Source organism: Quercus robur, chromosome 5 (genome assembly GCF_932294415.1).
Source record: "Quercus robur chromosome 5, dhQueRobu3.1, whole genome shotgun sequence".
Lineage (NCBI taxonomy): Eukaryota > Viridiplantae > Streptophyta > Magnoliopsida > Fagales > Fagaceae > Quercus > Quercus robur.
The window spans coordinates 73,447,670-73,591,848 of NC_065538.1; the positions used below are offsets into that span (position 1 = coordinate 73,447,670).

The 144,179-nt window shown below is 35.9% G+C and overlaps 4 protein-coding genes across 5 annotated transcripts; all 4 read left to right on the plus strand.

The window, feature by feature from the left end:
- Positions 1-5,630: 5,630 nt before the first annotated feature.
- Positions 5,631-14,698, plus strand: LOC126727018 (ankyrin repeat-containing protein NPR4-like). The gene is made up of 2 exons (XM_050432469.1): positions 5,631-6,150; positions 13,877-14,698. Exons 1-2 carry the CDS (start codon positions 5,647-5,649, stop codon positions 14,537-14,539), a joined length of 1,167 nt encoding a protein of 388 aa, XP_050288426.1. The 5' UTR covers positions 5,631-5,646; the 3' UTR covers positions 14,540-14,698.
- A 25,196-nt stretch (positions 14,699-39,894) lies between these two features.
- On the plus strand, positions 39,895-109,933 carry LOC126727019 (uncharacterized). Of its 2 annotated transcripts, none has more exons than XM_050432472.1 (3): positions 39,895-40,679; positions 40,910-41,074; positions 109,750-109,933. In XM_050432472.1, exons 1-3 carry the CDS (start codon positions 40,121-40,123, stop codon positions 109,893-109,895), a joined length of 870 nt encoding a protein of 289 aa, XP_050288429.1. In that variant the 5' UTR covers positions 39,895-40,120; the 3' UTR covers positions 109,896-109,933. The 2 variants fall into 2 exon arrangements, with proteins under 2 accessions (XP_050288429.1, XP_050288427.1); XM_050432470.1 differs by lacking the exons at positions 39,895-40,679; positions 40,910-41,074 and adding exons at positions 104,447-105,231; positions 105,462-105,626.
- Positions 70,441-79,331, plus strand: LOC126727017 (ankyrin repeat-containing protein NPR4-like). Its single transcript, XM_050432468.1, has 2 exons — positions 70,441-70,959; positions 78,510-79,331. The coding sequence occupies exons 1-2, from the start codon at positions 70,453-70,455 to the stop codon at positions 79,170-79,172; spliced, it is 1,170 nt and encodes a 389-aa protein (XP_050288425.1). The 5' UTR covers positions 70,441-70,452; the 3' UTR covers positions 79,173-79,331.
- A 24,953-nt stretch (positions 109,934-134,886) lies between the features above and the next one.
- LOC126727016 (ankyrin repeat-containing protein NPR4-like) lies at positions 134,887-143,773 on the plus strand. The gene is made up of 2 exons (XM_050432467.1): positions 134,887-135,405; positions 142,952-143,773. Exons 1-2 carry the CDS (start codon positions 134,899-134,901, stop codon positions 143,612-143,614), a joined length of 1,170 nt encoding a protein of 389 aa, XP_050288424.1. The 5' UTR covers positions 134,887-134,898; the 3' UTR covers positions 143,615-143,773.
- The last annotated feature ends 406 nt before the right edge of the window (positions 143,774-144,179 follow it).

Consider the following 144,179-nt stretch of genomic DNA (forward strand, 5'->3'; position numbering starts at 1 on the left):
CAACATGAGATGCAGGAATAGAAGCAATCTCAGCTGTCCCAAAAGTGGATTGATCTAAGTCACTAGAGTGAATTTCATAAGGTAAAGCAGATTCAGGTGAGCTATCAGCATCATCATCAGAATCTGAGTCTACATCAAGAGCAAAATGTTGATCATGAAAGAAATTTTCATGATAAATTGGAGAGTTATGGGATGGAGAAATAAGAGTGGTAGTAAGATTAGGATTAGAATGAGAAGAATTTGAAGAGACAGATGGACACACAAGATCAAAAGAAATGAAGGGAAAAATATGTTCATGGAAAACAACATCCCTAGAAATAAGGACTTTTCCAGAGTTGAGATTAAGGAGTTTGTACCCTTTAGTGGCAGGAGGATAACCATGGAGAACACAAGGTTGAGCTCTTGGTTGAAATTTATCTCCATGAACAGATGTGGTTGATACATAACACAAGCATCCAAACACTCTCAAATGACTATAGGAAGGCTTAGAATGGAAAAGAAGTTCAAAAGGGGTTTTATTTTGCAATACTAGAGAAGGCAACCTGTTGATAATATGGTCTACAATAAGAATGCAATCTCCCCAATAACATGAATACACATTAGATTGAAGTTTTAAAGCTCTTGCAATAGACAAAAGGTGTTGATGTTTCCTGTCCACCATAGAGTTCTGTTAAGGAGTGTAAACACAACTCTTTTGATGGATTATACAATGAGCATTATAAAAATCAACAATAGCAAATTCTTGTCCATTATCTGACCTAATAGACTTGATGTCAGTCTTAAATTGAGTTTGAATCATTTTGTAAAAGGAAATGAGAAAGCTTTTAACATCAGATTTTGCTTTCAACAGATAAGCCTAAGTACTTCTAGTAGCATCATCAACAATGGACAAGAAATATCTAAAACCTTCATGTGTTGGAATAGAATAAGACCCCTAGATATCAACATGCACAAGATCAAAAGGAGAAGCACATAAATTATTATTAAATGGGAAAGGCAATCTTTTTTGCTTTACCAATGGACAGATGTGGCAAACATCAGTACATGAATTGAAATGAACACATAGGGTATCTTATAAAGATCTCAACTTATTTATTAAAGGATGACCTAACCTAAAATGCCAAACTTTAGGCAAACTAATCACAGAATTGACAAAAAAAGAAGAAGGGTGATCAAACTTATGTTTGATGAAGTAGTCTGTCAAGGATGAAGGATCGATGCAATCTAATCTTTGTAATAAGTAACGTCCATTATGCACCTCACCTATTCCAATCGTCTTCCAAGATAAAAGGTCCTATATGAAACAGAATTGAGAAAGAAAAACAAGACAATATGGCAATTTTTGAGTGAGTTTGCTAATGGATAGCAAATTGAAAGAAAATGAAGGAACACAAAGGACATTTTCAAGAACTAAGGTTGCAGAAATTCTGACTAAACTTATATGAGTTACTTAAGCATTTTCTCCATTAGGCAATTCAACTACACATTGGGTTAGACTAGTTATGGTAGTAAGCAAGCTAACTAAACATATAATATGGTCTGTGGCTCCTGTATCTAAAACCCAAGTGTTACAACTATAAGTACTTTTGTTAACCACTTTGGCAGCAAAAATGGAGTGCTTTAAGTTGAGAGGTATACCTGCAAGTAGAGTAGTAGTGGAAACATGATTAGCCATAGCTACAGGAGTGACATTTAAGCTGGTGATGTTCCCTTGGCCTTGAAAGTCATTGCTTGAACTACCAATCATGGCCAAAATCTTTTGGTACTGATCTGCAATGAAGGGAAAAGCTCGTTGAGATGAGAAGGGCTATTGTTGTGGCATAGCATCTGAGTCCATGAACCCAAGATCAAGACCTCCAACTTGATTAGCCATTGAATTCTTTCCCTTTCCCTTATAGCCAAGGTGATAACCATGAAGTTTGTAGCACTTCTCAGCAACATGACTTGTGATTCCACAATGACTACATATAGGCCTCTCTTTCCCTTTGTTCTTGTTGCCTTTACTAGCATGACCAGATGCATTTCCACTACCATAACCAGATCCACCAGAAGCTTTAGTTGCCAAAGCAGTGGACTCAACATAAGCTCTAGTGGAATGATCAATTGCTCTTTGACTTTCATCTTGTATAAGCAAGGAATACATTAATTGAAGGAAGTGGATCAATCAAAAGAATCTTCCCTCGAATCTGACTATATGACTCATTGAGTCCCATAAGGAATTGCATCACTAAATCTTGTAGTTGATACTGTGTTAGCTTCTCATTGATTAAACAAGTGCAAGAACCACAGGTGCAGCATGGAAGAGCTTTGTAATTCTCAATCTCACCCCATAAAACATTCAATTGAGTGAAATGATCTATGATAGAGAGATCTCACAGAGAAATTGTTGCAAGCTCCTTCTGAAGCTGAAAGAGTCTTGGTCCATTTTTTTGAGAGAATCGATTCTTGAGATCGTTCCAGACCTCTAGATCTGTGTTCTTGTAGACCACACTTGTAAGAATCTTTGGAGAAACACAATTGAGTATCCAAGATACAACCATGTTGTTGCACTTAGTCCAAGCTTGAACAAGAACTGGAACCTTTGCCATTGCAAGAGTCAATGAAAGTGTTCCATTGATAAACCCTAACTTGCTCTTTGCCCCCAATGCTCTCTGCATTGATTTAGCCCAGGTAGGGTAATTATCATTGACAAGTGGTTGAGCAACTAGAATTGCCCCTGGATTTTCTCCATAGTGTAAGTAAAATGGATTATATTCATCAATGTTGATGACTGACTCAATGGTCTCTACCATTAAAGGACCTTGAAAAACAAAACAAAGACTAAAAGCTGTCGGGGTGAAAGAAAGTTCTAGAGAGAATCAGAGTGCTCTGATACCATATAAGAGTTTTGATGAATCAATAATTGCATTACCCTTTTGATTGTACAAGCTAATCTATATATACAAAGGAATAAGCTACTAACTGCCTAACTAACTTTCCTATCTATTTGGATCTTCCCTCCAAAATTGGTTATGAACAATACACCAATCACAAAACTACACGTGTCCATAATTAATATAAGGGAAATGCTAACGGATATTTTTAAGGCAATAGTTAACAATCCATTTAAAGAAAGCTTTTATGGGAAAAGAAAAAAAAATAAAATAAAATTAATGTTTCGATAGTTTTTTTCATTTTAAAAGTGGTATCAAAACTTTCCTAAAATAGATCGTTAACCATTGCCCTAAGGACACTTGTTAGCATGACCCTTAATATAAAGCCAACTAAAACACATCCTAAACTACAAGTAGCACAACAAGCAGTAAGTATAAAAACTAAAGTCGTTTATGCAGAAGCTAATAGCAGTCTTCCTTCCAATGCTCTGTTTCTCTAGCTTCAGTCCAGGTTTGATCTCAGATTCCTTACTAACTTGACTTCAACTGCTCAGACTTACTTTCATCAACCTGACCCTTCTGATATATATATTGGAATTCGGAACATAAAAGATATTCGACGTGGAAATATTCCAAACCGAAATGGCCACCAAAACAAAATTTAAAACTTTGCTACGGACACCATCCATGGTTGGCTTGGTGGATCCAGAAACACCAACATCTAAATTGTATTTTTGTTTTTCAAAGCGACTTCGATATCGACACTTTAATTGCTTCCAAAATAGATATAAACAACTGCCCTACCCACAAAAGCAACGAGTAGGAAATTACTAGAGCATAGTCTATCTACTATTGATTAGGACCATACGCAAATACAAACAATATCTGGACTATATATTATACACATATAATAGCCCACAGATTTCAAACTTCTACTAAATGAGCTAAGCCACGGCATTCCACTCAAGGATGCTCATGGCTTTTTATGGGGCAGGGCTAGGCCACCCTCCTCAGCCCAAGTTTCTGTTTTTATTGGTGATGGTGCTTCGATCTTCTTTTGAACACATTCCACCTTTTAATGAGCCTTCTATTTGTTCAAAGATAAAAAATTTAATATTTCAACTTCGGACATCTCTATATGTGAGAAATTTAGGGTGAGAACTCAAAGAAAAAAATTAGAGAGACTCTACTTTTGATCTCATTGCATATAGGGTGCTTTGTTTTTATTGTATAGTCGTAGTAAGCAACTAACAAACTAACGGTTAGAACTTACAGTAACTAATTAAACAAAATACAATAACAATCTTTAGAATCGGTTAATGCCATGTCGTTGCCCTGTATCCACGACAGGTCGTATAACAGGAGAGTGTTGAGTTGTATTAAACCGCATGTTGTTTGGCTTGTATAGCCATATGAGCTATAGGTCGTTTGGTACTGCCTTTATGATTCACTCAAACTCCAGGGGCGAAATTCAGCTAGGAGTTTTGTCTGAAAATAGAGAAATCGAGCAGATGAAGAGCTCTTAGTGCTGACAAATTTAATCTAGAGATCACGCCAACACACCTTTCCATGAACAGAATGGTATTCAACTTCGATGTGCTTAGTGCAAGCATGGCCAATGCAAAAACATTGTGAAATCAAAGAATTGGACTGTGGAGCGCCCCCCCACCCCCAACACACACACACACACACACACACAAAAAAAAAAAAAAAAAAAAATCCTTGAAAAAGCATGTGCAGCCAACAAACTTCAGTGGCAATGGAGGCAAAAATTCTATATTTTCCCTTGGTGGATGGTTGCAAGATTGTAGGTTGTGACATAGGGACAGAGGCAAGACTTGGAGTTAGGGCAGGCGACTCTGTTGCTAGCTGTGTGCGGCAACTCCGGCCTTTGAGTCTACTGCTTTACTGCTAAGGATTTTTGTTTAAAATTTTTTAAATGGCCAACTTGTTTGTTCTGGGTAAAATAGATTGACTGGGCTTAAATTTTTTAGTTTTATTATTGGTAATTTTTGTTGTTGAACTAATTTTTTTGGACTTGTATATTTTGTTTTAGATTTAATCTATTAATTTTTTTATATCCTTTAAAAGGTGAAAAATGCTAAAACTACAAATTTTTTTACAAATTGTTAATATGGTGAGTAATTATTGATAAGTATAAAGTGATGCAAGTGTACGAACTAATAAGAATTTGCTACCTAAATAATTTGTATAAACGTTGTAAAAACGTTTGTGGCTATAACATTACTCTCAAAAGAATTGATGGCATTATTAAGGGAGGCAAAGTATAATTTTATTGAACAAAATTACTAAAATTAGTACCTATTAATATAGTAATATTTTTTAAAAAATATTTAGGGGGGGCCCAATAACAGCTCCGTCCATGTCTCTAGTCACATGCTTTTGGTAAGGGAGAGCTCTTTTGGGTGTATTTGGGGTTTGGGCTTTGTGAGAGTGTTTTAGTACCACATTTGTAATCGTTTTATTTTATTAGTGAAACTTTCTCCTTAACACCGCCCGAAGATGTAGGCCAAAAGCCGAACTACATAAATTTTTATATTCCCGTGTGATTGTTTATTTTGTTTTCTATTTCTATTTAGCATAAACCCACTGTTAGTAGGATACACAAAATAAATAGATATTTACACTTCTGCTATTTTCAACATATTGGTATCAAAGCTTCCGCTTTTACAACTATATAAGATACTTAGTGATCTCTCTCATGCATAATATATCTTGTATAGCATGTCCCGCTATCAGTAAACTCTGGCGGATGAAGGTAAAGCATACATTGGCTTTAAAACTCACCAAGACTCTAGCAGAGGTGGATACTACATGGATTCAGCTTCACAATTCTACAACAGAAAACATTGCGATTCACGTAGGGAGTCCAAGTTTGGATGAGGGACAAACCAAGGAGGAACAAACCGAGGAGCAAACCGAGGAACAAACCGATCAGACATCTTACACCCCATTGCTTATCGCAGCCAGCAAAGGAATAGTAGAAATAGTTGACAGCGTGATTCTGGTGAAACCTCAGGGAATTGAGCACGTCAGTAGGGACGAGGAAAACATATTACATGTGGCCATTAGCTACCGCAAAATAGAAATCTTCCAGCGCATTAAGAAGATGAAAACAATGACTCGTAGGCTGGCTTCACGGATTGATAAGAAAGGCTACACTATATTGCATCATGTTGCCGACATGAAGAACTATGATCGAGGACCCCAACCTGGTCCTGCTTTCCAATTGCAGGCGGAGTTGAAATGGTTCAAGGTAAGCATCTCTATTCACCGCTCCACCCTAAATAATAATAATAATTTCAAGGAGCAGAAGTAGTAAATTTAGCTTTTTTGGAAACATTAAACTTAGAAAATTCCTAAACCGACCCGATCTGTTACTTTTATATGTGTAGAAAGGGGTAGGGTTGGATTGGTGGATTTAGCATTTGTGTTTATATATTTCATGTCTTATAAAAAAGAAATTTTCATTAACTATTGAAACACCTTTTTTTTTAATAAATTATTAAATTTTACATATTATGCCTTATTATATTCTAAAATTTTAAATTCATTAAAACTAATTTTCAAGATACCAAAATAAGTTAAAATTAAAAAAATTAAAATAAAATATACTAATATTATGGTGGGCTTGATTGAGTCAGATTGGCAGGAAAAACTATCAACCCTTATCCGACCCAACCTGAGGCTTAAAATAAAATATAAACCCACCGACAAAAGCTAACACAAGATGTTGGGTTGGTTGGATTCATCAAATTGGTGAATTGGATGCACACCAATAGTTTCCAATTTGTTGGCCTTATGACTATATATACAAACACTTGATAGTTACAGCATATTCACAATAAAGCTCTTAAAGCTAAAAATACAAATTTTAGCAACTCATTCCACAAAAAACACACTTCAACAATGTTGCTATTCCTAAAAGTTTTGGCAACTGAGCTACAGTAGACAGCCAATAGCTCAAAACTTACAACAAAAAATATTTTTATGTTCCTTAGATGAAGTGGTTGATTGCTTTTGGTGTTTGTGGAGTCTTTTTTTTATTCGCTGTTGGTGTGTGTTCACTTGTTTTCCTTGAAGATTCCATTTGCCTTATTCACTTTCTTCAGTATCTTTAGAATTTAGATATAATCTTCTTCGGTATCTATAGATATTAAGAAGTGCTACGTTTACAGTATTTTCACAAGAAATTATAAATAATAAGTTATTATTGGTTTTAATTTGAATTCACAAAATAAATTAAATTTTTACTCATTCATAACAACCAATAACAACCTAACACTTAAGATTTGTTGTAAAAATATGGCAAAAACACCATTTGGGTCCTTACATTTTGGAGTCACAGTCAATTTGGTCTATACATTTTTGTAGCAATCAATTTGGTCCCTGCTGTTAACTCACTAATAAAAAGTGCCAAATGATGTGAACAATTGGTATACTTGATGTTGACGTGGCATTAAAATAATAATAAAAAATGCTCCATCAACATTTGAATAAACAAAAATTAATTTATCAATTGGAATGAAAAAAGAAAAAGAAATAAAGAAATAAAATTAGAAACCAAAGACTAAAAACATGAACCCAGAAGATTTTGAACGTGAACCTAGATATAGAACCTATTCAAATCTCAATCATCCACAAAACCCCTCTGAAATTCAGCAAAAATAGTTCAAATACATAAAACCTTTGAGATTTTCTCACGAAACTGATGAAAAAACAAAATCCAACAAAAATTTTCCAAAAGGATTTTTTCTCAATATGTAAATGATTCCAGGGACAAAGTTAGGAACACGAAAAGGAAAGCGATAGAAAATATTGAAGGGATTTTTTTTTTTCGTTCATTTGTTTATGAAATTTTCGATAATGAACTGAAGTTGATGAACAGTTTTGCAGTAGCGTTGAGAAAGTGAGTGGAGATATTGTGAGTTTGGGTTTTTGGCTTTGTGGCTATGGTTTTGGGTTTCATGGAATGGAACGAAAGTTGTGAGGGAACGAATAGAAATATTGTGAGTTTGGTTTTTTTTTTTTTTTTTTCTTTGGTTAAGATTTGGATTTAGTTTATGGAGATGTGTGTTTCTAGATCTAGGTTCACATTCAAAATCATCTGGGTACATGTTTTTAGTTTTTGGTTTTGAATTTTTTTTCTTTTTTATTTCATTAAAATTGATAAATTAATTTTTGTTTATTCAAATGCTAATAGGGCATTTTTTTTACTATTTTAATATCACATTAGCGTCAAGTATGCCAACTGTTCACACCATTTGCCACGTAGACATTTTCCGTTAGTAAGTTAACGGCATGGACCAAATTTATTACAAGTTGAAAATAACCGGGACCAAATTGATTGCTACAAAAATGTAGGAACCAAATTTATTGTAACCCCAAAATGTAGGGACCAAAGTGATTTTTTCGCCTAAAAATATTGTGGACATAATATTACTCTTAGATATAAGGCCTAATTTGGATATTTGGACCTTATTTATGACATACATATATGCTCTATATCTTAGGGATAGTTGACAAAATATTGTTGATTGTATAATAAATTAAGTTTTAGAGGCTTGAAGGGAACAAACTATCGATGTGTGGAATCTGGATCTTCAAGATCTATTGATTTGAAATCCAGATTTAAAAAAAAAAAAATTAAAGAGAAGATTCCTTCAAACGTGAATCAAAATCTTCAACATCCATATTTGTATAGGAAAACAAATAATGAAATTCAAATGTTGATTTGCTTTGGGTGAAAAGAATTAACAAAAATTGGAATCCAGATGTTCAACATCCGGCTTCATTTTGGAGAAAGAAAGTGGAATCCAAATATTCAACATCTAGATTTTCTTTTGAAGAAAAAAATTAAAAGAAAATAAAGATAAATCCAAATATTTTCCTAATATTTATAAATTGTTCCCTTCCAACCTCAAGAGTTTAAGGTGTTTTGTCATTAACAATATTTTGCCTATTTCAAATATTTTGCCCAATTTTTTCTTGAGAAAGTTTATAGATGCAAAAAATTTCATACCTAGTTGATTTAGTAGGTATATTGTTTGTGATAAGTAAAAAAGTAATATTAATAGTTACTATAAATAAGAACCAATAAAAATTTGGTAGCTCAACTGTTATGAAAAGTATTAGGAAATTTTTTGTGTTGCTTTTTTCTTTTTTTCACCTGTTGTGGGCTGTGGGCTGGATTATGATTGTTTTTGGGCTGGTATTGTTTTAGCCTTTTTATTGCTATTGCCAATGGGCTCTGATTAAAAAAATATTTAAAAGAGAGAGAGAGAGATTCTTATTAGTAGCCTTTGTCTATCATTTTTTATTTGGCCAAGCTTGACAATCTCTCGACTTCTAACTCCATATCTCGCTCTTCCTTGTGATTGCTCTCGATCCGACTAGACATTTGAAAGGAAAGGGTTTTTCTTCTAATGAGTTAATTCACTTTAGGTGGCATGATTCTATAATATTAAGATATTATTCTTTGCTTTCACCCTTTAATTCTAGCGTATCCTGTTCTTATTGCTTATTAATTAAACCTTTTTTATTCTTCCCTCAAAAAAATTTTTTTTTTTTTTTTTTTTCCTGAACCGAATTTGTGGAACTTTATGAAAATTGTCCATCATTCCCGTCATAACAAATAACTAGAAAACACTTGCTTTTTACTAAAGAAAAAATTAATAGTTTTCATTGTGAAATTTCTTTATTCAACTTCTTATTAATTATTGAAAAAAAAAAAAAACTAAATTTTAATTTTGTCTCTTTATGTTGGGTTGTATTCATTTTGGTCCTTTAAATTAAAAATTTTTAATTTGAGATCCCTAAGTTTGAGTCCTTTTTCCAATTGGTCATTCCACCAAAATCTATTACTCTAACTTCCATTAAAAATGTCAACTAAGCCAACAAATCAGCTTTTTTACTTAAAAAAAATAAAGATAATACAATAAAATACAATTAACCATTTCTCTATTTTCTTTTTTCTTTTTCTTCTTCTCCATTCTTATCTATAATTCCCTCTCCAAATTTCCACCTCATTTCTTTCCTCAAAACTCAGCAAATTAAATTCAACAAGATTTTGGGCAAGTTAGAGTTTACTTTGAGAGAGTGATTGCCTTTTTCTTATTTTCCTTTACGCACTGGACATGTGTACTGAAGCAATTGGACTACTTCTAGTTTGGACCTTTTTCAAAGAGATGAGAGGGAAGCTGGGTATAGTGTTTCCGCAAAATGAGCTCTTACTCTCTTATTATACCTACTAGTCTGTACATAAACAATAAATTCAAAAGACTATCAAATATCCGTTAGTAATATATACTAGTGGCTTGTAATATTAAGATTTGGGAAGAAACAAGCTCAGGGACGGAGCTGTTCATGTACAAAAAAATCATAGTAGTATATATATTCTGCATTTTTTAATATTTAGGTCCAAGATAATTACTCTTGGCCCACCTCTCCCTAAAAATCTACAAATTGGCCCATAGAACCCAACCAAAAAAAAATTTTGAAAAAGAAAATTATATCTAAGTTTTGTCTTCAATATATATTTAGAGTGAGCTATAAATTTTAGTAGATAAATATGATAAATTGATGTGTCATCATTCATAAAAAAGTAATTAACATTTGTTTATTATGTGTTGAAGTGGTCCTCATCATATGCTTTAATACATGAGTTTGTAAGTTTTTTTTTTTAGTAGCCTAATTTTTCTATATATATATATATATGGGCTTTTCTTATCTTCTTTTTGTTTACATATTCTTTTTAATTATCAATCAATAGAACTATAAGGTTTGAAATTGATGAAACATCTCAAAATTAATCTATATATACATATAAAACCGAAACTTTTGAAACTCCCACAATTTTCCACATCAGCACAATATTATTAAAAAAAAAAAAAACCATAATAAAACTTTTCTAAAACCCGACCCCGATGCTCTGCCTTCTCTTTCTCCAAAATTCACACCCTACCTTCTCTCCCTCTACCAGCTCCCCAAACCCAACGCTCCTCTATGCTCCTCCCTACCAGCTCCCCCAACGATTAGACCCATGGCAAACCAATAGCAAAGCATCTAAAGACACCATACCTACAGATTTCTCAATCAAAACCTACCATACCCACAAACCAACAAACATCTTCTTCCTCAAAACAGAGGTCGATGTCCTGAAGAAGTAGAGGAAGAAGAATGCTCCCTCAGAACAGACGTCGATGTGTCCGAGCGGTGTCTTTTCTTTTCTTTTCTTTTCTTTTTTCCACTTCTCTGACATGGCTCCGACACGGCGTGGACCAATGTTTTGAATATAGTTCCATTCCGGCCAGGCCAAAATGTGAATACTGAAAATTTTTCATACCTTGAGTGTGAAATCTTGGGGAAGAAGGGAGATGGGAGAAAAAAATAAAAGAAAAAATTGATAAAAAGGAAACTATGAACCTGGATTTGCAACAGGAAATGCAGGCTTGAGAACTGAGAAGAGCAAATCGAAGATGATAACAACTGGTGGGAGTTACGGTGCTGCAGAAGGAAGAAGGAAACAAACAAAAGGAAGAAGTAAAAATAAAGAGTGAATGAATGTGCGGTGGGACTTTGGAGAGAGAGAAGAAAATGTAAATAAAATAAAGATTGTTTGGCTTTGATGAGAAGTTGATTTGACAATTGGCAAGTACGGGGGAGGGAATACAGGATGAAATTGGCAGGAAAAATTTTGTTTTGGATTTGGGCTTAAGCTTAACTTTTAGTTGGGTTTGGGTTTAAGCGTAGCTTTTGGTCTATTTAAATCAACTCAAAATCTTGAAACCTCTTTCTTTACCAGAACACCAAACCACATTTCATTTCAATTTTGAGATCCTCCATTCTACCATGTAATATGCATGTCATGTTTCTCTCTTCTATTTTTTGTCAACCTATTCTTCTTCTTTTTCATTTTTCTTTTCATTATTTTTAGGTTCATATTATAATTGTAATATTCTAGAAAATATAGTTGTTATTATTATTTTTGGGTAAAGATTTGGGTCTGGTATTGATATATTAGTTAAAACATCTTTAAAAAATTATATGAATTTTGACCAATAATATATGAAGAAATATATGTCTCTATATTAAATTGGTCTATTTTAATTAATTTTTCTATTTGTACTAATTTAATATATTTATTTATATTTTGAATTGGACTATTATTATTTTGAAACCTTTTAAATTGGACTATTTTAGTTAATTTTTTTTATTTATACTAATTTAATATATTTTTTCACGTAAGGCTTTCTTTCTTTGTGAACAAATTTCAAATCTATTCCATGGGTTTCTCTAAGATTTTTAAGGCTATTTAGCACTGTCAACAACATTACATAAACGATAATTTAAATTCTTCATTCATTGTTAGTTTTTTTTCATAGTCAATAATTTTCTCGTGCATCGCACGGGTTAGCGACTAGTTAAATAAATAACAAAAAGAACTATTAGAAACATTAATTTTTATAAGATAGTTTGCCGAAGGCTTTGTAGCTGAATTGGCATCTTCCCATGTACAAAGTGCTTGGAGGTCTAAGGGGGAAAGGGTTCGAGCTGCGGGATTAGTAGCATGTTATAATTATTTATCAAAAAAAAAAAAAAAATAGTCTGATTAAAAAAATAAAAAAAATAAAAAAGTCTGAAGTCTGGCCCATCCCTAAATAAGCTAATGAGTTATGTCACAAGGAGCGTTGGCCCCCAACTCCTACAGTCTTGTGTGCTTTAACTTAAGCTCGAACGAACTTGTTATTTGGAACTTGATTTAAAGTGGCTGCAAATTCTAGCGAATGGGCTTAGATGGGTAAATCCATGGGAGAGAGAACGAGCTTAATTATGCACGCATGTCATTAGATTTCTAGTCCTCCCAGCTTTTGAGGATGAGATATTGAGATGGTGATAAAGACGCGTGAGAATTGCAGAGAAAAAAGTGGGGAAATTTTTATTTAATTTTTTAAAAAATATTTAAAACCCTAATTTTGTTTTAGAGAAAGTCTAAATGCACAACAGAAACTCACAAATTTTTTTCATAGCACTTTTGTTTTAAGTTGTGATAAGTCCTGATATAATCTTCTTTTTATTTTGTTTTATTTTATTTTGATATATGTGGATTGAAACCTCAATTTGTTGTGATTTTTTTTTTTTTTTATATGAACGTTGTGAAATTTTATTGTATTCTTAGAAAATTTCTTTGTTTTATGATGTGACAGCATTTGACATGTGGATATGGTTGGGTGAGGTGTTACATGACTAGGCATGCCTCGGGTAACTATTTAGCACCATTAGCAAGATCACTTATGGTAGTGAACGAAATAACTATTTTGAAAGCGGACTCAAAATTAAGTTATTAAGTTTTTCTTGTTAAGACCCTTGGCTGATTATAAGGAACTTGCTGTGGACCCTCTTAGTGGCTTGTTTAGTTTATACTTTCTTTTACTGTTTTTTGTTTGGTTTCGTGGGAATGGTAGGCCACGATGCGTGGTTTTGCATGGCTTTTTGTATTACAGATCCTCAGCCAAGTCTCTTTCTGTATACTGTTTCACTTTTCTTCTTTTAATATACTTCTATCTCTTTGACGAAAAAAAATAATAATTAAAATGAAAGCTTTTAAGCTTAATTGTCAAAAAAAAAAAACTCCAAAAGTGAAATTTAGTGAGTGTTTGGATCCGGCGTTTCTGTGTTTACGTTTTTCTCTATTTTTTTTTTTTTTTCCTTCTACTGCACACTTTTTAGGGGACAAAGTTACTATTTATACACTATTTATGTAATGTTCATGGGACCTACAATCACTTTATTCAGAAAAAAAAATATATTAAAAATGAGTCCTACGACATTATTTACATATTTAAAAATTATTTTGTTACCGTGTTCTTAATTTTCAATTTTTAATTTTCAACAAAATAAATTGCATCCAAATAAACCCTTAGTGTTAAAAATATGAATGAAGATCGTTCTGACCATGTGATTGGTTTATTTCATGAATGTAGCGTGTGCAGAAAATAATTCCTGACCATTATGTCATGCACCACGACAGAACTAATCAAATGACAGCAGAAGAGTTATTCAAAGAGAAACACTCTAAACTTCTCGAGGACGCGCAAAAGTGGATAAAGGAGACCTCTCAATCATGCTCTGCAGTCGCGGTCCTCGTTGCCACTGTAGTTTTCGCGGCTGCCTACACTGTCCCAGGGGGTAACGACGACACAGGCCATCCAGTTTTCCTTCACTCTCCATTCTTCCTGTTCTTCACTATCATGGACGTTCTCTCCCTTGCGAGCTCTTTGACTTCCGTTGTCATGTTCCTCTCCATTCTCTCTTCTCCATTTGAGTATGAAAATTTCCGTATATCACTTCCGCGGAAGCTGACATTAGGGTTCACGTTGCTCTTCTTCTCTGTCACAACAACCATGCTTAGTTTCGCGGCTACTATTTTGCTCATTATTCATTTTAAGAAGACATCTTGGACTACGACTGTGATTTATACTGCTGCGTTCCTTCCTGTCTGTGTGTTTGCGCTTATGCAATTCCCATTGTACAAAGCATTCTCCAGTACTTTGCGAGCCCTTACCAAGAAAATATTGAAGACGGTACTTCCCCAGAAATTCACTCCTCGTTACTTGCTGACAACCATTAAGCGAAAATGGGCTTAACCTCCTCTTCCTTTTTCCATCATGAACTAAATGTCAAAAATCTTATCTATATTACTGTATTGCCATGATTTATTTTTATGTAATAAGGCAATGAGAAATTAGATATTTCTCATCCCTGTGCGTGCTTTTATGAGTAATAAAGGAACTTCTTTCTAGCCAGTGACGGGACCGAAAAGACATTTTTAGGAAGCTAATTATATTAATAACTAGTATCATTCCCATATGCATTGTTTCGACTATAAAATTTTATAATAATTTTATTAAGAAATAATAAATTGATAATCACTTTAGTCTAGACCATATAAATTATGTATCAAGTAAAATAAAAACATAATTCTCTTCTAACTTATCAATTGTCTTATAATGACATTTTCAGCTACTTTTGAATTGTGTTATGCACTAGAAGAGCATATAAACTACTTGAGATTTTTTTTTTTAAACCTTTATTTAGAGTTACATTTTAATACACTAATAGCCTCTTTGATCTAAATAGGATCTCCTTAAACATGAGTGGATAGTTGTAAAAATTTAATATTAAAGGAGTCCTAAGGTAGAAAAAGGATATAAAGTTAAAAAAAAATAATAATTAGTTCAACCAAAGTTGCAAGATTAAGTTGAGGTGAGGATTCTTTTTCATGATGTAGATTTAATATTACTAGATTATAGCAATCTTGTGAAGAAATATGCTGTTGATATTTATAACATGCTACGTTATAGATTTTATTTTTCATGAATATTATTCAAATATCTTGTGGGTGCTAAATATAGATTCGAATATTGATATTTGTAAAAAACCAAAACAAAAATTAATTATAGTGAAATTAAAAAAAAAAAAAAAAAGTTACATGCTCATCATGTTAAACAATCTCTTCCACACACATATAGGTTGCGTTTGGGATTTGAGAAAAATTAGTTTATTTTACCTTTTAACTTATTTTTTGCTCCTAAAGTGGGTCCCATTGCACTGTTAAGTGAGTCTCATTACTCCAAAAGTCAGCTTTTAGCTTCTTCTTTTTAACATACTTTCAGTAAAAAGTTTTCAGTTTCAGCAAAATAAGCGATTTCCAAACAGATTCATAATATTACTAACAACAAAAATAAAAATGAGAAATAGTAACATAAAAATTTTAAAACTATTCAGGAAAATTAATTTAATTTAATAACACACATATAAACATAACACAAATACAAATTATGAATAGAAAGATGAAATTAATCCTTATTTTAGGAGAGAATACAAAATTTGATAATTCTTAAATAATAATAGATAAATCATAAATATTTATAGAGGTTTATATAATGGATTTCATGGATTTAAAATTGCCTTTCTGACTCATAAGAAAAACCTTTAAAAAACACTCTCACACAAAACAAAGAAGAGAAATACATACATGCAATAGTGTGGTGATAGGTTTCATAAAGATTCTACTATGGAATTCACAAACGGCAAATTCCCTAAGTAATAAGAAAAAAAAAAAAAAACCAAACAAAAAGAGAGTTAGATTTTTAATCAACATAGAAATCATAATAGAATAATAATTACTAATAATGGGGGAGAGAAAAAATTGATTAGAACAATAAATAGTGTTTCTATCCACACAAAAAAAGAAAAAAAGAAAAAAAAAAAGGATAGAAGTAGCCGTAAAAAGAAGAAGAAGAAGAAACTATGCACAAAAATATATAAGGATATAAACACTAAAAGCTCTACGTACATAGAGAATTTTCAATTGTGAGAAAGTTAGATTTCTAATCAATCTAGGAATCATAGAAGAATGAGAATTATTAGGAAAAAGATATTTATTAGGAAAAAATGGTCACAATTAACATTTAAAAAAGGAAAAAAAAAAAACAAAATTTAAAAATTATATCACTTAGGTGCATGTTTATCAAGTATTTTTTTTTTTTAAAAGAATACATAGGGAAAAAAATACAAATTGAATTATAAGAGAATGAGAATTATTACATATATATATATATATATATATTGTGGGGCCCAATAATTTGTGACCATGGCCCATTTTTACATTGGGGCCCAAGGCCTGAGCCGAGGAGGGATATAGCCGAGGATGTATAATAAAAGTCCAAGTAATCTTGAGACATAGCCGAGGATGACTCTGTCCTCGGCATCCCCGTGGCCCTCCTGAAAGAAATGGCAAGAACGGTATAGGAACAGTTTTGGGAAAAACCTAAAATATCTGCGTTGATAGAGAAAGGACCGCTGGACAGTATGGCGATCAAGGACAAAGGAAAAGCTGCCATTACTGCCATTGAATACTCTGCACCTGACAGAACCATGCTCTTCAGCTTTTACAACCACCTCCAACCACTTTGGGTATGGGCTGATGGGACAAGTATCAGTCCTGGAAAGTTGAACCTACACGTGGACGTAGGATAAGGGATATAGGCTAATATAAAAGGAGAAGCAAGCAATCCGAAGAAGAGGCTGGGAAAAAAGGCCAAGAACCAGAGCCTCCCAGACCGTCTCGAGGAGAAAGACTCCTCAAGCGAACATGGTTTAATTCTATATGAACACCACGACTAACCACCGTTTGGTGACCAAGGCCTAGCCTTTCAAACCCACGCTCTACAAATTTTGTTGTTTGGGCCCTCAACATGCGAACCCAATACTATTTTGGGGCCGTCATGAATTGAGTCCTTACATAAATATATATATATATATATATTAGGAAAAACATTGTCACAATTAACATTTTTTTTATTAAAAAAAGAACATAACGTAAATCTTAAATCACTTAGGATGCATGTTTATCCAGACAAAAAACAGATTTGAATGAGAAACCCGTGGGACGTTTAGGAGTTTGTGGCTGCTTGTGGCGGCGCATCTGGGCCTAGAATTTTCAGGTTTGGTGGATCGAAGGCTGTAGAAGACTTCTGTGATGTCAGTTTCTTGGATCTATAGTCTTCGGCGGCTTTGACAGTGGATTAATGTCTTTGGCAGCTCTGACAGTGTTTGACATTAGTAAACCAACAAGTGTTTTTGCTTTCAAGGTCGGCAACTTTGAAAAATATGTGGGCAAGATTTTCATCCCAGGTCTAGTGCAGTAGTTTTTTAGATGACATGTGTACTTTTGCAGGCCTATAAGTACTTTTTTCTGAGATCTAATGTAATATTTTCTTTCTGATAGTATGATATATTTATGAGCGCCCTTTTCTTTTCAAGGTTTGGTGCAGACTTCCTTGACCTTGAGTGTTTGCAAAATCTGACTTTGAGCTCCACAAATCTCTATATAAGGCCATCCGGGGCATGCATTGAGTTGTACAAACAGCCTTCAGTGGGTAGTATGATAGTTTAAGTGTAGAGAAATTATGCAGAGAATTATTTTTATTTTTATTTTTTTCACAGGCTAGTGATTAAAATTGAAGCTCTTTTTTTTTTTTTTTTTTTTTTTTGAATGCCATGATATTTTCCTCTAACAATTTGTTGTTGCTTGTTTTTGTTATGCAGTATCCTTCCCTTGGCACTTAAGCTGCACCAACATTTGTCTTTTCAACACAGCCATCTCAAGAATCTTTGCAACGCAGCCACATCAAGAGTCTTTGCAACAAAGCCGCATCAAGAGTTTTTTTGCAACGAAGCCGTGCCAGCATTTGTCCTTGTACTGAAACCATGACAACATTCATCTTTGCCATGAAGCAATATTTGCACCAAAGCCATGCCAACGTTCATCTTTGCTATGAAGCAATATTTGCACCGAAGCCATGCCAACGTTCATCTTTGTCATGAAGCCACAACAACACTCCACATCAACACTTGCACTCGCATTGAAGTTGCACCATCATTTACATTAAAGCCGTGGAGCAATGTCAACACTTCATCTGTGTTGAAGCCATGCCAACATTCAACACTTCATTTGCATCGAAGCAACCACGTCAACACTTCATTCGCCGAAGCTGTGCCAACGTTCATCTTTGCCATAAAGCCACGACAACACTTCACATTAGCATTTGCACTCGCATTGAAGTCGCACCAAATTTTTAGAGGCAACATAGCTCATTTGAAGACGCCAGAGCATGCTACCAAGACTTTGAAGATGTTGAAACATGCTACGTCAAGAGTCTTTGCAACAAAGCCGCATCAAGAGTTTTTTTGCAACGAAGTCGTGCCAGCATTTGTCCTTGTACTGAAACCATGCCAACATTCATCTTTGCCATGAAGCAATATTTGCACCAAAGCCATGCCAACGTTCATCTTTACCATGAAGCAATATTTGCATCGAAGCCATGCCAACATTCATCTTTGTCATGAAGCCACAACAACACTCCACATCAGCACTTGCACTCGCATTGAAGTTGCACCATCATTTACATTGAAGCCGTGGAGCAATGTCAGCACTTCATCTGTGTTGAAGCCATGCCAACATTCAACACTTCATTTGCATCGAAGCAACCACGTCAACACTTCTTTCGCCGAAGCTATGCCAACATTCATCTTTGCCATAAATCCACGACAACACTCCACATTAGCATTTGCACTCGCATTGAAGTCGCACCAAATTTTTAGAGGCAACATAGCTCATTTGAAGACGCCAGAGCATGCTACCAAGACTTTGAAGATCTTGAAACATGCTACCAAGAATTTTGACATTGCACGAACATGCCCATAGAGGAGAGATGATGCCACACCGACTTCAGATATATAATCTATCATCATTCCAGAGGAAGTTGACGTCATCCAGATTTCAAAGACATGATGTGAAACAACACCACTCAGAAGGGAAATGATGTAGTTCTAATTTCAGAGTTATGAAGTGGCACAACCTAGAAGAGAAATGGTGTAGTTTAAACTTGCAAGGTACAAGAAGATGCCCCCAGGAGATAAGTGATGCAAAGCATACTGCAGAAATGTGGAAGAATATCCATTGAAGATGGGCAATGCCATGAAGACTTCATTTCTTGCAAAAGAAGTTGGATATTTTGTTTTACTCCACAACCAAGCATCAACTTATGTTCATCATCATTTCAAAGAAAGTTAAGCATCGTCAACTTCTTAGAGTCTTCATTTTCTACTACATCGATCTTTGATCATCCTATTGAGCAGTCGTCTGTCTTTTTAAGCAATGTCTTGCCAACTAAAAGGACCTTAAAAGCACATTGATGACTGTTGGAAAACTCCTCAAGTTAGACTGGCCATCCTTCTTCTTTTCATGTGACTGAGCTTAGTGACAAGTACTAAGCTGCCTACGTACCCCGGAGAGGGATCAAGTCATCATGTAGTTCAACAAATTTTTTTTTTATTATAATTTTTTTTTCTTATGTGTTTTTTGCAAAAAAGGGGGCGCAGTGTGTAATAGTGGATATCACCACTAATCGAACCCGAGACCTTGGCCTCAAGGGAGACACGGGCGTCCAACCACTACGCCACACTCACAATTGGTGACATGGAGTAGGATTAATTTCTCCTTATTGGTACGCTTTGAAGGGTAATGGGAAGACATCATGTACTCTTGCAACGCTACAGTGGGCAGTTTAAAATCTTACCAAGGAGCAATCCTTGATTTTCAAGTGTAGAAGTGTTTAAGGAATTTCCCATTGATGGGGTCGATCCTTATGCCATCATCATTGTTGATCAACTTGTGAGCTTGGTTGGTGTTTGCCCCCTGCTTGAGAGTTGGAAGTACATCACAAGCAACGGTCATGTGGTTTAACCCAACAACTTCATCAAAGTTTAGATCAATCTTGTTTTCTTTGGCAAGCTTCATGATTTGTTCTTTGAAGACGAAGCATTTTTGGATTGGGTGGCCAATGATGCGATGATATTTGCAGTAGTTAGGGCATCAACTTTCCCCATGTCTTCTAGCCGCTTGCATTCTGGCAATTCAATAAGCTTCAATTGCAATAGTTGTTCTAAGATGTTTGGCACATCTTCATCGGGGAACGGATATACTTTTTGCTCACGTTCCTTAAAGGTCAGGCGACGCACTTCATTCTTTTGCCACCCTTCAAGCTGTTCTTCATTTGCCTTTGCTCCTCTTCTTGGAACCTTAACTATGGCAGTGTTAACAACCATTGGGTCTTTGAGGTTGGCTTTTGCATTCCTGTCATTCTTCCTTACTTCCTTTTTGCTTTCCTCAAGTATGGGAGGGTTTGTACATCCATGGCTAGAGATACCCAATTCCATGTCATGCGCACGAGTTGCTAACTCTTCAAATGTTCGGGGCTTTATCCCTTGAAGGATGTAAAGAAGTCCCTAATGCATGCTTTGGATGCACATCTCTACAGCAAATATTTCAGAAAGTCTATCCTTGCAATCTAAACTTAAAGAACGCCATCGATTGATATAATCGACCACTGGCTCATTTTCCCATTGCTTGGTATTAGTAAGCTCCATCATGCTCACTATTCGACGTGTGCTATAGAATCGGTCAAGAAACTCTCTTTCGAGTTGCTCCCAACTATCAATTAACTCAGGTTCTAATTCTGTATACCAATCAAAGGCATTTCCCTTGAGTGAACGGACAAATTGATTTACAAGGAGGCTTCCTTGAGTCCCTGCGTTCTCACAAGTTTCTACAAAGTGAGCAATGTATTGCTTAGGATTTCCTTTGCCATCAAACTACAAGAACTTGGGGGGTTGATACCCATTTGTCATTCTCATGTTGTCAATGCGCTTTGTGTAAGGTTTTGAATATGTGAGAGAACTTGTAGAAGAACCTCCATATTGTGCTCGGATGGTATTTGTTATCATGTCTTGTAATTGTTGGACTAACAACGAAGCAACCGAAGTAGATTGTTCTCGTCGGGGAGTGTTTTCAATTTCTCTCCCTTCGTCATCCTTCGTAGATGTGAATTTATGACCATTGCTTGATTCATCAAGATCTTGTACTTCGAGTTTGTTCATCAAAGTTGCAATTCAGAGGTCCTTATCTTCAAGTGCTTTTGTGAGAAGGACAACCCTTTGTTCCATTTCGGCCATCTTTTCTTCCATGGTAGAGGTGTTAGTCATCATGACTGACACAACTTCCCAAGATGATGGAGAAAAAAGTGATTTGATGTGAGCACGTGGAATCTCATCTTTTGGGTTCCCTTTGATGTGAGAGAAATCGTGCGACCAACTTCTTGTGTAGGAAGAAGAAGATTTGCCCCTATACTTGAGGTGTTCCAAGGTGGAGATGTCCTTGTTGATGACCTTATTTCTTGTAAGAGGGTCTAAGGAGATGATTGTCTGGACCTTGGCTTCCTTGGTTGATTGAGATTGAAGTTGATTGTTTGCTTTAGGTTGGCTACAATTGATTGCACCAATGCAGTTGTTGGTAGTAGCCGTACCGAGTCTAATTGAAGTAGTTATTGTTAAAGCTTGAATGTTCTTGCTAGAGGCCATTGAAGTTGGTAGCAAGGTGATGTTGATTTCTTTCTTTGAAGGAGAATGAGATGAAAGGCAGAGATGTCCCACTAGGCGTGCCAGAATTTGTAAGCAACTAAATTTCTAGTTTGAAATAAATCAAACGAGTAAAATGGTTTCACAAATGCGAATTTGTATTTATGATTGTGTAGTACAATTCTCTGAAATTATAAAAGAGTGATCCTCTTATTCGATCTCCTTGCAAGACTTATTGATTGGATTTGTGGTAATGTGGTTTTAACTTGAACACAAAATATCCTTCAATTTGGTTGAGGGATGGATCGAAGATTGCTGAAACGGAATTACAATGAATCTCTTGCTATGAGCTTGTTAGAAATCCTTTGTTCTTCGCGTTCTTCGTGTTCTTTATGTGTTCTTCGTCTTCGAAGGTTTGTGGTGGAAGTTCTTTGGGGCTTTAGAGGCTTGGATCCGTAGAGCTTCACTGATTTATGATTTGTTGATGTTTTCAGACACTTTTGGCTTGATTCCCGCAAACTTTAGGATCTAGGCAGATGATCTGGATGATTTTGCTTCGAATGTTCTCCGATTTTGGGGTTGAAGTTCTTGAAGGCTTTGAGGCTTGATCTTCGCAGAGCTTTTTCACTTCTGAATCTTCGTCCTCCTAAATGTCTTAGGAAGGCTTCTATTTATAGGAGTTTGGAGGTGGGTGAGCAACACGTGGCGGAGTCTAATTGGTGACACATGTCACAGCTTGATTGGTCCGCTTGTGTCATCGCTTACACGTGCGACGCTGCTTGTGTCATCGCTTACACGTGCGAGACTGTTTGTGTCATTGCTTACACGTGCGCTGATGCATGATTGGTTTTTGCATGACACTTGGCAAATTTCTGTTGGCTTCTGAATAGTGATAGCAAAACCTAGTAGCAATACGTGTTGCTTTGTAATTGGTTGTATTTTGTGGACTTGGTAATGTGACGTGTCAGCTTGTGATCCCTCTCTACAGATACCATTTAACTCAAAAGCTTAGGTCATTGGGTTTAGTGTCATACATGTTATATTTAGTTATTTAAATACCTACTTTTACCGTTATTATCTTATGTGGGCCTTTGTTTTTCAATTTTTGGGTAATAAGAGGAACTTTAATTAACTAGAATTACTCCAAGAGTTTTTATCATGGTACATGCCCATAATATCAAATTTAAAAGCAATAAAACGTTAGAAGGAGGAGAATCAAAGATAACAAAACTCTGTCACAAGTCAATCCTTCTTCAAGCTAGTGGTGCACTAGCCTACATGTTAGCTTCTGTTAAGAGATGTTTAACCTCAGGTTGGGGATCCTACTTAAAAGCTCTCCGCAAATATTGACCAAAGAAGACAGATTAGAGTTAGTCAAGTTTGGATGCATAAGTTTAAACCATCTCTAACAGCCCAAGGCTCAGCTGTAACACTTGCAATAAACACCAAGGAATAAGGAAGGACTTAAAGGCCAGCTTAATACAAGCATTCAGGTGAGGAACAATGGATAATTGATTCCAGATCATGGCTCGAGTGAATGCTGCACATGGCGTTACAGCCCATCCCCCTCATTTTAAAAATGGCTTTCATAGGAATAATACTATGTAGAGACATCCATAGAAAGCATTTGATTTTTGGTAAGATATCCACCTTCCAACTCTAATGTAAGATTTCACTTCTTCCTCCTCTCTCATTTTTTTTTTTTTTTTTTTTTTTTAGAGTGAGAGAGAGAGAGAGATAGATAAAAGACACCAATTAAATGTAAACATTTTATCAAGATACTTTATCAAGTTTATACTATATATACTATGCTAAACAGAAATATAAGGTTGAATTTTATTAACCATCTTATTGGCTTTATTTTGTGTCAAATTTTCTTATATTTTAGCAATTAGTAACCTTGTATTTATGTGGGAATCATGTAAGGGTAGTGTGTGAGAGAGTGTGAAGAAGTTGAAGCATCATGCCAATTGGAGCACTATAGGATAAAAAGGATAGACTGGCCATCCAGTTACCTTGCGGTTGGAACTCGCGGCTCAGTCAAGTCACGAGGCCAAGTTGCCAGTCAGCTCTGTTTTGAAAAATCTAACTCTTCACATTCCTTTCTCACCTTAGTATATATACCCCTTATACCCAAGAAATGTAGAGAGCTTCCAGAGAGAATTTTGAGAGAGAAACCCTAGAGAAAAACAAGATTGACTCATCCCCAATCTTCACATAGAGACTCTTCAAATTCCTCCACTCTCTTCCTCTCCATTGTTACATCCTTGAGAGGTATATTACCAAAACATTTTCTCACCATACACATATCTGTGAGAAGCTTGTTTAGTGCTTTGGGAAGCAATTAAGAAGGGACCAATTTCATATTGGTTGATGCTATGGTCAGTAGCGGAATCCAGTAAGCTAAAGAAGAAATAGGTTCGGCGTAACCTTATTGGAGTAGGAGCTTTGAAGGCCTAGGTACACTGGGTAGATAAGGCTTGGAAGCTCCCATACTATCTGGGATTCGTTTCAAATCTCAATCTTTAATATCGAAAACTAGCATTTTTTTATGTTTCTAGAACCCTACATGCGCGCGTAAGATCAGGCCTGCATGCGAATATGTTATGGCTACGCATGTAGGCTGATTCCTGCGTGCGCATGCCAAAAGCTTCCTTAACTTTACTTTTTCAAAATAGATTTATTTTCTCATTAAAAGTTATATTTTTTATTTTAACATTTCTCAAGTCAATTTAACATCTGATTGAGCCCTAAACCAACCTTAGGTCTTAGATTTTAGTATCATTGAGGAACGGGGGCTCAAGTAGTAAGGGGTACAAAATGCGATGTCTACAGTTGGTTTCATTGGTTTTCCTAGGTCATCATATTACTGTCTTCTTTATATTTCCGTACTAAAGTAATATGTTTGCATGTGTTAAACCTAGATCTGAATAATTAATCGGAATTACTACTTGGCTAATTAATTAGATTAAACAAATTTGATTTACAGGGGTCTAAACAAAACAAACATAGGGTTGCTACCCTTGGTCAGAAAAAAAAAAATGGCCGAATTTTTGGCTAAAAATATTGTGGATTTAGATTTAAGTTATCACTTTCACAGAAATGACCAAATGTCTATTCTCCATACTGCTATCATAGGCCAACACTGTGGTCTATCTTTCTCACTCTCTCATATACATATATACATATTATAATTAGTAGTGTTTTCAATTACTTTCTATTTTCAAAATGTATAAATTTTAATACGTTTTGCTAATACCATGCTTAACATGCTTTTTTTCTCAAGGAAAAACAAAAATTTAATAAATATGCTCTATCTTTCATGGACAAAGTTTAGCTACAAAATTTGTTGTAGTATAAGACTACAACTTTACTCAATAAAATAAATATTTGTGGGTTCTTTCTTTGGACAAAGCCCAAGCCCAGTGGTCTAAGGGGTACTTAGGCCTCCAAAGGATGGTATAGATAGTTGGTGGACTGAGCTTGACTCACCGCAGCTTTGTTGGACTATTTACGAGCCAATCTGTGCACAAGACATGAGCTCCACAACACAAATATACATGGACATATATATATATTGGTTAATTGAATAACTAAGGAAAAGCAAAAGTACTCAAAGAGTGTAAATAAAATAAAGAAGGGATCCTCAAAATAGAGTGAGATTATATTTTTCATTATATCAATAATTTGAATATATTGAGTCCTACTTTTTTGGAATATATCATAAGGTTCAATAAAGTTCAAAAATCATAGGTTTAGATAGCTCTCTTTGGGCTTCCAAGACTTGTGAAGTTTGAATCCAAGTGTATCCTAAAGTATTTTTCTATAGGATCCTTCACAGTACCTCACTCCTCACTCTATTTCAAGCTCATAGCTCTCTTTCTAGTGTCTTTTCTAGTACATTAATTGCTTCCTGCTGAATGCCCCTTTTGGCTAAAGCTTTAGCCCCCTTTTATAGTGCCACTTCTAGGGTTTTTCCATGCCTTTGATCCATTCTTTTGGTGTTTTGGGTACTAAAACCAATGTTATGTCTGTAATATTGGTGACTAATCCTTTCCTCTTTCTCTCATTATTTCCCATTTTGAGGTTTGGCTGCCCAAAAGTCCCCAACTGACCTTCCTATTATGGGAGATCCTGTTTAAGTAATCCCAAATACTCTTCCTAAGTCAAGGCTTCTTATCCTTTTTCCAAGGCCTTTAAAAAGACATCTTAGAGCTCTAGCTACTTCACACTTTGTCCATTTCCTTTAAATAGGCAAAATTCCTCATTGCTGATGATGAAAGGTAGAAAGGCTCCTAACCACCTTCCTTCTTGGTTCCCCTTTCTTGCTTTACCCGAGGTACTAGGCTCCTTCATCAAGTGCTGACTTCTAAGCCACCATCTATTCCCAAAGTTTTCTCCTGAATTGTAGGCGGTTGATGGGACATAACCTCTTTCGTTTCTTGTGCCTATGGGTATGCCACCCTGAGCTATCCATGTCCCAGTTGGTTTTCCCCAGCATTTCTAGAGGACCCCCCCTAACTCTGGTGGATCCTATACAACCTGGCCCATCATCTCCTACTTGCCTCCCTTTTGGGCTTCCTTGGATGCCACCTCTTGCTTAAGATCATGACCCATGCTTCCCTTTGTACCTCTTTTTTCTTCCTAAGGCCTAACACTTTGTTCTTTTCTCTCCATGGGCCGAGCTCCTCCCTTCTTTATTTTTTCTAAGGGCCAAGCCTTTCTTCTTCATGGGTTAGGCCTCTCCCATTATTAAGGGTCTGGTTCCTTATTGCGATTTTGAACCTCAACAACATTACTGCATATTTTGAAAATCTAACCATTGAGTTGCATATTTTTTACACTCTTAATACACATGTAAACTTTTGTGCCAATCAGATATTATGTACTATATGATCTATAACCCTATATTTTATGCACAACTTTAAACTACTAAAACTTGTAATTTAAATAATTTATTGATGACATAACTATTAATCTTTAATTTTCTAGAAATTTTGCAAACATAGAGGATATAAAAAGAAAAAGTAATTCAACGGTGAATTTGTCAAAATTCATATCTAATAAAAAGATATTAAATAAGGTTGTAGCCTTATACTACAACCAATTTTGTAGCTAAATTTTGTTCATCTTCCAATATGCAAATACCGTTATATGGTTACTAGGAAAAGACAAGGAACTTGCAACGAGATTGGAAACAAGATTGGATATTTTTTTTTTCAGCTTCTATTCCTATTCAACTTATTTTTGCTATTATTTATGGGCCCCACTGCACTTTTTGGTTCAATTTATAGGTCCCACTGTACTATTTCAACTAACTTTTATCTTTATCCATAGTACTTTCAACAAAAAGTTTTCAGTTTCAGCAAAATAAACGGATCCCAAACAAACCTGAAGTATGTACTAAAGGACGTCTTGTTCCTAATATTCACTAATCACACAAGTAACTCAATTAGGGTAACATTGGTGTAGTTGTAACTTGTATCAATTGCTTATTTCTATAGCAAAAATCTACACTCGTCTTGCACCAAATAACTCTTTACAAATAAATGCATAAAATTAGAAACATAATTTGCTCTAGGGAAACTCAATTGGAAAATTTCAAGAATTTTAGAATATTACTTTGGTTAAAACTAAATACAAAACTTTTCAAAACTTTTAAAAAGAGTTCCATTACTATTTTAATAAATATTATTATATTTTTAAATAAAATTTTGGTTTTAATATAACTTAATATTATCATGAAATTCTCTTCAAAACGATAGATCTTGCGTTGATTTATTTGGAGTTTTGAAATAAATTCATGTATTTTGGAGGCACATGATTTGTATTTGTATCATTGTAAATATGTTATAGAGCTCTGACTTATATTGTGGAGAAATTGGTATGTTTATCTATATTTATCACGAGGAAAAATAAATCCCCTACAATTTTTTATGGTTCTTTTTCTCATACTTTGGACCTTTTCGAGTTTGAGGCATGATAGCTTCACTGGTGGCAGCAAATGAGCGAAGCAATTAAACACACCCAGACTTAAAATAATAATAAAAACTTTCACTTGTTTCCTAAACTCACCCATAATTTCCATTGTTGAGCGTGAAAGTACATAGAACACAAGACCATGTGAGAGAGGATGAAGATGATGATGGAGAGTAGAAAATTAATTATTTATCAAAAAAAGAAAAAGAGTAGAGAGTTAATGCTATTATTTATTATTAATTTTTTTAATAAAAAGAGTTAATGACTTAATTACTAATTTTTAGGGAAATATTATGACATTCTCTTGAGTGTTCTTTCACCTGATGTAATATATATCAATTGTCCAAAAAAAATGTAATTCTTATAAAGTTATATTAGGTGTAACTTAAACTTATCTCTCATCCATTTTTTATATATATTGACAAGAATACTTAACATTTTTATTCGATCTCAATATTCTATTTATTTTTATGCAAGCCTATCTAAATGATCTAATTAGAGCAATTGCATCAATAATTCTAAAAACTTATCTATTTTACAAAAAGAACCTACTTTTTTCTATTTTACATCATCACTTTTACAAAACACTCAAATTAGTTTATCTATTCTACACTCTCTTTTATTTCAATAATATTTTGCTCAAATTTTTTATTATTTCACACCTACTGACAACCCCACCAACCTTTAACGCACACCACTCTCTCTTTCTTTTTCTCTTAACACTCTCCTGTTCTTTTTCTCATTCTCCTTTCTTTTCTTTCTTATTTCGTCTTTTTCTTCTTCTCCTTCTTCTTCTTCTTCTTTTTCAATTTTGGTTTGACTATGGGCGGTGATTTTGGGTTTGCAATTTGGGTTGGGTTTGATTTTGGGTGATGGTTTTGGGCAAATTTCTCCACTAGTATGAGCAGTCATTTTGGGCGAATTTCAGGAGGATTTCTCCACTGCTACTTCTTCTTCCTCTTTGGCATTTTCTTCTTCTTCTACTACTTCTGCATTTTGGGTTTGATTAGTTATATGGGTTTGATGATTTTATTTTAGGAGAGGGTTTGATGAATTTGGGATCTGTATTTAAAATAAATTTGGAGAATTTGATTATTTGTATAAGTTTTTGTTGGATTCAAGAAGATAAAGGAGAAAGAGAGTAAAGGGGGAGAGAGAGAATTAGATGAGAGAGAAAAAAAATTTTAAAAATCAAATAGAAAGCTACGATAACTATATAAATATGCACGGTTCCTGTAGCAATTTTGGAAATGCACAACGTTATAAAGGGACTAATGTGGGTAGATTTTGAAAAAAATGTGTAAAATAATGCACTTTTTCTATTATAGAAGGACGGATACAAATGCTCTTAAAGTACTAGCATCAAGTGTGTCAAATGTCAAATATTTTGGCATTTAGCACACCAAATACCAAAAAAAATCTCACATGAGAAATTCTAAATGCTAAAATATTTGGTATGGATGAACAGTGCAATCTCAAATCTGAGAGCGCACTGTACACCATTGTAAAAGTTTTATTATTTTTTTATTCATTAGTGGGCCCACTTTCTTTTCTTCACTTTTCTTTCTTCTTTTTCCTCTTTCCTTAGAACATTAGTATTGGTGGTGCAAAAAAATTAAATTGATATTTTTAACACCACAAACTCCAATTAGTACCCAACTTTAGTGGAGCCAAATGCAAATTTTTTTTTTCTTCTTTCCTTCTAGCTGTAGTAAACTACAAAGAATAACAGTTTATTGTAGCAAGAAGGCATAAAAAAAATTATTTTTTATTCTCTTTTCTCAATAAAAAAAAAAGGTTTTATCTCTTCTCTCTCTCTCTCTCCAGTCTTCTTTGAAAGTTTACTTGAGAAAATAGAGTTTTTCCAACAATGGCAGAAGAACCAAAAAAAAGATTGAGAGAGAGAGAGAGAGAAAGTGGAGAGAGCTGTGAGAGAATGAATGAAATGAATAGCAACTATTTTCATACTGATACATCTTTATGTGAATATATATACACAATCTCAAAGATAGATTACTCTAACTGCCTAGCCGTAGATCCGTAAAAATTGGGACGATTACACAAGTGAGTGACACGTCATCAGCTACAAACTCTAACCTCCAGACCGACCTTAATTAACATCACCAACAGCTGGACTTTTCTGCAACTGAACTCTGATATTTTACAAGTCAAAGATAAGGTTAGACAGTGTTGAAACACACCATCTTTGACCAATAACACAGCTACTTGACCTGATCAAACCGACACCATTTCTTTAATGAGAAATGATATTATATTTGAAACACTAGCCGTTAGGAACTTCTTTAAATCTATCTTCATCCCCCCTTAAAAGCTTGGGCACCACAGTGAACAAGATTTTGGAATAGAGAATCTGGAAACGGTGTGTTGGCAGACTCTTTGTAAAAATGTCTGCAAGCTGATCATATGTAGAGATGTATTTAATCTAAAGATCCTTGCAAAGAACTCGTTCACGAACGAAATGGTAGTCAACCTCAATGTGCTTCGTGCGAGCGTGAAAAACAGGATTGGAAGCAATAGCTAAGGCAGAGACGTTATCGCACCAGATCTTGGGAGGAAGAGCAAGAAAAATGCCCAAATCACGAAGAACCTGACGAATCCAACAAAGTTCAGCAGCAGTGGAAGCTAAAGCACGGTACTCAGATTCAGTTGAGGATCTGGAAACTGTTAGTTGTTTCTTAGCACTCCAAGTGATGGGGTTGGACCCCAGATACACAATAAAGCCAGTAGTAGATCTTCGATCATATGGGTCACCAGCCCAGTCTGAATTGGAGAAGGCAGATAGTGACAAAGGACCAGGCTTAAGAAGAACACCAAAATGTTGTGTACCAACTAAATAACGGAGGATGCATTTAGCAGCAACAAGATGAACATTTGTGGGGAAGGACATGAATTGACAGACCTGATGCATAGCAAAGCTTAAATCTGGCCTGGTGAAGGTGAGATAGTGCATTGAGCTAACAAGACTGTGATAAACAAGAGGATCAGGAAGAGCTGAGCCATCATCTGGAACAAGACGAACATTGGGAACACAAGGTGTTTTGGCAGGCTTAGAATGAAGCATATTATGCTTAGTGAGAAGGTCAGTGATGTATTTAGCTTGATTGATAAAAAGCCCCTGTGGGGAGCGATGAATGTGAAGTCCTAGAAAGTAGTGTAAATCCCCCAAATCCTTCAACTCAAAAGTTTGGCTCAACTGGGCAATAAGAGATTGAATGAACACTGGAGAGTTACCAGTGAGAATGATGTCATCAACGTAAACCAGGAGATACACAAGAACGCCATTATAACAAAGAATAAACAGAGATAAATTTGCCTGAGAAGATGCAAATCCCATGTGAAGGAGGTGAGTAGAAAACCTCTCAAACCAGACACGGGGAGCCTGTTTCAACCCATAGAGAGATTTTTGAAGCTTACAGACATAGTTGGGAAACTTGTGATCAACATAACCAGAGGGCTGGACCATGTGAACAGTCTCTTTGAGATGACCATGGAGGAAAGCATTTCGCACATCAAGCTGCTTTAAGGGCCAATTAAATTGAATAGCAAGGGATAAAATGATCCTCACAGTAGGAGGCTTAATGACAGGGCTAAACGTCTCATCAAAATCCACACCAAATTGTTGATGAAAGCCCTTTGCCACAAGTCTTGCTTTGTAACGACTGATGGAGCCATCACTGTTGCGTTTAAGTTTGTATACCCACTTGCATCCCACAACATTCTGACTGGGATGAGAAGGAACAAGGATCCAAGTATCCTGTCTTTGAAGAGCCTCAAACTCTTCATCCATGGCTTTACACCACTGAGGATATTGGACTGCAATTTTGAAGCTTGGTGGCTCCAATTCTGAGTAATCAATCTTAGCAGTGAGAGCCTGAATAGCAATGAAGGCTTTGGGTTTGGAAATACCATTTTTAGACCTAGTGACCATTGGATGAGTGTTGGAAGGAATTAAAGGTAAGGAAGCAATTGTGGGGTCAGATGTAGGGGTAGGGACAGGCTCAGATGTGGGATGTGGAGATGGAGGATCACTAGAAGATATAGAAGTGGATGTAGAGGTGGGCTGAGACTGAATAATGTGAGAATGAAGTAATGTGGCATTTGGAGTAGGCTGAGTAGATGGGACTTAAGGAGGCTGAGTAGAAGTATTAGGAAATGTAGGTGTAGACTGACATATTGAGAAGAATGCCAAGAACCAGAAGATAAAGGAGAAGTCTCAAGATATAAAAACTCAGACTCATTGAATAGAACATGTCTAGTGATTTATATTCTGTGAGTTGTAGGGTCAAGGCAAATATAGCCCTTGGAGTGTGTGGGATAGCCAAGAAATAGACATGGTTTAGTATGTGGTTGAAGTTTATGAGAGTTGTAAGGGCGAAGCAAGGGAAAACACGTGTAGCCAAAGACCCTAAGGTGACTAATATCAGGTTTAGAGTTGTATAGCTTTTCCCAAGGTGACAGATTGTTTAGGATAGGAGTAGAAACTATTTATAATGTGTGTAGCTGTAGAAACAGCATAGGACCAATAGGAAATAGGAAGATGGGAATGGGAAAGTAGAGTAAGTGAACACTCCACAAGGTTTCTGTGTTTCCTTTCTGCCACACCATTCTGTTGTGGTGTGTGTGGACAAGAAAGTTGGTGAGTGATACCTTGGGTTGAGCAGAATTCTTTAAAGGCATTAGAGGTAAACTCTCCACCACAATCTGTCCTTAAAATCTTGATTTTATGGTCAAGCAAATTTTCTACTGTGGCTTTGAAATACTTGAAAATAGTAAAGACATCAGATTTAAATTTGAGCAGGTAAAGCCAAGTGAATTTAGTAAAATCATCAACAAACACCAAATAGTATTTGTAATCATTGATTGAAACAACTGGAGCAGAACCCCATACATCACTGTGAACAAGTTCAAGAGGTCTAGATGACTTAAAGACAGACTCTTTGAAAGGTAATTGACACATTTTGCCATTGAGACAATGTTTACAGTGTGGAACAACAGAATCTTTATTGAATACAATATCTGGACTAGCAGGTTTATTGAAAACAGGAGGACAGAAAGTGGAATTTAGAACACTATCACTGGGATGGCCTAGCCTATTACGCCACAACAAGCTATTGGTTGATTTTTGAGAATGGAAAACATGATTGGAGTGAGACTGTGATGGAGCCTGGACAGATTTTGATTTTGAGTAGATTGGGTAGAGGCCATTCTTACTCAAGCCCTAGTAAAGGATTCTCCCCGTAGGAATATCCTGGATAAGGAATTTGTGTGCATCAAAATAATATGAGCAATTATTATGAAGACAAAGTTTGTGTACAGACAGAAGATTAGATGCAATTCTAGGCACATGTAGGACATTTCTTCGTTGAAATTGATGAAATTTGGTGTGAAGAGAAGAATTACCTATATGGTTAATAGGAAGAGATTGACCATTACCAACTGCTATCTGATCAGGCCCTTTATACTGAGATTGACTTGTTAGATTGTTAAGATTTGCAGTGATCTGGTCTGAAGCCCCTGAATCAGTAAGCCATGGATCTGAGTTGCCAAGAATTGCAATGTTTGATGCTGTTGCCATGGCAGCCAACTTGGTTGGTGGATTCTTGCCTTGATAGGCAAAATCCATTCTGTGGTAACAATCTAGGCCTGTATGACCCATCTTACCACAAATTTGGCATTGTGGATGATCAGGCTTACTAGATTGATTTTGTGAATGATGCTGTGATGAGAAATTGGGATTATAGAAGCCTGAGTTACCACCAGAGTTACTACCAGTGTTGTAGAAACCTGAATTACCACTGGTGCTGCCTTAAGAATGAGGTGTGTAATTGTTTGATCTACCACCACCTCTACCTCTGTTAAAATTGTTTCCTGTGAATTTCCTCCATTGCCATTTGGCTTAAAGTTAGAAGCATACATGGCAAGGGAATGCGGAACAAATTCTGAAACTTCCATCATAGCTTGTTCCTCACTCTAAAGCATGATGGAGAGTTGTTCATACGAGATAGGATCACTTCTGGTGCGAATAGCAAAACAAAAGTGTGCAAACTCCTTAGGTAAACCTCTAAGAACTATACAAATAAGCTCCTCATTATCAACGACAACTCTAACTGCAAGAAGCTTATCTCTAGCTATCTTGATCTTTTGCAGGAATCCATTAACAGATTCATTACCTTTCTTCAGGCTTTGCAATTCAAGCTTAAGATTCAGTATATTGGCTCTAGATGTTGATGTGAACCTTCGATCCAATGTGTTCCACACCTCCTGAGCATTTGTGATCCCAACAACCAGAGAGAACACCTGAGGTGTCAGTGTTGAGTTAATCAAGGAAAGAAGAGCTTTGTCTCTTATCCTCCATGATTGATAGTCTGGATTCACTGTAGTTGTTGGATTGCCCTGTGCATCACGCAGAAAAGGACATGGTGGTGAAATTGAGCCATCAATGTGCTCAATCAAAGAGTAGGCTTCAAGGATAGTCACCAATTGGTGCTTCCATGGAATATAGTTGTTGTAGTCAAGTTTAATGGACATCAGGTTGGACATGTTAGACAGAAGAAGTAATGGCGATTGAGTGGGAGTGATGGTGTTGCTAGTCGAAGAAGAAGTAGTTGCAGAGACAGTTGTGGAAGCCATGGTATTTGGCTCTGATACCATGAAAGTTTACTTGAGAAAATAGAGTTTTTCCAACAATGGCGGAAGAACCAAAAAAAAGATTGAGAGAGAGAGAGAGAGAGAAAGTGGAGAGAGCTGTGAAAGAATGAATGAAATGAATAGCAACTATTTTCATACTGATACATCTTTACGTGAATATATATACACAACCTCAAAGATAGATTACTCTAACTGCCTAACCGTAGATCCGTAAAAATTGGGACGGTTACACAAGTGAGTGACACGTCATCAGCTACAAACTCTAACCTCCAGACCGACCTTAATTAACATCACCAATAGCTGGACTTTTCTGCAACTGAACTCTGATATTTTACAAGTCAAAGATAAGGTTAGACAGTGTTGAAACACACCATCTTTGACCAATAACACAGCTACTTGACCTGATCAAACCGACACCATTTCTTTAATGAGAAATGATATTATATTTGAAACACTAGCCGTTAGGCACTTCTTTAAATCTATCTTCATTCTCTCATTTTCTTTTTTTTACTTTTCTCTCTCTCTCTCTCTCTCTCTAGTGCCTCCCTCATCTCCCTTTCGTAGGTGGGTTCACGGTTGTGGGTCAGTGTGGCTTCATTGGTGGGTCGTTGAGTTCATGAGTGGGTTGTTAGATTCGCTGGGTTCTTGGGTGGGTTGCTAGATTCATCGTGTAGGTTGCTATATGGGTTGCTGGGTTCATGGTGTGGGTCGCTGTGGGTTGCTGGGTTCATGGTGTGGGTCGCTGTGGGTTGCTGAAATCGGTTTGGTGGTTGTGGTTTGCTGGAATGGTGGTTGTGGGTTATTGGAATTGCTGAAATCGGTTTGCTAGATTATGGGTTGCTAAAATCGGTTTGCTGGAATTGTGGGTCGATGCAGGTCGCCGTGTGGTTTGCTGGATATTGGGGATATTCATAAATGAAACTAAATTACAAATGATTTCTTTTGATTTTTAAAATTTTTGTTGTTTTAAGTTGATTAGTTTAGATGTTAGCTCTAGCTTTGCAGGTTCTACCAGCCCAGTGATAGACTCTTGGGGTTGTGGGTGTGGTGGTCGTGGTGGGTTGTGATCGTTGATCAGCCTGTGGTTTGTGTGGCTTGTGTGGCCTGTGATGGTTGATGTGTTTGTGGGTTTTATCGATTTGTGTGGCCTGTGATCGTTGAGAGAGAAAGAGATGAAGAATTAAAAAAAAAAAAAATGAATATTTAAATAAAATGCTAAAAGATATAGAACCATTGATGTTTACATTGTTAAGTCTTATAAAATAAGATGTTAAAATAGATAAAATAGCTTTTTGAGAAGTTAAAAGATAAAAAATATGGCTTCACCAACATGAATAATCTCATGTCCTTGATTGTCTCTCTAAAAACCAAACTTCCTAAAAACCATGAACTACCATTGACAGAATGACCACCAAAAATCAAATCTTTTACTCCATGAGAATGAAAGCAACATTGAAAATTTTGAAGATCCATCACAAATGAGACTTTCCCAGATCACGCCCTTAGAGCATTTCCAACAGTCCATGCATAGCCAAAATATAGCAAATATTTGCTCCAAATCTCTAATGTTCATGCTCCAACAACTTCTCTATTCGTCATTTTTTTTTTTTTTTTTTGCTAACGACCTGATGGGCTACTGTCTATTAGCTATTGAATTTCTTGAATAAAATATTAGAACAACTACTTATTATATTAATTCTTTCTCTCTCCTCCAGATTTCTTTCTCTTTCATTCTCTCTATTGCTTTTTTTTTTCCTCTCATTCTCTCATTCACTCTATTGCCGTTGCTTTTTTTTTTTTTTTTTTTTTTTTTTCTCATAAACCAAATGAAATTAGAAAAATTAAAGGAAAAAAAAAAAAAAGAGAAAAGAGAGAGACCTATTCATGAGTAAAAGAATTAATCCAAACACAAAACAAAATACAATTCTTAAAATAAAGTTGAATCAGAACAAGCAAATGTGAAAAAAGAAAAAAAAAAGAAAAAAAAGAAAAGAAAAGAAAGAACAAGCTGATCTGACCCAGCGGCGGAGATGCTGGAGCGACGCTGGAGCAGCGGGGCTGGAAATGCTGGAGCGGGGATTGGACGACAAGCCAATCTCTCTCTCTCTCTCTCTCTCTCTCTCTCTCTCTCTCTCTCTCTCTCTCTCTCTCTCTCTCTCTCTCTCTCTCTCTCTCTCTCTCTCTCTCTCTCTCTCTCTCTCTCTGATGTGAAGCAAAGAGATGCTGGAATGTTCTTGATGAGGTGAAAAACAGGAAAAAGAAAAAAAAAATGAAAGGAAACGTGGATGAAAATGAAATGATTGGAAGAAAAATAATATAAAAAAAAATCCTAATTGAAAAATATTACCACAATATTTTCACAATAAATTTTAAGTAACAGATTGTTATTAATTAATATTGGTGAGTAAAAAAAAAAATTTCAGTGGTGGGTTCAAATTAGAACTAGTAACAACTTTCCACATAAATTTTGTTGTGCAAGTATTACGTAAAATGTTGTGAACATAACATTTCTCATTGAAAAATATAGTTGTTAAAAAAAGAATAAATGATGATTAAAAAAAGAATAAACAATGATTGAAGAAATAATATTTAAATGAGATAGAGAATGGAATAAAGAATCTGTTGAAAGTGTATTTGAAAAAGTGGGCAGGTAAAAGCTAAATGTCACTGTTCATTCTCCAAACAGTACAAAAATTTGCTGAAACTGTTAGAAATGCTCTTATCTCCATCAAAACCAAGATTCCTTGAAACCCATTATAGCCCATCCACAAACAAAAATCACAATTTGCACTTTACAATCAAATCTCTAGCACAAAATGTGGTAGTGGTGATTGGTTGATTTTGGCAAGTGGTTGTGGTAGTGGTGGCGGTGGGTTCTAATCTGGTGTGGTGAGGTGTGGGTGGTGGTGGTTTGTGGGGTGGTAGTACCGAATGGGTATGTCTTGTTTTGTTTATTTTTAATAAATTGCAAAAGGTTTCTTAAATGTTTTTTTTTTTTTTTGCTAAATTCTTAAATGTTATTTTAGTGTATTGAATATATTATCTGAATGTATTGAATGAAAAAAATAGAATATATAATATATGGTATTCATATATTGTAAAAGAATATACTAAAAATAATAAAATAGGTCTTTTAATATATTAAAATAGTATATTTTTGCTACAGCTAATTCTGATGCTCTTACAAGCCCATTTGACTGCTCAATACACTTTATTTTTATGAAACCCAAAAAAAAAAAAAAATTTGTAGACATATTTATCATGAAAAAAAAAAAAAAAAAAAAAAAAAAAAAAAAAAAAAAAAAAAAAGAAGCTTGTACAGAGGCCGGCATTTGTTTGTCCGCCATTAAATGTTTGTTCTGAAACCCATTCAAAAGTTTATTAAAGGCTGATACCCGGTCGGCCATTCGCCATGAACTTTAAAAAAAATTAAACAAAGGCAAAACAAAAAGCAAGAAGCGCCTAGAAATTGAGAATGGTTGACAGGGATGTTACACTTATGATGTGCTTGACAGTAATTGATAGGGCAAATCAAAGGGTAGAAACGCATAAAGCAGTCAAAGAACAGGAGAGAGAAAGATAAGAAGATCAAGAAGTCACTAAGAAGAAACACAGAAAAAGAACGAGAGAGAGAGGGAAGATTGAGAAGAAAATATGCTTTCTGAACAATAAGGTATTGAGAAAATAGCTTTTTTATTATATTATGACTTTAGTAAATATAAAAAATATCTTAAATATAATTAAATAATTTTTATTTTTAAGAAATAAAAAAATTTGGTTAAAATTGTAATTTAACAAAATTTAAAAACAAAAAATACTATGAGAGAATTTTTTTTCCTTAAACATTAGCATATTCTTTATTTTAATATATTTCACATACGTTTGATACATTTTTTTCCTAAAATCTAGCATACACTAAACTCAGCAGTTTACTTAATTTTAAATCCTAAATTTTAGTTTTTTAAAACTTTCTTCCTATGTAAAATTATATTAAACTAAAAAATAAAAAAAGAGCCAAGAGCCTTGTCGCACGTGCAATGCGCATATGATAAGGCTAATTTTTAATATTTATACTACTATTTAAGGGATTTCTTTTATTTGGGATCCTCATTTTCTTAGTTGAAAAATGCCTCTTCACCTCGTTCAATGGCCACTACAAGTCATCTTATTTTTGTTTCAAATATTAATTTTATAGTTTAATACATGAGTTTTTGTTGGGCATACACATAACACCCAATAGTTTTTTATTTCTTCGTACTCATATTCACACTAAAAAAAAAAAAAAAAAATCAGTTTTTACTGCTACTTCAAAAACGTCATTATAGATCATTTGAGTGCTCAAGAAAATGAGAATGCCATTGTTTTGGGCAGTGATGATGATTGTTTTGCGATTCTGTTCTCATGACTTCCTTATTGGAATTTGAAATGTTAGATTTTTTTTTTTATTCCTAAAAAAAAAAAAGTGAATAAATCCATTACATTAAGAGCTTTAATTTTAGTGTCACTTTGTTTCTTTTTTGGATTAATAATCTTGAGAAAGTGTTATATGAAGACAATTTAAAAAAAAAAAAAATATATATATATATAGATGAATTGTTTTCTATTTTATTTTGTACATTTTTCTATGTATTCTAAGTAATTGGAATATTAAGTTATTATGTTTAAACTAATCTCATCACATGCACTTTGCATGTATGATGATTTTTTTTTTTTTTTTTTTTGTACCATAATTTTTCATTCATTCCAATACTAAGGTTTACAAGTTTTTTCATTAATATTACACATTTTAAACTATTAATACAACTAGAAGTGTCATGAGGCTAGCTTTAAAAAAAGAACAAATATGATTTTTCAGTGTTTATTTTTTGGAGTTAGCCTCATAACACTCTTGATTGTATTAGTAGTTCTAAATGCGTAATACTAATGAAAAAATGTGTAAATCTCAAATTAGAATAAATGAAAAATTATAACACTAAAAAAAAAAAAAAAAAAACCTCATCACATGTGCAAAGTGTATGTAATGAGGCTAGTTATAACTTTATCAGACTAAAATACCAATCAGTTTTTAGTGTCGGGGAGAATTGAACTTCAGATTTCTTATATAACTATAAAAAACTTTACCAAATAAATTAACTAAAATCTACATATATTTGTTTTTTATATAACAGTATTTAAGATTAAAAAAACCAAATTAATAAAAAGGTTAACGGTTAGTCGGATTGGACCGTATGGTCCAGTTCGGCTCTGAAAAAAATCGTGTAAACGTGAGTCACATGACATGACTTCAACCACACAGCTCTACTAATAAAAAGAAGTTTTAAATCTTACGTAAAGAAAGATTCTAACAATCTTCCATTATAAAAATCCTAGCACAAAGGTTTAAATTCTACATTTTTATTCTATGCAAAAGAGCATCTAATTTAGTCTTTGCAACATGCTGGCAAAATTTGCAAACTTTACCCCCTTAAATAAGCAAAGTAGATACCCTTCAGGCATCCACTCTCTTGTAGATGCATATATGGTAGCCATCAGTAAAACAAAGCACAGTGGCGGTATGAAAGTATGAAACATAATTATTCCTCACACATACAAACAGGATGACCGATTTGGAGTTGGGGCAAGTCGAAGGGTTCGATTCGGACAACTTTTCTTCGTTGAGGGATCCTTATATGGCAGCCTTGAATGGAGACTGGGACAACTTCAAGAATTTCTTCACCGAAAAAACTCGCCAGCTCTTGTTTGCCAGTATGACTATCGATTCGGACACTGCACTTCATATTGCGGCATACAGCGGAAAAAAATATGTGCTTGAACATTTGGTTGAGCTCCTACCGTCCCATAGGGTACACGAGGCCTTGTCCAAGAAGAACGATCACGGTAACAATACTTTTCATGAGGTAGCCACCACCAACAAAGTTGAAGCAGCAGAATTCTTGGTTTGTAAACTCAATGCAGTTGATGTAGAGGACCAATTGCTCAAGATACTCAATGATAAAAACAACCTAGGTGAAACTCCGGTATATAGGGCCGCTGCCCATGGTCATACAAAAATGGCCAAATTTCTGCTTGATGAATGTGTTGCCGATATAAGTCTGCACTTTCAAAGAAAAGACAGCGTGTCCATTCTCCATATTGCTGTCATAGGCCAACACTTTGGTCTCTCTCTCATACACATTATTCCTGTTACATTCAAAATTAGAACTTTCTAATCACAAACTTGAAATTATTGCATCTGTACAAATGATGGGAAAGTATGCTTATCTTTGGACTTATTATTATTATGATTATTATTTTGGAACAAATATTTGAACTTATTTTCTTCCCTAAAGCATTATTTTGCTAAATAGATATAGCGCATGCTTAACGGTCTCTATCTTTCGATACAGACACCGCAATATGGTTATTAGGAAAGGACAAGAAACTTGCAGAAAGAAAGGCAAAAATGAGAGAGAGAGAACCTGGCCAGACGTGTCTTCAACTGCTAGCAAAAATGCCAACTGCTTTCTGTAGTACATCCCGCATAGGCACACTGAAGAGATTCCTCTATGTTTGTACGTCTCTACATCTCTTATCTCATGTTCTTCACAATATTTTTTTAACAAAAATGAAATTATATCTATAAATTTGAGCAATATTTAAGGTTTCTAATTTTACTTTCATTTAATTAAGTAATTTAATTTTTTAATTTATTCGATTAAGGTTTTTTTTGGTCAATTTCTGTTAAATATTGTGTGTCCAAATTTAAAATTTTAAAATTAAAAAAATCCAATTAAGTGTTGAAAAATATTTTCCAGAAAAGGCATCAAACCAAAAAAAAACACGTCAATGTCGTCCAACTATCTCCCACGAGTTCGTCCTCGAAACCCTCACATGGGTTTGCAAACTTGGCCAGACGTGCTGGCAAACTTTGGAACTCCTCCATCACCAGCATCGATTTCATCAGTGCCCACGGCCCACCTCAATTTGGCGAACCTATTATATAAGAAGGGTTTTACTTACACATGCATATATTAGTAAAATTATTTTAAGAAATTTTTTATAAGAAAATGAAAAAAAATAATAATAATTGGTCTTTTTTATGATTTTTTTAATTTTTTATAATTTTTTTTAAAAAATATGTAATTAATGTATGTAATAAAAATAGACATTGACCCATATAAGAATAATAACTTAAGAAAAAAAATGCTACATTCGATTTCTAATACTTAAACACTCTGCGTTTGTTTCGGCTGAAAATGAATTCAGGAAAACAATTTACACCCTGCCATGTGTTTGGCCGCGCATGGAAAATTTGGTCAAATAGAAAATCATTTCCGTTGACTGTAAAATACCCACCCCACAAGTGTAAATCATTTTACACTTTCATTTTACCTTCAAACCATTTCCATCCTCAAAAAATTTCTCTCCTCACTCACTCTCATCACTCACGCCAAGCCTAAGCAAAAGGACGGAGAGAGCTATCGCCGGTGAAGCCCAGATCCAGTCCTCGACCCACGGCCTCGCTGGTCTGATCGCACCGCTCAAACCCATCACTGATCTGATCGCGCTGCCTTAGCTTCTCCGTCGTGCTCAAACCCATCTCTGATGAACCCAGCTAAATCCACCCCGATTTCACCACATCCCAGTCTCGACCCACGGCCTCACCGTCGTGCCTGCAAGCCCCTTTGTCGGTGAAGGTAATTTCTCATCTACTTCACCTTCGTCCTCTCTCTCACTCATCAGACCCATCCTTCTTCCACCCACGCCGTCGCTGCCTTAAATTTTATTTATTTATTGTAAAATAACATTTTTGCTTGGGTTTTGGAGGATTAGTGGTTGGGGTGATTCATGGGTTTTAGTGGTGGTGGGTTAGGGGTGAGTTTAAGCATTGATGGTGAACGATTAGGGGTGGTGGATCGTTGGCTATGGTGGTTTGTGGGTTTTAATGGTGGTGGTTTGTGGGTTTCAATGGTGGTGGATTATGGGTTTTGGTAGATGGTTTTGATTTTGATTTTGATTACGATTTTTCAGATTAATTGGTTATGTGGTGGATGATGGTGGCTGAGTTTGGGGGTTGCGAAAATGGCTGAGAAAATGTGAAAAATTTGTAGGAAAATAGCATTTTCAGAATGTTACCAAACACCGGAAATCGTTTTCTGGACTATTTTCCATTACAAAACCAAACACTCGGATTTCATTTTCCATACAGGAAAACAATTTCCCCTGAAATAATTTTTCGCTCGGAATTGACTTTCTGTTGAACCAAACGCAGCCTTATAGAATTCACTCTAGCAAGTTGCAAATTTATTTTTATTGTCTCTCTCACCCTCTCTCTTTTTTTTTTTTTTTTTTGGTTCTATCTCATTGAAGTTGAAGCTCCATGGCCAGAGCTCTAAGTTTCTCCATTTTCCGCCACTCACCACCACCATCACGGTGGTGGCCTCTTCGAGGCAAAATTGACCCCTCTTTCACCGATCTCTCTCCGACGCAAAGTCTTTATGGCCAGACCTCAAATCTCTGTCACCACCACCACTTGCAATGCTAGCTCGCTCGTTTACACACTTTCAATCTCACTTTAGCTCTCTAGATCAAGCTCATAATTAACCTTAAATCCCCTCTCTAAATAAAATTCTCTCCAACCCCTAAACTCTCAAACTCTCTGCCTCTCTTTGATTTGGTACCTGAATTGTTGCTAAGCAACTTATGGACCAGGGGTGAGTGACAAAGCTGTGATGACATGTGAAAATGTAGTGGCGTGTGAGGTGTTTGTGGGTAGGTTTTCGTGGATGTAAATTGCAGATGATGGGTAATTGAGATTGGTTTATTAGTGTTGATGGGTTGTGGGTTTTATGGATGGTAGTGTGGTTGGTTGTTGTGGTGGTGATTATTGGTTTTCTGGCTAGTTGCGGTAGTTGCTGTAGGTGATTTTAGTTTCTGTTGGTGGTGGATGGATGGGTTGATCTGAGTATGGGTTTGGGTGGTGGCTGGCGGATGGGTTAGTCTAAATTTAGGTTTGGGTGATGGGTGTGGTGGGTCCCAAATAATATTATCATAAAATCTATCAATTCAAAATAGTAATCACACACCACCGCGCACCCTTGGTGCAGTGGTCACTCCACAAATATAAATGCTTGTGGGGTGGGATAAATTAAATCAATTATAATAATTTTTGTGTATGTCTCATGGCTAAAGAAAAATCTCTCTTCTTTTTTTCTTTGCTCTCACACACACACACACACACTAATTATCTCTCTCTCAAAAGTGGCAACACTTTGCCCTCTCCTCTCTATTTTCTTCTCCACACACAGCTCTCTCTTGGTTGTCTTCTTTTTCTCTAAGCAACTACCTTTTGGTTGCTCTCTTTTCTCTTGTGCGGCTTCCTCTTTCTTTGTTTTCTATTCAATATGCGGCACACAAAACCTAATAAAAATTGTCTTTATATATTAACCCAGCCACCTTGCACACCTACTGCACACGGATCCTAATTCAACTAGAATTTGGATTCATGCAAGTCACGGCTAGAATAAAACAAGTCCATAGATGGGGTTTAATGCACCTACTACACACGGATCCTATTTCTCAAAAAAAAAAAAACTACACACGGATCCTAATTCAACTAGAATTTGGATTCTTGCAAGTCACGGCCAGAACAAAACAAGTCCATAGATGGGCTTTAATGCTATGTGGGCTAGACATATGCACGTGGTGCAACAACAGGGTGGTTGAAAGAGAGAGAGAGAGAGACAATCTGAAAGGAAAACATAGAAATAGAGGAGTAGAAAGGGAGATGAGTTATATTATTTTATTGAATAGTGTATAGCAACATTAGTTGAATAACAACATTTCGTGGAAGTTGGAGAGACCTTGGTTGAATAAACTTGAAAATTAGAAAATTCAATTGAACAAAAATAACATTAAAGACCTAAAGACCTAAATCAATTTTGGGTGAAACGTTTTTTTTTTTTTTTTTTAGAATCAATTTTGGGTCAAATTTAAAGGTTGTAATTTGCATTTTTAACTTCGATGCGGTGCAATCCACTGTTATGAGAAGCGCAACATGGACAGCCCCACCAGGAAACTGCTTCAAGCTCAACTTCGATGCGGCAATCTTCAAGGACATTAACGCCTCTGGTTTCGGAGTGGTAATTCGCAATGAGCTGGGGGAAGTGATGGCTGCCTTAGCTGCGAAGGGCCCACCGGTATTTGACAGTGAGGAGGCGGAAGTACTAGCATGCCGGAAAGCACTAGAGTTTGCAGTTGATTCGGGCTTTGCGGAGTTGATATTGGAAGGGGATAGCGTAACAGTTACAGAGACGCTCGAAGCCTCAAGAATAAGATGTAATATGTAACGATTGGGTCATCTATATGGAGACGTCCTCTGCCTCTGGTCGGGTTTGCATTCTGTGTCAGTTAGTTGTGTAAGTAAATCAGCCAACTCAGTGGCTCACTCTTTGGCTAGATTTGCTAAAGGAGTTGAGGATGAAATAGTGTGGTTGGAGGAATCTCCCCCACCAGTGTTGGAAGCATTGTATTTTGACTCATTATAATTTAATGGCAATGACTTCACTTTCAAAAAAAAAATTATTTTTATACAGGACTCCATTTACTTTCAGCCCAAATAATTCTTATCATGCTTTAGGACAAATATAATAACATAATTTATTTAAGCACATTATTAGTGTAGGCCTTCCTGGCTATGTTGATGACGTTGATGATGAAGCTCAGACACGATCAAGTCAAATGGAAGATTCGGTAAGCGGCCAGAGTATCCAATCAAAAAATCTTTCTTCAAGAGGTATGTATACAATGAAATCGTTGTTGCCAGTCTGAAATTGTTGAGAAATTGTTGACTATTGTTTGTGTCTGTTGTGTTGATGAATTTATTTGTTGATAAAATGGTTGCTGCCAGTTTGAAATTGTTGACTATTGTTTGTGTATGTTGTGTTGATGAATTTATTTGTTGATAAAACGGTTGCTGCCAGTCTGAAATTGTTAAGTGAAATAGAGTCCGCCTCTACCAGTTTGAAATTGTTTGTGGATGTAAATGTAATGACTAACGAACTTATTTATTTGGTTTTGTTGAAAGTTTAATTATGTTAAGGATGATTGTTTTGTAATGTTATTATGTTAAATTCTTTAAAAAGATGTTATATACTTGTATTTTTTTTTTAAAGGAAACATATTTATTACTATTGGTTTGTTAGTTTTAGTATAAAAAATTATTAATTATTTATATAATTTAAATAAATAATAATTAAATTATTTATGACGTCACCGGTTCGACCATCAGTCGGACCACGGTCTGACCAAAAAATCGGTAATTAGCTCCTTGACCGTTCTTTCACCGTACTAGTTTTTAAAACCATGCCTAGTACACATACCTTTTCAAAGTGTGGTTACAAGGTTATTGAGAAAAATGACCCAAAAAAACATGGGCCCAAGAAAGTTTTCCCATCAACGTTTTCACTTAGATATTTAAGGTCTGTTTGGATACCGCTTATTGCTGAAAACTGAAAATACTATAGCAAAGTAATTTTTAAATGTGTGAATAGTGCCGTGAGACCTAGTTTTAATGAAAATTTTGTTGAAAATAGTACTTGTGGATCTCGTGAATAGTGCACAGGACCAATTGACAGAGATGCAAACTCGCTGAAAAACGTTTTCAGCGCAATCCAAACTAACACTTAGCTTATTTGTTATGTATAAGCTTTTAAAGTTTCACCTTTTTTCATATACATCAATTACTAGAGAAAATATCTTTTAACATGATCTCATTAGACTAATGTCTCACCGACATGTGGTCTTATGTGTGTATTGGACCCATATGTTAGTGAGACATTGGTCTTATGATTGTCTCATACAAGATTTTTCCCTATTACTAACTGATGATGCCAAAAAATCATCAATTGAACTCCTCGTTAATACAGATGGATGAAGGCATTGGCTTTGTCCAGATATGAACCTTTTGGTGTTGTTCTTCTCTAGCTTTATAGCTGATGATGTAGAAAATCGTCAATTGAACTCATTGTCAATACAAATGGATGAAGGCGTTGGATTCGACTTGAGACAAACCAGCAATAAGGTGTGAAATAGTGAAAAAGAAATATATCGGTGTGGTGTTTGCCAAACACCCTCTGATGATTAAGTTAGAAACGAATTCAATAGAAGTATATTGCAAAAGACTTCAACTTAGGAATAGTTTTTGGGATGAGAATTGTCTACCTCTTTGCCTTTGGTTTGTGTGGGTTTTTATAGCCCTTGTCTTCATTGTCTAAATGAATATCTTCATTTATGAGATATGGAACCATTGGTATTAATGGCTGACTTTAATTGTCTACCAACGACTATTCGTTCGTTGGTGCCCTTACGTTACTCCTTAGTTGCCTAAGGCGTTGAATGTCTTTTATGGATTTGTTCGTCATTGATGTCCGTACGTTATGCCTTGCATTGAATAACATTTAATTGGTCCATCAAGAGATGGATGATCTTGCTAAATTAACACTCATCAGTAATGAATGCGGAGGAGTTATAGACTTCAATGGTATTTTGCCCGTTGATTCTCTAGTTACGCTTTTACCTATCTAGCTCATTAACTGTTACTTATATCATTTATGAGAAACTCATTTAATGTATGATGTAGTCGCTCCTCATATGGACAATGTTAAAATTTTCTTCTTTTGCTATATGATGGATGAGGGTGATTTTTCTCCTCTTTAGTTGCCCCCCTATTCTTGCCATCGTCTTTACGGACGTGGTTGGAATATGAAAGGTGATGAAGCCAAATTCTTTTGTCGATAGGTTCCTCCAAACAGAATCCGACGTGAATGAGTCTAAGACCTGCAACAGAATAACAATGGTGTTCTCTCCTTTTGGTCACCGACGTGGTGCCAGCCAAGGAGCTTTTGCTTAGGTTCTAAGGTGGTTTCTGTAGATCTCTGACTTATCTAATCATTGGAGGCCTTCAATGGTGGTTTTAATGGCTCTTGTAACACCTCTAGTGGCTTTATGAGGTGATTGATTATCTTGCCAACAGTGTACACCCATAGGTGACTTTATGTTTAGATTGTCCACCTATAGGTTACTTTGGTTGTCCGCCCACCTGTAGGTGACTTTTTGTTTGGACCGTCTACTTGTTGGCGACTTGGTTGTCTGTCCACCCGTAGGCGACTTTGTGTTTGGACCATCCACTTGTAGGCAACTTCAGTCGTTCGTCCACCCGTAAACAACTTTGTCTTTGAACTGTCCACCCGTAAGTGACTTTGTGTTTGGATTGTCCACTCGTAGGTGGCTTTGGTCATCCGTCCACTCGTAGGCAGCTTTGTGTTTGGACCGTCCACCCTTAGGCGGCTTTGGTCGTCCATCCACTTGTAGGTGACTTTGTGTTTGGACCATCTACCTGTAGGCGACTTTGGTTGTTCGTCCACCTGTAAGAAACTTTGTGTTTAGATTATCCACTCGTAAGTGACTTTTTGTTTAGACCATCCACCTGTAGGTGACTTTGGTCGTCCATCCACCCTTAGGTGACTTTGTGTTTAGACCGTCCACTCGTACGCGACTTTAGTTGTCCGTCCACCCATAAGTGACTTTGTGTTTGGACCATCCACCCGTTAGTGACTTTGGTCGTCCGTCCACTCGTAGGAGACTTTGTGTTTGGACCGTCCACCTGTAAGTGACTTTGTGTTTGAACCGTCCACCCATAGGCAACTTTGGTCATCTGTCCACCCATAGGCGACTTTTTGTTTAGACCGTCGACCTGTAAGTGACTTTGGTCGTCCGTCCACCCTTAGGCAACTTTATGTTAAACTGTCCACCCTTCAGTGACTTTGGTCGTTCGTCCACCCTTCGAGGACTTTGTGTTTAAACCATCCACCTATAGGGGACTTTATGTTTCGACCGTCCACCCGTAGGCGACTTTGGTCGTCCGTCCACCCATAGGCGACTTTGTGTTTAGACCACCCACCTATAGGTGACTTTGGTTGTCTATCAACCCATAGGCAACTTTATGTTTAGACCGTCCACCTATAGGCGACTTTGGTCTTTGTACTCTGATCTCTTTCCTTATTAAGGCTGAATTGGCTGCGGCCATTGAGACTATTAGGTAAAGGTAGAGTTCTTCCCTCCTGATGGATGGGCTTAGCAATGGTGGTTATGCGTGATAAACTTTCAGCTTCCTAATGGTATCTTCACACTCGTCCGTCCATTTAAACGCTTTTTTAAGGGTTTTGAAGAATGGGAGGCATTTATCAATGGCTCGTGAGACAAACCAATTCATGGTTGCTACCTTGCCTGTCAGGCTTTGGACTTCTTTCACTGTTTTTGGGGATGTCAGCTCCAAGATGGCCCTCACTTTGTCGAGGTTTTCCTCTATCCCTCGTTATGATACCATGAATTCCAGGAATTTACTTGAAGAAACTCCAAAAACACATTTGGTTGGATTTAATTTCATGTTATACTTACGGTGTGTATTGAAGGTATTTTTGAGGTCGTCCAGGTGTTCTTCTTCAGCCTTGCTTTTCATTAGCATGTCGTCTAATTATCACATTGTATGTGGAAGGCTAATCCCCTACTAGGAAATCAATTTCCTTGGATATTTGGGTTGGATAAGTTCCTGTAATGATGGTTAGTGTAACAACCCCATTGGGGTATTATATCTTGTCACTTATGAAATTTACAAGAGGTGATGTGAATGGACAGAGTCGTTCTTTCGCTATCTTCATCTGCTGGAAGACAGGCATATAGAGGATGTCCACTGAACTTCCATTGTCGATCAAGATTCGATGAATGTTATACTCCTCTATCCTTAACATAATTACCAAGGGATCATCATAAGGCTGTCTAATCCCTGTAGCATCTCATTCGAAGAAGGAAATATCTAGATTGTCTCTTCTGGCACTATCCTTCTATGAAATGACGAACAAAGTTTTCGCTCAATTTTTCAAAGTTAGTAATTGTATCTAGTGATAGCTTGCTAAACCACACTCTAGCCGTGCCTTTTAGAATGGTTGGGAATGCTCTACACATGACCTTGTCTGGCGTCATCTATAGGTGCATTAAGGCCTTGAAGGACTTAATATGGTCTAAGGGGTCTTTCAACCCATTGAAGGATTCGAGTTGTGGAAGTTGAAACTTGGGAGGTAATGGATGATTTAGGACTTCTGTATTGAAGGGTGAAGCTGTTCTCCGGGTCATGCCATCTAGGTTGGACAAAGATTTGTCCTTCACAGCGTTTCTTTGTTTGTCCATTTCTCTATCCATTTTTTGGAACCTCTTCCATCTTAGAGGAGTTTTCTCCCTCCGACATTCTCCTTTAATGATTCAACAGATCAGCCATCTCCTTATCATTGTTTGTTCTCCTGCCTTTCTTCATTTCTTTGATCACTTTGGGTTTCGACGATCTGCCTTAACTCCAAATTTTGTCATATCAATTCTTCAATGTTCTCTGTCAATACTTGAATTTTCTATGCTGTGGAATCCATCTGGTATCACAAGGAATTCTTTTGTCAAGAAAAGGGAAACAGTATGGCTTTCCAAATGTTTCCCACAAACGACGCCAAACTGATGATGCCAAAAAATTGTCAGTTGAACTCCTCATCAATACATATGGACGAAGGTATTGGCTTTGTCTAGAGACAAACCTTTTGGTGTTGTTCTTTTCTAGCTTTATAGCAAGTCTGCCTTCAGATTTTCATCAGAGAAGTTCCTCGGATTCATGGTCTCATAGAGGGGGATTGAAGCAAACCCTGACAAGATCCAAGCAATATGAAGAATGAAGCCACCATAGAATGTCAATGAAGTGCAAAGCCTGACTAGACGAGTAGCAGCACTCAACAGGTTTGTCTCAAGAGCTATTGACAAGTGTTTGCCATTTTTCAAGGTGTTAAGGAAAGCATTCGAATGGACGGATGAATGTCAGCAAGTGTTTGAAGATCTCAAGACGTATCTCACCACAACTCCTTTGTTAAGCCTGTCTAAGCCAGGCGAGGAACTATACCTCTACTTAGCTATTTCTCCTCACGCGATGAGCTCGACTTTTGTTAGAGAAGAAGGGAAGGCACAGAAGCAGGTCTACTACACTAGCAAGGCATTAAGAGGAGCTGAAGGATGATAGCCACTAATAAAGAAGTTGACCTTTTCATTGGTGACAACAGTAAGGAAGCTCAAACCCTACTTCCAAGCTCATGTCATCAACTTCCTGTCAGATTATCTGCTCAAGAAGGCCATGAATAAGCTAGAAGTAGCTGGATGACTGATCTAGTGGGTAGTTGAACTTAGTGAGTTTGACGTGAGGTATCAACCAAGTGAAGCAATAAAGGCCCAGGCGCTTGTGGACTTCATTGCAGAGTTTACTCCAGCTCATGACTAGCAGAATGAAGACAAAAGGGCAAGAGAATGGATCGTCCATGTGGATGGTTCGTCCACCCAACATGTAGGAGGAGTTGGAGTAATCTTATAGTCACCCGAGGGAGATCTTCTAGAATATGCATTCCGTCTACAATTCCAGGCAACTAACAATGAAACTGAGTATGAAACCCTCATTATAGGCTTGGATTTGGCTAAGGTATTAAGAGCCGAATCAGTAGTCGTCCAAGGAGATTCACAGCTGATCATAGGACAAGTGAATGGAACGTGCAAAGCCAAGGAAAAGTGAATGAAGAAATATTTGAGCAAAGTCAAGCATTACATCAAAGGCTTTACAACAACAAAGTCCCACCAAATCCCAAGGGAAGAAAACATGAAAGTTGACAACTTAGCTAAAGTAGCCTCTACAAATGACTTGGTTGACGATCAGATCAAAGTCCAGCACATTCCGAGCATAGACGTTCTTGAGGTACAACAGATAGAAGAGGAAGCTAATTGGACTATGCAAATTATGTCTTACCTCAAGGACGGGCTACTCCCCGCGGATAAGGAAGAGGCTCGGAAGCTAAGGGTCAGAGCAACAAAATTTGTTCTCATGGATGGAGTACTATATAAAAGGAGTTTTTCTTAGCCCTACCTGAGATGCTTAACTCCAAATGAGTCTAACTACGTCATGAGAGATGTACATGAAGGAGCTTATGGAAACCACTCGGGAGCAAGATCACTCGTCCATAAAATTGTTCGCATAGGATACTATTGGCCATCAATGCAAGCAGACGCCAAGTCCTATGTCAAAGCATGAGACAAATGCCAATGCTACAACAATGTGCCTAGACGACCGTCGGAGTACCTTACCCTAATGATAGCCCCTTGGCCCTTTGTTCAATAGAGACTTGACATCTTTGATCCTTTTCCAACAGGAACTAGGCAAATGAAGTTCCTAGTGGTGTGGATTGATTACTTCACCAAATGGGTGGAAGTGAAAGCCTTGGCAAAGATCACTGAGAAAAATGTCAAAATATTTGTTTGGAAGAACATCATATGCCGCTTTGGGATTCCTAGGGTGCTTATTTCAGACAATGGATGAAAGTTCAATAACACACCTTTAGAGAATTTTGTGAACAACTTGAGATCAGGAATCATTACTTCTCACCCTTCCACCCACAGGTAAATGGGCAAGTAGAAGTTGCAAACCGATCCTTGCTCAAGATCATTAAGACTCGGTTTGAGCGAGCAAAGGGGATATGACCCAATGAGTTACCTAGCGTCCTTTGGGCGTATAGGATGATGGTGAGGACTCCCATAAGAGAGACTCCATTTATGTTGGCATATGGAAATGATGCAGTGATACCTACAAAGGTTGGATTAACCAACTTCAGGGTGGCCCACTATCAGGATGGAGAAAGTGAGAATTAGCTTTGTCTAAGCCTTGATCTTATAGACGAGGTAAGGGCGACACATTACAAGAACTTGATGACCAAGCACCATGATGTGTTGGTCAAGCCTAGGCAATTCAACATTGGAGACCACATCTTAAAAAGGGTGTCCCTAACCTCTAAGGATCTTGCTCGTGGAAAGTTGGGATCCAATTGGGAAGGACCATACAAAGTTATCAACTACAAAAGACAAGAAACATACTACCTAGAGGCCCTAGATGGATGAAGGCTGGAGCATCCATGGAACGTGGAGCATCTAAGGAAGTACTACTAGTGAAGACTCGTCGAAAAGGTCATCATGGACGACCTTAGCTTCTACAGACTATTGGTTACCACTAGTAGTCTATCTATTTTATCTTTCAACACTTATGTTTCCTCACAGTATTTTATGTTTTCTAATATTTGAATTCCCTAAAAAGCACTAGTTACTTGCATGTGCAACTCCTATGGATATTAGTATGTTATGTACAAAGTTCCTAGTTTGAATATAATGTAGTTTTGATTTTCTACTTAAGTGTTTTTGAAATCCTTTACAAAATCAAAAGTCCACAAAAAAGGCTAAAAGTCATAGACGAATAAAATCTCTAGAGGTAGAGATGTCTTGTCATAAGCCCCTTTTTAGACAAAGGAAAGGCAAAATACCATATAGTGGAACAAAACCTAAAGGTAAAAGGGAAGGAACAAACACCTCCCTCGTATACTCATTGAAACTAATAAAGAAAAAGATGAAGAATTAAAGCATGCAATAAAATAAATGACAGTCACAAACGATAAATGTCCAAGATCCCTAAACAAACAAAGTCCAAACCATGGACGAATATGTGTAAACAAGAAAGGGATAAAAATAAATGTCCAACCATAGACGAGCATATATAAATGTATAAATAAACCAACTTGTTCATGGTAAGGGTAGACGACTAACGTCCAAAAACCCTTAAATGTTAAGCCTAAAAGGTAAATGTATGAAACTTACGTCCACAACCACGGATGAAGTAAATGTACTTAGAAAAATTAAAAATAGTCCAAAACAACGGACTCTATTCAAATAAAAAATTGTTGGCAAAAACGATTAAATAAGAGGCTACCTAAGTAAGTCACTCGGGGCATGATCCTTGGGCTGAGCATCGTCCTTGGGTAGGAGAGAAGAGGTGTCATCATCATTGATATCAACGTCTTCTGAACTACATAGGAGCAAGGAGCTTTCAGTAGTGTTGCAAAGCCTTATGGTGTCAAAATCCACTCCAAGGAAAGCTTCTCGTGCATCTTAAAGAAAGTCCTTAAATCAAGTAGCATAATTCTTGTCCAAAAGCTTAGTGAATGCATCGGATACTTTGAACTCTTTGATGGCCTTATCCTTGGCCTTACTTAGAGAAGATGAGAGTTCATTGTTCTTCTTTTAAAGATGTTCTAGATGGGACTCCTTATCGATGATGTTAGCCCTGAGTTGCTCTGCAATATTTTTCAACTCCTTCACCTCGGACTTCAGATGTTTCACCTCGTTAGTCAGCTTTATCTTCTCCCTAGCCTGATGACTTGCCTCCCTCTCCAATGTAAGGACCCGAGTGTCTAGCTTGATTCTCTCCTTGTCCAAGTTTGTGGCCTGTTTGGACGCTGCCATAAACTTGAACATGACCTGCAAGATAAGATGTTAGAACACAACTGAAACAAAAAAAATAAATAGTACTCTACAAGTTGTTATGGACGAGGAAAAATACCTTAAATAGATCATGGATGGTGGAACACTTGAATTCTTTAACAAACATGTCATAGCAAGCCATGACATCCTCATGCTTCACCACTGTCTTGAACCTGCTCCAAGCTAGGCTTTCACTCCTAAGGAGAGTCCGAGAAATGTCAACAAGGTCTTCGACGACAAAAGGGATTGTGGACAAGTTCGCAGTAGGACAAGAAGCATCAGGAATAGACGCATCAAGAGTAGACACATCAGGAGCAACCTTAGATGAAGAAGGATCAAGCTCAACAACTAGAGTCTTCACTGAAGTAGATGAGCCTACATTGGACAACTTAGGCTTAAGTGCATCAATTTTTTGCTTCTTGGGAGGATGACAACTCAGGAGGTTTGTCTTATCGATCATCTTAAACACAGTCTTCCTTTTCGCTGAAGAACTAGGAGGCATAAGTCTCAGGGTCCTTGGAGCATTTGGAAGAACCCCAACAGGGACGACCTCTTTAGGGTGGACGACCTCGTCCCCAATTACAATCTGTTTCCCCTTGTTCTTTTTCATAGTTTCCATTCTAGTTTCCATTCTCGAAAAACATAAAAAGCCAAAAAGATTTAGATGAAGAAAATACCAAGAGATAAAAAATAATAAAGAGAGGAAGAAGAGGAAAACTTACATCGACGAGTAGTAAGCTCGTAGGCTAGAGCTTCTTTAGAAGGAATAGGTCCAAGGCCCCAAGCTGCCAGACGAAGGATTACCAAGGAATGGAAGTCTCTATCACCAAAGGAATGAGATCTTTGAACTCGACCCAAGTAAAAGTTGCTCAAGGATTGACGAGCTACAACTGAAAAAGGAGAGGAGAAAAGAAGAGTTTAGACAAAGATGTGAGAAATTCAAGACAAAGCTAATAGGCCAAAAATGTATCGACCCCTTTGGTAAATTAATCAATTAATTATCCAAGTTAATTAATTAAGTCAATTTAGCATGCAATAGCGTGGTAGCACAAAAAAATCACCAAATAACTAAATGTAGTTGAAAATAAGTTTGACATAGGTGTTTTGTTTACGAATGGGGAAAACCACCAGGGCAAAACCCCATCGGGTGAATTTAAGGTCACCACTGCCGAGAATCCACTATTATCAATCACAAGCGGTTACAAGTAAAAAGAATCCCAGTACCTAATACCAACTTACATTGAACCCTAATACCAACTTTGAACCCTTACCCCAATACCTAATTGGACTTGTATTGTAGCGGCAATCTCTCTATTCAATGCACGAATCCTAGTAACGTGACTAACCAATGATGCATGGATCCTAGTACGTGACTAACACACCAACTTGAGGAAGATATTGGTTGCAAAGTTCTTCAGTTCATCCAACAATGAAGATCAGGAAGCTCCTTAGTTACAAAACCCTTGGCGTAAAGACGCAGTAACTTAGAAACCCTACACAAATACTCAAGGATATTCATGTAATTAGATCTGGAAAACCTGATTTCATAATTCTCGATAGATACAGCTTGTGTCAAGCTTGTGTCGAGCTTTAGCAGTAATTCTCAATAGAAAGGATTTTGTCGAGACTTTTGTCGAGCTTTAATGAGCAGCACATTCTTCACTTGTTTCTTGGTTAGATTTGCATGACTTCAATATTAAACTTGAACACTTGTTTCTTGAAGTACTAAACCCATCCTAGTTCTACCCAATTACAAGTAAAGTGCATTTTGTCAAAAGATTGGCCAATTACATCAAATATGTCCTTAACAAAAGCTAAAGTAACATACCCTTAGAAGGTAGATGACCCATGGCACCAACGTAAGGAGGGAATGTATCCCTACCTACTTCAACAGGGTCACCAGCCCAGGACCCAAAAGCAAAGAAAAATTCCCTCTTCCATAACCTATTAGACGAGGGAAGAGATCTAATCATCCTACAACTAGAACCTCTATTTAAGAATTGGTAAAACCCAAAGGAGTTGTTGATCTTAGTAGGTTTGTAACAATATAGGAACTCGTCCACAGTAAGGTAACAATTCCCTTCAAAGATCTCCCTCCACGAAAGTTGCATTGCCACAATGATCCTCCAACCACTGGCTGATTCACCCCGTCACCTTTGATAGTCTTTTCCTTTATTTTCAAGTCATCCAATTGTCATTGAAACTTGGAGCATTCAGCCTATTTATTTCACACATCATTAACTAAGATGGGTGATTATATCATAATATGATGCAACGTCATACATACTATATCCCATATAAAGAATAGTGTTGATTCGGAGATGTGTAGTTGTAGACATCCCATTTTGTACCAATTAAAAATTATAAGTCTCTTGCCCCAATAAGAAGCTTGAAAAATGTTTAACCAATGGTAATTGGAGGATTCTTAATAGTTCAAAATAAGTCATAACTCAAAAGTCTCAAAACTTCTTTAAATGCAATATTGAAAAATGACATTTGCTCACTTATTTACCAATATTTCTTTAACTACAAATAATTTTTGAGTGAAATTTTGTACATGCAAGTTATATTTTTAAACTATGTAAGAGAGTGTGTGTGACGGATCTTACAGTACATTTATGTGAAAAAGCCTAAGAACACTAAAAATGAAAGCTTTAACACTTTAATGTCAAGAGAAAGAGAGAGCTTAACATGGAAAGTAAAGAAGACATTGGAAATACATGGAAAACTCATTGAAAGGGATGAAAAACCACAGGTGAGCAAGGGAATGTCCCTTACTCTCTTCTAGTCTCTATTATGTAAAGAAGAATCAAGGTTTTTGTAGAATGGCGGTGTTCTTCTTCCAAAGAATCCCTTTTTCTCTCTACCTCACTTTCCTACCCAAACTTTCTAACTTTTTCTCTTCTTTTCTCCCTAGGTCCTTGCCTTAATGGCTCAGTAACATGTTCCTCTTATAGTCCAAGGAATGTTACTAGGTACATGAGGACAGATGTCAAACCGTTATTCCTCCATTTGAATCTTAACACAGCTACTGTACTATGTAAAAGCTGGAGGAGAGATAAAGCATGCCAATGTCAGGGTAGTGGAACTGAGGGCGACTCTGCTACAACATGAGGGCCAAGTCTTAGATAAGGAAGGGGACATTAGGGATGTTAGGAGTGATACACATGTCTTCAATAGTGGTCCAATATGAGCTCAACCAATAAGGGGTGTTCTATAGAATTTAACTATGGGGGGTCGCTATCTCCCTTTTGTGCAAGTGCTGGTTGTCCATGTCAGGTGCAAATCTGACTCTTCCCCAAGATGGTCACACCGTTGGCATAAGCTAAAGATCCCTCCTTCAGTCAGCGTTCCTTTTCCTTTGCTCACAGCTGCTCCACATGTACAGTCTGAATCCAACCATGCCAGCACTCTCATATGCTTTGACTTGTGTAATGTACAAATTTCTTGCATCATAAATTGCATGTCTATGGCTTTAATATGGACGCAAATTTGACAACCAATGTTGGTTTAAAAAGAGTGAAAAATGTTCATTTCAAATTAAGGAGAAAGCGGTGTCAACATGTTAGAGTTGCGTATACATTTACATAGGTGCATGCACTCCCATGCAAGGCTGCATATGCAACCTTCAAGCATGCATACGTAACTTGAGACCCTATTTTTCCAAAAATGGGACCTATTTATTCAATCTTGGATTGAGGGCACTGCCCAATCATCTTTACAACATTTTTGGAAACCATAGAAACTCTAATTTGAGTCTATAAATACCCATCTTATACCTCAATTTCGAGAGGATTCTAGAGATCTAGAGAGAGGGTTTTAGCTACTATTCTCCACCAAAAAAAGAATTGTTTTTCCTTTAATTTCTTCACACAGTACACTAGCATGATTTTTATTCTTCAAGAACCCTTCTCTAGAAGTTATTTTAGGTATAGAACTCATTTTTAATCATGTTTGTTAGTTTTTAGACCCCTGAACAAACAATGTTTAACTTGATTTTATGGCCAAGTTATTAATTAAGCCAATTATGCAAGCCTTCGGTTAAAATAAATCAAAGATATTATGAAAAATCTAAATAACATAAGATATGATGACCTAGGAAAACCAATGAAACAAACCAATTTCAAGGTAAAAAAAACCTGAGGGGACCAATCCCAAGAAGAATAATCCACTATCAAATAGAAGTTTATAGTCAAGAATATTTAATTTGTAGTGAACTTAACTATGATTATCAAACCTAACTTTTGAAACCCTCAGACTTCTTTGATATGGACCTACTCCAACATAAACCTTTAGTTCATGCTTTACTCTTCAGTAAGAATATTTAATTTGTAGTGAACTTAACTATAATTATCAAACCTAACTTTGAAACCCTCAGACTTCTTTGATATGGACCTGCTTTAACATGAAGCTTTAGTTCATGTTTTTCTCTTCAGTATGCTTGATATTTAAAGCTTAGGTTGCAACTTGATTCCACTAGTATTTATGGTATAAGAATGATCTCCAGTAGATGCTTGAAAGAGTAGAAGGCACAGAACCTCTCAGAACTCAAAAGAGTAGCTCTCCAAGACTTGAAAAATGTGCTTTAGGGTTTTCTTTATATATGAAGTGAATCTCAACTGAATCCCTAAACGTTTAATGGGCTATTGGGCTTTATTTAAAATTTTTGTAGAATCGTGTCTCGATTAGTCAAAGCTTCTTTTCGATCGATCAATTGAGCCAGTCTGATTTTGAATTCTTGAGCCTACAACTTGTGTGTGCCTGAATTCTGACTTGCAGCACTTTAAGCAATGTCTAATATGACCTATAGATACTATGATCTATATCTAGAAAAGTTTATATACACGGTTTGCCAATAAGCTAAACATTTAGAACCTTACAATGTTTTCAAAAAATTTCAAAAATCATTTGCTGTTGAGTTGTGATAATCAAGTTTTAAAGATTAATTCTCAATTCCCTTGCAATCATAATCCAATATTCTTGTTGTAAGGACAAAGATGTAGATCAAAAATCGTAAATAAATGATCCATAAGCATGGCAAGTCTTCTTTATGAGTCTATTCTTTGCTAAATAATATCAACATAATATTTCTTGTTTAAGATTGTTTGTTTGAATGTTTGTATGGTTTGAGTAATAATCATGAAATAAAGTTAAATATGTAAAAGAAATCAAAAGATTCTTATTTTTAGTGCTTACCAGTGTCTCCGATAGTCTTCAAAAGAATTTTTTATTAAATAAATATGAAGATGTAGATTAGGGTTTTATTAAGTTATGGTTTTTACATAACATTTATGTTGGCTTTATTCCATGAAAAAAAAGTGTTGTAATTTCATTAATTTATTTCATTGTATTTTGTGGGTTTTAATTGTAATGAGTTTAGTATTAAGTTGGTGAAGATTCCTTAAGAAGTTGATCTCATGACTTGGCTCGTGACTGCAACACCCGCAAAAGGTCATGTGAGGAGCACATGAGGAAGTTCAACAGTTAGTGTGTTTCATGAGTCACTCGCGACTTGGCCAACCCACGAGATACACTGACCAACTGGATTTTATGTGTGACTTTTCTACCTTTCACCCACACTATATATACCTTCATTACCCAAAAATTGAAAGGAGGCTATTCAGAAGAAAACCCTAGAGAGGTTTCTACAACACTCACCATTTTAGAGAGAGCTACTCATCCTTAAGTGAGAATTCCTTTGTAGTCTCTTCTCCTTCCCCTCTCCCATTGTCATACCTTGAGAGGAATTTGAACCCAAACATAACCCACACCTATTCAAAGTATAGAGAGTGTTTTGGAGCTTGGGAAGCATTGGGTCTTTGCCAAAATAAGCAAATGAGGCTTGGCGGTGCAATCGGGTAGTATTGCGGGATATGAGAAGCTAGAGAAAACAACACTCCTAGAAGTTCATTGGTTTTGTGTGAAAAAACATGCTTTCTGTGTGTTTTTGCGACTCATCTCGCAAGTGGTCTAAGTCCCACCCCATTCACAAGTTTAAATGGTCTAATTCTCAAGTTTTTCAACTTTGGATAAAGAATTTCGTGACTATGTCGAGAATGTATCGCGACTTGAAACTGACCTGCGACTCATCTCGCAACTCAGCTCACTACTCGACTCGTAGGTCACTAACTCATGAAAATGTCGTGACTGGCTCGTGAGTCACTGGCTCATGAAATTCCCAAAATCAACTTATTAAAGGGTATTTTGTGGTTCTTTTTTTTTTGAAACATTATTCCATCTTCTCCTAAACCCCTAAATCAAAGTTTCTACATCAAAACCCAACTAATTTCAATTATTTTTCATTCCAATAACATCTCTAAGGTAATGTTTAACTTTTTCATTGATTTTAATCCCTAGATTATGTTTTTGGGGGGTTTTGTGTTCATAGTTGGGATTTTCTTAAATGGGGGTTGGAAAACTTAATTTTTGTATGGGCTATGTTTCTTTTGTGCATTTGCTTTGGATGTTGGCCCCTTGTGGGATTCTAATCATGTATTAAGGGTAGTTTTAATGATGTTCATGCATTGCATTGCATTACATTCTTGGTATATGTATGCATGCTAGCGTCGCTAGGTGTTTGATGAAATACCTCTTAGGCATTTTCTCACTTGTTTTGACTCCGATTAGTACCAAACTTTGGGGATTTTCGTGTTTCCTCTTTAGGAACATGTTTGCTACGTTGGTTGTATATTTTACACACCTTGCTCCACATGTGCATTTTCATGTCATCTCATGCATTGCACTTAGACACTATGTGTACGCACCTTTGCTACCCTTGCCATGCCTTGGTCTATATCTTGTTTCATCATCCTTAGCATATCATTTTTACCTTATGCTTTGTAGCATTGTGTATTTAAGGTGTTTTGTCTTTTGTTTGAGCTTCATTTCTCATTCATCTTGCACCATATATGCATTTCTCCCCTGTTCTTATATTCATTTTGAAAACTCAATAGTAAAACTACTATAGTTTGATTAGACCCCCAAATTAAAACTTACTGCTTAATTGCTTTTACTTTACTCAACTAAGTGCGGAATAAGAATAAACAAAACACAATTAACCGGGACTACTTACTGGTACATGGACATATGTAATTAACAATTGAATGTAAAGTACGAGTAAGGGAAAAGAGATGCAAACACAAAATAACACAACGATGTGTTATCGAATAGAAAAACCAAAGTTCTCGGTATAAAAACCTCTACGTAATCCTCTAAGCCAAAATGATTCGTTAGTGAATAAAGTTGGAGTACAAGGATATCTAAAAGACTCTCTAAGCCTAATCTAACCAAAGTACTTAAACCCTCCAAGTTCCAGCTCCCAATGAACTTCACCGAGTCATATCTTCACTAGTTCTTGGAATCCCAAAATTAGCTCCAATTTCATCCACCAAAGAATGGCTTCATCTAATGCTTCCCATGTGCACCAAAACAACTCACGACACTCAGATTGGGTGAGGTATGTGTTTGGGATAAAAACCTCTCAAAGAATATGGAATTAGAGAGGTAGGAGTAAAGGAAAATTAAGAGAAATGTGTAGAGAATGTAGGGTTACAATCTCTAACTCTCAAATGGATTTATACAGTTTTCTCTCTGAAATTCTCCTTACAATTTCGTGGGTAATATGGGCTTATATAGTGTGGGTAAAGAAATGAGGAAAGCACACAAAATAGGCTAGTAGTGCAAGTCGCAGGTCATCTCATGAGTTGGCGAAGTTGCGAGCTGACTCTTTTGCTTCTAGCATATGCTTCTCACGTGACCTTTCGCGAGTTGTCCACTTGCGAGTCAATCGCAAGCAAGTCACGAGTTGCTCTATTCTTCACAATTCTTCACCAATTTCACACACTAAACCATTACGTTGAATCCCACAAACATACAGGGAAATGATTGAAGAAATACAATCAAATTTGACACAGAATTAAAGCCAACATAACATAATTAAAAATCACAACTTTACAATCTCCACCTTTGGCTATTCTGTGACAAAACCCCTAAACAGACTCTAGACTTAAATGTGAGTTTGGGAACAAAGGCAAGACTCACTCACACTTAACTCTAAAATCTATGAAGAACTTGTAATAGATATACCTGTAGCCTGAAACACTTGCACACAACAAATAAGCTCATTAAGATTGAGACAAGTAGAAATCAAGACAAGTATATAGAACAAGTAAATTGTGATCAAGTAGATACCAATTGAATTATAATAAGAGCATAACTTGATCAAACAAGAATAGTCATTAAGAAATGACTACAATAAACATATCAAGTAAATGAACATCCGAACACACAAGCAATTAAGTGCATAGTAAAAACTAATTGCATGTCCAACAAAAGTATGATGCAATAAAGAGAACTAAAGCAAGAAGGCAATAAATAAACTGAATGCATCATAGAGACTATATAAACCTAGTGCAAAAGTACTAAAGAAAACCAAGTTTTAAACTAAAGTACTGAAAGCTTAAATAAAGCAATGTAAATAAAGAAACTAGCTCTAGGAAGATTTCTACTCCCCCTTAAGCTAAAACTACTTCCCCTTTCAGACCGAAATGGCCAAAGTTGCTACTCATCTGGATCCATGTCTCTAAAGCAATCGGAGAGATAGGTAATCTACTATTGGAGTGGTCGGCATGCTCATTAATGGACCTTTGCATGTGGTCCAATATAGCAAGAATCTGATCAAGTCGATCCGGAGCCTAAGCCTGTGTTTGTGGTTGTGGCTGTGGTAGGGAAGGAAGAATGTCATCTGGACCAAGTGTAAACTAATCAATCTCCTCATTGGTGTCACCACCTGCAGTTGTAGAGGTCTCAACTTGTGACTTCTTCCCTTTTGGTCCTTTATCAAATCCCAGAAGACGATATCTACTCCTAATCATAGTTGCTGATGAAGTAGGATCTTCCCTCTTCATAAAAACCCAGCTAGTTGGAAACTTGACTCTGTTTTCAATAAGAATACTCATGATCAAGCTTGCAAATGGTAGAGTCATCCGGACCTTCTTCTTCTTAACACATTGGCAAGCAAATGGTAGATGTGTGCACAAATGTCAATGTCCTTTCCTTTGTATAAATCATGAAGGAACAAAGTTCTTGGTTGGGACAATGTTGTCAAATTTTTGACCAGATACAAGTTGAAGATCATGATGTATGCAAGTGCTCTAACTTCTAGAGTAAAATCAACTGTATGCATGGTCTAAATACTAGAACGTTCTTGTTTACCACCAAGATCCGTTACTGCTTCTGCAATCCTTGTCCTCCTCTCATCATAAGGTAGAGATGACTCTAGAACTACTGTACGAGATTGAAGCAAATTTTGGATTGATGCAGGGGAAACTGTGAACTCTATTCCTTTTACCCAGTAGTCCATCTAACGAGCATTCACAACCGCATTCGAGAAGAACTCTTGACCTAGTGGTTCACACACATTCCCAAAGCCAAGAAGGGGAGTCCATGTTCTCTCCCTAAACACTTCTAGAATGAAGGTATGAGATAGTGACTCAAGATTGACTTCTCTCTCTACAATGAACATAGCCTCCTTGTAGAAGTCAGTGAATGCGGAGCAAGCATCTCCATTCCTAAACCTTTAAGCATCATAGCTTACATGCAGGCGCTTAGTAGATTGATTTGCAGTGGTTTTCTACCTAGGAGCCACTTACATAAACAAACAATAACCAACAAACTATACAACAATGACAACAAAATTGATTAAATGCAAGTTAGTCCAAAAATAAAGCAAAACACTCTAAAATCTAAGTTAAAAGAGTATAAGCAATGAAAAATGACATGATGTAGATGCTAGATAGACAAAATGAAACAAAATCATGAAAAATAGTATGACATGTCGAGGGTGATAGGGTGTGTGCACCAAGGGCAAGCACACAAATAGGCTAGCAGTGCATCACGCGAGTTGGCCAAGTTGCGAGATGCCTTCAGGCACTTGACTCTTTAGCTTCCAACATGTACTTCCCATGTGACCTTTTGCAGGTTGTCCACTTGCGAGTCAGTCATGAGTTGCTCTGTTCTTTACAGTTTCTTCACCAATTTCACACACTAACGCATTACATTGAATCTCACAAAAATACAGGGAAATGGTTGAAGAAATACAATCAAATTTGACACAAAATTAAAGCCAACAACAACATAATTGAAAATCACAATTTTACAAAAAAATAACTCAAATTTTTTAGGATTAGGTTGAGATGAGACTCGTGAACACCAAGGGTGAGCATTACATGTTTCAATTCCATATGAAGGATTTGTGGATGCCTAGATGAACGTCACTATGTTACTTGTGCCAAGGGGACATGATCGGTATAATAAAGGGTGAAGAGCATTGTTAACAAAAGAAAGTTTTAATTTTCACATGAATGTATATCCCATTAATTAATATGCATTGTGTCGTAATTGGTTCATATTTAGTCTCGTATAGTGAATAAGGTCTTTAAGCAAAACCTTCAAGAATGCTAGCTTGAAGCAAGTACACACACAAAAATTAGCGTATGTCAACAAACAGTTTGTTGTGTAAGATTTAAGTCGTAGGTTTCGGTATGGGTGTGGGTTGTGTCCCCAACCACAAGATCTTGAGATGTCTCAATACCTATGTTGTTCACTTGAATAATAGTCAGTTAAGTAGTCGTCTGGTGTATACTATAAAAGTAGTATATTGTGAAGGGTTTGATTAGTATAGAGTAGTGACAGAAGGGTGCGGACAAATTAGCTACACCGATATATAGGTTTCATAGATAAGAATTAGCATAAGGCAATGATACATGCTAGCTGCCATAGGGAACTCCATTGATTATATTGCGGTCAATGGGGACATGTTATTATACATTATGATAAACACACAATAATATGGTGCACCCTCATGAATATAATTCTCTATTTCATAAATTATGTTGTTTTTTTGTTAAAAAATTCTCCTGTGAGTGGTGTGGTTGGTCAAGTAGTGTAGTCTCACATTACTAATGAGAATAATGAGTAGTTAATATAATATATAGGAACACACTTAACCTAAAAGCGTTTCAGTTAAGTGATGTCCTTATAAGTTATATTAACCTCTCAATCGGAGTCTTTACATGGTGTTCTCTCCCCAACATTCATAGGTGTAGTTTATGTGGAGATACACATCCTTTGGGCTTTGGATAAGATTAAGGGTGTGCATCAAACTCACTAACCCGACAAAATTGACCCAACCCTACCCTACATCTTGAGTTGGTTTTTTGTGGATTGGTGGGTTGGGTTGGGTTAGAATATTATTTAAACCTTGAGTCGGACAAAATTCACGTCGATAGTTTTTTCAACACATCTGACCTAATCCAACCCCCCATATGTATAAAATTTCTTTTATCACATTTTTTTAATTGATTTTGATATTTTGAGAATTAGTTTTGAATAACTTAGAAATTTGAAATACTATAATTTAAGCATATTATATGAATTGTAATAATTTATTGATTTTTTTTTTTTTTTTATATAATTGATGAAAACTCATTTTCTTACAAGGTATAAAATATGCGTGCACAACCCATCAACCCAATCCAACCCATGTTGGGTTGAGAATTACTGAACCTGACAAGGTTAGGTTGGGTTGGATTGAAAAAGCCTCCAACCTGACCCAACCCAATCCATACACACTCCTAAATAAGAGATATATATATATATATATATATATACTCACCAATGGAAATTTCCATTCGTATGGGATATGTTATTTTTTATAAATACAAGGACTCTCATTTTACTTGGACATCTAATTCTCTCTACAATTATAAAATTTTATGCATTTGATAACCACCAAAATGGAATTGTCATCCACATTTTTGGTTAGCCGAATGGAAAAGTGGGAGGATAGAAAATGGAGAGAGGTGGAAAAGTGGGAGGATAGAAGAGATTTTAGTTTCCCTTGTTTGTATTTGATTGGAGGGGTGGAAAAGTAGTGGAGTGGAAAAAAAAAATTTGGTTGAGAAGAAAAATGGGAGGATAAAAAATAAAGTTTGTATAGATTTACTTATATGACCCTTATTAAAAAATTATGTCCAATTTAATAAAAAATAAAAATAAAAGAGTTAACAACAAAAAGAAGGGCAATCACCCAAAAAGAAAAAGCATGCCCAGTACAAAAGAAAAAAAATCTTAAAAAAAAAAAAAAAACAACAACAACAATGCCTAGTTAAACAAGAAGGAAAAAGAGAGAGAAAAAATCCCAACCAAACCAAAAAAGACAAAAAGAGAAGCATTTATCAACCTCCCCCCCACCCCCCCAACAAAAGAAAAAATAAACAAATAAAGGATCAATGCAAAAGAAAAATCAAATAAGAAGAAAAATAAATAAAACACAAAAACGAAGAATGGATTAGCAAAGAAAAAAAAAAGTCTAAAAAGTAATGTTTGGGAGGGACAACTGTGTCCAAAACACAGCCTCTCTTTTTCTCTCTAATTTTCTCCCTAATCTAGGGATAAAACATTTTGGTGGGCCTGCGGAGAAAACACCCGAGCTCCACTACTTCTTTTTTCCTCCTCCCTTCCAACCAAACACTCACTAAAAATGCTTTCTCTCCACTTTTTTCTTATCAATTTTCCATCCTCCCTAAAATCCCTCCAAACAAACATACCTTGATTTAGGCCCAAAAAAATTGATTACCATTTCTAGGCTTTATCTTTCTTCATATACTTTGAGTTATTAATTATGCCATTCCCTCAAATATTTGTGCTTATATTCCTCATTTTTTATCCTATTAGAGATATGCTTCTAATTAATACTCTCTTCTTTTTTTCTTTTTTCTTTTTTCTAATGCAAATACAGCAATTTCTAGAAAATATTGTGCCTTGTGGAAGGACATGTATCATGCCATGTGGAAGGTCATAGCAAAAGGTATGATCTTATTTTCCTTTCGTGTTTGAATAGTATATATTATAAGAGTTTTGATCAATGAATAATTGCAGTAACCTTTTAATTTTACAAGCTAATCTATATATACAAAGGAATAAGCTACTAACTGCCTAACTAACTTTCCTATCTATTTGGATCTTCCCTCCAAAATCGGTTATGAACAATACACCAATCACAAAACTACACGTGTCCATAACTAATATAAAGCTAACTAAAACACCATCCTAAATTACAAGTAGCACAGCAAGCAGTAAGTCTAAAAACTACAGTCATTTATGTAGAAGCTAATAGCAGTCTTCCTTCCAATGCTCTATTTCTGCAGCTTCAGTCCAGGTTTGATCTCAAATTTCTTACTAACTTGACTTCAACTACTCAAACTTACTTTCATCAACCTGGCCCTTTTGATTCTCCCCCTCAAGAGGAAGAGGGGAATGTATATTCACCATGTTCATCTTGCCCAGTAGAGAAGAAAATTATTGTGACCCTAATGCCTTTGTTAAAAGATCTTCCACTTGAGACTTAGTTCTAACATGCAATAACCTTATCACTTTGGCCTGTACTTAATCCTCGAAAATATGACAATCTATCTCAATGTGTTTTGTCCTCTCATGGAAAACAGGATTAGCCCCAATATGCACTGCTGCTTGACTGTTATTGAAGAGCAAAGCTGCTTTAGGATAAGGCAGTTGAATATGTTTGAGAAAGCTTAACAACCATACAATCTCACATACTGCCACAACCATTGCCCCATATTTTGATTCTACAGAAGACCAGGACACAGTCTATTGCTTCTTGGATTTCTAGGAAACTAAAGAATTCCTAAGAAAAACACAATATCTTGTGGTTGATCTTTGAGTATCAGGGCATGTAGCCCAATTTGTATCAGCAAAGGCTTTAATGTGGAGCTCTAACTGACTTGAGAACAATAAACCCTAACCGGGAGTGCCTTTGATGTACTGTAAGATTCTATTTGCAGCTTGTAAATGTGGTAATCTAGGCTTAGCCATGAATTGACTTAGCCTATGAATAGCAAAGGTGATATCTGGTCTTGTAATGGCCAAATAGAGTAATCTTCCAATCAATCTTCTATATGTGTTAGGATTATTCAATTCCTTTCCTTCATATTTGTTTAGCTTTAGATTATGATCAATAGGCATTTTTGCTGGCTTGCAACCCAACATACCTGCATCATCCAAAAGCTCAAGAGCATACTTTCTTTGACAAAGATTTATCCCTTCCTTAGACCTTGCCACTTCCAAGCCTAGAAAGAACTTCAAATCCCCTAAATCCTTAAGCTTGAATTGCCGATCTAGCAACACTTTGAGATCTACCACAGCTTGCACATTGTCACTATAAGTACATCATCTACATAAACAAGTAATGCCACAAAAACTTTAGAATTATTCCTTACAAACAATGAGTAATTTGCCTTGGATTGATGAAAACCCAACTGAATCAAAGCTTGAGAAAACTTTGAAAACCACGGTCTAGAAGCTTGCAAACAACCTCCCCCTTGCTGTGAAAGCCTAATGGCAAAACCATGTAAACATCTTCCTCAAGATCCCCATGCAAAAAAGTATTGTTCACATCAAGTTGAGATAAGTTCCCACCCTCTCATAGTAGCCACTGCAAGAAAAGTTTTAACAAAAACCATCTTGACAACTGGTGAAAAAGTTTCTGTATAGTCCAGCCCCTCTCCCCAGGTGCCTTTAGCAACCAACCTATTCTTATACCCTTCTATAGAGCCATCAGCCCTATGTTTAATTTTTATAGACCCACTTGCAGCCTATAGGTTTCTTGTGAGTAGGTAAGGAAGTAAGGGACCAAGTATTGTTTGCTTCCAAAGAAGCAACTTCAGTTGCCATAGCATTTCTCCATTTAGGGTCTTTAACATCTTGGGCATAGGAAGTAGGTTCCACATCAGAAGAAATGGAATTGCAAAAGTGTTTATGATGTAGGGAAAGGTGAGAGTAAGACAGAAAATTATGGAGAGGATAAGCAGTACCTTTCTTAGGAATTGATGGAATAGCATGTGCAGATGAACCAGTGACTTGATTGCAATGATAAGACTGCAAGTATGAAGGTTTGTGTGAAACCCTAGTAGACATTCTAAGAACCTATGGTGGTGCATCAGCCTAAGCAATAGCCTGTGGAACATGATGCACATCAAAGGGAACAACTTGAGTGATAGATTGAACATCAGTTGAAGCACTAGATGGATTAACAGAAGGAATGGCTTGGGAATCAACATGAGGAGTGGCTTGGGAATCAACATGAGATGCAGGAATAGAAGCAATCTCAGCTGTCCCAGAAGTGGATTGATCTAAGTCACTAGAGTGAATTTCCTAAGGTAAAGCAGATTCAGGTGAGCTATCAGCATCATCATCAGAATCTGAGTCTACATCAAGAGCAAAATGTTGATCATGAAAGAAATTTTCATGATAAATTGGAGAGTTATGGGATGGAGAAATAAGAGTGGTAGTAAGATTAGGATTAGAATGAGAAGAATTTTAAGAGACAGATGGACACACAAGATCAGAAGAAATGAAGGGAAAAATATGTTCATGGAAAACAACATCCCTAGAAATAAGGACTTTTCCAGAGTTGAGATTAAGGAGTTTGTACCCTTTAGTGGCAGGAGGATAACCATGGAGAACACAAGGTTGAGCTCTTGGTTGAAATTTATCTCCATGAACAGATATGGTTGATACATAACACAAGCATCCAAACACTCTCAAATGACTATAGGAAGGCTTAGAATGGAAAAAAAGTTCAAAAGGGGTTTTATTTTGCAATACTAGAGAAGGCAACCTATTGATAATATGGTCTACAATAAGAATGCAATCTCCCCAATAACATGAATACACATTAGATTGAAGTTTTAAAGCTCTTGCAATAGACAAAAGGTGCTGATGTTTCCTATCCACCATAGAGTTCTGTTAAGGAGTGTAAACACAGCTCTTTTGATGGATTATACCATGAGCATTATAAAAATCAACAATAGCAAATTCTTGTCCATTATCTGACCTAATAGACTTGATGTTAGTCTTAAATTGAGTTTGAATCATTTTGTAAAAGGAAATGAGAATGCTTCTAACATCAAATTTTGCTTTCAACAGATAAACCTAAGTACTTCTAGTAGCATCATCAACAATGGACAAGAAATATCTAAAACCTTCATGTGTTGGAATAGAATAAGACCCCTAGATATCAACATGCACAAGATCAAAAGGAGAAGCACATAAATTATTATTAAATGGGAAAGGCAATCTTTTTTACTTTACCAATGGACAGATGTGGCAAACATCAGTACATGAATTGAAATGAACACATAGGGTATCTTGTAAAGATCTCAACTTATTTATTAAAGGATGACCTAACCTAAAATGCCAAACTTTAGGCAAACTAATCACATAATTGACAAAAAAAGAAGAAGGGTGAGCAAACTTATGTTTGATGAAGTAGTCTGTCAAGGATGAAGGATCGATGCAACCTTAGATATTTACACTTCTGCTATTCTCAACATATTGGTATCAAAGCTTCCTCTTTTACAACTATATAAGATACTTAGTGATCTCTCTCATGCATAATATATCTTGTATAGCATGTCCCGCTATCAGTAAACTCTGGCGGATGAAGGTAAAGCATACATTGGCTTTAAAACTCACCAAGACTCTAGCAGAGGTGGATACTACATGGATTCAGCTTCACAATTCTACAACAGGAAACATTGCGATTCACGTAGGGAGTCCAAGTTTGGATGAGGGACAAACCAAGGAGGAACAAACCGAGGAGGAGCAAACCGAGGAACAAACCGATCAGATATCTTACACCCCATTGCTTATCGCAGCCAGCAAAGGAATAGTAGAAATAGTTGACAGCGTGATTCTGGTGAAACCTCAGGGAATTGAGCACGTCAGTAGGGACGAGGAAAACATATTACATGTGGCCATTAGCTACCGCAAAATAGAAATCTTCCAGCGCATTAAGAAGATGAAAACAATGACTCGTAGGCTGGCTTCACGGATTGATAAGAAAGGCTACACTATATTGCATCATGTTGCCGACATGAAGAACTATGATCGAGGACCCCAACCTGGTCCTGCTTTCCAATTGCAGGCGGAGTTGAAATGGTTCAAGGTAAGCATCTCTATTCACCGCTCCACCCTAAATAATAATAATAATTTCAAGGAGCAGAAGTAGTAAATTTAGCTTTTTTGGAAACATTAAACTTAGAAAATTCCTAAACCGACCCGATCTGTTACTTTTATATGTGTAGAAAGGGGTAGGGTTGGATTGGTGGATTTAGCATTTGTGTTTATATATTTCATGTCTTATAAAAAAGAAATTTTCATTAACTATTAAAACACCTTTTTTTTTAATAAATTATTAAATTTTACATATTATGCCTTATTATATTCTAAAATTTTAAATTCATTAAAACTAATTTTCGAGATACCGAAATAAGTTAAAATTAAAAAAAGTAAAATAAAATAAACTAATATTATGGTGGGCTTGATTGAGTCAGATTGGCAGGAAAAACTATCAACCCTTATCCGACCCAACCTAAGGCTTAAAATAAAATATAAACCCACCGACAAAAGCTAACACAAGATGTTGGGTTGGTTGGATTCATCAAATTGGTGAATTGGATGCACACCAATAGTTTCCAATTTGTTGGCCTTATGACTATATATACAAACACTTGATAGTTACAGCATATTCACAATAAAGCTCTTAAAGCTAAAAATACAAATTTTAGCAACTCATTCCACAAAAAACACACTTCAACAATGTTGCTATTCCTAAAAGTTTTGGCACCTGAGCTACAGTAGACTGCCAATAGCTCAAAACTTATAACAAAAAATATTTTTATGTTCCTTAGATGAAGTGGTTGATTGCTTTTGGTGTTTGTGGAGTCTTTTTTTTTATTCGCTGTTGGTGTGTGTTCACTTGTTTTCCTTGAAGATTCCATTTGCCTTATTCACTTTTTTCAGTATCTTTAGAATTTAGATATAATCTTCTTCGGTATCTATAGATATTAAGAAGTGCTACGTCTACAGTATTTTCACAAGAAATTATAAATAATAAGTTATTATTGGTTTTAATTTGAATTCACAAGATAAATTAAATTTTTACTCATTCATAACAACCAATAAGAACCTAACACTTAGGATTTGTTGTAAAAATATGGCAAAAACACCATTTGGGTCCTTACATTTTGGAGTCATAGTCAATTTGGTCTCTACATTTTTGTAGCAATCAATTTGGTCCCTGCTGTTAACTCACTAATAAAAAGTGCCAAATGATGTGAACAATTGGTATACTTGATGCTGACGTGGCATTAAAATAATAATAAAAAATGCTCCATCAACATTTGAATAAACAAAAATTAATTTATCAATTGGAATGAAAAAAGAAAAAGAAATAAAGAAATAAAATTAAAAACCAAAGACTAAAAACATGAACCCAGATGATTTTGAACGTGAACCTAGATATAGAACCTATTCAAATCTCAATCATCCACAAAACCCCTCTGAAATTCAGCAAAAATAGTTCAAATACATAAAACCTTTGAGATTTTCTCACGAAACTGATGAAAAAACAAAATCCAACAAAAATTTTCCAAAAGGATTTTTTCTCAATATGTAAATGATTCCAGGGACAAAGTTAGGAACACGAAAAGGAAAGCGATAGAAAATATTGAAGGGATTTTTTTTTTTTTCGTTCTTTTGTTTATGAAATTTTCGATAATGAACTGAAGTTGATGAACAGTTTTGCAGTAGCGTTAAGAAAGTGAGTGGAGATATTGTGAGTTTGGGTTTTTGGCTTTGTGGCTATGGTTTTGGGTTTCATGGAATGGAACGAAAGTTGTGAGGGAACGAATAGAAATATTGTGAGTGCTAATAGGGCATTTTTTTTACTATTTTAATATCACATTAGCGTCAAGTATGCCAACTGTTCACACCATTTGCCACGTAGGCATTTTCCGTTAGTAAGTTAACGGCATGGACCAAATTTATTACAAGTTGAAAATAACCGGGACCAAATTGATTGCTACAAAAATGTAGGAACCAAATTTATTGTAACCCCAAAATGTAGGGACCAAAGTGATATTTTCGCCTAAAAATATTGTGGACATAATATTACTCTTAGATATAAGGCCTAATTTGGATATTTGGACCTTATTTATGACATACATATATGCTCTATATCTTAGGGATAGTTGACAAAATATTGTTGATTGTATAATAAATTAAGTTTTAGAGGCTTGAAGGGAACGAACTATTGATGTGTGGAATCTGGATCTTCAAGATCTATTGATTTGAAATCCAGGTTTTAAAAAAAAAAAAAAATTAAAGAGAAAATTCCTTCAAACGTGAATCAAAATCTTCAACATCCATATTTGTATAGGAAAACAAATAATGAAATTCAAATGTTGATTTGCTTTGGGTGAAAAGAATTAACAAAAATTGGAATCCAGATGTTCAACATCCGGCTTCATTTTGGAGAAAGAAAGTGGAATCCAAATATTCAACATCTAGATTTTCTTTTGAAGAAAAAAATTAAAAGAAAATAAAGATAAATCCAAATATTTTCCTAATATTTATAAATTGTTCCCTTCCAACCTCAAGAGTTTAATGTGTTTTGTCATTAACAATATTTTGCCAATTTCAAATATTTTGTCCAATTTTTTCTTGAGAAAGTTTATAGATGCAAAAAATTTCACACCTAGTTGATTTAGTAGGTATATTATTTGTGATAAGTAAAAAAGTAATATTAATAGTGACTATAGATAAGAACCAATAAAAATTTGGTAACTCAACTGTTATGAAAAGTATTAGGAAATTTTTTGTGTTGCTTTTTTCTTTTTTTCACCTGTTGTGGGCTGGATTATGATTGTTTTTGGGCTGGTATTGTTTTAGCCTTTTTATTGCTACTGCCAATGGGCTCTGATTAAAAAAATATTTAAAAAAGAGTGAGAGAGATTCTTATTAGTAGCCTTTGTCTATCATTTTTTATTTGGCCAAGCTTGACAATCTCTCGACTTCTAACTCCATATCTCGCTCTTCCTTGTGATTGCTCTCGATCCGACTAGACATTTGAAAGGAAAGGGTTTTTCTTCTAATGAGTTAATTCACTTTAGGTGGCATGATTCTATAATATTAAGAGATTATTCTTTGCTTTCACCCTTTAATTCTAGCGTATCCTATTCTTATTGCTTATTAATTAAACCTTTTTTATTCTTCCCTCAAAAAAAAAAAAATTTTTTTTTTTTTTTCTGAACCGAATTTGTGGAACTTTATGAAAATTGTCCATCATTCCCGTCATAACAAATAACTAGAAAACACTTGCTTTTTACTAAAGAAAAAATCAATAGTTTTCATTGTGAAATTTCTTTATTCAACTTCTTATTAATTATTGAAAAAAAAAAAAAACTAAATTTTAATTTTGTCTCTTTATGTTGGGTTGTATTCATTTTGGTCCTTTAAATTTAAAATTTTTAATTTGAGATCCCTAAGTTTGAGTCCTTTTTCCAATTGGTCATTCCACCAAAATCTATTACTCTAACTTCCATTAAAAATGTCAACTAAGCCAACAAATCAGCTTTTTTACTTAAAAAAAAAATAAAGATAATACAATAAAATACAATTAACCATTTCTCTATTTTCTTTTTTCTTTTTCTTCTTCTCCATTCTTATCTATAATTCCCTCTCCAAATTTCCACCTCATTTCTTTCCTCAAAACTCAGCAAATTAAATTCAACAAGATTTTGGGCAAGTTAGAGTTTACTTTGAGAGAGTGATTGCCTTTTTCTTATTTTCCTTTACGCACTGGACATGTGTACTGAAGCAATTGGACTACTTCTAGTTTGGACCTTTTTCAAAGAGATGAGAGGGAAGCTGGGTATAGTGTTTCCGCAAAATGGGCTCTTACTCTCTTATTATACCTACTAGTCTGTACATAAACAATAAATTCAAAAGACTATCAAATATCCGTTAGTAATATATACTAGTGGCTTGTAACATTAAGATTTGGGAAGAAACAAGCTCAGGGACGGAGCTGTTCATGTACAAAAAAAACATAGTAGTATATATATTCTGCATTTTTTAATATTTAGGTCCAAGATAATTACTCTTGGCCCACCTCTCCCTAAAAATCTACAAATTGGCCCATAGAACCCAACCAAAAAAAATTTTGAAAAAGAAAATTATATCTAAGTTTTGTCTTCAATATATATTTAGAGTGAGCTATAAATTTTAGTAGATAAATATGATAAATTGACGTGTCATCATTCATAAAAAAAGTAATTAACATTTGTTTATTATGTGTTGAAGTGGACCTCATCATATGCTTTAATACATGAGTTTGTAAGTTTTTTTTTAGTAGCCTAATTTTTCTATATATATATATATATATATATGGGCTTTTCTTATCTTCTTTTTGTTTACATATTCTTTTTAATTATCAATCAATAGAACTATAAGGTTTGAAATTGATGAAACATCTGAAAATTAATCTATATATACATATAAAACCGAAACTTTTGAAACTCTCACAATTTTCCACATCAGCACAATATTATTAAAAAAAAAAAAAAAACCATAATAAAACTTTTCTAAAACCCGACCCCGATGCTCTGCCTTCTCTTTCTCCAAATTTCACATCCTGCCTTCTCTCCCTCTACCAGCTCCGCAAACCTAACGCTCCTCTATGCTCCTCCCTACCAGCTCCCCCAACGATTAGACCCATGGCAAACCAATAGCAAAGCATCTAAAGACACCATACCTACAGATTTCTCAATCAAAACCTACCATACCCACAAACCAACAGACATCTTCTTCCTCAAAACAGAGATCGATGTCCTGAAGAAGCAGAGGAAGAAGAATGCTCCCTCAGAACAGACGTCGATGTGTCCGAGCGGTGTCTTTTCTTTTCTTTTTTCCACTTCTCTGACATGGCTCCGACACGGCGTGGACCAATGTTTTGAATATAGTTCCATTCCGGCCAGGCCAAAATGTGAATACTGAAAATTTTTCATACCTTGAGAGTGAAATCTTGGGGAAGAAAGGAGATGGGAGAGAAAAATAAAAGAAAAAATTGATAAAAAGGAAACTATGAACCTGGATTTGCAACAGGAAATGTAGGCTTGAGAACTGAGAAGAACAAATCGAAGATGATAACAACTGGTGGGAGTTACGATGCTGCAGAAGGAAGAAGGAAACAAACAAAAGGAAGAAGTAAAAATAAAGAGTGAATGAATGTGCGGTGGGACTTTGGAGAGAGAGAAGAAAATGTAAATAAAATAAAGATTGTTTGGCTTTGATGAGAAGTTGATGTGACAATTGGCAAGTACGGGGGAGGGAATACAGGATGAAATTGGCAGGAAAAATTTTGTTTTGGATTTGGGCTTAAGCTTAACTTTTAGTTGGGTTTGGGTTTAAGCGTAGCTTTTGGTCTATTTAAATCAACTCAAAATCTTGAAACCTCTTTCTTTACCAAAACACCAAACCACATTTCATTTCAATTTTGAGATCCTCCATTCTACCATGTAATATGCATGTCATGTTTCTCTCTTCTATTTTTTGTCAACCTATTCTTCTTCTTTTTCATTTTTCTTTTCATTATTTTTAGGTTCATATTATAATTGTAATATTCTAGAAAATATAGTTGTTATTATTATTTTTGGGTAAAGATTTGGGTCTGGTATTGATATATTAGTTAAAACATCTTTAAAAAATTATATGAATTTTGACCAATAATATATAAAGAAATATATGTCTCTATATTAAATTGGTCTATTTTAATTAATTTTTCTATTTGTACTAATTTAATATATTTATTTATATTTTGAATTGGACTATTATTATTTTGAAACCTTTTAAATTGGACTATTTTAGTTAATTTTTTTATTTATACTAATTTAATATATTTTTTCACGTAAGGCTTTCTTTCTTTGTGAACAAATTTCAAATCTATTCCATGGGTTTCTCTCAGATTTTTAAGGCTATTTAGCACTGTCAACAACATTACATAAACGATAATTTAAATTCTTCATTCATTGTTAGTTTTTTTTCATAGTCAATAATTTTCTCGTGCATCGCACGGGTTAGAGACTAGTTAAATAAATAACAAAAAGTACTATTAGAAACATTAATTTTTATAAGATAGTCTGCCAAAGGTTTTGTAGCTGAATTGGCACCTTCCCATGTACAAAGTGCTTGGGGGTCTAAGGGGGAAAGGATTCGAGCTGCGGGGTTAGCAGCATGTTATAATTATTTCTCAAAAAAAAAAAAAAAAATAGTCTGATTAAAAAAATAAAAAAAATAAAAAAGTTTGAAGTCTGGCCCATCCCTAAATAAGCTAATGAGTTATGTCACAAGGAGCGTTGGCCCCCAACTCCTACAGTCTTGTGTGCTTTAACTTAAGCTCGAACGAACTTGTTATTTGGAACTTGATTTAAAGTGGCTGCAAATTCTAGCGAATGGGCTTAGATGGGTAAATCCATGGGAGAGAGAACGAGCTTAATTATGCACGCATGTCATTAGATTTCTAGTCCTCCCAGCTTTTGAGGATGAGATATTGAGATGGTGATAAAGACGCGTGAGAATTGCAGAGAAAAAAGTGGGGAAATTTTTATTTAATTTTTAAAAAAATATTTAAAACCCTAATTTTGTTTTAGAGAAAGTCTAAATGCACAACAGAAACTCACAAATTTTTTTCACAGCACTTTTGTTTTAAGTTGTGATAAGTCCTGATATAATCTTCTTTTTATTTTGTTTTATTTTATTTTGATATATATGTGGATTGAAACCTCAATTTGTTGTGAATTTTTTTTTTTTTTTATATGAACGTTGTGAAATTTTATTGTATTCTTAGAAAATTTCTTTGTTTTATGATGTGACAGCATTTGACATGTGGATATGGTTGGGTGAGGTATTACATGACTAGGCATGCCTCGGGTAACTATTTAGCACCATTAGCAAGATCACTTATGGTAGTGAACGAAATAACTATTTTGAAAGCGGACTCAAAATTAAGTTATTAAGTTTTTCTTGTTAAGACCCTTGGCTGATTATAAGGAACTTGCTGTGGACCCTCTTAGTGGCTTGTTTAGTTTATACTTTCTTTTACTGTTTTTTGTTTGGTTTCGTGGGAATGGTAGGCCACGATGCGTGGTTTTGCATGGCTTTTTGTATTACAGATCCTCAGCCAAGTCTCTTTCTGTATACTGTTTCACTTTTCTTCTTTTAATATACTTCTATCTCTTTGACGAAAAAAAATAATAATTAAAATGAAAGCTTTTAAGCTTAATTGTCAAAAAAAAAAAAAAAAAAAACTCCAAAAGTGAAATTTAGTGAGTGTTTGGATCCGGCGTTTCTGTGTTTACGTTTTTCTCTATTTTTTTTTTTTTCCTTCTACTGCACACTTTTTAGGGGACAAAGTTACTATTTATACACTATTTATGTAATGTTCATGGGACCCACAATCACTTTATTCAGAAAAAAAAATATTAAAAATGAGTCCTACGACATTATTTACATATTTAAAAATTATTTTGTTACAGTGTTCTCAATTTTCAATTTTTAATTTTCAACAAAATAAATTGCATCCAAATAAACCCTTAGTGTTAAAAATATGAATGAAGATCGTTCTGACCATGTGATTGGTTTATTTCATGAATGTAGCGTGTGCAGAAAATAATTCCTGACCATTATGTCATGCACCACGACAGAACTAATCAAATGACAGCAGAAGAGTTATTCAAAGAGAAACACTCTAAACTTCTCGAGAACGCGCAAAAGTGGATAAAGGAGACCTCTCAATCATGCTCTGCAGTCGCGGTCCTCGTTGCCACTGTAGTTTTCGCGGCTGCCTACACTGTCCCAGGGGGTAACGACGACACAGGCCATCCAGTTTTCCTTCACTCTCCATTCTTCCTGTTCTTCACTATCATGGACGTTCTCTCCCTTGCGAGCTCTTTGACTTCCGTTGTCATGTTCCTCTCCATTCTCTCTTCTCCATTTGAGTATGAAAATTTCCGTATATCACTTCCGCGGAAGCTGACATTAGGGTTCACGTTGCTCTTCTTCTCTGTCACAACAACCATGCTTAGTTTCGCGGCTACTATTTTGCTCATTATTCATTTTAAGAAGACATCTTGGACTACGACTGTGATTTATACTGCTGCGTTCCTTCCTGTCTGTGTGTTTGCGCTTATGCAATTCCCATTGTACAAAGCATTCTCCAGTACTTTGCGAGCCCTTACCAAGAAAATATTGAAGACGGTACTTCCCCAGAAATTCACTCCTCGTTACTTGCTGACAACCATTAAGCGAAAATGGGCTTAACCTCCTCTTCCTTTTTCCATCATGAACTAAATGTCAAAAATCTTATCTATATTACTGTATTGCCATGATTTATTTTTATGTAATAAGGCAATGAGAAATTAGATATTTCTCATCCCTGTGCGTGCTTTTATGAGTAATAAAGGAACTTCTTTCTAGCCAGTGACGGGACCGAAAAGACATTTTTAGGAAGCTAATTATATTAATAACTAGTATCATTCCCATATGCATTGTTTCGACTATAAAATTTTATAATAATTTTATTAAGAAATAATAAATTGATAATCACTTTAGTCTAGACCATATAAATTATGTATCAAGTAAAATAAAAACATAATTCTCTTCTAACTTATCAATTGTCTTATAATGACATTTTCAGCTACTTTTGAATTGTGTTATGCACTAAAAGAGCATATAAACTACTTGAGATTTTTTTTTTTAAACCTTTATTTAGAGTTACATTTTAATACACTAATAGCCTCTTTGATCTAAATAGGATCTCCTTAAACATGAGTGGATAGTTGTAAAAATTTAATATTAAAGGAGTCCTAAGGTAGAAAAAGGATATAAAGTTAAAAAAAAAAAAAAAAAATTAGTTCAACCAAAGTTGCAAGATTAAGTTGAGGTGAGGATTCTTTTTCATGATGTAGATTTAATATTACTAGATTATAGCAATCTTGCGAAGAAATATGCTGTTGATATTTATAACATGCTACGTTATAGATTTTATTTTTCATGAATATTATTCAAATATCTTGTGGGTGCTAAATATAGATTCGAATATTGATATTTGTAAAAAACCAAAACAAAAATTAATTATAGTGAAATTAAAAAAAAAAAAAAAAGTTATATGCTCATCATGTTAAACAATCTCTTCCACACACATATAGGTTGCGTTTGGGATTTGAGAAAAATTAGCTTATTTTACCTTTTAACTTATTTTTTGCTCCTAAAGTGGGTCCCATTGCACTGTTAAGTGAGTCTCATTGCTCCAAAAGTCAGCTTTGAGCTTCTTCTTTTTAACATACTTTCAGCAAAAAGTTTTCAGTTTCAGCAAAATAAGCGATTTCCAAACAGATTCATAATATTACTAACAACAAAAATAAAAATGAGAAATAGTAAAATAAAAATTTTAAAACTATTCAAGAAAATTAATTTAATTTAATAACACACATATAAACATAACACAAATACAAACTATGAATAGAAAGATGAAATTATTCCTTATTTTAGGAGAGAATACAAAATTTGATAATTCTTAAATAATAAATAGATAAATCATAAATATTTATAGAGGTTTATATAATGGATTTCATGGATTTAAAATTGCCTTTCTGACTCATAAGAAAAACCTTTAAAAAACACTCTCACACAAAACAAAGAAGAGAAATACATACATGCAATAGTGTGGTGATAGGTTTGATAAAGATTCTACTATGGAATTCACAAACGGCAAATTCCCTAAGTAATAAGAAAAAAAAAAAACCAAACAAAAAGAGAGTTAGATTTTTAATCAACATAGAAATCATAATAGAATAATAATTACTAATAATGGGGGAGAGAAAAAATTGATTAGAACAATAAATAGTGTTTCTATCCACACAAAAAAAGAAAAAAAGAAAAGAAAAAGGATAGAAGTAGCCGTAAAAAGAAGAAGAAGAAGAAACTATGCACAAAAATATATAAGGATATAAACACTAAAAACTCTACGTACATAGAGAATTTTCAATTGTGAGAAAGTTAGATTTCTAATCAATCTAGGAATCATAGAAGAATGAGAATTATTAGGAAAAAGATATTTATTAGGAAAAAATAATCACAATTAACATTTAAAAAAGGAAAAAAAAAAACAAAATTTAAAAATTATATCACTTAGGTGCATGTTTATCAAGTATTTTCTTTTTTAAAAGAATACATAGGGAAAAAATACAAATTGAATTATAAGAGAATGAGAATTATTACATATATATATATATATATATATTGTGGGGCCCAATAATTTGTGACCATGACCCATTTTTACATTGGGGCCCAAGGCCAGAGCCGAGGAGGGATATAGCCGAAGACGTATAATAAAAGTCCAAGTAATCTTAAGACATAGCCGAGGATGACTCTGTCCTCGGCATCCCCGTGGCCCTCCTGAAAGAAAGGGCAAGAACGGTATAGGAACAATTTTGGGAAAAACCTAAAATATCTGCGTTGATAGAGAAAGGACCGCTGGACAGTATGGCGACCAAGGACAAAGGGAAAGTTGCCATTACTGCCATTGAATACTCTGCACCTGACAGAACCATGCTCTTCAGCTTTTACAACCACCTCCAACCATTTTGGGTATGGGCTGATGGGACAAGTATCAGTCCTGGAAAGTTAAACCTACATGTGGACGTAGGATAAGGGATACAGGCTAATATAAAAGGAGAAACAAGCAATCCGAAGAAGAGGCTGGGAAAAAAGGCCAAGAACCAGAGCCTCCCAGACCGTCTCGAGGAGAAAGACTCCTCGAGCGAACATGGTTTAATTCTGTATGAACACCACGACTAACCACCGTTTGGTGACCAAGGCCTAGCCTTTCAAACCCACGCTCTACAAATTATATTGTTTGGGCCCTCAACATGCGAACCCAATACTATTTTGGGGCCGTCACGAATTGAGTCCTTACATATATATATATATATATATATATATTACGAAAAACATGGTCACAATTAACATTTTTTTTATTAAAAAAAGAACATAACGTAAATCTTAAATCACTTAGGATGCATGTTTATCCAGACAAAAAACAGATTTGAATGAGAAACCCGCGGGACGTTTAGGAGTTTGTGGCTGCTTGTGGCGGCGCATCTGGGCCTAGAATTTTCAGGTTTGGTGGATCGAAGGCTGTAGAAGACTTCTGTGATGTCAGTTTCTTGGATCTATAGTCTTCGGTGGCTCTGACAGTGGATTAATGTCTTTGGCAGCTCTGACAGTGTTTGACATTAGTAAACCAGCAAGTGTTTTTGCTTTCAAGGTCGGCAACTTTGAAAAATATGTGGGCAAGATTTTCATCCCAGGTCTAGTGCAGTAGTTTTTTAGATGACATGTGTACTTTTGCAGGCCTATAAGTACTTTTTTCTGAGATCTAATGTAATATTTTCTTTCTGATAATATGATATATTTATGAGCACCCTTTTCTTTTCAAGGTTTGGTGCAGACTTCCTTGACCTTGAGTGTTTGCAAAATCTGACTTTGAGCTCCACAAATCTCTATATAAGGCCATCCGGGGCATGCATTGAGTTGTACAAACAGCCTTCAGTGGGTAGTATGATAGTTTAAGTGTAGAGAAATTATGCAGAGAATTTTTTTTTTTTTTTTTTCACAGGCTAGTGATTAAAATTGAAGCTCTTTTTTTTTTTTTTTTTTTTTTTTTGAATGCCATGATATTTTCCACTGACAATTTGTTGTTGCTTGTTTTTGTTATGCAGTATCCTTCCCTTGGCACTTAAGCTGCACCAACACTTGTCTTTTCAACACAGCCATCTCAAGAATCTTTGCAACGCAGTCACATCAAGAGTCTTTGCAACAAAGCCGCATCAAGAGTTTTTTTGCAACGAAGTCGTGCCAGCATTTGTCCTTGTACTGAAACCATGACAACATTCATCTTTGCCATGAAGCAATATTTGCACCAAAGCCATGCCAACGTTCATCTTTGCTATGAAGCAATATTTGCACCGAAGCCATGCCAACGTTCATCTTTGTCATGAAGCCACAACAACACTCCACATCAACACTTGCACTGCACTCGCATTGAAGTTGCACCATCATTTAAATTGAAGCCGTGGAGCAATGTCAACACTTCATCTGTGTCGAAGCCATGCCAACATTCAACACTTCATTTGCATCGAAGCAACCACGTCAACACTTCATTCGCCGAAGCTGTGCCAACGTTCATCTTTGCCATAAAGCCACGACAACACTTCACATTAGCATTTGCACTCGCATTGAAGTCGCACCAAATTTTTAGAGGCAACATAGCTCATTTGAAGACGCCAGAGCATGCTACCAAGACTTTGAAGATGTTGAAACATGCTACGTCAAGAGTCTTTGCAACAAAGCCGCATCAAGAGTTTTTTTACAACGAAGTCGTGCCAGCATTTGTCCTTGTACTGAAACCATGCCAACATTCATCTTTGCCATGAAGCAATATTTGCACCAAAGCCATGCCAACGTTCATCTTTACCATGAAGCAATATTTGCATTGAAGCCATGCCAACGTTCATCTTTGTCATGAAGCCACAACAACACTCCACATCAGCACTTGCACTCGTATTGAAGTTGCACCATCATTTACATTGAAGCCGTGGAGCAATGTCAGCACTTCATCTGTGTCGAAGCCATGCCAACATTCAACACTTCATTTGCATCGAAGCAACCACATCAACACTTCATTCGCCGAAGCTGTGCCAACATTCATCTTTGCCATAAATCCACGACAACACTCCACATTAGCATTTGCACTCGCATTGAAGTCGCACCAAATTTTTAGAGGCAACATAGCTCATTTGAAGATGCCAGAGCATGCTACCAAGACTTTGAAGATCTTGAAACATGCTACCAAGAATTTTGACATTGCACGAACATGCCCATAGAGGAGAGATGATGCCACACCGACTTCAGATATATAATCTATCATCATTCCGGAGGAAGTTGACGTCATCCAGATTTCAGAGACATGATGTGAAACAACACCACTCAGAAGGGAAATGATGTAGTTCTAATTTCAGAGTTATGAAGTGGCACAACCTAGAAGAGAAATGGTGTAGTTTAAACTTGCAAGGTACAAGAAGATGCCCCCAGGAGATAAGTGATGCAAAGCATACTGCAGAAATGTGGGAGAATATCCATTGAAGATGGGCAATGCCATGAAGACTTCATTTCTTGCAAAAGAAGTTGGATATTTTGTTTTACTCCACAACCAAGCATCAACTTATGTTCATCATCATTTCAAAGAAAGTTAAGCAACGTCAACTTCTTAGAGTCTTCATTTTCTACTACATCGATCTTTGATCATCCTATTGAACAGTCGTCTGTCTTTTTAAGCAATGTCTTGCCAACTAAAAGGACCTTAAAAGCACATTGATGACTGTTGGAAAACTCCTCAAGTTAGACTGGCCATCCTTCTTCTTTTCATGTGACTAAGCTTAGTGACAAGTACTAAGCTGCCTACGTACCCCGGAGAGGGATCAAGTCATCACGTAGTTCAACAAAATTTTTTTTTATTATAATTTTTTTTTTCTTATGTGTTTTTTGCAAAAAAGGGGGCGCAGTGTGTAATAGTGGATATCACCACTAATCAAACCCGAGACCTTGGCCTCAAGGGAGACACGGGCGTCCAACCGCTACGCCACACTCACAGTTGGTGACATGGAGTAGGATTAATTTCTCCTTATTGGTACGCTTTGAAGGGTAATGGGAAGACATCATGTACTCTTGCAACGCTACAGTGGGCAGTTTAAACTCTTACCAAGGAGCAATCCTTGATTTTCAAGTGTAGAAGTGTTTAAGGAATTTCCCATTGATGGGGCCGATCCTTATGCCATCATCATTGTTGATCAACTTGTGAGCTTGGTTGGTGTTTGCCCCCTACTTGAGAGTTGGAAGTACATCACAAGCAACGGTCATGTGGTTTAACCCAACAACTTCATCAAAGTTTAGATCAATCTTGTTTTCTTTGGCAAGCTTCATGATTTTTTATTTGAAGACGAAGCATTTTTGGATTGGGTGGCCAATGATGCGATGATATTTGCAGTAGTTAGGGCATCAACTTTCCCCATGTCTTCTAGTCGCTTGCATTCTGGCAATTCAATCAGCTTTAATTGCAATAGTTGTTCTAAGATGTTTGGCACATCTTCATCGGGGAACGGATATACTTTTTGCTCACGTTCCTTAAAGGTCAGGCGACGCACTTCATTCTTTTGCCACCCTTCAAGCTGTTCTTCATTTGCCTTTGCTCCTCTTCTTGGAACCTTAACTATGGCAGTGTTAACAACCATTGGGTCTTTGAGGTTGGCTTTTGCATTCCTGTCATTCTTCCTTACTTCCTTTTTGCTTTCCTCAAGTATGGGAGGGTTTGTACATCCATGGCTAGAGATACCCAATTCCATGTCATGCGCACGAGTTGCTAACTCTTCAAATGTTCGGGGCTTTATCCCTTGAAGGATGTAAAGAAGTCCCTAATGCATGCTTTGGATGCACATCTCTACAGCAGATATTTCAGAAAGTCTATCCTTGCAATCTAAACTCAAAGAACGCCATCGATTGATATAATCGACCACTGGCTCATTTTCCCATTGCTTGGTATTAGTAAGCTCCATCATGCTCACTATTCGACGTGTGCTATAGAATCGGTCAAGAAACTCTCTTTTGATTTGCTCCCAACTATCAATTGACTCAGGTTCTAATTTTGTATACCAATCAAAGGCATTTCCCTTGAGTGAACGGACAAATTGATTTACAAGGAGGCTTCCTTGAGTCCCTGCGTTCTCACAAGTTTCTACAAAGTGAGCAATGTATTGCTTAGGATTTCCTTTGCCATCAAACTTCAAGAACTTGGGGGGTTGATACCCATTTGTCATTCTCATGTTGTCAATGCGCTTTGTGTAAGGTTTTGAATATGTGAGAGAACTTGTAGAAGAACCTCCATATTGTGCTCGGATGGTATTTGTTATCATGTCTTGTAATTGTTGGACTGACAACGAAGCAACCGAAGTAGATTGTTCTCGTCGGGAAGTGTTTTCAATTTCTCTCCCTTTGTCATTCTTCGTAGATGTGAATTTATGACCATTGCTTGATTCACCAAGATCTTGTACTTCGAGTTTGTTCATCAAAGTTGCAATTCAGAGGTCCTTATCTTCAAGTGCTTTTGTGAGAAGGACAACCCTTTGTTCCATTTCGGCCATCTTTTCTTCCATGGTAGAGGTGTTAGTCATCATGACTGACACAACTTCCCAAGATGATGGAGAAAAAAGTGATTTGATGTGAGCACGTGGAATCTCATCTTTTGGGTTCCCTTTAATGTGAGAGAAATCGTGCGACCAACTTCTTGTGTAGGAAGAAGAAGATTTACCCCCATACTTGAGGTGTTCCAAGGTGGAGATGTCCTTGTTGATGACCTTGTTTCTTGTAAGAGGGTCTAAGGAGATGATTGTCTGGACCTTGGCTTCCTTGGTTGATTGAGATTGAAGTTGATTGTTTGCTTTAGGTTGGCTACAATTGATTGCACCAATGCAGTTGTTGGTAGTAGCTGTACCGAGTCTAATTGAAGTAGTTATTGTTAAAGCTTGAATGTTCTTGCTAGAGGCCATTGAAGTTGGTAGCAAGGTGATGTTGATTTCTTTCTTTGAAGGAGAATGAGATGGAAGGCAGAGATGTCCCACTGGGCGTGCCAGAATTTGTAAGCAACTAAATTTCTAGTTTGAAATAAATCAAACGAGTAAAATAGTTTCACAAATGCGAATTTGTATTTATGATTGTGTAGTACAATTCTCTGAAATTATAAAAGAGTGATCCTCTGATTCGATCTCCTTGCAAGACTTATTAATTGGATTTGTGGTAATGTGGTTTTAACTTGAACACAAAATATCCTTCAATTTGGTTGAGGGATGGATCGAAGATTGCTGAAACGGAATTACAATGAATCTCTGGCTATGAGCTTGTTAGAAATCCTTTGTTCTTCGCGTTCTTCGTGTTCTTTATGTGTTCTTCGTCTTCGAAGGTTTGTGGTGGAAGTTCTTTGGGGCTTTAGAGGCTTGGATTCGTAGAGCTTCACTGATTTATGATTTGTTGATGTTTTCAGACACTTTTGGCTTGATTCCCGCAAACTTTAGGATCTAGGCAGATGATCTGGATGATTTTGCTTCGAATGTTCTCCGATTTTGGGATTGAAGTTCTTGAAGGCTTTGAGGCTTGATCTTCGCAGAGCTTTTTCACTTCTGAATCTTCGTCCTCCTAAATGTCTTAGGAAGGCTTCTATTTATAGGAGTTTGGAGGTGGGTGAGCAACACGTGGCGGAGTCTAATTGGTGACACATGTCACAGCCTGATTGGTCCGCTTATGTCATCGCTTACACGTGCGACGCTGCTTGTGTCATCGCTTACACTTGCGAGACTGTTTGTGTCATTGCTTACACGTGCGCTGATGCATGATTGGTTTTTGCATGACACTTGGCAAATTTCTGTTGGTTTCTGAATAGTGATAGCAAAACCTAGTAACATTACGTGTTGCTTTGTAATTGGTTGTATTTTGTGGACTTGGTAATGTGACGTGTCAGCTTGTGATAGGTCGGGAATTTTCCCTCTCTACAGATACCATTTAACTCAAAAGCTTAGGTCATTGGGTTTAGTGTCATACATGTTATATTTAGTTATTTAAATACCCACTTTTACCGTTATTATCTTATGTGGGCCTTTGTTTTTCAAATTTTGGGTAATAAGAGGAACTTTAATTAACTAGAATTACTCCAGGAGTTTTTATCATGGTACATGCCCATAATATCAAATTCAAAAGCAATATAAAATGTTAGAAGGAGGAGAATCAAAGATAACAAAACTCTGTCACAAGTCAATCCTTCTTCAAGCTAGTGGTGCACTAGCCTACATGTTAGCTTCTGTTAAGAGATGTTTAACCTCAGGTTGGGGATCCTACTTAAAAGCTCTCCGCAAATATTGACCAAAGAAGACAGATTAGAGTTAGTCAAGTTTGGATGCATAAGTTTAAACCATCTCTAACAGCCCAAGGCTCAGCTGTAACACTTGCAATAAACACCAAGGAATAAGGAAGGACTTAAAGGCCAGCTTAATACAAGCATTCAGGTGAGGAACAATGGATAATTGATTCCAGATCATGGCTCGAGTGAATGCTGCACATGGCGTTATAGCCCATACCCCTCATTTTAAAAATGGCTTTCATAGGAATAATACTATGTAGAGACATCCATAGAAAGCATTTGATTTTTGGTAAGATATCCACCTTCCAACTCTAATGTAAGATTTCACTTCTTCCTCCTCTCTCATTTTTTTTTTTTTTTAGAGTGAGAGAGAGAGAGATAGATAAAAGACACCAATTAAATGTAAACATTTTATCGAGATACTTTATCAAGTTTCTACTATATATACTATGCTAAACAGAAATATAAGGTTGAATTTTATTAACCATCTTATTGGCTTTATTTTGTGTCAAATTTTCTTATATTTTAGCAATTAGTAACCTTGTATTTATGTGGGAATCATGTAAGGGTAGTGTGTGAGAGAGTGCGAAGAAGTTGAAGCATCATGCCAATTGGAGCACTATAGGATAAAAAGGATAGACTGGCCATTCAGTTACCTTGCAGTTGGAACTCGCGGCTCAGTCAAGTCACGAGGCCAAGCTGCCAGTCAGCTCTGTTTTGAAAAACCTAACTCTTCACATTCCTTTCTCACCTTAGTATATATACCCCTTATACCCAAGAAATGTAGAGAGCTTCCAGAGAGAATTTTGAGAGAGAAACCCTAGAGAAAAACAAGATTGACTCATCCCCAATCTTCACATAGAGACTCTTCAAATTCCTCCACTCTCTTCCTCTCCATTGTTACATCCTTGAGAGGTATATTACCAAAACCTTTTCTCACCATACTCATATCTGTGAGAAGCTTGTTTAGTGCTTTGGGAAGCAATTAAGAAGGGACCAATTTCATATTGGTTGATGCTATGGTCAGTAGCGGAATCCAGTAAGCTAAAGAAGAAATAGGTTCGGCGTAACCTTATTGGAGTAGGAGCTTTGAAGGCCTAGGTACATTGGGTAGATAAGGCTTGGAAGCTCCCATACTATCTGGGATTCGTTTCAAATCTCAATCTTTAATATCGAAAACTAGCATTTTTTTATGTTTCTAGAACCTTACATGCGCGCGTAAGATCAGGCCTGCATGCGAATATGTTATGGCTACGCATGTAGGCTGATTCCTGCGTGCGCATGCCAAAAGCTTCCTTAACTTTATTTTTCAAAATAGATTTATTTTCTCATTAAAAGTTATATTTTTTATTTTAACATTTCTCAAGTCAATTTAACATCTGATTGAGCCCTAAACCAACCTTAGGTCTTAGATTTTAGTATCATTGAGGAACGGGGGCTCAAGTAGTAAGGGGTACAAAATGCGATGTCTACAGTTGGTTTCATTGGTTTTCCTAGGTCATCATATTACTGTCTTCTTTATATTTCCGTACTAAAGTAATATGTTTGCATGTGTTAAACCTAGATCTGAATAATTAATCGGAATTACTACTTGGCTAATTAATTAGATTAAACAAATCTGATTTACAGGGGTCTAAACAAAACAAACATAGGGTTGCTACCCTTGGTTAGAAAAAAAAATGGCCGAATTTTTGGCTAAAAATATTGTGGATTTAGATTTAAGTTATCACTTTCACATAAATGACCAAATGTCTATTCTCCATACTGCTATCATAGGCCAACACTGTGGTCTATCTTTCTCACTCTCTCATATACATATATACATATTATAATTAGTAGTGTTTTCAATTACTTTCTATTTTCAAAATGTATAAATTTTAATATGTTTTGCTAATACCATGCTTAACATGTTTTTTTTCTCAAGGAAAAACAAAAATTTAATAAATATGCTCTATCTTTCATGGACAAAGTTTAGCTACAAAATTTGTTGTAGTATAAGACTACAACTTTACTCAATAAAATAAATATTTGTGGGTTCTTTCTTTGGACAAAGCCCAAGCCCAGTGGTCTAAGGGGTACTTAGGCCTCCAAAGGATGGTATAGATAGTTGGTGGACTGAGCTTGACTCACCGCAGCTTTGTTGGACTATTTACGAGCCAATCTGTGCACAAGACATGAGCTCCACAACACAAATATACATGGACATATATATATATATATATATATATTGGTTAATTGAATAACTAAGGAAAAGCAAAAGTACTCAAAGAGTGTAAATAAAATAAAGAAGGGATCCTCAAAATAGAGTGAGATTATATTTTTCATTATATCAATAATTTGAATATATTGAGTCCTACTTTTTTGGAATATATCATAAGGTTCAATAAAGTTCAAAAATCATAGGTTTAGATAGCTCTCTTTGGGCTTCCAAATCTTGTGAAGTTTGAATCCAAGTGTATCCTAAAGTATTTTTCTGTAGGATCCTTCACAGTACCTCACTCCTCACTCTATTTCAAGCTCATAGCTCTCTTTCTAGTGTCTTTTCTAGTACATTAATTGCTTCCTGCTGAATGCCCCTTTTGGCTAAAGCTTTAGCCCCCTTTTATAGTGCCACTTCTAGGGTTTTTCCATGCCTTTGATCCATTCTTTTGGTGTTTTGGGTACTAAAACCAATGTTATGTCTGTAATATTGGTGACTAATCCTTTTCTCTTTCTCTCATTATTTCCCATTTTGAGGTTTGGCTGCCCAAAAGTCCCCAACTGACCTTCCTATTATGGGAGATCCTGTTTAAGTAATCCCAAATACTCTTCCTAAGTCAAGGCTTCTTATCCTTTTTCCAAGGCCTTTAAAAAGACATCTTAGAGCTCTAGCTACTTCACACTTTGTCCATTTCCTTTAAATAGGCAAAATTCCTCATTGCTGATGATGAAAGGTAGAAAGGCTCCTAACCACCTTCCTTCTTGGTTCCCTTTCTTGCTTTACCCGAGGTACTAGGCTCCTTCATCAAGTGCTGACTTCTAAGCCACCATCTATTCCCAAAGTTTTCTCCTGAATTGTAGGCGGTTGATGGGACATAACCTCTTTCGTTTCTTGTGCCTATGGGTATGCCACCCTGAGCTATCCATGTCCCAGTTGGTTTTCCCCAGCATTTCTAGAGGACCCCCCCTAACTCTGGTGGATCCTATACAACCTGGCCCATCATCTCCTACTTGCCTCCCTTTTGGGCTTCCTTGGATGCCACCTCTTGCTTAAGTCCATGACCCATGCTTCCCTTTGTACCTCTTTTTTCTTCCTAAGGCCTAACACTTTGTTCTTTTCTCTCCATGGGCCGAGCTCCTCCCTTCTTTATTTTTTCTAAGGTCCAAGCCTTTCTTCTTCATGGGTTAGGCCTCTCCCATTATTAAGGGTCTGGTTCTTTATTGCGATTTTGAACCTCAACAACATTACTGCATATTTTGAAAATCTAACCATTGAGTTGCATATTTTTTACACTCTTAATACACATGTAAACTTTTGTGCCAATCAGATATTATGTACTATATGATCTATAACCCTATATTTTATGCACAACTTTAAACTACTAAAACTTGTAATTTAAATAATTTATTGATGACATAACTATTAATCTTTAATTTTCTAGAAATTTTGCAAACATAGAGGATATAAAAAGAAAAAGTAATTCAACGGTGAATTTGTCAAAATTCATATCTAATAAAAAGATATTAAATAAGGTTGTAGCCTTATACTACAACCAATTTTGTAGCTAAATTTTGTTCATCTTCCAATATGCAAATACCGTTATATGGTTACTAGGAAAAGACAAGGAACTTGCAACAAGATTGGAAACAAGATTGGATATTTTTTTTTTCAGCTTATATTCCTATTCAACTTATTTTTGCTATTATTTATGGGCTCCACTGCACTTTTTGGTTCAATTTATAGGTCCCACTGTACTATTTCAACTAACTTTTATCTTTATCCATAGTACTTTCAACAAAAAGTTTTCAGTTTCAGCAAAATAAACGGATCCCAAACAAACCTGAAGTATGTACTAAAGGACGTCTTGTTCCTAATATTCACTAATCACACAAGTAACTCAATTAGGGTAACATTGGTGTAGTTGTAACTTGTATCAATTGCTTATTTCTATAGCAAAAATCTACACTCGTCTTGCACCAAATAACTCTTTACAAATAAATGCATAAAATTAGAAACATAATTTGCTCTAGGGAAACTCAATTGGAAAATTTCAAGAATTTTAGAATATTACTTTGATTAAAACTAAATACAAAACTTTTCAAAACTTTTAAAAAGAGTTCCATTACTATTTTAATAAATATTATTATATTTTTAAATAAAATTTTGGTTTTAATATAACTTAATATATCATGAAATTCTCTTCAAAACGATAGATCTTGCGTTGATTTATTTGGAGTTTTGAAATAAATTCATGTATTTTGGAGGCACATGATTTGTATTTGTATCATTGTAAATATGTTATAGAGCTCTGACTTATATTGTGGAGAAATTGGTATGTTTATCTATATTTATCACGAGGAAAAATAAATCCCCTACAATTTTTTATGGTTCTTTTTCTCATACTTTGGACCTTTTCGAGTTTGAGGCATGACAGCTTCACTGGTGGCAGCAAATGAGCGAAGCAATTAAACACACCCAGACTTAAAATAATAATAAAAACTTTCACTTGTTTCCTAAACTCACCCATAATTTCCATTGTTGAGCGTGAAAGTACATAGAACACAAGACCATGTGAGAGAGGATGAAGATGATGATGGAGAGTAGAAAATTAATTATTTATCAAAAAAAGAAAAAGAGTAGAGAGTTAATGCTATTATTTATTATTAATTTTTTTAATAAAAAGAGTTAATGACTTAATTACTAATTTTTAGGGAAATATTATGACATTCTCTTGAGTGTTCTTTCACCTGATGTAATATATATCAATTGTCCAAAAAAAAATGTAATTCTTATAAAGTTATATTAGGTGTAACTTAAACTTATCTCTCATCCATTTTTTATATATATTGACAAGAATACTTAACATTTTTATTCGATCTCAATATTCTATTTATTTTTATGCAAGCCTATCTAAATGATATACTTAGAGCAATTGCATCAATAATTCTAAAAACTTATCTATTTTACAAAAAGAACCTACTTTTTTCTATTTTACATCATCACTTTTACAAAACACTCAAATTAGTTTATCTATTCTACACTCTCTTTTATTTCAATAATATTTTGCTCAAATTTTTTGTTATTTCACACCTACTGACAACCCCACCAACCTTTAACGCACACCACTCTCTCTTTCTTTTTCTCTTAACACTCTCCTGTTCTTTTTCTCATTCTCCTTTCTTTTCTTTCTTATTTCATCTTTTTCTTCTTCTCCTTCTTCTTCTTCTTTTTTTTCAATTTTGGTTTGACTATGGGCGGTGATTTTGGGTTTGCAATTTGGGTTGGGTTTGATTTTGGGTGATGGTTTTGGGCAAATTTCTCCACTAGTATGAGCAGTCATTTTGGGCGAATTTCAGGAGGATTTCTCCACTGCTACTTCTTCTTCCTCTTTGGCATTTTCTTCCTCTTCTACTACTTCTGCATTTTGGGTTTGATTAGTTATATGGGTTTGATGATTTTATTTTAGGAGAGGGTTTGATGAATTTGGGATCTGTATTTAAAATAAATTTGGAGAATTTGATTATTTGTATAAGTTTTTGTTGGATTCAAGAAGATAGAGGAGAAAGAGAGTAAAGGGGGGAGAGAGAGAATTAAATGAGAGAGAAAAAAATTTTAAAAATCAAATAGAAAGCTACGATAACTATATAAATATGCACGGTTCCTGTAGCAATTTTGGAAATGCACAACGTTATAAAGGGACTAATGTGGGTAGATTTTGAAAAAAATGTGTAAAATAATGCACTTTTTCTATTATAGAAGGACGGATACAAGTGCTCTTAAAGTACTAGCATCAAGTGTGTCAAATGTCAAATATTTTGGCATTTAGCACACCAAATACCAAAAAAAATCTCACATGAGAAATTCTAAATGCTAAAATATTTGGTATGGATGAACAGTGCAATCTCAAATCTAAGAGCGCACTGTACACCATTGTAAAAGTTTTATTATTTTTTTATTCATTAGTGGGCCCACTTTCTTTTCTTCACTTTTCTTTCTTCTTTTTCCTCTTTCCTTAGAACATTAGTATTGGTGGTGCAAAAAAATTAAATTGATATTTTTAACACCACAAACTCCAATTAGTACCCAACTTTAGTGGAGCCAAATGCAAATTTTTTTTTTCTTCTTTCCTTCTAGCTGTAGTAAACTACAAAGAATAGCAATTTATTGTAGCAAGAAGGCATAAAAAAAATTATTTTTTATTCTCTTTTCTCAATAAAAAAAAAGGTTTTATCTCTTCTCTCTCTCTCTCTCTCTCCAGTCTTCTCTGAAAGTTTACTTGAGAAAATAGAGTTTTTCCAACAATGGCGGAAGAACCAAAAAAAAGATTGAGAGAGAGAGAGAGAGAAAGTGGAGAGAGCTGTGAGAGAATGAATGAAATGAATAGCAACTATTTTCATACTGATACATCTTTATGTGAATATATATACACAATCTCAAAGATAGATTACTCTAACTACCTAGCCGTAGATCCGTAAAAATTGGGACGATTACACAAGTGAGTGACACGTCATCAGCTACAAACTCTAACCTCCAGACCGACCTTAATTAACATCACCAACAGCTGGACTTTTCTGCAACTGAACTCTGATATTTTACAAGTCAAAGATAAGGTTAGACAGTGTTGAAACACACCATCTTTGACCAATAACACAGCTACTTGACCTGATCAAACCGACACCATTTCTTTAATGAGAAATGATATTATATTTGAAACACTAGCTGTTAGGAACTTCTTTAAATCTATCTTCATCCCCCCTCAAAAGCTTGGGCACCACAGTGAACAAGATTTTGGAATAGAGAATCTGGAAACGGTGCGTTGGCAGACTCTTTGTAAAAATGTCTGCAAGCTGATCATATGTAGAGATGTATTTAATCTAAAGATCCTTGCAAAGAACTCGTTCACGAACGAAATGGTAGTCAACCTCGATGTGCTTCGTGCGAGCGTCAAAAACAGGATTGGAAGCAATAGCTAAGGCAGAGACGTTATCGCACCAGATCTTGGGAGGAAGAGCAAGAAAAATGCCCAAATCATGAAGAACCTGACGAATCCAACAAAGTTCAGTAGCAGAGAAAGTTAAAGCACGGTACTCAGATTCAGTGGAGGATCTGGAAACTGTTAGTTGTTTCTTAGCACTCCAAGTGATGGGGTTGGACCCCAGATACACAATAAAGCCAGTAGTAGATCTTCGATCATATGGGTCACCAGCCCAGTCTGAATTGGAGAAGGCAGATAGTGACAAAGGACCAGGCTTAAGAAGAACACCAAAATGTTGTGTACCAACTAAATAACAGAGGATGCATTTAGCAGCAACAAGATGAACATCTGTGGGGAAGGACATGAATTGACAGACCTGATGCATAGCAAAGCTTAAATCTAGCCTGGTGAAGGTGAGATAGTGCATAGAGCTAACAAGATTGCGATAAACATGAGGATCAGGAAGAGCTGAGCCATCATCTGGAACAAGACGAACATTGGGAACACAAGGTTTTTTGGCAGGCTTAGAATGAAGCATATTATGCTTAGTGAGAAGGTCAGTGATGTATTTAGCTTGATTGATAAAAAGCCCCTATGGGGAGCGATGAATGTGAAGTCCTAGAAAGTAGTGTAAATCCCCCAAATCCTTCAACTCAAAAGTTTGGCTCAACTGGGCAATAAGAGATTGAATGAACACTGGAGAGTTACCAGTGAGAATGATGTCATCAACGTAAACCAGGAGATACACAAGAACGCCATTATAATGAAGAATAAACAGAGATAAATTTGCCTGAGAAGATGCAAATCCCATGTGAAGGAGGTGAGTAGAAAACCTCTCAAACTAGACATGGGGAGCCTGTTTCAGCCCATAGAGAGATTTTTGAAGCTTACAGACATAGTTGGGAAACTTGTGATCAACATAACCAGAGGGCTGGACCATGTGAACAGTCTCTTTGAGATGACCATGGAGGAAAGCATTTCGCACATCAAGCTGCTTTAAGGGCCAATTAAATTGAATAGCAAGGGATAAAATAATCCTCACAGTTGGAGGCTTAATGAGAGGGCTAAACGTCTCATCAAAATCCACACCAAATTGTTGATGAAAGCCCTTTGCCACAAGTCTTGCTTTGTAACGACTGATAGAGCCATCACTGTTGCGTTTAAGTTTGTATACCCACTTGCATCCCACAACATTCTGACTGGGATGAGAAGGAACAAGGATCCAAGTATCCTGTCTTTGAAGAGCCTCAAACTCTTCATCCATGGCTTTACACCACTAAGGATATTGGACTGCAATTTTGAAGCTTGGTGGCTCCAATTCTGAGTAATCAATCTTAGCAGTGAGAGCCTGAATAGCAGTGAAGGATTTGGGTTTGGAAATACCATTTTTAGACCTAGTGACCATTGGATGAGTGTTGGAAGGAATTAAAGGTATGGAAGCAATTGTGGGGTCAGATGTAGGGGTAGGGATAGGCTCAGATGTGGGATGTGGAGATGGAGGATCACTAGAAGATATAGAAGTGGATGTAGAGGTGGGCTGAGACTGAATAATGTGAGAATGAAGTAATGTGGCATTTGGAGTAGGTTGAGTAGATGGGACTTGAGGAGGCTGAGTAGAAGTATTAGGAAATGTAGGTGTAGACTAACATATATGAGAAGAATGCCAAGAACCAGAAGATAAAGGAGAAGTCTCAAGATATAAAAACTCAGACTCATTGAATAAAACACGTCTAGTGATTTATATTCTGTGAGTTGTAGGGTCAAGGCAAATATAGCCCTTGGAGTGTGTGGGATAGCCAAGAAATAGACATGGTTTAGTATGTGGTTGAAGTTTATGAGAGTTGTAAGGGCGAAGCAAGGGAAAACACGTGTAGCCAAAGACCCTAAGGTGACTAATATCAGGTTTAGAGTTGTATAGCTTTTCCCAAGGTGACAGATTGTTTAGGATAGGAGTAGAAACTATTTATAATGTGTGTAGCTGTAGAAACAGCATAGGACCAATAGGAAATAGGAAGATGGGAATGGGAAAGTAGAGTAAGTGAACACTCCACAAGGTGTCTGTGTTTCCTTTCTACCACACCATTCTGTTGTGGTGTGTGTGGACAAGAAAGTTGGTGAGTGATACCTTGGGTTAAGCAGAATTCCTTAAAGGCATTAGAGGTAAATTCTCCACCACAATCTGTCCTTAAAATCTTGATTTTATGGTCAAGCAAATTTTCTACTGTGGCTTTGAAATACTTGAAAATAGTAAAGACATCAGATTTAAATTTGAGCAAGTAAAGCCAAGTGAATTTAGTAAAATCATCAACAAACACCAAATAGTATTTGTAATCATTGATTGAAACAACTGGAGCAGAACCCCATACATCACTGTGAACAAGTTCAAGAGGTCTAGATGACTTAAAGACAGACTCTTTGAAAGGTAATTGACACATTTTGCCATTGAGACAATGTTTACAGTGTGGAACAACAGAATCTTTATTGAATACAATATCTGGACTAGCAGGTTTATTGAAAACAGGAGGACAGAAAGTGGAATTTAGAACACTATCACTGGGATGGCATAGCCTATTATGCCACAACAAGCTATTGGTTGATTTTTGAGAATGGAAAACATGATTGGAGTGAGACTGTGATGGAGCCTGGACAGATTTTGTTTTTGAGTAGATTGGGTAGAGGCCAGTCTTACTCAAGCCCTAGTAAAGGATTCTCCCCGTAGGAATATCCTGGATAAGGAATTTGTGTGCATCAAAATAACATGAGCAATTATTATGAAGACAAAGTTTGTGTACAGACAGAAGATTAGATGCAATTCTAGGCACATGTAGGACATTTCTTCGTTAAAATTGATGAAATTTGGTGTGAAGAGAAGAATTACCTATATGGTTAATAGGAAGAGATTGACCATTACCAACTGCTATCTGATCAGGCCCTTTATACTGAGATTGACTTGTTAGATTGTTGAGATTTACAGTGATATGGTCTGAAGCCCCTGAATCAGTAAGCCATGGATCTGAGTTGCCAAGAATTGCAATGTTTGATGCTGTTGCCATGGCAGCCAACTTGGTTGGTGGATTCTTGCCTTGATAGGCAAAATCCATTCTGTGGTAACAATCTAGGCCTGTATGACCCATCTTACCACAAATTTGGCATTGTGGATGATCAGGCTTACTAGATTGATTTTGTGAATGATGCTGTGATGAGAAATTGGGATTATAGAAGCCTGAGTTACCACTAGAGTTACTACCAGTGTTGTAGAAACCTGAATTACCACTGGTGCTGCCTTAAGAATGAGGTGTGTAATTGTTTGATCTACCACCACCTCTACCTCTGTTAAAATTATTTCCTGTGAATTTCCTCCATTGCCATTTGGCTTAAAGTTAGAAGCATACATGGCAAGGGAATGCGGAACAAATTCTGAAACTTCCATCATAGCTTGTTCCTCACTCTAAAGCATGATGGAGAGTTGTTCATAGGAGATAGGATCACTTCTGGTGCGAATAGCAAAACAAAAGTGTGCAAACTCCTTAGGTAAACCTCTAAGAACTACACAAATCAGCTCCTCATTATCAACGACAACTCCAACTGCAAGAAGCTTATCTCTAGCTATCTTGATCTTTTGCAGGAATCCATTAACAGATTCATTACCTTTCTTTAGGCTTTGCAATTCAAGCTTAAGATTCAGTATATTGGCTCTAAATGTTGATGTGAACCTTCGATCCAAAGTGTTCCACACCTCCTGAGCATTTGTGATCCCAACAACCAGAGAGAACACCTGAGGTGTCAGTGTTGAGTTAATCAAAGAAAGAAGAGCTTTGTCTCTTATCCTCCATGATTGATAGTCTGGATTCACTGTAGTTGTTGGATTGCCCTGTGCATCACGCAGAAAAGGACATGGTGGTGAAATTGAGCCATCAATGTGCTCAATCAAAGAGTAGGCTTCAAGGATAGTCACCAATTGGTGCTTCCATGGAATATAGTTGTTGTAGTAAAGTTTAATGGACATCAGGTTGGACATGCTAGACAGAAGAAGTAATGGCGATTGAGTGGGAGTGATGGTGTTGCTAGTCGAAGAAGAAGTAGTTGCAGAGGCAGTTGTGGAAGCCATGGTATTTGGCTCTGATACCATGAAAGTTTACTTGAGAAAATAGAGTTTTTCCAACAATGGCGGAAGAACCAAAAAAAAGATTGAGAGAGAGAGAGAGAGAGAGAAAGTGGAGAGAGCTGTGAAAGAATGAATGAAATGAATAGCAACTATTTTCATACTGATACATCTTTACGTGAATATATATACACAACCTCAAAGATAGATTACTCTAACTGCCTAACCGTAGATCCGTAAAAATTGGGACGGTTACACAAGTGAGTGACACGTCATCAACTACAAACTCTAACCTCCAGACCGACCTTAATTAACATCACCAATAGTTGGACTTTTCTGCAACTGAACTCTGATATTTTACAAGTCAAAGATAAGGTTAGACAGTGTTGAAACACACCATCTTTGACCAATAACACAGCTACTGGACCTGACCAAACCGACACCATTTCTTTAATGAGAAATGATATTATATTTGAAACACTAGCCGTTAGGCACTTCTTTAAATTATCTTCATTCTCTCATTTTCTTTTTTTACTTTTTTTTCTCTCTCTCTCTCTGGTGCCTCCCTCATCTCCCTTTCGTAGGTGGGTTCATGGTTGTGGGTCAGTGTGGCTTCATTGGTGGGTCGTTGAGTTCATGAGTGGGTTGTTAGATTCGCTGGGTTCTTGGGTGGGTTGCTGGATTCATCGTGTAGGTTGCTATATGGGTTGCTGGGTTCATGGTGTGGGTCGCTGTGGGTTGCTGAAATCGGTTTGGTGGTTGTGGTTTGCTGGAATGGTGGTTGTGGGTTATTGGAATTGCTGAAATCGGTTTGCTAGATTATGGGTTGCTAAAATCGGTTTGCTGGAATTGTGGGTCGATGCAGGTCGCCATGTGGTTTGCTAGATATTGGGGATATTCATAAATGAAGCTAAATTACAAATGATTTCTTTTGATTTTTAAAATTTTTGTTGTTTTAAGTTGATTAGTTTAGATGTTAGCTCTAGCTTTTCAGGTTCTACCAGCCCAGTGATAGACTCTTGGGGTTGTGGGTGTGGTGGTCGTGGTGGGTTGTGATCGTTGATCAGCCTGTGGTTTGTGTGGCTTGTGTGGCCTGTGATCGTTGATGTGTTTGTGGGTTTTACCGATTTGTGTGGCCTGTGATTGTTGAGAGAGAAAGAGATGAAGAATAAAAAAATAAAAAAATAAAAACAAAAAATGAATATTTAAATAAAATGCTAAAAGATATAGAACCATTGATGTTTACATTGTTAAGTCTTATAAAATAAGATGTTAAAATAGATAAAATAGCTTTTTGAGAAGTTAAAAGATAAAAAATATGGCTTCACCAACATGAATACTCTCATGTCCTTGATTGTCTCTCTAAAAACCAAACTTCCTAAAAACCATGAACTACCATTGACAGAATGACCACCAAAAATCAAATCTTTTCCTCCATGAGAATGAAAGCAACATTGAAAATTTTGAAGATCCATCACAAATGAGACTTTCCCAGATCACGCCCTTAGAGCATTTCCAACAGTCCATGCATAGCCAAAATATAGCAAATATTTGCTCCAAATCTCTAATGTTCATGCTCCAACAACTTCTCTATTCATCAATTTTTTTTTTTTTTTGCTAACGACCTGATGGGCTACTGTCTATTAGCTATTGAATTTCTTGAATAAAATATTAGAACAACTACTTATTATATCAATTCTTTCTCTCTCCTCCAGATTTCTTTCTCTTTCATTCTCTCTATTGCTTTTTTTTTTTTCCTCTCATTCTCTCATTCACTCTATTGCCGTTGCTTTTTTTTTTTTTTTTTTTTTTTTTTTTTTTTTTTTTTTTTCTCATAAACCAAATGAAATCAGAAAAATTAAAGGAAAAAAAAAAAAGAAAAAAAAAAAGAGAAAAGAGAGAGACCTATTCATGAGTAAAAGAATTAATCCAAACACAAAACAAAATACAATTCTTAAAATAAAGTTGAATCAGAACAAGCAAATGTGAAAAAAGAAAAAAAAAAAAAAAAAAAAAAAGAAAAAAGAAAAAAGAAAGAACAAGCTGATTTGACCCAGCGGCGGAGATGCTGGAGCAGCGGGGCTGGAGATGCTGGAGCGGGGATTGGACGACAAGCCAATCTCTCTCTCTCTGTCTCTCTCTCTCTCTCTCTCTCTGATGTGAAGGAAAATGAAATGAAAATGAAAGGAAACGTGGATGAAAATGAAATGATTGGAAGAAAAATAATATAAAAAAAATCCTAATTGAAAAATATTACCACAATATTTTCACAATAAATTTTAAGTAACAGATTGTTATTAATTAATATTGGTGAGTAAAAAAAATAATTTTAGTGGTGGGTTCAAATTAGAACTAGTAACAACTTTCCAAATAAATTTTGTTGCGCAAGTATTACGTAAAATGTTGTGAACATAATACTTCTCATTGAAAAATATAGTTGTTAAAAAAAGAATAAATGATGATTAAAAAAAGAATAAACAATGAATGAAGAAATAATATTTAAATGAGATAGAGAATGGAATAGAGAATCTGTTGAAAGTGTATTTGAAAAAGTGGGCAAGTAAAAGCTAAATGTCACTGTTCATTCTCCAAACAGTACAAAAATTTGTTGAAACTGTTAGAAATGCTCTTATCTCCATCAAAACCAAGATTCCTTGAAACCCATTATAGCCCATCCACAAACAAAAATCACAATTTGCACTTCACAATCAAATCTCTAGCACAAAATGTGGTAGTGATGATTGGTTGATTTTGGCAAGTGATTGTGGTAGTGGTGGCGGTGGGTTCTAATCTGGTGTTGTGAGGTGTGGGTGGTGGTGGTTTGTGGGGTGGTAGTACCGAATGGATATGTCTTGTTTTGTTTATTTTTAATAAATTGCAGAAGGTTTCTTAAATGTTTTTTTTTTTTTTTTGCTAAATTCTTAAATGTTATTTTAGTGTATTGAATATATTATCCGAATGTATTGAATGAAAAAAATAGAATATATAATATATGGTATTCATATATTGTAAAAGAATATACTAAAAATAATAAAATAGGTCTTTTAATATATTAAAATAGTATATTTTTGCTACAGCTAATTCTGATGCTCTTACAAGCCCATTTGACTGCTCAATACACTTTATTTTTATGAAACCCAAAAAAAAAAAAAAAAGTTTGTAGACATATTTATCATGAAAAAAAAAAAAAAAAAAAAAAAAAGCTTGTACAGAGGCCGGCATTTGTTTGTCCGCCATTAAATGTTTGTTCTGAAACCCAACCAAAAGTTTATTAAAGGCTCATACCCGGTCGGCCATTCGCCATGAACTTAAAAAAAAATTAAACAAAGGTAAAACAAAAAGCAAGAAGCGCCTAGAAATTGAGAATGGTTGACAGGGATGTTACACTTATGATGTGCTTGACAGTAATTCATAGGGCAAATCAAAGGGTAGAAACGCATAAAGCAGTCAAAGAACAGGAGAAAGAAAGATAAGAAGATCAAGAAGTCACTAAGAAGAAACACAGAAAAAGAACGAGAGAGAGAGAGAGAGAGAGAGAGAGAGAGAGAGGGAAGATTGAGAAGAAAATATGCTTTCTGAACAATAAGGTATTGAGAAAATAGCTTTTTTATTATATTATGACTTTAGTAAATATAAAAAATATCTTAAATATAATTAAATAATTTTTATTTTTAAGAAATAAAAAAATTTGGTTAAAATTGTAATTTAACAAAATTTAAAAACAAAAAATACTATGAGAGAATTTTTTTTCCTTAAAAATTAGCATATTCTTTATTTCAATATATTTCACATACGTTTGATACATTTTTTTTCCTAAAATCTAGCATACACTAAACTCAACAGTTTACTTAATTTTAAATCCTAAATTTTAGTTTTTTAAAACTTTCTTCCTATGTAAAATTATATTAAACTAAAAAATAAAAAAAGAGCCAAGAGCCTTGTCGCACGTGCAATGCGCATATGATAAGGCTAATTTTTAATATTTATACTATTATTTAAGGGATTTCTTTTATTTGGGATCCTCATTTTCTTGGTTGAAAAATGCCTCTTCACCTCGTTCAATGGCCACTACAAGTCATCTTATTTTTATTTCAAATATTAATTTTATAGTTTAATACATGAGTTTTTGTTGGGCATACACATAACACCCAATAGTTTTTTATTTCTTCATACTCATATTCACACTACAAAAAAAAAAAAAAAAAAAAAAAAAAAAAAAAAAAATTCAGTTTTTACTGCTACTTCAAAAACGTCATTATAGATCATTTGAGTGCTCAAGAAAATGAGAATGCCATTGTTTTGGGCAGTGATGATGATTGTTTTGCGATTCTGTTCTCATGACTTCCTTATTGGAATTTGAAATGTTAGATTTTTTTTTATTCCTAAAAAAAAAAGTGAATAAATCCATTACATTAAGAGCTTTAATTTTAGTGTCACTTTGTTTCTTTTTTGGATTAATAATCTTGAGAAAGTGTTATATGAAGACAATTTAAAAAAATATATATATATATATATAGATGAATTGTTTTCTATTTTATTTTGTACATTTTTCTATGTATTCTAAGTAATTGGAATATTAAGTTATTATGTTTAAACTAATCTCATCACATGCGCTTTGCATGTATGATGATTTTTTTTTTTTTTTTGTATCATAATTTTTCATTCATTCCAATACTAAGGTTTACAAGTTTTTTCATTAATATTACACATTTTAAACTATTAATACAACTAGAAGTGTCATGAGGCTAGCTTTAAAAAAAGAACAAATATGATTTTTCAGTGTTTATTTTTTGGAGTTAGCCTCATAACACTCTTGATTGTATTAGTAGTTCTAAATGCGTAATACTAATGAAAAAATGTGTAAATCTCAAATTAGAATAAATGAAAAATTATAACACTAAAAAAAAAAAAAAAAAAACCTCATCACATGTGCAAAGTGTATGTAATGAGGCTAGTTATAACCTTATCAGACTAAAATACCAATCAGTTTTTAGTGTCGGGGAGAATTGAACTTCAGATTTCTTATATAACTATAAAAAACTTTACCAAATAAGTTAACTAAAATCTACATATATTTGTTTTTTATATAACAATATTTAAGATTAAAAAAACCAAATTAATAAAAAGGTTAACGGTTAGTCGGATTGGACCGTATGGTCCAGTTCGGCTCTGAAAAAAATCGTGTAAACGTGAGTCACATGACATGACTTCAACCACACAGCTCTACTAATAAAAAGAAGTTTTAAATCTTACGTAAAGAAAGATTCTAACAATCTTCCATTATAAAAATCCTAGCACAAAGGTTTAAATTCTACATTTTTATTCTATGCAAAAGAGCATCTAATTTAGTCTTTGCAACATGCTGGCAAAATTTGCAAACTTTACCCCCTTAAATAAGCAAAGTAGATACCCTTCAGGCATCCACTCTCTTGTAGATGCATATATGGTAGCCATCAGTAAAACAAAGCACAGTGGCGGTATGAAAGTATGAAACATAATTATTCCTCACACATACAAACAGGATGACCGATTTGGAGTTGGGGCAAGTCGAAGGGTTCGATTCGGACAACTTTTCTTCGTTGAGGGATCCTTATATGGCAGCCTTGAATGGAGACTGGGACAACTTCAAGAATTTCTTCACCGAAAAAACTCGCCAGCTCTTGTTTGCCAGTATGACTATCGATTCGGACACTGCACTTCATATTGCGGCATACAGCGGAAAAAAATATGTGCTTGAACATTTGGTTGAGCTCCTACCGTCCCATAGGGTACACGAGGCCTTGTCCAAGAAGAACGATCACGGTAACAATACTTTTCATGAGGTAGCCACCACCAACAAAGTTGAAGCAGCAGAATTCTTGGTTTGTAAACTCAATGCAGTTGATGTAGAGGACCAATTGCTCAAGATACTCAATGATAAAAACAACCTAGGTGAAACTCCGGTATATAGGGCCGCTGCCCATGGTCATACAAAAATGGCCAAATTTCTGCTTGATGAATGTGTTGCCGATATAAGTCTGCACTTTCAAAGAAAAGACAGCGTGTCCATTCTCCATATTGCTGTCATAGGCCAACACTTTGGTCTCTCTCTCATACACATTATTCCTGTTACATTCAAAATTAGAACTTTCTAATCACAAACTTGAAATTATTGCATCTGTACAAATGATGGGAAAGTATGCTTATCTTTGGACTTATTATTATTATGATTATTATTTTGGAACAAATATTTGAACTTATTTTCTTCCCTAAAGCATTATTTTGCTAAATAGATATAGCGCATGCTTAACGGTCTCTATCTTTCGATACAGACACCGCAATATGGTTATTAGGAAAGGACAAGAAACTTGCAGAAAGAAAGGCAAAAATGAGAGAGAGAGAACCTGGCCAGACGTGTCTTCAACTGCTAGCAAAAATGCCAACTGCTTTCTGTAGTACATCCCGCATAGGCACACTGAAGAGATTCCTCTATGTTTGTACGTCTCTACATCTCTTATCTCATGTTCTTCACAATATTTTTTTAACAAAAATGAAATTATATCTATAAATTTGAGCAATATTTAAGGTTTCTAATTTTACTTTCATTTAATTAAGTAATTTAATTTTTTAATTTATTCGATTAAGGTTTTTTTTGGTCAATTTCTGTTAAATATTGTGTGTCCAAATTTAAAATATTAAAATTAAAAAAATCCAATTAAGTATTGAAAAATATTTTCCAGAAAAGGCATCAAACCAAAGAAAAACACGTCAATGTCGTCCAACTATCTCCCACGAGTTCGTCCTCGAAACCCTCACATGGGTTTGCAAAATTGGCCAGACATGCTGGCAAACTTTGGAACTCCTCCATCACCAGCATCGATTTCATCAGTGCCCACGGCCCACCTCAATTTGGCGAACCTATTATATAAGAAGGGTTTTACTTACACGTGCATATATTAGTAAAATTATTTTAAGAAATTTTTTATAAGAAAATGAAAAAAAAAAAATTGGTCTTTTTTATGATTTTTTTAATTTTTTATAATTTTTTTTAAAAATATGTAATTAATGTATGTAATAAAAATAGACATTGACCCATATAAGAATAATAACTAAAAAAAAAAAATGCTACATTCGATTTCTAATACTTAAACACTCTGCGTTTGTTTCGGCTGAAAATGAATTCAGGAAAACAATTTACACCTTGCCATGTGTTTGGCTGCGTATGGAAAATTTGGTCAAATGGAAAATCATTTCCGTTGACTGTAAAATACCCACCCCACAAGTGTAAATCATTTTACACTTTCATTTTACCTTCAAACCATTTCCATCCTCAGAAAATTTCTCTCCTCACTCACTCTCATCACTCACGCCAAGCCTAAGCAGAAGGACGGAGAGAGCTATCGCCGGTGAAGCCCAGATCCAGTCCTCGACCCATGGCCTCGCTGGTCTGATCGCACCGCTCAAACCCATCACTGATCTGATCGCGCTGCCTTAGCTTCTCCGTCGTGCTCAAACCCATCTTTGATGAACCCAGCTAAATCCACCCCGATTTCACCACATCCCAGTCTCGACCCACGGCCTCACCGTCGTGCCTACAAGCCCCTTTGTCGGTGAAGGTAGTTTCTCATCTACTTCACCTTCGTCCTCTCTCTCACTCATCAGACCCATCCTTCTTCCACCCACGCCGTCACTACCTTAAATTTTATTTATTTATTTATTTATTTATTGTAAAATAACATTTTTGCTTGGGTTTTGGAGGATTAGTGGTTGGGGTGATTCATGGGTTTTAGTGGTGGTGGGTTAGGGGTGAGTTTAAGCATTGATGGTGAACGATTAGGGGTGGTGGATCGTTGGCTATGGTGGTTTGTGGGTTTTAATGGTGGTGGTTTGTGGGTTTCAATGGTGGTGGATTATGGGTTTTGGTAGATGGTTTTGATTTTGATTTTGATTACGATTTTTCAGATTAATTGGTTATGTGGTGGATGATGGTGGCTGAGTTTGGGAGTTGAGAAAATGGCTGAGAAAATGTGAAAAATTTGTAGGAAAATAGCATTTTCAGAATGTTACCAAACACCGGAAATTGTTTTCTGGACTATTTTCCATTACAGAACCAAACACTCGGATTTCATTTTCCATACAGGAAAACAATTTCCCCTGAAATCATTTTTCGCTCGAAATTGACTTTCTGTTGAACCAAACGCAGCCTTATAGAATTCACTCTAGCAAGTTGCAAATTTATTTTTATTGTCTCTCTCACCCTTCTCTCTTTTTTTTTTTTTTTTTTTGGTTCTATCTCATTGAAGTTGAAGCTCCATGGCCAGAGCTCTAAGTTTCTCCATTTTCCGCCACTCACCACCACCATCACGGTGGTGGCCTCTTCGAGGCAAAACTGACCCCTCTTTCACCGATCTCTCTCCGACGCAAAGTCTTTATGGCCGGACCTCAAATCTCTGTCACCACCACCACTTGCAATGCTAGCTCGCTCGTTTACACACTTTCAATCTCACTTTAGCTCTCTAGATCAAGCTCATAATTAACCTCAAATCCCCTCTCTAAATAAAATTCTCTCCAACCCCTAAACTCTCAAACTCTCTGCCTCTCTTTGATTTGGTACCTGAATTGTTGCTAAGCAACTTATGGACCAGGGGTGAGTGACAAAGCTGTGATGGCATGTGAAAATGTAGTGGCGTGTGAGGTGTTTGTGGGTAGGTTTTCGTGGATGTAAATTGCAGATGATGGGTAATTGAGATTGGTTTATTAGTGTTGATGGGTTGTGGGTTTTATGGATGGTAGTGTGGTTGGTTGTTGTGGTGGTGATTATTGGTTTTCTGGCTAGTTGCGGTAGTTGCTGTAGGTGATTTTAGTTTCTGTTGGTGGTGGATGGATGGGTTGATCTGAGTATGGGTTTGGGTGGTGGCTGGTGGATGGGTTAGTCTAAATTTAGGTTTGGGTGATGGGTGTGGTGGGTCCCAAATAATATTATCATAAAATCTATCAATTCAAAATAGCAATCACACACCACCGCGCACCCTTGGTGTAGTGGTCACTCCACAAATATAAATACTTGTGGGGTGGGATAAATTAAATCAATTATAATAATTTTTGTGTATGTCTCATGGCTAAAGAAAAATCTCTCTTCTTTTTTTCTTTGCTCACAAACACACACACACTAATTATCTCTCTCTCAAAAGTGGCAACACTTTGCCCTCTCCTCTCTATTTTCTTCTCCACACACAGCTCTCTCTTGGTTGTCTTCTTTTTCTCTAAGCAGCTACCTTTTGGTTGCTCTCTTTTCTCTTGTGCGGCTTCCTCTTTCTTTGTTTTCTATTCAATATGCGGCACACAAAACCTAATAGAAATTGTCTTTATATATTAACCCAGCCACCTTACACACCTACTGCACACGGATCCTAATTCAACTAGAATTTGGATTCATGCAAGTCACGGCTAGAATAAAACAAGTCCATAGATGGGGTTTAATGCACCTACTACACACGGATCCTGTTTCTCAAAAAAAAAAAAAAAAAAAAAACTACACACGGATCCTAATTCAACTAGAATTTGGATTCTTGCAAGTCACGGCCAGAACAAAACAAGTCCATAGATGGGCTTTAATGCTATGTGGGCTAGACATATGCACGTGGTGCAACAACAGGGTGGTTGAAAGAGAGAGAGAGAGAGACAATCTGAAAGGAAAACATAGAAATATAGGAGAAGAAAGGGAGATGAGTTATATTATTTTATTGAATAGTGTATAGCAACATTAGTTGAATAACAACATTTCGTGGAAGTTGGAGAGACCTTGGTTGAATAAACTTGAAAATTAGAAAATTCAATTGAACAAAAATAACATTAAAGACCTAAAGACCTAAATCAATTTTGGGTGAAACGTTTTTTTTTTTTTTTTAGAATCAATTTTGGGTCAAATTTAAAGGTTGTAATTTGCATTTTTAACTTCGATGCGGTGCAATCCACTGTTATGAGAAGCGCAACATGGACAGCCCCACCAGGAAACTGCTTCAAGCTCAACTTCGATGCGGCAATCTTCAAGGACATTAACGCCTCTGGTTTCGGAGTGGTAATTCACAATGAGCTGGGGGAAGTGATGGCTGCCTTAGCTGCGAAGGGCCCACTGGTATTTGACAGTGAGGAGGCGGAAGTACTAGCATGCTGGAAAGCGCTAGAGTTTGCAGTTGATTCGGGCTTTGCGGAGTTGATATTGGAAGGGGATAGCGTAACAGTTACAGAGACGCTCGAAGCCTCAAGAACAAGATGTAATATGTAACGATTGGGTCATCTATATGGAGACGTCCTCTGCCTCTGGTCGGGTTTGCATTCTGTGTCAGTTAGTTGTGTAAGTAAATCAGCCAACTCAGTGGCTCACTCTTTGGCTAGATTTGCTAAAGGAGTTGAGGATGAAATAGTGTGGTTGGAGGAATCTCCCTCACCAGCGTTGGAAGCATTGTATTTTGACTCATTATAATTTAATGGCAATGACTTCACTTTCAAAAAAAAATTTATTTTTATACAGGACTCCATTTACTTTCAGCCCAAATAATTCTTATCATGCTTTAGGACAAATATAATAACATAATTTATTTAAGGACATTATTAGTGTAGGCCTTCCTGGCTATGTCGATGACGTTGATGATGAAGCTCAGACACGATCAAGTCAAATGGAAGATTCAGTGAGCGGCCAGAGTATCCAATCAAAAAATCTTTCTTCAAGAGGTATGTATACAATGAAATCGTTGTTGCCAGTCTGAAATTGTTGAGAAATTGTTGACTATTGTTTGTGTCTGTTGTGTTGATGAATTTATTTGTTGATAAAATGGTTGCTGCCAGTTTGAAATTGTTGACTATTGTTTGTGTATGTTGTGTTGATGAATTTATTTGTTGATAAAACGGTTGCTGCCAGTCTGAAATTGTTAAGTGAAATAGAGTCCGCCTCTACCAGTTTGAAATTGTTTGTGGATGTAAATGTAATGGCTAACGAACTTATTTATTTGGTTTTGTTGAAAGTTTAATTATGTTAAGGATGATTGTTTTGTAATGTTATTATGTTAAATTCTTTAAAAAGATGTTATATACTTGTATTTTTTTTTTTAAAGGAAACATATTTATTACTATTGGTTTGTTAGTTTTAGTATAAAAAATTATTAATTATTTATATAATTTAAATAAATAATAATTAAATTATTTATGACGTCACCAGTTCGACCATCAGTCGGACCACAGTCTGACCAAAAAATCGGTAATTAGCTCCTCGACCGTTCTTTCACCGTACTAGTTTTTAAAACCATGCCTAGTACACATACCTTTTCAAAGTGTGGTTACAAGGTTATTGAGAAAAATGACCCAAAAAAACATGGGCCCAAGAAAGTTTTCCCATCAACGTTTTCACTTAGATATTTAAGGTTTGTTTGAATACCGCTTATTGCTGAAAACTGAAAATACTATAGCAAAATAATTTTTAAATGTGTGAATAGTGCCGTGAGACCTAGTTTTAATGAAAATTTTGTTGAAAATAATACTTGTGGATCTCGTGAATAGTGCACAAGACCTATTGACAGAGATGCAAACTCGCTGAAAAACGTTTTCAGCGCAATCCAAACTAACACTTAGCTTATTTGTTATGTATAAGCTTTTAAAGTTTCACCTTTTTTCATATACATCAATTACTAGAGAAAATATCTTCTAACATGATCTCATTAGACTAATGTCTCACTGACATGTGGTCTTATGTGTGTATTGGACCCATATGTTAGTGAGACATTGGTCTTATGATTGTCTCATACAAGATTTTTCCCTATTACTAACTGATGATGCCAAAAAATCATCAATTGAACTCCTCGTTAATACAGATGGATGAAAGCATTGGCTTTGTCCAGATATGAACCTTTTGGTGTTGTTCTTCTCTAGCTTTATAGCTGATGATGTAGAAAATCGTCAATTGAACTCATTGTCAATACAAATGGATGAAGGCGTTGGATTCGACTTGAGACAAACCAGCAATAAGGTGTGAAATAGTGAAAAAGAAATATATCGGTGTGGTGTTTGCCAAACACCCTCTGATGATTAAGTTAGAAACGAATTCAATAGAAGTATATTGCAAAAGACTTCAACTTAGGAATAGTTTTTGGGATGAGAATTGTCTACCTCTTTGCCTTTGGTTTGTGTGGGTTTTTATAGCCCTTGTCTTCATTGTCTAAATGAATATCTTCATTTATGAGATATGGAACCATTGGTATTAATGGCTGGCTTTAATTGTCTACCAATGACTATTCGTTCGTTGGTGCCCTTACGTTACTCCTTAGTTGCCTAAGGCGTTGAATGTCTTTTATGGATTTGTTCGTCATTGATGTCCGTACGTTATGCCTTGCATTGAATAACATTTAATTGGTCCATCAAGAGATGGATGATCTTGATAAATTAACACTCATCAGTAATGAATGCGGAGGAGTTATAGACTTCAATGGTATTTTGCCCGTTGATTCGCTAGTTACGCTTTTACCTATCTAGCTCATTAACTGTTACTTATATCATTTATGAGGAACTCATTTAATGTATGATGTAGTCGCTCCTCATATGGACGATGCTAAAATTTTCTTCTTTTGCTATATGATGGATGAGGGTGATTTTTCTCCTCTTTAGTTGCCCCCCTATTCCTGCCATCGTCTTTACGGACGTGGTTGGAATATGAAAGGTGATGAAGCCAAATTCTTTAGTCGATAGGTTCCTCCAAACAGAATCCGACGTGAATGAGTCTAAGACCTGCAACAAAATAACAATGGTGTTCTCTCCTTTTGGTCACCGACGTGGTGCCAGCCAAGGAGCTTTTGCTTAGGTTCTAAGGTGGTTTCTGTAGATCTCTGACTTATCTAATCATTGGAGGCCTTCAATGGTGGTTTTAATGGCTCTTGTAACACCTCTAGTGGCTTTATGAGGTGATTGATTATCTTGCCAACAGTGTACACCCATAGGTGACTTTATGTTTAGATTGTCCACCTATAGGTTACTTTGGTTGTCCGCCCACCTATAGGTGACTTTTTGTTTGGACCTTCTACTCGTTGGCGACTTGGTTGTCTGTCCACCCGTAGGCGACTTTGTGTTTGGACCGTCCACTTGTAGGCAACTTCAATCGTTCGTCCACCCGTAAACAACTTTGTCTTTGGACTGTCCACCCGTAAGTGACTTTGTGTTTGGATTGTCCACTCGTAGGTGGCTTTGGTCATCCGTCCACTCATAGGCAGCTTTGTGTTTGGACCGTCCACCCTTAGGCGGCTTTGGTCGTCCATCCACTTGTAGGTGACTTTGTGTTTGGACCATCTACCCGTAGGCGACTTTGGTTGTTCGTCCACCTGTAAGAAACTTTGTGTTTAGATCATCCACTCGTAAGTGACTTTTTGTTTAGACCATCCACCTGTAGGTGACATTGGTCGTCCATCCACCCTTAGGTGACTTTGTGTTTAGACCGTCCACTCGTAGGCGACTTTGGTTGTCCGTCCACCCATAAGTGACTTTGTGTTTGGACCATCCACCCGTTAGTGACTTTGGTCGTCCGTCCACTCGTAGGAGACTTTGTGTTTGGACCGTCCACCTGTAAGTGACTTTGTGTTTGAACCGTCCACCCATAGGCAACTTTGGTCATCTGTCCACCCATAGGCGACTTTTTGTTTAGACCGTCGACCTGTAAGTGACTTTGGTCGTCCGTCCACCCTTAGGCAACTTTATGTTAAACTGTCCACCCTTCGGTGACTTTGGTCGTTCGTCCACCCTTCAAGGACTTTGTGTTTAAACCATCCACCTATAGGCGACTTTATGTTTCGACCGTCCACCCGTAGGCGACTTTGGTCGTCCGTCCACCCATAGGCGACTTTGTGTTTGGACCACCCACCTATAGGTGACTTTGGTTGTCTATCAACCCATAGGCAACTTTATGTTTAGACCGTCCACCTATAGGCGACTTTGGTCTTTGTACTCTGATCTCTTTCCTTATTAAGGCTGAATTGGCTGCGGCCATTGAGACTATTAGGTAAAGGTAGAGTTCTTCCCTTCTGATGGATGGGCTTAGCAATGGTGGTTATGCGTGATAAACTTTCAGCTTCCTAATGGTATCTTCGCACTCGTCCGTCCATTTAAACGCTTTTTTGAGGGTTTTGAAGAATGGGAGGCATTTATCAATGGCTCGTGAGACAAACTAATTCATGGTTGCTACCTTGCCTGTCAAGCTTTGGACTTCTTTCACTGTTTTTGGGGATGTCAGCTCCAAGATGGCCCTCACTTTGTCGAGGTTTTCCTCTATCCCTCGTTATGATACCATGAATTCCAGGAATTTACTTGAAGAAACTCCAAAAACACATTTGGTTGGATTTAATTTCATGTTATACTTACAGTGTGTATTGAAGGTATTTTTGAGGTCGTCCAGGTGTTCTTCTTCAGCCTTGCTTTTCATTAGCATGTCGTCTAATTATCACATTGTATGTGGAAGGCTAATCCCCTACTAGGAAATCAATTTCCTTGGATATTTGGGTTGGATAAGTTCCTGCAATGATGGTTAGTGTAACAACCCCATTGGGGTATTATATCTTGTCACTTATGAAATTTACAAGAGGTGATGTGAATGGACAGAGTCGTTCTTTCGCTATCTTCATCAGCTGGAAGACAGGCATATAGAGGATGTCCACTGAACTTCCATTGTCGATCAAGATTCGATGAATGTTATACTCCTCTATCCTTAACATAATTACCAAGGGATCATCATAAGGCTGTCTAATCCCTGTAGCATCTCATTCGAAGAAGGAAATATCTAGATTGTCTCTTCTGGCACTATCCTTCTATGAAATGACGAACAAAGTTTTCGCTTAATTTTTCAAAGTTAGTAATTGTATCTAGTGATAGCTTGCTAAACCACACTCTAGCCGTGCCTTTTAGAATGGTTGGGAATGCTCTACACATGACCTTGTATGGCGTCATCTATAGGTGCATTAAGGCCTTGAAGGACTTAATATGGTCTAAGGGGTCTTTCAACCCATTGAAGGATTCGAGTTGTGGAAGTTGAAACTTGGGAGGTAATGGATGATTTAGGACTTCTGTATTGAAGGGTGAAGTTGTTCTCCGGGTCATGCCATCTAGGTTGGACAAAGATTTGTCCTTCACAACGTTTCTTTGTTTGTCCATTTCTCTATCCATTTTTTGGAACCTCTTCCATCTTAGAGGAGTTTTCTCCCTCCGACATTCTCCTTTAATGATTCAACAGATCAGCCATCTCCTTATCATTGTTTGTTCTCCTGCCTTTCTTCATTTCTTTGATCACTTTGGGTTTCGACGATCTGCCTTAACTCCAAATTTTGTCATATCAATTCTTCAATGTTCTCTATCAATACTTGAATTTTCTATGCTGTGGAATCCATCTGGTATCAAAAGGAATTCTTTTGTCAAGAAAAGGGAAACAGTATGGCTTTCCAAACGTCTCCCACAAACGACGCCAAACTGATAATGCCAAAAAATTGTCAGTTGAACTCCTCCTCAATACAGATGGACGAAGGTATTGGCTTTGTCTAGAGACAAACCTTTTGGTGTTGTTCTTTTCTAGCTTTATAGCAAGTCTGCCTTCAGAGTTTCATCAGAGAAGTTCCTCGGATTCATGGTCTCATAGAGGGGGATTGAAGCAAACCCTGACATTTTTCAAGGTGTTAAGGAAAGCATTCGAATGGACGGATGAATGTCAGCAAGTGTTTGAAGATCTCAAGACGTATCTCACCACAACTCCTTTGTTAAGCCTGTTTAAGCCAGGCGAGGAACTATACCTCTACTTAGCTATTTCTCCTCACGCGATGAGCTCGACTTTTGTTAGAGAAGAAGGGAAGGCACAGAAGCAGGTCTACTACACTAGCAAGGCGTTAAGAGGAGCTGAAGGATGATAGCCACTAATAGAGAAGTTGGCCTTTTCATTGGTGACAATAGTAAGGAAGCTCAAACCCTACTTCCAAGCTCATGTCATCAACTTCCTGTCAGATTATCTGCTCAAGAAGGCCATGAATAAGCTAGAAGTAGCTGGATGACTGATCCAGTGGGTAGTTGAACTTAGTGAGTTTGACGTGAGGTATCAACCAAGTGAAGCAATAAAGGCCCAGGCGCTTGTGGACTTCATTGCAGAGTTTACTCCGGCTCATGACTAGCAGAATGAAGACGAAAGGGCAAGAGAATGGATCGTCCATGTGGATGGTTCGTCCACCCAACATGTAGGAGGAGTTGGAGTAATCTTACAGTCACCCGAGGGAGATCTTCTAGAATATGCATTCCGTCTACAATTCCAGGCAACTAACAATGAAGCTGAGTATGAAACCCTCATTATAGGCTTGGATTTGGCTAAGGTATTAAGAGCCGAATCAGTAGTCGTCCAAGGAGATTCACAGCTTATCATAGGACAAGTGAATGGAACGTGCAAAGCCAAGGAAAAGTGAAAGAAGAAATATTTGAGCAAAGTCAAGCATTACATCAAAGGCTTTACAACAACAAAGTCCCACCAGATCCCATGGGAAGAAAACATGAAAGTTGATGACTTAGCTAAAGTAGCCTCTACAAATGACTTGGTTGACGATCAGATCAAAGTCCAGCACATTCCGAGCATAGACGTTCTTGAGGTACAACAGATAGAAGAGGAAGCTAATTGGACTATGCAAATTATGTCTTACCTCAAGGACGGGCTACTCCCCGCGGATAAGGAAAAGGCTCGGAAGCTAAGGGTCAGAGCAACAAAATTTGTTCTCATGGATGGAGTACTATATAAAAGGAGTTTTTCTTAGCCCTACCTGAGATGCTTAACTCCAAATGAGTCTAACTACGTCATGAGAGATGTACATGAAGGAGCTTATGGAAACCACTCGGGAGCAAGATCACTCGTCCATAAAATTGTTCGCACAGGATACTATTGGCCATCAATGCAAGCAGACGCCAAGTCCTATGTCAAAGCATGAGACAAATGCCAATGCTACAACAATGTGCCTAGACGACCGTCGGAGTACCTTACCCTAATGATAGCCCCTTGGCCCTTTGTTCAATAGAGACTTGACATCTTTGATCCTTTTCCAACAGGAACTAGGAAAATGAAGTTCCTAGTGGTGTGGATTGATTACTTCACCAAATGGGTGGAAGTGAAAGCCTTGGCAAAGATCACTGAGAAAAATGTCAAAATATTTGTTTGGAAGAACATCATATGCCGCTTTGGGATTCCTAGGGTGCTTATTTCAGACAATGGATGAAAGTTCAATAACACACCTTTAGAGAATTTTGTGAACAACTTGAGATCAGGAATCATTACTTCTCACCCTTCCACCCACAGGTAAATGGGCAAGTAGAAGTTGCAAACCGGTCCTTGCTCAAGATCATTAAGACTCGGTTTGAGGGAGCAAAGGGGATATGACCCAATGAGTTACCTAGCGTCCTTTGGGCGTACAGGACGATGGTGAGGACTCCCATAAGAGAGACTCCATTTATGTTGGCATATGGAAATGATGCAGTGATACCTACAAAGGTTGGATTAACCAACTTCAGGGTGGCCCACTATCAGGATGGAGAAAGTGAGAATTAGCTTTGTCTAAGCCTTGATCTTATAGACGGGGTAAGGGCGACACGTTACAAGAACTTGATGACCAAGCACCATGATGTGTTGGTCAAACCTAGGCAATTCAACATTGGAGACCACATCTTAAAAAGGGTGTCCCTAACCTCTAAGGATCTTGCTCGTGGAAAGTTGGGATCCAATTGGGAAGGACCATACAAAGTTATCAACTACAAAAGACAAGAAACATACTACCTAGAGGCCCTAGATGGATGAAGGCTGGAGCATCCATGGAACGTGGAGCATCTAAGGAAGTACTACTAGTGAAGACTCGTCGAAAAGGTCATCATGGACGACCTTAGCTCCTACAGACTATTGGTTACCACTAGTAGTCTATCTATTTTATCTTTCAACACTTATGTTTCCTCACAGTATTTTATGTTTTCTAATATTTGAATTCCCTAAAAAGCACTAGTTACTTGCATGTGCAACTCCTATGGATATTAGTATGTTATGTACAAAGTTCCTAGTTTGAATATAATGTAGTTTTGATTTTCTACTTAAGTGTTTTTGAAATCCTTTACAAAATCAAAAGTCCACAAAAAAGGCTAAAAGTCATAGACGAATAAAATCTCTAGAGGTAGAGATGTCTTGTCATAAGCCCCTTTTTAGACAAAGGAAAGGCGAAATACCATATAGTGGAACAAAACCTAAAGGTAAAAGGGAAGGAACAAACACCTCCCTCGTATACTCATTGAAACTAATAAAGAAAAAGATGAAGAATTAAAGCATGCAATAAAATAAATGACAGTCACAAACGATAAATGTCCAAGATCCCTAAACAAACAAAGTCCAAACCATGGACGAATATGTGTAAACAAGAAAGGGATAAAAATAAATGTCCAACCATAGACGAGCATATATAAATGTATAAATAAACCAACTTGTTCATGGTAAGGGTAGACGACTAACGTCCAAAAACCCTTAAATGTAAGCCTAAAAGATAAATGTATGAAACTTACGTCCACAACCACGGATGAAGTAAATGTACTTAGAAAAATTAAAAATAGTCCAAAACAACGGACTCCATTCAAATAAAAAATTGTTGGCAAAAACGATTAAATAAGAGGCTACCTAAGTAAGTCACTCGGGGCATCATCCTTGGGCTGAGCATCGTCCTTGGGTAGGAGAGAAGAGGTGGCATCATCATTGATATCAACGTCTTCTGAACTACATAGGAGCAAGGAGCTTTCAGTAGTGTCGCAAAGCCTTATGGTGTCAAAATCCACTCCAAGGAAAGCTTCTCGTGCATCTTAACGAAAGTCCTTAAATCAAGTAGCATAATTCTTGTCCAAAAGCTTAGTGAACGCATCGGATACTTTGAACTCTTTGATGGCCTTATCCTTGGCCTTACTTAGAGAAGATGAGAGTTCATCGTTCTTCTTTTAAAGATGTTCTAGATGGGACTCCTTATCGATGATGTTAGCCTTGAGTTGCTCTGCCATATTTTTCAACTCCTTCACCTCGGACTTCAGATGTTTCACCTCATTAGTCAGCTTTATCTTCTCCCTAGCCTGATGACTTGCCTCCCTCTCCAATGTAAGGACCCGAGTGTCTAGCTTGATTCTCTCCTTGTCCAAGTTTGTGGCCTGTTTGGACGCTGCCATAAACTTGAACATGACCTGCAAGATAAGATGTTAGAACACAACTGAAACAAAAAAAATAAATAGTACTCTACAAGTTGTTATGGACGAGGAAAAATACCTTCAATAGATCATGGATGGTGGAACACTTGAATTCTTTAACAAACATGTCATAGCAAGCCATGACATCCTCATGCTTCACCACTGTCTTGAACCTGCTCCAAGCCAGGCTTTCACTCCTAAGGAGAGTCCGAGAAATGTCAACAAGGTCTTCAACGACAAAAGGGATTGTGGACAAGTTCGCAATAGGACAAGAAGCATCAGGAATAGACGCATCAAGAGTAGACACATCAGGAGCAACCTTAGATGAAGAAGGATCAAGCTCAGCAACTAGAGTCTTCACTGAAGTAGATGAGCCTACATTGGACAACTTAGGCTTAAGTGCATCAGTTTTTTGCTTCTTGGGAGGATGACAACTCAGGAGGTTTGTCTTATCGATCATCTTAAACACAGTCTTCCTTTTCTCTGAAGAACTAGGAGGCATAAGTCTCAGGGTCCTTGGAGCATTTGGAAGAACCCCAACAGGGACGACCTCTTTAGGGTGGACGACCTCGTCCCCAATTACAATCTGTTTCCCCTTGTTCTTTTTCATAGTTTCCATTCTAGTTTCCATTCTCGAAAAACATAAAAAGCCAAAAAGATTTAGATGAAGAAAATACCAAGAGATAAAAAATAATAAATAGAGGAAGAAGAGGAAAACTTACATCGACGAGTAGTAAGCTCGTAGGCTAGAGCTTCTTTAGAAGGAATAGGTCCAAGGCCCCAAGCTGCCAGACGAAGGATTACCAAGGAATGGAAGTCTCTATCACCAAAGGAATGAGATCTTTGAACTCAACCCAAGTAAAAGTTGCTCAAGGATTGACGAGCTACAACTGAAAAAGGAGAGGAAAAAAGAAGAGTTTAGACAAAGATGTGAGAAATTCAAGACAAAGCTAATAGGCTAAAAATGTATCGACCCCTTTGGTAAATTAATCAATTAATTATCCAAGTTAATTAATTAAGTCAATTTAGCATGCAATAGCGTGGTAGCACAAACAAATCACCAAATAACTAAATGTAGTTGAAAATAAGTTTGACATAGGTGTTTTGTTTGCGAATGGGGAAAACCATCAGGGCAAAACCCCACCGGGTGAATTTAAGGTCACCACTGCCGAGAATCCACTATTATCAATCACAAGTGGTTACAAGTAAAAAGAATCCCAGTACCTAATACCAACTTACATTGAACCCTAATACCAACTTACAGTTGAACCCTTACCCCAATACCTAATTGGACTTGTATTGTAGCGGCAATCTCTCTATTCAATGCACGAATCCTAGTAACGTGACTAACCAATGATGCATGGATCCTAGTACGTGACTAACACACCAACTTGAGGAAGATATTGGTTGCAAATTTCTTTAGTTCATCCAACAATGAAGATCAGGAAGCTCCTTAGTTACAAAACCCTTGGCGTAAAGACGCAGTAACTTAGAAACCCTACACAAATACTCAAGGATATTCATGTAATTAGATCTGGAAAACCTGATTTCATAATTCTCGATAGATACAGCTTGTGTCAAGCTTGTGTCGAGCTTTAGCAGTAATTCTCGATAGAAAGGACTTTGTCGAGACTTTTGTCGAGCTTTAATGAGCAGCACATTCTTCACTTGTTTCTTGGTCAGATTTGCATGACTTCAATATTAAACTTGAACACTTGTTTCTTGAAGTACTAAACCCATCCTAGTTCTACCCAATTACAAGTAAAGTGCATTTTGTCAAAGGATTGGCCAATTACATCAAATATGTCCTTAACAAAAGCTAAAGTAACATACCCTTAGAAGGTAGATGACCCATGGCACCAACGTAAGGAGGGAATGTATCCCTACCTACTTCAACAGGGTCACCAGCCCAGGACCCAAAAGCAAAGAAAAATTCCCTCTTCCATAACCTATTAGACGAGGGAAGAGATCTAATCATCCTACAACTAGAACCTCTATCTAAGAATTGGTAAAACCCAAAGGAGTTGTTGATCTTAGTAGGTTTGTAACAATATAGGAACTCGTCCATAGTAAGGTAACAATTCCCTTCAAAGATCTCCCTCCACGAAAGTTGCATTGCCACAATGATCCTCCAACCACTGGCTGATTCACCCCGTCACCTTTGATAGTCTTTTCCTTTATTTTCAAGTCATCCAATTGTCATTGAAACTTGGAGCATTCAGCCTATTTATTTCACACATCATCAACTAAGATGGGTGATTATATCATAATATGATGCAACGTCATACATACTATATCCCATATAAAGAATAGTGTTGATTCGGAGATGTGTAGTTGTAGACATCCCATTTTGTACCAATTAAAAATTATACGTCTCTTGCCCCAATAAGAAGCTTGAAAAATGTTTAACCAATGGTAATTGGAGGATTCTTAATAGTTCAAAATAAGTCATAACTCAAAAGTCTCAAAACTTCTTTAAATGCAATATTGAAAAATGACATTTGCTCACTTATTTACCAATATTTCTTTAACTACAAATAATTTTTGAGTGAAATTTTGTACATGCAAGTTATATTTTTAAACTATGTAAGAGAGTGTGTGTGACGGATCTTACAGTACATTTATGTGAAAAAGCCTAAGAACACTAAAAATGAAAGCTTTAACACTTTAATGTCAAGAGAAAGAGAGAGCTTAACATGGAAAGTAAAGAAGACATTAGAAATACATGGAAAACTCATTGAAAGGGATGAAAAACCACAGGTGAGCAAGGGAATGTCCCTTACTCTCTTCTAGTCTCTATTATGTAAAGAAGAATCAAGGTTTTTGTAGAATGGCGGTGTTCTTCTTCCAAAGAATCCCTTTTTCTCTCTACCTCACTTTCCTACCCAAACTTTCTAGCTTTTTCTCTTCTTTTCTCCCTAGGTCCTTGCCCTAATGGCTCAGTAACATGTTCCTCTTATAGTCCAAGGAATGTTACTAGGTACATGAGGACAGGTGTCAAACCGTTATTCCTCCATTTGAATCTTAACACAGCTACTGTACTATGTAAAAGCTGGAGGAGAGATAAAGCATGCCAATGTCAGGGTAGTGGAACTGAGGGCGACTTTGCTACTACATGAGGGCCAAGTCTTAGATAAGGAAGGGGACATTAGGGATGTTAGGAGTGATACACATGTCTTCAATAGTGGTCTAATATGAGCTCAACCAATAAGGGGTGTTCTATAGAATTTAACTATGGGGGGTCGCTATCTCCCTTTTGTGCAAGTGCTGGTTGTCCATGTCAGGTGCAAATCTGACTCTTCCCCAAGATGGTCGCACCGTTGGCATAAGCTAAAGATCCCTCCTTCAGCCAGCGTTCCTTTTCCTTTGCTCACAGCTGCTCCACATGTACAGTCTGAATCCAACCATGCCAGCACTCTCATATGCTTTGACTTGTGTAATGTACAAATTTCTTGCATCGTAAATTGCATGTCTATGGCTTTAATATGGATGCAAATTTGACAACCAATGTTGGTTTAAAAAGAGTGAAAAATGTTCATTTCAAATTAAGGAGAAAGCGGTGTCAACATGTTAGAGTTGCGTATACATTTAAATAGGTGCATGCACTCCCATGCAAGGCTGCATATGCAACCTTCAAGCATGCATACATAACTTGAGACCCTATTTTTCCAAAAATGGGACCTATTTATTCAATCTTGGATTGAGGGCACTGCCCAATCATCTTTACAACATTTTTGGAAACCATAGAAACTCTAATTTGAGTCTATAAATACCCATCTTATACCTCAATTTCGAGAGGATTCTAGAGATCTAGAGAGAGGGTTTTAGCTACTATTCTCCACCAAAAAAAGAATTGTTTTTCCTTTAATTTCTTCACACAGTACACTAGCATGATTTTTATTCTTCAAGAACCCTTCTCTAGAAGTTATTTTAGGTATAGAACTCATTTTTAATCATGTTTGTTAGTTTTTAGACCCCTGAACAAACAATGTTTAACTTGATTTTATGGCCAAGTTATTAATTAAGCCAATTATGCAAGCCTTCGGTTAAAATAAATCAAAGATATTATGAAAAATCTAAATAACATAAGATATGATGACCTAGGAAAACCAATGAAACAAACCAATTTCAAGGTAAAAAAAACCTGAGGGGACCAATCCCAAGAAGAATAATCCACTATCAAATAGAAGTTTATAGTCAAGAATATTTAATTTGTAGTGAACTTAACTATGATTATCAAACCTAACTTTTGAAACCCTCAGACTTCTTTGATATGGACCTACTCCAACATAAACCTTTAGTTCATGCTTTACTCTTCAGTAAGAATATTTAATTTGTAGTGAACTTAACTATAATTATCAAACCTAACTTTGAAACCCTCAGACTTCTTTGATATGGACCTGCTTTAACATGAAGCTTTAGTTCATGTTTTTCTCTTCAGTATGCTTGATATTTAAAGCTTAGGTTGCAACTTGATTCCACTAGTATTTATGGTATAAGAATGATCTCCAGTAGATGCTTGAAAGAGTAGAAGGCACAGAACCTCTCAGAACTCAAAAGAGTAGCTCTCCAAGACTTGAAAAATGTGCTTTAGGGTTTTCTTTATATATGAAGTGAATCTCAACTGAATCCCTAAACGTTTAATGGGCTATTGGGCTTTATTTAAAATTTTTGTAGAATCGTGTCTCGATTAGTCAAAGCTTCTTTTCGATCGATCAATTGAGCCAGTCTGATTTTGAATTCTTGAGCCTACAACTTGTGTGTGCCTGAATTCTGACTTGCAGCACTTTAAGCAATGTCTAATATGACCTATAGATACTATGATCTATATCTAGAAAAGTTTATATACACGGTTTGCCAATAAGCTAAACATTTAGAACCTTACAATGTTTTCAAAAAATTTCAAAAATCATTTGCTGTTGAGTTGTGATAATCAAGTTTTAAAGATTAATTCTCAATTCCCTTGCAATCATAATCCAATATTCTTGTTGTAAGGACAAAGATGTAGATCAAAAATCGTAAATAAATGATCCATAAGCATGGCAAGTCTTCTTTATGAGTCTATTCTTTGCTAAATAATATCAACATAATATTTCTTGTTTAAGATTGTTTGTTTGAATGTTTGTATGGTTTGAGTAATAATCATGAAATAAAGTTAAATATGTAAAAGAAATCAAAAGATTCTTATTTTTAGTGCTTACCAGTGTCTCCGATAGTCTTCAAAAGAATTTTTTATTAAATAAATATGAAGATGTAGATTAGGGTTTTATTAAGTTATGGTTTTTACATAACATTTATGTTGGCTTTATTCCATGAAAAAAAAGTGTTGTAATTTCATTAATTTATTTCATTGTATTTTGTGGGTTTTAATTGTAATGAGTTTAGTATTAAGTTGGTGAAGATTCCTTAAGAAGTTGATCTCATGACTTGGCTCGTGACTGCAACACCCGCAAAAGGTCATGTGAGGAGCACATGAGGAAGTTCAACAGTTAGTGTGTTTCATGAGTCACTCGCGACTTGGCCAACCCACGAGATACACTGACCAACTGGATTTTATGTGTGACTTTTCTACCTTTCACCCACACTATATATACCTTCATTACCCAAAAATTGAAAGGAGGCTATTCAGAAGAAAACCCTAGAGAGGTTTCTACAACACTCACCATTTTAGAGAGAGCTACTCATCCTTAAGTGAGAATTCCTTTGTAGTCTCTTCTCCTTCCCCTCTCCCATTGTCATACCTTGAGAGGAATTTGAACCCAAACATAACCCACACCTATTCAAAGTATAGAGAGTGTTTTGGAGCTTGGGAAGCATTGGGTCTTTGCCAAAATAAGCAAATGAGGCTTGGCGGTGCAATCGGGTAGTATTGCGGGATATGAGAAGCTAGAGAAAACAACACTCCTAGAAGTTCATTGGTTTTGTGTGAAAAAACATGCTTTCTGTGTGTTTTTGCGACTCATCTCGCAAGTGGTCTAAGTCCCACCCCATTCACAAGTTTAAATGGTCTAATTCTCAAGTTTTTCAACTTTGGATAAAGAATTTCGTGACTATGTCGAGAATGTATCGCGACTTGAAACTGACCTGCGACTCATCTCGCAACTCAGCTCACTACTCGACTCGTAGGTCACTAACTCATGAAAATGTCGTGACTGGCTCGTGAGTCACTGGCTCATGAAATTCCCAAAATCAACTTATTAAAGGGTATTTTGTGGTTCTTTTTTTTTTGAAACATTATTCCATCTTCTCCTAAACCCCTAAATCAAAGTTTCTACATCAAAACCCAACTAATTTCAATTATTTTTCATTCCAATAACATCTCTAAGGTAATGTTTAACTTTTTCATTGATTTTAATCCCTAGATTATGTTTTTGGGGGGTTTTGTGTTCATAGTTGGGATTTTCTTAAATGGGGGTTGGAAAACTTAATTTTTGTATGGGCTATGTTTCTTTTGTGCATTTGCTTTGGATGTTGGCCCCTTGTGGGATTCTAATCATGTATTAAGGGTAGTTTTAATGATGTTCATGCATTGCATTGCATTACATTCTTGGTATATGTATGCATGCTAGCGTCGCTAGGTGTTTGATGAAATACCTCTTAGGCATTTTCTCACTTGTTTTGACTCCGATTAGTACCAAACTTTGGGGATTTTCGTGTTTCCTCTTTAGGAACATGTTTGCTACGTTGGTTGTATATTTTACACACCTTGCTCCACATGTGCATTTTCATGTCATCTCATGCATTGCACTTAGACACTATGTGTACGCACCTTTGCTACCCTTGCCATGCCTTGGTCTATATCTTGTTTCATCATCCTTAGCATATCATTTTTACCTTATGCTTTGTAGCATTGTGTATTTAAGGTGTTTTGTCTTTTGTTTGAGCTTCATTTCTCATTCATCTTGCACCATATATGCATTTCTCCCCTGTTCTTATATTCATTTTGAAAACTCAATAGTAAAACTACTATAGTTTGATTAGACCCCCAAATTAAAACTTACTGCTTAATTGCTTTTACTTTACTCAACTAAGTGCGGAATAAGAATAAACAAAACACAATTAACCGGGACTACTTACTGGTACATGGACATATGTAATTAACAATTGAATGTAAAGTACGAGTAAGGGAAAAGAGATGCAAACACAAAATAACACAACGATGTGTTATCGAATAGAAAAACCAAAGTTCTCGGTATAAAAACCTCTACGTAATCCTCTAAGCCAAAATGATTCGTTAGTGAATAAAGTTGGAGTACAAGGATATCTAAAAGACTCTCTAAGCCTAATCTAACCAAAGTACTTAAACCCTCCAAGTTCCAGCTCCCAATGAACTTCACCGAGTCATATCTTCACTAGTTCTTGGAATCCCAAAATTAGCTCCAATTTCATCCACCAAAGAATGGCTTCATCTAATGCTTCCCATGTGCACCAAAACAACTCACGACACTCAGATTGGGTGAGGTATGTGTTTGGGATAAAAACCTCTCAAAGAATATGGAATTAGAGAGGTAGGAGTAAAGGAAAATTAAGAGAAATGTGTAGAGAATGTAGGGTTACAATCTCTAACTCTCAAATGGATTTATACAGTTTTCTCTCTGAAATTCTCCTTACAATTTCGTGGGTAATATGGGCTTATATAGTGTGGGTAAAGAAATGAGGAAAGCACACAAAATAGGCTAGTAGTGCAAGTCGCAGGTCATCTCATGAGTTGGCGAAGTTGCGAGCTGACTCTTTTGCTTCTAGCATATGCTTCTCACGTGACCTTTCGCGAGTTGTCCACTTGCGAGTCAATCGCAAGCAAGTCACGAGTTGCTCTATTCTTCACAATTCTTCACCAATTTCACACACTAAACCATTACGTTGAATCCCACAAACATACAGGGAAATGATTGAAGAAATACAATCAAATTTGACACAGAATTAAAGCCAACATAACATAATTAAAAATCACAACTTTACAATCTCCACCTTTGGCTATTCTGTGACAAAACCCCTAAACAGACTCTAGACTTAAATGTGAGTTTGGGAACAAAGGCAAGACTCACTCACACTTAACTCTAAAATCTATGAAGAACTTGTAATAGATATACCTGTAGCCTGAAACACTTGCACACAACAAATAAGCTCATTAAGATTGAGACAAGTAGAAATCAAGACAAGTATATAGAACAAGTAAATTGTGATCAAGTAGATACCAATTGAATTATAATAAGAGCATAACTTGATCAAACAAGAATAGTCATTAAGAAATGACTACAATAAACATATCAAGTAAATGAACATCCGAACACACAAGCAATTAAGTGCATAGTAAAAACTAATTGCATGTCCAACAAAAGTATGATGCAATAAAGAGAACTAAAGCAAGAAGGCAATAAATAAACTGAATGCATCATAGAGACTATATAAACCTAGTGCAAAAGTACTAAAGAAAACCAAGTTTTAAACTAAAGTACTGAAAGCTTAAATAAAGCAATGTAAATAAAGAAACTAGCTCTAGGAAGATTTCTACTCCCCCTTAAGCTAAAACTACTTCCCCTTTCAGACCGAAATGGCCAAAGTTGCTACTCATCTGGATCCATGTCTCTAAAGCAATCGGAGAGATAGGTAATCTACTATTGGAGTGGTCGGCATGCTCATTAATGGACCTTTGCATGTGGTCCAATATAGCAAGAATCTGATCAAGTCGATCCGGAGCCTAAGCCTGTGTTTGTGGTTGTGGCTGTGGTAGGGAAGGAAGAATGTCATCTGGACCAAGTGTAAACTAATCAATCTCCTCATTGGTGTCACCACCTGCAGTTGTAGAGGTCTCAACTTGTGACTTCTTCCCTTTTGGTCCTTTATCAAATCCCAGAAGACGATATCTACTCCTAATCATAGTTGCTGATGAAGTAGGATCTTCCCTCTTCATAAAAACCCAGCTAGTTGGAAACTTGACTCTGTTTTCAATAAGAATACTCATGATCAAGCTTGCAAATGGTAGAGTCATCCGGACCTTCTTCTTCTTAACACATTGGCAAGCAAATGGTAGATGTGTGCACAAATGTCAATGTCCTTTCCTTTGTATAAATCATGAAGGAACAAAGTTCTTGGTTGGGACAATGTTGTCAAATTTTTGACCAGATACAAGTTGAAGATCATGATGTATGCAAGTGCTCTAACTTCTAGAGTAAAATCAACTGTATGCATGGTCTAAATACTAGAACGTTCTTGTTTACCACCAAGATCCGTTACTGCTTCTGCAATCCTTGTCCTCCTCTCATCATAAGGTAGAGATGACTCTAGAACTACTGTACGAGATTGAAGCAAATTTTGGATTGATGCAGGGGAAACTGTGAACTCTATTCCTTTTACCCAGTAGTCCATCTAACGAGCATTCACAACCGCATTCGAGAAGAACTCTTGACCTAGTGGTTCACACACATTCCCAAAGCCAAGAAGGGGAGTCCATGTTCTCTCCCTAAACACTTCTAGAATGAAGGTATGAGATAGTGACTCAAGATTGACTTCTCTCTCTACAATGAACATAGCCTCCTTGTAGAAGTCAGTGAATGCGGAGCAAGCATCTCCATTCCTAAACCTTTAAGCATCATAGCTTACATGCAGGCGCTTAGTAGATTGATTTGCAGTGGTTTTCTACCTAGGAGCCACTTACATAAACAAACAATAACCAACAAACTATACAACAATGACAACAAAATTGATTAAATGCAAGTTAGTCCAAAAATAAAGCAAAACACTCTAAAATCTAAGTTAAAAGAGTATAAGCAATGAAAAATGACATGATGTAGATGCTAGATAGACAAAATGAAACAAAATCATGAAAAATAGTATGACATGTCGAGGGTGATAGGGTGTGTGCACCAAGGGCAAGCACACAAATAGGCTAGCAGTGCATCACGCGAGTTGGCCAAGTTGCGAGATGCCTTCAGGCACTTGACTCTTTAGCTTCCAACATGTACTTCCCATGTGACCTTTTGCAGGTTGTCCACTTGCGAGTCAGTCATGAGTTGCTCTGTTCTTTACAGTTTCTTCACCAATTTCACACACTAACGCATTACATTGAATCTCACAAAAATACAGGGAAATGGTTGAAGAAATACAATCAAATTTGACACAAAATTAAAGCCAACAACAACATAATTGAAAATCACAATTTTACAAAAAAATAACTCAAATTTTTTAGGATTAGGTTGAGATGAGACTCGTGAACACCAAGGGTGAGCATTACATGTTTCAATTCCATATGAAGGATTTGTGGATGCCTAGATGAACGTCACTATGTTACTTGTGCCAAGGGGACATGATCGGTATAATAAAGGGTGAAGAGCATTGTTAACAAAAGAAAGTTTTAATTTTCACATGAATGTATATCCCATTAATTAATATGCATTGTGTCGTAATTGGTTCATATTTAGTCTCGTATAGTGAATAAGGTCTTTAAGCAAAACCTTCAAGAATGCTAGCTTGAAGCAAGTACACACACAAAAATTAGCGTATGTCAACAAACAGTTTGTTGTGTAAGATTTAAGTCGTAGGTTTCGGTATGGGTGTGGGTTGTGTCCCCAACCACAAGATCTTGAGATGTCTCAATACCTATGTTGTTCACTTGAATAATAGTCAGTTAAGTAGTCGTCTGGTGTATACTATAAAAGTAGTATATTGTGAAGGGTTTGATTAGTATAGAGTAGTGACAGAAGGGTGCGGACAAATTAGCTACACCGATATATAGGTTTCATAGATAAGAATTAGCATAAGGCAATGATACATGCTAGCTGCCATAGGGAACTCCATTGATTATATTGCGGTCAATGGGGACATGTTATTATACATTATGATAAACACACAATAATATGGTGCACCCTCATGAATATAATTCTCTATTTCATAAATTATGTTGTTTTTTTGTTAAAAAATTCTCCTGTGAGTGGTGTGGTTGGTCAAGTAGTGTAGTCTCACATTACTAATGAGAATAATGAGTAGTTAATATAATATATAGGAACACACTTAACCTAAAAGCGTTTCAGTTAAGTGATGTCCTTATAAGTTATATTAACCTCTCAATCGGAGTCTTTACATGGTGTTCTCTCCCCAACATTCATAGGTGTAGTTTATGTGGAGATACACATCCTTTGGGCTTTGGATAAGATTAAGGGTGTGCATCAAACTCACTAACCCGACAAAATTGACCCAACCCTACCCTACATCTTGAGTTGGTTTTTTGTGGATTGGTGGGTTGGGTTGGGTTAGAATATTATTTAAACCTTGAGTCGGACAAAATTCACGTCGATAGTTTTTTCAACACATCTGACCTAATCCAACCCCCCATATGTATAAAATTTCTTTTATCACATTTTTTTAATTGATTTTGATATTTTGAGAATTAGTTTTGAATAACTTAGAAATTTGAAATACTATAATTTAAGCATATTATATGAATTGTAATAATTTATTGATTTTTTTTTTTTTTTTATATAATTGATGAAAACTCATTTTCTTACAAGGTATAAAATATGCGTGCACAACCCATCAACCCAATCCAACCCATGTTGGGTTGAGAATTACTGAACCTGACAAGGTTAGGTTGGGTTGGATTGAAAAAGCCTCCAACCTGACCCAACCCAATCCATACACACTCCTAAATAAGAGATATATATATATATATATATACTCACCAATGGAAATTTCCATTCGTATGGGATATGTTATTTTTTATAAATACAAGGACTCTCATTTTACTTGGACATCTAATTCTCTCTACAATTATAAAATTTTATGCATTTGATAACCACCAAAATGGAATTGTCATCCACATTTTTGGTTAGCCGAATGGAAAAGTGGGAGGATAGAAAATGGAGAGAGGTGGAAAAGTGGGAGGATAGAAGAGATTTTAGTTTCCCTTGTTTGTATTTGATTGGAGGGGTGGAAAAGTAGTGGAGTGGAAAAAAAAATTTTGGTTGAGAAGAAAAATGGGAGGATAAAAAATAAAGTTTGTATAGATTTACTTATATGACCCTTATTAAAAAATTATGTCCAATTTAATAAAAAATAAAAATAAAAGAGTTAACAACAAAAAGAAGGGCAATCACCCAAAAAGAAAAAGCATGCCCAGTACAAAAGAAAAAAAATCTTAAAAAAAAAAAAAAAACAACAACAACAATGCCTAGTTAAACAAGAAGGAAAAAGAGAGAGAAAAAATCCCAACCAAACCAAAAAAGACAAAAAGAGAAGCATTTATCAACCTCCCCCCCACCCCCCCAACAAAAGAAAAAATAAACAAATAAAGGATCAATGCAAAAGAAAAATCAAATAAGAAGAAAAATAAATAAAACACAAAAACGAAGAATGGATTAGCAAAGAAAAAAAAAAGTCTAAAAAGTAATGTTTGGGAGGGACAACTGTGTCCAAAACACAGCCTCTCTTTTTCTCTCTAATTTTCTCCCTAATCTAGGGATAAAACATTTTGGTGGGCCTGCGGAGAAAACACCCGAGCTCCACTACTTCTTTTTTCCTCCTCCCTTCCAACCAAACACTCACTAAAAATGCTTTCTCTCCACTTTTTTCTTATCAATTTTCCATCCTCCCTAAAATCCCTCCAAACAAACATACCTTGATTTAGGCCCAAAAAAATTGATTACCATTTCTAGGCTTTATCTTTCTTCATATACTTTGAGTTATTAATTATGCCATTCCCTCAAATATTTGTGCTTATATTCCTCATTTTTTTATCCTATTAGAGATATGCTTCTAATTAATACTCTCTTCTTTTTTTCTTTTTTCTTTTTTCTAATGCAAATACAGCAATTTCTAGAAAATATTGTGCCTTGTGGAAGGACATGTATCATGCCATGTGGAAGGTCATAGCAAAAGGTATGATCTTATTTTCCTTTCGTGTTTGAATAGTATATATTATAAGAGTTTTGATCAATGAATAATTGCAGTAACCTTTTAATTTTACAAGCTAATCTATATATACAAAGGAATAAGCTACTAACTGCCTAACTAACTTTCCTATCTATTTGGATCTTCCCTCCAAAATCGGTTATGAACAATACACCAATCACAAAACTACACGTGTCCATAACTAATATAAAGCTAACTAAAACACCATCCTAAATTACAAGTAGCACAGCAAGCAGTAAGTCTAAAAACTACAGTCATTTATGTAGAAGCTAATAGCAGTCTTCCTTCCAATGCTCTATTTCTGCAGCTTTAGTCCAGGTTTGATCTCAAATTTCTTACTAACTTGACTTCAACTACTCAAACTTACTTTCATCAACCTGGCCCTTTTGATTCTCCCCCTCAAGAGGAAGAGGGGAATGTATATTCACCATGTTCATCTTGCCCAGTAGAGAAGAAAATTATTGTGACCCTAATGCCTTTGTTAAAAGATCTTCCACTTGAGACTTAGTTCTAACATGCAATAACCTTATCACTTTGGCCTGTACTTAATCCTCGAAAATATGACAATCTATCTCAATGTGTTTTGTCCTCTCATGGAAAACAGGATTAGCCCCAATATGCACTGCTGCTTGACTGTTATTGAAGAGCAAAGCTGCTTTAGGATAAGGCAGTTGAATATGTTTGAGAAAGCTTAACAACCATACAATCTCACATACTGCCACAACCATTGCCCCATATTTTGATTCTACAGAAGACCAGGACACAGTCTATTGCTTCTTGGATTTCTAGGAAACTAAAGAATTCCTAAGAAAAACACAATATCTTGTGGTTGATCTTTGAGTATCAGGGCATGTAGCCCAATTTGTATCAGCAAAGGCTTTAATGTGGAGCTCTAACTGACTTGAGAACAATAAACCCTAACCGGGAGTGCCTTTGATGTACTGTAAGATTCTATTTGCAGCTTGTAAATGTGGTAATCTAGGCTTAGCCATGAATTGACTTAGCCTATGAATAGCAAAGGTGATATCTGGTCTTGTAATGGCCAAATAGAGTAATCTTCCAATCAATCTTCTATATGTGTTAGGATTATTCAATTCCTTTCCTTCATATTTGTTTAGCTTTAGATTATGATCAATAGGCATTTTTGCTGGCTTGCAACCCAACATACCTGCATCATCCAAAAGCTCAAGAGCATACTTTCTTTGACAAAGATTTATCCCTTCCTTAGACCTTGCCACTTCCAAGCCTAGAAAGAACTTCAAATCCCCTAAATCCTTAAGCTTGAATTGCCGATCTAGCAACACTTTGAGATCTACCACAGCTTGCACATTGTCACTATAAGTACATCATCTACATAAACAAGTAATGCCACAAAAACTTTAGAATTATTCCTTACAAACAATGAGTAATTTGCCTTGGATTGATGAAAACCCAACTGAATCAAAGCTTGAGAAAACTTTGAAAACCACGGTCTAGAAGCTTGCAAACAACCTCCCCCTTGCTGTGAAAGCCTAATGGCAAAACCATGTAAACATCTTCCTCAAGATCCCCATGCAAAAAAGTATTGTTCACATCAAGTTGAGATAAGTTCCCACCCTCTCATAGTAGCCACTGCAAGAAAAGTTTTAACAAAAACCATCTTGACAACTGGTGAAAAAGTTTCTGTATAGTCCAGCCCCTCTCCCCAGGTGCCTTTAGCAACCAACCTATTCTTATACCCTTCTATAGAGCCATCAGCCCTATGTTTAATTTTTATAGACCCACTTGCAGCCTATAGGTTTCTTGTGAGTAGGTAAGGAAGTAAGGGACCAAGTATTGTTTGCTTCCAAAGAAGCAACTTCAGTTGCCATAGCATTTCTCCATTTAGGGTCTTTAACATCTTGGGCATAGGAAGTAGGTTCCACATCAGAAGAAATGGAATTGCAAAAGTGTTTATGATGTAGGGAAAGGTGAGAGTAAGACAGAAAATTATGGAGAGGATAAGCAGTACCTTTCTTAGGAATTGATGGAATAGCATGTGCAGATGAACCAGTGACTTGATTGCAATGATAAGACTGCAAGTATGAAGGTTTGTGTGAAACCCTAGTAGACATTCTAAGAACCTATGGTGGTGCATCAGCCTAAGCAATAGCCTGTGGAACATGATGCACATCAAAGGGAACAACTTGAGTGATAGATTGAACATCAGTTGAAGCACTAGATGGATTAACAGAAGGAATGGCTTGGGAATCAACATGAGGAGTGGCTTGGGAATCAACATGAGATGCAGGAATAGAAGCAATCTCAGCTGTCCCAGAAGTGGATTGATCTAAGTCACTAGAGTGAATTTCCTAAGGTAAAGCAGATTCAGGTGAGCTATCAGCATCATCATCAGAATCTGAGTCTACATCAAGAGCAAAATGTTGATCATGAAAGAAATTTTCATGATAAATTGGAGAGTTATGGGATGGAGAAATAAGAGTGGTAGTAAGATTAGGATTAGAATGAGAAGAATTTTAAGAGACAGATGGACACACAAGATCAGAAGAAATGAAGGGAAAAATATGTTCATGGAAAACAACATCCCTAGAAATAAGGACTTTTCCAGAGTTGAGATTAAGGAGTTTGTACCCTTTAGTGGCAGGAGGATAACCATGGAGAACACAAGGTTGAGCTCTTGGTTGAAATTTATCTCCATGAACAGATATGGTTGATACATAACACAAGCATCCAAACACTCTCAAATGACTATAGGAAGGCTTAGAATGGAAAAAAAGTTCAAAAGGGGTTTTATTTTGCAATACTAGAGAAGGCAACCTATTGATAATATGGTCTACAATAAGAATGCAATCTCCCCAATAACATGAATACACATTAGATTGAAGTTTTAAAGCTCTTGCAATAGACAAAAGGTGCTGATGTTTCCTATCCACCATAGAGTTCTGTTAAGGAGTGTAAACACAGCTCTTTTGATGGATTATACCATGAGCATTATAAAAATCAACAATAGCAAATTCTTGTCCATTATCTGACCTAATAGACTTGATGTTAGTCTTAAATTGAGTTTGAATCATTTTGTAAAAGGAAATGAGAATGCTTCTAACATCAAATTTTGCTTTCAACAGATAAACCTAAGTACTTCTAGTAGCATCATCAACAATGGACAAGAAATATCTAAAACCTTCATGTGTTGGAATAGAATAAGACCCCTAGATATCAACATGCACAAGATCAAAAGGAGAAGCACATAAATTATTATTAAATGAGAAAGGCAATCTTTTTTACTTTACCAATGGACAGATGTGGCAAACATCAGTACATGAATTGAAATGAACACATAGGGTATCTTGTAAAGATCTCAACTTATTTATTAAAGGATGACCTAACCTAAAATGCCAAACTTTAGGCAAACTAATCACATAATTGACAAAAAAAGAAGAAGGGTGAGCAAACTTATGTTTGATGAAGTAGTCTGTCAAGGATGAAGGATCGATGCAACCTTAGATATTTACACTTCTGCTATTCTCAACATATTGGTATCAAAGCTTCCTCTTTTACAACTATATAAGATACTTAGTGATCTCTCTCATGCATAATATATCTTGTATAGCATGTCCCGCTATCAGTAAACTCTGGCGGATGAAGGTAAAGCATACATTGGCTTTAAAACTCACCAAGACTCTAGCAGAGGTGGATACTACATGGATTCAGCTTCACAATTCTACAACAGGAAACATTGCGATTCACGTAGGGAGTCCAAGTTTGGATGAGGGACAAACCAAGGAGGAACAAACCGAGGAGGAGCAAACCGAGGAACAAACCGATCAGATATCTTACACCCCATTGCTTATCGCAGCCAGCAAAGGAATAGTAGAAATAGTTGACAGCGTGATTCTGGTGAAACCTCAGGGAATTGAGCACGTCAGTAGGGACGAGGAAAACATATTACATGTGGCCATTAGCTACCGCAAAATAGAAATCTTCCAGCGCATTAAGAAGATGAAAACAATGACTCGTAGGCTGGCTTCACGGATTGATAAGAAAGGCTACACTATATTGCATCATGTTGCCGACATGAAGAACTATGATCGAGGACCCCAACCTGGTCCTGCTTTCCAATTGCAGGCGGAGTTGAAATGGTTCAAGGTAAGCATCTCTATTCACCGCTCCACCCTAAATAATAATAATAATTTCAAGGAGCAGAAGTAGTAAATTTAGCTTTTTTGGAAACATTAAACTTAGAAAATTCCTAAACCGACCCGATCTGTTACTTTTATATGTGTAGAAAGGGGTAGGGTTGGATTGGTGGATTTAGCATTTGTGTTTATATATTTCATGTCTTATAAAAAAGAAATTTTCATTAACTATTAAAACACCTTTTTTTTTAATAAATTATTAAATTTTACATATTATGCCTTATTATATTCTAAAATTTTAAATTCATTAAAACTAATTTTCGAGATACCGAAATAAGTTAAAATTAAAAAAAGTAAAATAAAATAAACTAATATTATGGTGGGCTTGATTGAGTCAGATTGGCAGGAAAAACTATCAACCCTTATCCGACCCAACCTAAGGCTTAAAATAAAATATAAACCCACCGACAAAAGCTAACACAAGATGTTGGGTTGGTTGGATTCATCAAATTGGTGAATTGGATGCACACCAATAGTTTCCAATTTGTTGGCCTTATGACTATATATACAAACACTTGATAGTTACAGCATATTCACAATAAAGCTCTTAAAGCTAAAAATACAAATTTTAGCAACTCATTCCACAAAAAACACACTTCAACAATGTTGCTATTCCTAAAAGTTTTGGCACCTGAGCTACAGTAGACTGCCAATAGCTCAAAACTTATAACAAAAAATATTTTTATGTTCCTTAGATGAAGTGGTTGATTGCTTTTGGTGTTTGTGGAGTCTTTTTTTTTATTCGCTGTTGGTGTGTGTTCACTTGTTTTCCTTGAAGATTCCATTTGCCTTATTCACTTTTTTCAGTATCTTTAGAATTTAGATATAATCTTCTTCGGTATCTATAGATATTAAGAAGTGCTACGTCTACAGTATTTTCACAAGAAATTATAAATAATAAGTTATTATTGGTTTTAATTTGAATTCACAAGATAAATTAAATTTTTACTCATTCATAACAACCAATAAGAACCTAACACTTAGGATTTGTTGTAAAAATATGGCAAAAACACCATTTGGGTCCTTACATTTTGGAGTCATAGTCAATTTGGTCTCTACATTTTTGTAGCAATCAATTTGGTCCCTGCTGTTAACTCACTAATAAAAAGTGCCAAATGATGTGAACAATTGGTATACTTGATGCTGACGTGGCATTAAAATAATAATAAAAAATGCTCCATCAACATTTGAATAAACAAAAATTAATTTATCAATTGGAATGAAAAAAGAAAAAGAAATAAAGAAATAAAATTAAAAACCAAAGACTAAAAACATGAACCCAGATGATTTTGAACGTGAACCTAGATATAGAACCTATTCAAATCTCAATCATCCACAAAACCCCTCTGAAATTCAGCAAAAATAGTTCAAATACATAAAACCTTTGAGATTTTCTCACGAAACTGATGAAAAAACAAAATCCAACAAAAATTTTCCAAAAGGATTTTTTCTCAATATGTAAATGATTCCAGGGACAAAGTTAGGAACACGAAAAGGAAAGCGATAGAAAATATTGAAGGGATTTTTTTTTTTTTCGTTCTTTTGTTTATGAAATTTTCGATAATGAACTGAAGTTGATGAACAGTTTTGCAGTAGCGTTAAGAAAGTGAGTGGAGATATTGTGAGTTTGGGTTTTTGGCTTTGTGGCTATGGTTTTGGGTTTCATGGAATGGAACGAAAGTTGTGAGGGAACGAATAGAAATATTGTGAGTGCTAATAGGGCATTTTTTTTACTATTTTAATATCACATTAGCGTCAAGTATGCCAACTGTTCACACCATTTGCCACGTAGGCATTTTCCGTTAGTAAGTTAACGGCATGGACCAAATTTATTACAAGTTGAAAATAACCGGGACCAAATTGATTGCTACAAAAATGTAGGAACCAAATTTATTGTAACCCCAAAATGTAGGGACCAAAGTGATATTTTCGCCTAAAAATATTGTGGACATAATATTACTCTTAGATATAAGGCCTAATTTGGATATTTGGACCTTATTTATGACATACATATATGCTCTATATCTTAGGGATAGTTGACAAAATATTGTTGATTGTATAATAAATTAAGTTTTAGAGGCTTGAAGGGAACGAACTATTGATGTGTGGAATCTGGATCTTCAAGATCTATTGATTTGAAATCCAGGTTTTAAAAAAAAAAAAAAATTAAAGAGAAAATTCCTTCAAACGTGAATCAAAATCTTCAACATCCATATTTGTATAGGAAAACAAATAATGAAATTCAAATGTTGATTTGCTTTGGGTGAAAAGAATTAACAAAAATTGGAATCCAGATGTTCAACATCCGGCTTCATTTTGGAGAAAGAAAGTGGAATCCAAATATTCAACATCTAGATTTTCTTTTGAAGAAAAAAATTAAAAGAAAATAAAGATAAATCCAAATATTTTCCTAATATTTATAAATTGTTCCCTTCCAACCTCAAGAGTTTAATGTGTTTTGTCATTAACAATATTTTGCCAATTTCAAATATTTTGTCCAATTTTTTCTTGAGAAAGTTTATAGATGCAAAAAATTTCACACCTAGTTGATTTAGTAGGTATATTATTTGTGATAAGTAAAAAAGTAATATTAATAGTGACTATAGATAAGAACCAATAAAAATTTGGTAACTCAACTGTTATGAAAAGTATTAGGAAATTTTTTGTGTTGCTTTTTTCTTTTTTTCACCTGTTGTGGGCTGGATTATGATTGTTTTTGGGCTGGTATTGTTTTAGCCTTTTTATTGCTACTGCCAATGGGCTCTGATTAAAAAAATATTTAAAAAAGAGTGAGAGAGATTCTTATTAGTAGCCTTTGTCTATCATTTTTTATTTGGCCAAGCTTGACAATCTCTCGACTTCTAACTCCATATCTCGCTCTTCCTTGTGATTGCTCTCGATCCGACTAGACATTTGAAAGGAAAGGGTTTTTCTTCTAATGAGTTAATTCACTTTAGGTGGCATGATTCTATAATATTAAGAGATTATTCTTTGCTTTCACCCTTTAATTCTAGCGTATCCTATTCTTATTGCTTATTAATTAAACCTTTTTTATTCTTCCCTCAAAAAAAAAAAAATTTTTTTTTTTTTTTCTGAACCGAATTTGTGGAACTTTATGAAAATTGTCCATCATTCCCGTCATAACAAATAACTAGAAAACACTTGCTTTTTACTAAAGAAAAAATCAATAGTTTTCATTGTGAAATTTCTTTATTCAACTTCTTATTAATTATTGAAAAAAAAAAAAAACTAAATTTTAATTTTGTCTCTTTATGTTGGGTTGTATTCATTTTGGTCCTTTAAATTTAAAATTTTTAATTTGAGATCCCTAAGTTTGAGTCCTTTTTCCAATTGGTCATTCCACCAAAATCTATTACTCTAACTTCCATTAAAAATGTCAACTAAGCCAACAAATCAGCTTTTTTACTTAAAAAAAAAATAAAGATAATACAATAAAATACAATTAACCATTTCTCTATTTTCTTTTTTCTTTTTCTTCTTCTCCATTCTTATCTATAATTCCCTCTCCAAATTTCCACCTCATTTCTTTCCTCAAAACTCAGCAAATTAAATTCAACAAGATTTTGGGCAAGTTAGAGTTTACTTTGAGAGAGTGATTGCCTTTTTCTTATTTTCCTTTACGCACTGGACATGTGTACTGAAGCAATTGGACTACTTCTAGTTTGGACCTTTTTCAAAGAGATGAGAGGGAAGCTGGGTATAGTGTTTCCGCAAAATGGGCTCTTACTCTCTTATTATACCTACTAGTCTGTACATAAACAATAAATTCAAAAGACTATCAAATATCCGTTAGTAATATATACTAGTGGCTTGTAACATTAAGATTTGGGAAGAAACAAGCTCAGGGACGGAGCTGTTCATGTACAAAAAAAACATAGTAGTATATATATTCTGCATTTTTTAATATTTAGGTCCAAGATAATTACTCTTGGCCCACCTCTCCCTAAAAATCTACAAATTGGCCCATAGAACCCAACCAAAAAAAATTTTGAAAAAGAAAATTATATCTAAGTTTTGTCTTCAATATATATTTAGAGTGAGCTATAAATTTTAGTAGATAAATATGATAAATTGACGTGTCATCATTCATAAAAAAAGTAATTAACATTTGTTTATTATGTGTTGAAGTGGACCTCATCATATGCTTTAATACATGAGTTTGTAAGTTTTTTTTTAGTAGCCTAATTTTTCTATATATATATATATATATATGGGCTTTTCTTATCTTCTTTTTGTTTACATATTCTTTTTAATTATCAATCAATAGAACTATAAGGTTTGAAATTGATGAAACATCTGAAAATTAATCTATATATACATATAAAACCGAAACTTTTGAAACTCTCACAATTTTCCACATCAGCACAATATTATTAAAAAAAAAAAAAAAACCATAATAAAACTTTTCTAAAACCCGACCCCGATGCTCTGCCTTCTCTTTCTCCAAATTTCACATCCTGCCTTCTCTCCCTCTACCAGCTCCGCAAACCTAACGCTCCTCTATGCTCCTCCCTACCAGCTCCCCCAACGATTAGACCCATGGCAAACCAATAGCAAAGCATCTAAAGACACCATACCTACAGATTTCTCAATCAAAACCTACCATACCCACAAACCAACAGACATCTTCTTCCTCAAAACAGAGATCGATGTCCTGAAGAAGCAGAGGAAGAAGAATGCTCCCTCAGAACAGACGTCGATGTGTCCGAGCGGTGTCTTTTCTTTTCTTTTTTCCACTTCTCTGACATGGCTCCGACACGGCGTGGACCAATGTTTTGAATATAGTTCCATTCCGGCCAGGCCAAAATGTGAATACTGAAAATTTTTCATACCTTGAGAGTGAAATCTTGGGGAAGAAAGGAGATGGGAGAGAAAAATAAAAGAAAAAATTGATAAAAAGGAAACTATGAACCTGGATTTGCAACAGGAAATGTAGGCTTGAGAACTGAGAAGAACAAATCGAAGATGATAACAACTGGTGGGAGTTACGATGCTGCAGAAGGAAGAAGGAAACAAACAAAAGGAAGAAGTAAAAATAAAGAGTGAATGAATGTGCGGTGGGACTTTGGAGAGAGAGAAGAAAATGTAAATAAAATAAAGATTGTTTGGCTTTGATGAGAAGTTGATGTGACAATTGGCAAGTACGGGGGAGGGAATACAGGATGAAATTGGCAGGAAAAATTTTGTTTTGGATTTGGGCTTAAGCTTAACTTTTAGTTGGGTTTGGGTTTAAGCGTAGCTTTTGGTCTATTTAAATCAACTCAAAATCTTGAAACCTCTTTCTTTACCAAAACACCAAACCACATTTCATTTCAATTTTGAGATCCTCCATTCTACCATGTAATATGCATGTCATGTTTCTCTCTTCTATTTTTTGTCAACCTATTCTTCTTCTTTTTCATTTTTCTTTTCATTATTTTTAGGTTCATATTATAATTGTAATATTCTAGAAAATATAGTTGTTATTATTATTTTTGGGTAAAGATTTGGGTCTGGTATTGATATATTAGTTAAAACATCTTTAAAAAATTATATGAATTTTGACCAATAATATATAAAGAAATATATGTCTCTATATTAAATTGGTCTATTTTAATTAATTTTTCTATTTGTACTAATTTAATATATTTATTTATATTTTGAATTGGACTATTATTATTTTGAAACCTTTTAAATTGGACTATTTTAGTTAATTTTTTTATTTATACTAATTTAATATATTTTTTCACGTAAGGCTTTCTTTCTTTGTGAACAAATTTCAAATCTATTCCATGGGTTTCTCTCAGATTTTTAAGGCTATTTAGCACTGTCAACAACATTACATAAACGATAATTTAAATTCTTCATTCATTGTTAGTTTTTTTTCATAGTCAATAATTTTCTCGTGCATCGCACGGGTTAGAGACTAGTTAAATAAATAACAAAAAGTACTATTAGAAACATTAATTTTTATAAGATAGTCTGCCAAAGGTTTTGTAGCTGAATTGGCACCTTCCCATGTACAAAGTGCTTGGGGGTCTAAGGGGGAAAGGATTCGAGCTGCGGGGTTAGCAGCATGTTATAATTATTTCTCAAAAAAAAAAAAAAAATAGTCTGATTAAAAAAATAAAAAAAATAAAAAAGTTTGAAGTCTGGCCCATCCCTAAATAAGCTAATGAGTTATGTCACAAGGAGCGTTGGCCCCCAACTCCTACAGTCTTGTGTGCTTTAACTTAAGTTCGAACGAACTTGTTATTTGGAACTTGATTTAAAGTGGCTGCAAATTCTAGCGAATGGGCTTAGATGGGTAAATCCATGGGAGAGAGAACGAGCTTAATTATGCACGCATGTCATTAGATTTCTAGTCCTCCCAGCTTTTGAGGATGAGATATTGAGATGGTGATAAAGACGCGTGAGAATTGCAGAGAAAAAAGTGGGGAAATTTTTATTTAATTTTTAAAAAAATATTTAAAACCCTAATTTTGTTTTAGAGAAAGTCTAAATGCACAACAGAAACTCACAAATTTTTTTCACAGCACTTTTGTTTTAAGTTGTGATAAGTCCTGATATAATCTTCTTTTTATTTTGTTTTATTTTATTTTGATATATGTGGATTGAAACCTCAATTTGTTGTGAATTTTTTTTTTTTTTTTATATGAACGTTGTGAAATTTTATTGTATTCTTAGAAAATTTCTTTGTTTTATGATGTGACAGCATTTGACATGTGGATATGGTTGGGTGAGGTATTACATGACTAGGCATGCCTCGGGTAACTATTTAGCACCATTAGCAAGATCACTTATGGTAGTGAACGAAATAACTATTTTGAAAGCGGACTCAAAATTAAGTTATTAAGTTTTTCTTGTTAAGACCCTTGGCTGATTATAAGGAACTTGCTGTGGACCCTCTTAGTGGCTTGTTTAGTTTATACTTTCTTTTACTGTTTTTTGTTTGGTTTCGTGGGAATGGTAGGCCACGATGCGTGGTTTTGCATGGCTTTTTGTATTACAGATCCTCAGCCAAGTCTCTTTCTGTATACTGTTTCACTTTTCTTCTTTTAATATACTTCTATCTCTTTGACGAAAAAAAATAATAATTAAAATGAAAGCTTTTAAGCTTAATTGTCAAAAAAAAAAAAAAAAAAAACTCCAAAAGTGAAATTTAGTGAGTGTTTGGATCCGGCGTTTCTGTGTTTACGTTTTTCTCTATTTTTTTTTTTTTCCTTCTACTGCACACTTTTTAGGGGACAAAGTTACTATTTATACACTATTTATGTAATGTTCATGGGACCCACAATCACTTTATTCAGAAAAAAAAATATTAAAAATGAGTCCTACGACATTATTTACATATTTAAAAATTATTTTGTTACAGTGTTCTCAATTTTCAATTTTTAATTTTCAACAAAATAAATTGCATCCAAATAAACCCTTAGTGTTAAAAATATGAATGAAGATCGTTCTGACCATGTGATTGGTTTATTTCATGAATGTAGCGTGTGCAGAAAATAATTCCTGACCATTATGTCATGCACCACGACAGAACTAATCAAATGACAGCAGAAGAGTTATTCAAAGAGAAACACTCTAAACTTCTCGAGAACGCGCAAAAGTGGATAAAGGAGACCTCTCAATCATGCTCTGCAGTCGCGGTCCTCGTTGCCACTGTAGTTTTCGCGGCTGCCTACACTGTCCCAGGGGGTAACGACGACACAGGCCATCCAGTTTTCCTTCACTCTCCATTCTTCCTGTTCTTCACTATCATGGACGTTCTCTCCCTTGCGAGCTCTTTGACTTCCGTTGTCATGTTCCTCTCCATTCTCTCTTCTCCATTTGAGTATGAAAATTTCCGTATATCACTTCCGCGGAAGCTGACATTAGGGTTCACGTTGCTCTTCTTCTCTGTCACAACAACCATGCTTAGTTTCGCGGCTACTATTTTGCTCATTATTCATTTTAAGAAGACATCTTGGACTACGACTGTGATTTATACTGCTGCGTTCCTTCCTGTCTGTGTGTTTGCGCTTATGCAATTCCCATTGTACAAAGCATTCTCCAGTACTTTGCGAGCCCTTACCAAGAAAATATTGAAGACGGTACTTCCCCAGAAATTCACTCCTCGTTACTTGCTGACAACCATTAAGCGAAAATGGGCTTAACCTCCTCTTCCTTTTTCCATCATGAACTAAATGTCAAAAATCTTATCTATATTACTGTATTGCCATGATTTATTTTTATGTAATAAGGCAATGAGAAATTAGATATTTCTCATCCCTGTGCGTGCTTTTATGAGTAATAAAGGAACTTCTTTCTAGCCAGTGACGGGACCGAAAAGACATTTTTAGGAAGCTAATTATATTAATAACTAGTATCATTCCCATATGCATTGTTTCGACTATAAAATTTTATAATAATTTTATTAAGAAATAATAAATTGATAATCACTTTAGTCTAGACCATATAAATTATGTATCAAGTAAAATAAAAACATAATTCTCTTCTAACTTATCAATTGTCTTATAATGACATTTTCAGCTACTTTTGAATTGTGTTATGCACTAAAAGAGCATATAAACTACTTGAGATTTTTTTTTTTAAACCTTTATTTAGAGTTACATTTTAATACACTAATAGCCTCTTTGATCTAAATAGGATCTCCTTAAACATGAGTGGATAGTTGTAAAAATTTAATATTAAAGGAGTCCTAAGGTAGAAAAAGGATAT

Excerpts from the sequence above, each read along its gene's own strand:
- LOC126727019 (XM_050432472.1), top strand. The coding sequence starts at position 40,121 with ATGACCGATTTGGAGTTGGGGCAAGTCGAAGGGTTCGATTCGGACAAC. Across the intron at positions 40,680-40,909 it reads TGTCATAGGCCAACACTTTG|ACACCGCAATATGGTTATTA; the intron begins GTCTCTCTCTCA and ends CTTTCGATACAG. Across the intron at positions 41,075-109,749 it reads GAAGAGATTCCTCTATGTTT|GCCTTCCTGGCTATGTCGAT; the intron begins GTACGTCTCTAC and ends TTATTAGTGTAG.
- LOC126727016 (XM_050432467.1), top strand. The coding sequence starts at position 134,899 with ATGAAGGTAAAGCATACATTGGCTTTAAAACTCACCAAGACTCTAGCA. Across the intron at positions 135,406-142,951 it reads CGGAGTTGAAATGGTTCAAG|CGTGTGCAGAAAATAATTCC; the intron begins GTAAGCATCTCT and ends TCATGAATGTAG.
- LOC126727018 (XM_050432469.1), top strand. The coding sequence starts at position 5,647 with ATGAAGGTAAAGCATACATTGGCTTTAAAACTCACCAAGACTCTAGCA. Across the intron at positions 6,151-13,876 it reads CGGAGTTGAAATGGTTCAAG|CGTGTGCAGAAAATAATTCC; the intron begins GTAAGCATCTCT and ends TCATGAATGTAG.
- LOC126727017 (XM_050432468.1), top strand. The coding sequence starts at position 70,453 with ATGAAGGTAAAGCATACATTGGCTTTAAAACTCACCAAGACTCTAGCA. Across the intron at positions 70,960-78,509 it reads CGGAGTTGAAATGGTTCAAG|CGTGTGCAGAAAATAATTCC; the intron begins GTAAGCATCTCT and ends TCATGAATGTAG.